The following is a 129,253-nucleotide window of genomic DNA, read 5'->3' on the forward strand; positions in this document are numbered from 1 at the left end:
AGGTTCATTTGAGAAGAAAATTAAATTGAGAAGAAAAAGAACAAATGATATAATTGTAAAACATTAAATAGTTTTTCTCTCATCTCATTTATTATTATCTTTGATTAATTAATTAGTCATAAATACTATCATCCTCCACACTAAAAATTTTGCCTACACACATCAAAATTCACTCTACACGTTTTGAAATTTATCCTACAAATATTGAAATTTATCCTACATAGCTCGTAAACCATCCTACACACCTCGTAATTTATCCTACACTATAATTTAATTTTTTTTCTTCTTTGAAAAAATATATATTTTTTTTAAAATAAGTTACAAATTTAATGTAGTTAGTTATTTATGAGGAAGACTACCAATTAATGATCTATCTAAGTTTACCAATATGCCCTTACACTAATATTAAATACAAAAATTAAATGAAGTAAAATGAAGCATTCTTATTGGTTAAAATTTCTTCTTTTTTATTCTTACAAAAAATTTCTTCTCATTTGAACCCTACACTATATATATATAGGGGAAGGTTCAAATGAAAACCACTAGTTATCGCGAAAACTCGAAAACTAACTAAAAAAGCCTAAAAAACATACCAAACTTTTTTTTGCATACCAATTTTCGCCATTTAAATTATATAAAAAAAAAACTTAAAAAAAATTGTAGTGCACATGTGTGATATTACACATGTGTATGTGTACTACACATGCAAATTATTACACATGTGCACTACAAAAAATTGTTTTTTTTTTTGAAAAAAAAAGTTTTTTTTATATAAAAAAACTAGCGATTTTTATAAAAAAAAAATTGGATTTTTTTTTGTGTTTTTTAGGCTTTTTAGTTAGTTTTTGAGTTTTCGCAATGAAAGTGGTTTTCATTTGAACCATCCCATATATATATATATAGGGTAGGGTTCATGAGTGAACAATGATGTTTTTGTGAACAAAGTGAACTTATCTTGACCATTGATTTTGTAGATCTAGATTTTTTCTTTAGTGGCAAGATGGTAATTATTTTTTATAACTTCCATGTGTTTTAATAGACATAAGGGTATAATTGTATTTTCCTCTCTCTAATTAATTAATTGTTTTTTCTCTCTCCTAGTTTCTCTTTCCAGTTTAAAGAACATTTAATTACATTCTTTACACTTTTTTTTTCTCTCACCAATTACCTAACTTGATAATTTTAAAAAATACAAACATTATCAAATATTGTTCCATTAAAACATAATTAAAAATATTTAATTACATTCTCTATACATATATGTAATATATGTATTCATATTTTAGAAAATTATGTACACACATGTACATTCATAATATACAGCTAACTAGAAGTTAATGATATCTTAGTTCAGCAATGTACATGCATGTATAACAAAGACCTGAGATGGTTATTTGGCATTGTACATATGTGTATATATTCTTATAAATTATAAAATCAATCAAGTTACATATACATATTTGTAACATACACATATGAATCTTAATGATATACATATGTGTATAATAAGTTTTTAAGATGGTTGTTTGGCACTGTACATATGTGTATAACAAGCATCTGATATGGTTTTCAGCATTATACATATGTGTATAACAAGTATTTGAGATAGTTGTTCACAAATCATTAAAAACTGTTTCTAAGAGAATTATGATTTACAAAAAAAAAAATCTTCTTGAAAAAAACCACTAGTGGTACAAATAAAATCAGAAACCAGTCTAGGAAAACCACAAAAAAAATGTTTACTTAAAAAAACACCACAAAATTGTCTAAGAATAATTTGTTGCAATTCATTCGAAACTCTAGAAACATGTGATGATGCAATCACTATTGATTAACACATTTTTGTGTTTTGCCATAAGAACTTACAATAATCATAAAAACAAATCATCTTTTTCCTTGTATTTGATTTTGTAACTAATTTAGAGATGAAATTCAATATTTAAGGAATAAAGTTAATATTTTGATTTATATTACTGTAGTTACCATAAATAAGTCCATATTAAATTACATTATCACCCTTTAGAATAATTTAAATATTAATAAAGTCTAAATAAGATGTGTGGCTAGGATTGGTTCACAAGGTTCACAACCAAGGATGTTGTTCACTCATGATCCCTATCCTATATATATATATATATATATATATATATATATATATATATATATATATATATAGAGAGAGAGAGAGAGAGAGAGAGAGAGTAGGAGTTGGGTAGAAATGGAGTTTTTCCTAGAAAGTCTAGGAAGCAATCAGAATGCGACATGTGTCATTGAAGATTTTTAACTAGAAGGGCAATTGTGTACTTTCACATTCTATTTTTATTTTTGGAATTTATCTTCATTAACTAACTATCCATGTCCATATTTTGTAATTGTTTTTCTCCACGATTTTCTAAATAATTTGTTTTCGAAATCTAAACCAATCGCATATTCCATTGTTCAGAAGATTACTGGAAATTATCAGCATGTTCTTGGTGCTGTGTTTTAACAGTTTACAGGGCTAAAGTCAATTTTTTTATAGATCCCATAATATAAAGGTGGTTTTGTTATTGGCAGATTACTGTTTTGTAATCTGCTTGCTGTTAAAACACAGCGTCAAGAAATCCTCCAGCATTACCAGCATGGATGGTAAAACACAACCTATGAATCTGCTTGCTGTTAAAACACAACTGTATAAATCTGAATGCTAAAACACAACTGTATGAATCTGCTTGCTGTTAAAACACAACTGTATGAATCTGAATGCTAAAACACAACTGTATGAATCTGCTTGTTGTTAAAACACAACTGTATGAATCTGCTTGCTGTTAAAACACATCTGTATGAATCTGAATGCTAAAACACAACTGTATGAATCTGCTTGCTGTTAAAACACAACTGTATGAATCTGAATGCTGTTAAAACACAACTGTATGAATCATGTTGCTGCTAAAACACAACTGTATTAATTTGCTTGCTGTTAAAACACATCGTCAAGAAAACGACGATGATACGAACAGTATTTGAATGGTGATGATGAACTTGGAGATGGTGGAGATGGAGAAGTGTTTTAATTTGATCTGGTGCTCTCCATCCTTTCTAAAGTTATCTTCTTGCATGATTGTAGCTATTTTTGGTAGGGATTGGGGTTTCGAAGATGGGTTTGGAGAGAGAGAGGGAAAATCGCGTGAAATTAGGAACTGGTGTAACACCTCGAAATTTTGTGTCCAATAATGTATTGACACGTGTCTTGAGTTACACGTGGCATTTAATATTAAATAAAGGACTGAAGTTGACAAACCTTGAAAGTATGTAAATTCGAGGGTTATAAATGTCAAACAAGGGTAAGTATACTGTGTAGTAACCCTAAACGATGCTCGTACCTTCAAACGAATAAATCAGGGATCGTACGGAAGCGAAACGCGGAAGAAAGTGAGAGATTACAAGCTACAGGGGTTAACTGTGTCAACATGTTTAATTATACCTCTGAGTGACCCTTTGACGTACCCGAGGCTTTGTAACAGTAAAATACGCTCACTAGAATGTACTATATAAATTCCACGAAGTTCCGTTTTAAAACGAGAAAGTTATGATCAAATTCGTACGAGAAGGGTTAAAAGCGTCAACAATGAAAGTTAAGGCTTTCCAAATAATTAACAAACTAACCGGGGACTTAACAATGCGGGTAAATAACACGAGGCCCTTAGTTGTAAATAATCGATGGCCAAATCGCAAAGTTACCCCTTCAAACCCGAAAGGTCAGAAAGATTTCGTTATTAATTTCCAAGATTTTGGCAATGATTATAAAAGATTCAAAAATCTTGAAAAATAAACCTAACGCGGGCCGCGTAAAGGTTACACATAAGTTAACGCGGGCCGCGAGCCTTCTGCAATTACGCGTTCTGTTATGAGAACTCAGGCGACCCGCGTACAAGTCTGCCTGATCTTCCATGCGGGCCGCGTGAACCATACAGATGCAGAAAGTATGGGCAGATTCAATGATTTAGCTTGTAGACGAACTTGTGAGCAATCAATGAGGCATGGGTGCCCTCTACCTGACCCCTAGCACCTTAGGACACCTGCTGAACATCCATACTCACTTGCAGCCTGAGTTGTAATGATCTAGAGGTCATTTTTTCACTATAAATAGGCCTACATTGTGCATAAGTTCATCACACCTCAAAACACATCTTCTACTCATTCCTGAAGCTCCCAAGTGTTCTTCTATAATTCTAAGTCGTGCTCTAAGTCTCTGTAAGTATGCCAAACCTTCTATGGCCTTGTTTTTGCTTAGTTTAGCTTAAAAGTCAATCCGTCGTAACTAACGATTGACTTTGCGATAAATCACGAATGATCCAGTGAATTGTCGAATCAAAAGTAGTTATGTGTTGGTATTTATGTGGGTAATAAACCTCTAAAAGGGTTTCCCCTGATCACCACTCTAACTAGTTCAAATGTCGAGTCAAACGTATACTTAAAAAGTCAACAGAAAGCCATTTTTGCGATTCTTGCATAATCTGTAATATAGGTGATATGAAACCTGTTGGAACACTTATAAAACGTGATATTAAGTATATAAACTTGTCTAAGCTCGTTTGATTCGGCCATTTGCTATATTGACCCGGTTCGGAGCCGAATGTCGCAAAAGTTTGACTTTTGCTTTGACTTCAGTTCTGACCCGTTTTAGTGTAATGTAGACATGCCTTAGGACTCTCTTAGGACCAGGTCACGTGATGGTATTACCCTCCGTGACCGGTTCGTTGTTGTCCGAGTCTTTTACGCATTTCCGTTAATTGCTTAAAAGTTGACCGTAACGCCCTTTTCAAAATAAAACGAGTATTTCGGACACGTGAAGGGACCATAGCCTTGCTTACTAAATTCTAAGCATGTCCCTAAAGTTTCACGCCAATCCGAGGTCTAGAATAGGAGTTATGCTAAATAGCGCAATTAAAAGAAACTTTTGTAATAAACGGCGCGATTAGCATAACGCCTACCTAAACCAAGATTTCATCACCAAACCTTTTACTCACTATTGTAAATTAATATTTCGGGATTTTTAAAGATTTTTAATCATTTTTTTAACCTGCTCATAACCTACGGTTATGGCTACGGTTCGGTAAATACCGAATATGCCCTTTTCGGCCAAAACTTGAGTTCTATAAAGTCTTTTGACCCGATTCCAGTTGCTACTGATTTTAAATAATAAATAAAGTATTTTAGACTTTATAAACTGATCGGGAAACTCATATTCCTGTAGAACTCTAAAACCTCCTTTAAAAGTCTTTAAAATGACCGGAAAACCCCTACGGGGCGTATAATGAACTTAAACTCGTTACGGGCATCACGGAAGCTATCCTACTGATACCACAACCTCTTTAAGGCATATTGACTTGGGAAACAAGTGTAGGACTCTTACGGTTACCCGTTGCGCCTATTGCGCGCACGGTTCGGCTTATGTAACTAGTTTACATAAATTAGCCGATACGGGTCAAACCATATTATTTTGACCCCAAAATCCAGAGTGTGAATATTAAACCCATATAAAACAAGTCTTCGAACTTGTTGGGTCAGAATCACATTCCATTCTCGGTTTTCTCCTTTCACGCGATTAAACCGTATCTATCCCTTGAAACTGACCGGGCTAGGCTATGGCTAATATAAAGACCCGTTAGGATTCTAATAGGTTATTTTAAAACCTTCGTTCCAGAATAGGAGCCCCAGTAAAAGATATCTGTGATTTAATCAATTAAGGACAATACTTGCAAAGGTAAATACTTTTAACTTATTTTCCGTATTACGGGCTTGGGTTACGGTATATATAAAATACCGCTTGATCGAGCATCAAATCTTCCATCATTTGGTGGTTAATTGAATAATTTGATCGGCTCGTTTAAACAGTCTTGTTACTTAAAAGCCTTTGGGGGGTTAATGACCATGTCCCGGATATCCTAGGCATCATTTTACGAAATGGCCACGACCTCGACATCCGGGTGTAGGCGTACACCCGGCATTATGTCTATATTAATAAAAGACGTAACCGTTGGTTTACCCACCTCGGTTTTACGCAAAGTGGTGTGTCTATTGATCTTTAACCCGGACTAGATCCGGGCTACTGAACGCAAAGAAGGAACATGTAATTCGTTCATAAGATTATAATATTAAATAATTCTCCCAAGTTATAAAAGAGTTTGTGCCTAGTGCATTCAAATCAATTTTAATAAACATTTTACAAAAGTGTCGGTTGAATGTATTTACCAGTGTAAACTGACGTATTTTCCCAAAAAGATTGAGTGCAGGTACTACACGTAATCGGCTGGTTATAGCTCCTTAGCATCTTAAGAAGTCTCGCAAGCTTTGATGCCTTGTCTGTTGAACAATATTTTTATTATTATTTTGATCCCCTGTGGATACCATTCGACTATTTGTGATACATTCGATATTACAATCAAAGGTTGAATTATATTTATCTTTATGCTTCCGCTGTGCATTCATATAATTGTGTGGTTTGACTATATTGTTGCCAACTACGTCACGGTAATCCCCCACCGGGCCCACCGGTGATACACGTGGAAATCGGGGTATGACAACTGGGTTTGACTGACGGTTATCTAATTGATTTAAAACACGATATATTGACAAAATTGCCCCTAGTCTTTTAAAACAATGAATTAAATAAACTAAAAAATTACAAGATTGCCATTGACTTCATCTTAACCGTTAAACACACCCATTGGATGGCCAAGATCGCTTCCTAGACTTTCTAGGAAAAACACACTTTCCGCAGGATCCCTACTCTATATATATATATATATTGGGAGTTGGCTAGAAAGCCTAAGTTTCCTAGAAAGTCTATGAAGCAATAGGGAGGTGACATGTGGCTTTTAGTTTTAATATTCAAAAGGGCATGATGGTAATTTGATTATTAATTTAATTTTGGAATATTATATATCCTAAACTAACTATCCAGATATTTATGGAAACGTATATCTCTTTGACAATTTCAAATCATTACGATTTCAAAAGGGCAGTTACTTTAAATTACGAAGTTCAAATCCTTAACAACTTCTTCACGTTGTGTTTTATAAGTTACTGGGTTAATCACAATGTGTTTTAGCAGTTACTAGTTTCGGTCACTGTTTCATCACAATGTGTTTTATCAGTTACTGGTTGATATGATTTTTGGCATTCTTGTTGTTGTGTTTTATCAGTTGCTGGTCCACGTTGTGTTTTATCAGTTACTGGTTTCATCACAATGTGTTTTATCAGTTACTGGTTTCAGTTACTGTTTCATCACAATGTGTTCTTTCATTTACTGGTTGATGTGATTTTGGCATTCTTGGTGTTGTGTTTTATCAGCTACTGGTTTCATCACAATGTGTTTTAGTAGTTACTGGTTGATATGATTTTTGGCATTCTTGATGTTGTGTTTTATCAATTACCGGTTTCATCACATGTGTTATACCAGTTATGATTCATGAATGGCATGTTCTTTTGTATTTTATCTACTGTTTCATCACAATGTGTTTTATCAGTTACTGGTTGATGTGATTTTGGCATTCTTGATGTTGTGTTTTATCAGTTACTGGTTTCATCACAATGTGTTTTATCAGTTAGTAGTTCCAGTTACTGTTTCATCACAATCAGTTATTGGTTGATATGATTTTGGCATTCTTGATGTTGTGTTTTAGCAGTAAGTCACTAGTTCGTCACATTATGTTTTATCGATAAAACACACTACTATGAACACCTCTAGATCTGATTTATTGTTATTTTTTATATGATTTGGTGTTTTCAAATGTGAGGGATTAGAGAGAGAGAAAAAAATTTGCGACATTTTTGGAGGTGGTTTTATGATTGGTAGTTATTTCCTTATTTAAAACAACTTAAATGACACATTTACCCCCAATCAATTAAATTAGCATATTTTATAGACACGTGTATTACCAAAATGCCACCAAAATGATCTCAACCATTAAACACACTCATTTGATTGCCTATATCGCTTCCTACACTTTCTAGGAAAAACACACTTTCCGCAGGATCTCCACTATATATATATATATATATATATATATAGGTAAAGTGTAGGGTACAAATTACCTAATCGTACATTACATACGCGACAATATTAGCCATACACGTGTCCTGATTCGTTTTTTCTTAAATAAGGTTAAATCAGACAATTAATTCAATCAGCTGGGGGCAAATTCGTCTCTTCATTCAATCAACGAGCGAGAAGTTCGTTACACTAATATCCTGGTAATTATCATCCGAATCAGTTTCAAACTTTTTATAATTCTCAAATTGCAGTTTTCGTTCTTGTGTGTTAGGGTTTCATTCAATTGTTTTTTTTAATGGATCCACAGAGCAGCACTGGACGAGCAGATGTTGATTTTGAAGAAAGTCGACCAATCGGTGATCATGCTCAATTATCTGTATATCAGAGAGTTTCGATTGAGGATGTTTTAAATCCGCGACCTGCAAATCCAAGTTTGTCTTTTTCTTTTATTATTGTTATTTAAAGTTTTAAAAGCAGGAAATATGGCACCTGTAATTTTCCAAGGAAGAGGAAGAGGAAGAAGAGGCAGAGGAGAGATCGTTACTCACGACGATCACGAAGCTGGACCTTCAAATACGCGAGCTCCTTCGACCACAAGGAGTGAAGAACCGCAAAGACGGAGAAACCTTTTCGAACCTGCGAGGCATTCCACCTCGCACAGCTCGACGCCATCGTACCGTCACTCGTTCGGGCCAGATTCCGAGAATGATCCCAACAACCCTCAACCCTCCTACATGCCTCTACAGCGTTCGGTATGGCACCGCAATTTTGACGACCCTACTCCATACTTCAGAGGTCAGTTTAACCCAGCTGACTACATTCAGGAGCCTGCAGGCTTTGTTCCGTTAGGACCACAAGATCACTTCTCCGAAGACCATATGGACGAGGACACAGATCCGACAGAACCTGCTCGCGGTACGCCCACGCATCCAATAGAAATCTCTGATGGGTCATCCTTTCATGGCACACCCTATCAGGGACCAGATAGCTTCATGGCGTTGTTTAATCAACACGAGTGGTACTACACGCCATAGACATCACAACAGCCGCAACATCCCTCCGAGGATCCACGTTTCGTGGCAGTTACGCCACCACCTCCGCCACCGGTGCAGCCAGTAATGCCTGATCCGCCAAGGCGTAGGAGGACAAACGCCCGTATGTCCACACGAGGAGGGGAATTCCACTTCAGCACCCCTCGACACTCTAGTAGTAGCCACTACCCGCCACTACCAGAAGAAGGACCTGCAAGTCCAGCACAGGAGGCGAACTCCGCACCAGTTGCACCGTCTTCGCCACCATTTGGGTATGACCACCCAATACCTGCGTACACGGACCCAACGGCATACAACCCGTTCGAACCGTCATCGCACGCACATTACAACTACAACTATGAGCGCGACCCATATGTGGTAGCGGCTAGGTATAATGCCCGCTATCCAGACGGAGCTTTTGGAAACATGGGAGTACCGGACTACTCAGCTCATGGGTATCCAGCACCTCCTAGACCTCCAGTTCCGCAACCGGCGCCACAACCACGTTTTTCCCCACCTTTACAAGAAGAAATACTCCACCGTTTGAGCCGTGTGGAAAGAGACTTCGAGGAAGAACGTAAGAGCCACCGAGGATTCCTCAAGGGCTTGGCAAACCTACTGAAGGGCAAGAAGAAGAAACGAGACCCTTAGTCTCCTCATGGATTGTTGTACTTACACTTTAGTCCCTGCGTGGACATTTATCGTATTTCAGTCCCTACGTGGACTTATCTTTCAGTCCCTACGCGGACATCTATCTTGTATTAGTCCCTACGTGGACCTGTCTTTTATTAAACCTGTATGTAGGTATGTACTTGTTTAAAAGTCCCGTTTAGGGCAGCGTGTAATCGTATTGAAATTTTGGAATGTTATGTTATGAATTTCATTTTGTTATTACTATATATGAAGTAAATCGAAATCATTCCTTTTAATTTGATCTGCCTAAATAAAGAATCTTAAGAGTGAAACCTAGCCAGGTGTCTTTTAAGATCCGGCCAAGATGGTAAGACCTAATTAAAAGATTCAGATTCCCTGTTTACCTCTGTAAGCATGTTAACAATCATGACAGATGTGATTCGTTAAAATCGCACACGTCATTCTTATACAAGAATCCATTAAAGGATTCCAAAGCCCAAATTAATGATATAATAAATCATGGGTTAAATCATCAATGAAGATGATCACTTGTTAAACATCCATTAGCGATGTAGTGCCTACGGGCCAACCCTATCAAACATCCATTAGTGATGTAGTGCCTACGGGCCATAATTATTATCATAATAAGAAAAAAGACAGTGGTGGTCTATGACTCCCTGTCAGAAGGGGACAAAAGAACTACGGTCCAAACCTTCATACCTTGATTCTCTGTAATCTCGGCTAATATTATAATAACGTCCTCGAGACAATAACAATATTAATTGTGATTAGGATAAGTATGTTCAAATCCTAAATATAAAGTGAGTAACAAATTAACCAGATATGGTCTTCGTTACCATGGTTAATGAATTGCCATAAAAGACAATTCTATAATAAACTCCTAAATAAAAATTTTCATTATCTTCTGCAGCAGATACAAGCTACTATGGCGAATCCTAATGGAGAAAATAGTCATACAAGTGAAGATGATTATGATAATGCCCAAGTACATTTAACGGGCGCTCAATTAAAGGCTCTAGTCGACAACGCTGTTCAAGCAGCTCTAGATCGACAATATACCGAATCTCGAAGCAGAAACGTTTCCAAACCACCATCAAAGCCGAAGACACACTCAAAATCCCACAGCAAACCATTATCCAAACCCCTCTCCAAACCCAAAAAGGACGACGACAATCACTCGTCAAATGAAAACAGTGTTCGTCGTGAAAGAGAGTATACTGATGCATCCGGTGCCAGGGGCTGCACCTACAAGTACTTTGTGTCTTGTAAACCCCGAGACTTCACAGGGGAGAAAGGTTCCGTCGATTGTATGACGTGGCTGGATGAGATGGACACTGTGGTGGACATCAGTGGCTGTGCGGAAAGGGACGTAGTGAAGTTTGTGTCGCAATCGTTTAAGGGCGAGGCCCTAGCTTGGTGGAGGGCGCTGGTTCAGGCCTCGGGAAAAGCCGTGCTATACAGCATGACGTGGGAGGAATTCGTTTCTCTCATCAAAGAAAATTACTGCCCTCAGCATGAGGTGGAGAAGATAGAGTCCGATTTTGTATCATTAGTGATGACAAACCTGGACTGCCAAGCCTACTTGACGAGCTTCAACACGATGTCTCGCTTGGTTCCATATCTAGTAACCCCGGAGCCAAGGAGAATCGCTCGTTTTATCGGGGGGTTAGAACCCGCGATAAAGGCAAGTGTGAAGGCCTCTCGGCCAACGACCTTCAGGTCTGTAACTGACCTCTCTTTGTCCCTCACAATGGACGCGGTCCGACTGAGATCACTGAGGAATAAAGAGGCCGAGAAGAGGAAGCGTGAGGACGATACCTCACGAAGGTCGGGAAAGAAGCACCGTGGGAACGGTGATGGCAAGAGAGGGACAGAGTCGAGGAAAGATGGGCAACAATCCGGAGAGAAGCCCAAGTGCAAAAACTGCCAGAAATTCCACTTTGGGAAATGTAGGCTTGGGTCGAACTCACAGTCCCAGTCGAAGTCGCATACTTGTGGACTGTGCAAGTCCAAGGACCACAAGACTGTGGACTGTAAGAAGATTAAAGATGCGACCTGCTATAACTGCAATGAGAAGGGGCACATTAAGAGCAACTGCCCCAAATTTGCCAAGAAGACGGAAGAAACCAAGAAGAACAATGCTAGAGTCTTCAAAATGGATGTGAAGGAAGCTTTGCAAGACGATAACGTAATCACAGGTACTTTTCTCGTGAATAATGTCTTTGCAAGAGTACTTTTCGATTCAGGCGCTGATAAATCCTTCATAGACCAAAAATTTTGCAAACTGTTGAATATGCCTGTCAAAACCCTAAATGTGAAATACGAGGTAGAGCTAGCAGACGGCACGGTAGAAACCGTCTCCACTATATTAGATGGATGTATGATATCCATTAAGAACCATTCTTTTCCTCTATCTCTACTTCCCTTTAATCTGGCTGGTTTTGACATCGTTCTGGCTATGGACTGGTTATCGCACAACCAGGCCCAGATCGTCTGCAACAGAAAACAAATAGTGCTAAAGACCCCGACTGGTGAATCGCTCACCATTCGAGGGGATACGTAGTATGGATTGCCCGAGAATGTAACTATGCTCAAGGCTTCAAGATGCTTAAAAAGAGGCTGTGTCATCTACATGGCACATGTGATAATTGAAGAGCCCAAACCAAAGATAGAGGACATTCCTGTCATTTCGGAGTATCCAGAAGTTTTCCCCGAAGATCTACCTGGGTTGCCACCAGATAGGCAAGTGGAATTCAGAATAGATATCATCCCTGGAGCAGCTCCCATTGCTAGAGCACCCTACAGAGTAGCACCAACTGAAATGAAGGAATTGAGGACCCAGCTGCATGAATTGTTAGCAAAAGGTTTCATCAAGCCTAGTTCATCTCCCTGGGGAGCACCTGTCCTTTTTGTTAAGAAGAAGGACGGATCGATGCGTCTATGCATCGATTATCGTGAACTTAATAAGGTCATGATAAATAAGAGATATCCATTGCCAAGGATCGATGATTTGTTCGATCAGTTGCAAGGGGCTAGCTATTTCTCAAAGATCGACTTGAGGTCGGGCTACCATCAGCTGAAGGTCAGAGATAAAGACGTACATAAAACAGCATTTAGGACTCGATACGGTCACTACGAGTTCCTAGTGATGCCTTTTGGGCTCACAAATGCACCGGCTGCGTTCATGGATCTCATGAACCGCGTCGACAAGCCATACTTAGACAAATTCGTCATCGTATTCATCGACGACATTCTTATCTATTCAAAGAATAAAGCTGACCATGAGAAACACCTACGATGCATTCTCAAATTGCTGCATCGCGAGAAACTCTATGCCAAATTCTCTAAATGCGAATTCTGGCTACGAGAAGTCCAATTTCTTGGACATGTCGTAAGCAAGCGTGGTATCCAGGTGGATCCCGCTAAGGTAGAGGCGGTCATGAATTGGCAAGAGCCAAAGACGCCTACAGAGATCCGTAGTTTCCTGGGGTTAGCAGGATACTACAGAAGATTCATTGAAAATTTCTCAAGGATAGCTGCGCCCTTAACTTCTCTAACCAAGAAGAAGATAAAATTTGTTTGGGGCCCTAAGCAGCAAGAATCCTTTGATATCTTAAAGCAAAAGCTAAGCAACGCTCCTGTGTTGACGCTACCGGAGGGTACTGAAGAGTTCGTAGTTTACTGCGACGCGTCACACACTGGCATGGGGTGTGTGCTCATGCAGAAAGGCAAGGTGATTGCCTATGCTTCGAGGCAATTAAAGGTGCACGAAAAGAATTACACCACCCATGACTTGGAGTTGGGTGCCGTTGTATTCGCACTAAAACTGTGGAGGCATTATCTATACGGAATCAAGTTTGTGATCTATTCAGATCACAAGAGCCTTCAACATCTGTTCAACCAGAAAGAGCTGAACATGAGGCAACGCCGTTGGATGGAAACCTTAAATGATTATGATTGTGAGATCAGATACCATCCCGGCAAGGCGAATGTAGTCGCTGATGCTCTGAGCCGGAAGGAAAGGATGAAACCCATCCGAATCAATGCTAAGAGCATTGAAGTCAAGAATAACTTGATTGAAAGGATATTAGCCGCACAGCGAGAGGCTGTGTTGGAAGCTAATTATCCTAAAGAAAAGTTAGGAGTAACTGAGGAGCAGTTAACTCTTAGCAAGGATGGAATTTTGAGATTGAATGGGCGAATATGGGTTCCTATTTATGGAGGACTACGAGATGTTATCCTCCAGGAAGCCCATAGTTCCAAATATTCTGTCCATCCTGGAGCAGATAAAATGTATCAGGATTTAAAGGCAAATTATTGGTGGATAGGCTTGAAAAAGTCTGTAGCCGCTTATGTAGCCAAATGCTTAACTTGTGCGCAAGTCAAGGCTGAGCATCAAAAGCCATATGGCTTGCTACAACAGCCTGAACTTCCTGAATGGAAGTGGGAGTGTGTAACTATGGATTTTATCACCAAGTTACCAAAAACGAGCAAAGGAAACGACACAATATGGGTTATAGTCGATAGACTGACTAAGTCAGCTCATTTCTTACCCATAAAGGAGACATATAGCTCCGACACCTTAGCCCAGCTGTATGTTGATAAGATTGTAGCCTTACATGGCATACCTGTGTGTATTATCTCTGATCGAGATACTAGATACACGTCTCACTTCTGGAAGAGTTTCCAACAATCTTTGGGCACACGTTTGAACTTTAGTACGGCTTACCATCCTCAGACAGACGGTCAGAGTGAGCGTACTATTCAAACGTTAGAAGACATGCTGCGGGCATGTGCAATCGATTTGGGTGGTAGTTGGGATAAGAACCTACCACTAATCGAATTCTCCTACAACAATAGCTACCATACCAGCATAAAGGCTGCGCCCTTCGAGGCATTATACGGTAGGAAGTGTAGATCGCCTGTTTGTTGGGCGGAAGTGGGAGAGGTCCAATTATCAGGACCAGAGATAGTTTTCGAAACAACGGACAAGATTGTCCAGATTCGGGAACGTCTCAAAAGCTGCCCGTGATAGGCAGAAAAGTTACGCTGATCCAAAGCGTAAGGATTTTCACTTCGAGGTAGGTGAAAAAGTGTTACTAAAGGTATCACCCTGGAAGGGGGTGATGCGTTTCGGTAAGAAGGGTAAACTGAGCCCGAGATACATAGGACCTTTCGAGGTTATCGAACGTGTCGGGTCAGTTGCCTATAAGTTGAACTTACCAGAAGAGCTCAACGGAATTCACAACGTGTTCCACATCTGCAATCTAAAGAAGTGCTTCGCTGATGAATCATTGGTGATCCCACACATAGATGTGCATATAGATGAGAGCTTGAAGTTTGTGGAGAAGCCTTTGTCGATTGAAGACCGACAAGTAAAGAAGCTTCGAGTGAAACATGTACCGATAGTTAAGGTTAAATGGGATGCCAGGAGAGGTCCCGAATTCACGTGGGAAGTTGAATCCACGATGAAAGAGAAATATCCCTATTTGTTTGAGTAAATCTCGGGTCGAGATTTATTTTAAGGGGGTGAGGATGTAACACCTCGAAATTTTGTGTCCAATAATGTATTGACACGTGTCTTGAGTTACACGTGGCATTTAATATCAAATAAAGGACTGAAGTTGACAAACCTTGAAAGTATGTAAATTCGAGGGTTATAAATGTCAAACAAGGGTAAGTATACTGTGTAGTAACCCTAAACGATGCTCGTACCTACAAACGAATAAATCATGGATCGTACGGAAGCGAAACGCGGAAGAAAGTGAGAGATTACAAGCTATAGGGGTTAACTGTGTCAACATGTTTAATTATACCTCTGAGTGACCCTTTGACGTACCCGAGGCTTTGTAACAGTAAAATACGCTCACTAGAATGTACTATATAAATTCCGCGAAGTTCCGTTTTAAAACGAGAAAGTTATGATCAAATTCGTACGAGAAGGGTTAAAAGCGTCAACAATGAAAGTTAAGGCTTTCCAAATAATTAACAAACTAACCGGGGACTTAACAATGCGGGTAAATAACACGAGGCCCTTAGTTGTAAATAATCGAGGGCCAAATCGCAAAGTTACCCCTTCAAACCCGAAAGGTCAGGTTATTAATTACCGAAGATTTCGTTATTAATTACCAAGATTTTGGCAATGATTATAAAAGATTCAAAAATCTTGAAAAATAAACCTAACGCGGGCCACATAAAGGTTACACATAAGTTAACGCGGGCCGCGAGCCTTCTGCAATTACGCGTTCTGTTATGAGAACTCAGGCGACCCGCGTACAAGTCTGCCTGATCTTCCATGCGGGCCGCGTGAACCATACAGATGCAGAAAGTATGGGCAGATTCAATGATTTAGCTTGTAGACGAACTTGTGAGCAATCAATGAGGCATGGGTGCCCTCTACCTGACCCCTAGCACCTTAGGACACCTGCTGAACATCCATACTCACTTGTAGCCTGAGTTGTAATGATCTAGAGGTCATTTTTTCACTATAAATAGGCCTACATTGTGCATAAGTTCATCACACCTCAAAACACATCTTCTGCTCATTCCTGAAGCTCCCAAGTGTTCTTCTATAATTCTAAGTCGTGCTCTAAGTCTCTGTAAGTATGCCAAACCTTCTATGGCCTTGTTTTTGCTTAGTTTAGCTTAAAAGTCAATCCGTCGTAACTAACGATTGACTTTGCGATAAATCACGAATGGTCCAGTGAATTGTCGAATCAAAAGTAATTATGTGTTGGTATTTATGTGGATGGTAGATTATATACAGTAAAGAGATTTGTTGATGGGCATAATCATAAGTTTGTATGTCAAGATGATATTCACATGCTGCCAGCTTACAGACAATTGTCAGATGTCTAGGAGGAGATGGTATGGGAATTAGGCACTTTAAACCTTGGTTCTGTCAAAGCTTTCCATATAATGAGGAAACGTTATGGTGGTTTCGAGAACGTTGGTGCCACGGTTGATGATTGCAAAAATTTTAGGAAGCGAATTAACAACTATATAGGAGAATATGACGCTGACATTGTGATTAATAGGATGACTGACAAAAAACAGTATTTAGCTGATTATTCGTTTGAATATTCTGTTGATGATGACAAACGGTTAACTGGTTTGTTCTGGGCTGATGGTTTATGCAAGCTTAACTATATGGAGTTTTGGGATGTGATATCGTTCGATGCAACTTTCAAGACAAACAGGTAAGTGTTTCAAGGTAAACATGTTTTTTTACTAATTTTCGCATGTTATATGACTTCCTGAACTTGTAATATCGCATGTGTAGACATTGAAGAGGTGGTGTTGAATATATCGCATGTTATACTGTTTGTTTTCGCATGTGATTTTTGTCTGTTTTGCATGATTTCAATGTGTTTTCGCATGTGTTTGTTCAGGTACAAGATGGTATTTGTTCCGTTCACTAGCATTGACAACCACTATCGAAATGTAACACTTGGAGCTGGGTTGTTGGCATCGGAGAGCATTGAATCATATAAATGGCTTCTGAATTCATTCTTAAAGTCATTTGGTCGGCAGCCAAAGGTTGTAGTGACGGACCAAGACCCTGCTATGAAACAGGCTACTGAGGAGGTTTTCCCTAACAGCAGACACAGATTATGCATGTGGCACATAATGAAAAAAGTGGCAGATAAGGTATAGCATGCTATATTGTCTTTCGTTAGCGTTTTTTTATAATATAGATTTTGTTATAGGCCGATATAAAAAGCATTTATTGTTATAGGTTGGACACGATTTGTGCAATAACGATGAGTTTAAAAGGAGGATGTGCGACATTGTATGGACTGATTCCATTGAGCCCGAAGAATTCGAGAGACAGTGGAAGTTGGCGATGATTAAGTTCGGTCTCACTGAAAACAAATGGATTGATGATATGTTTTCGATGAGAAACATGTGGATTCTGGCTTTTTACCGGCACGAGCCAATGTCTGGACTTATGAGAACAACTTTAAGATCAGAGAGTGAGAACCATTTTTTTGCCAGGTGGCTAATTCACAACTCACTCTCGTAGAGTTTATGAATCATTTTGATGGTGCAATGGATGTCCAAAGGTTCAATCATAGAAAGAATGATCATATTTCAAGATAAACTGAGCCTGCTGATTGGAGCGAAACTACATTGGAAAAAGATACTGCTAAGATATACACCAGGTCTATATTCTTTGATCAGCAAATAGAGATTTATGGAACAATTTCTGAATGTTTGCCGATGGACACCAAAATAGAGGGTCCATAGATCAGGATATTGTTGAAGGACTTTAAAGCCCATGGAGATGGGTTATTGGAGGTATTATAGCATATATATTTCAATCATACGTATTTTGATAACCTATATTCGAATTTCATTTTTCAGATCATGATTTTGCAATATGCGATTTTGATATACTCATGCGATTTTAAATTTTATTCATTTAAATGATTTTTAGACATGCGAAATTGTTATGTTACACATGCGATTTTAATTTTTAATATACATATATATATATATAGGGAGAAGATCATGTGAGAACCACCTCTTATTGCGAGAACCGCGAGAACCAATGTGAACACAACAAAAAATGCCTAAAAATAGCTAAAAATCACACAATTTTTTTTTAATATTTTTTATATAAAAATCGCTACTTTTCGAAGCAAAAAAAATTAAAAAAAAAATTTTTTTGGCCACTAAAAGTAGCGATTTGAGCATAAAAAATATTAAAAAAAATTTAGATTTTTTTTTATTTTTTTAAATTTTTTTAGGTTTTTTGGGGTTTAGTTTTTAGCATTTTAGCTTGGGGGGAGGGGGGGTTTAGGTTTTTGAGGGGGTGGGGGAGGGGGGTTTAGGTTTTTTTTTTTTTTTTGGGGGGGGGGGGGGAGGGTAGTTTTTTTTAGGTTTTTTGGGGTTTTAGTTTTTAGCATTTAGCTTGGGGGGGGTAGGTTTTTTTTTGGGGGGGTGGGGGGTTTAGGTTTTTTTTTTTTTGGGGGGGGGGTGGGGGGGGTTTAGGTTTTTTTTTTTTTTTTTTGGGGGGGGTTAGGTTTTTTTAGCTATTTTAGGTTGTGTTCACATTGGTTCTCGCAGTTCTCACAATAAGGGTGGTATATATATATATATATATACATATATATATATAGAGTAGGGTTCCTACGGAAAGTGTGTTTTTCCTAGAAAGTCTAGGAAGCGATCTTGTCCATCCGATTGGTGTGTTTAAGGGTTGAGATCAAATCAATGGCAATCTTGTAATAATTTACTATATTTAATAGATTGTTTTAAATGAGGAGGGGCAATTTCGTCCTTATGTGTGTTTTAAATCAATAAAAAATAACCGTCAGAGATATCACATCTCCTTAATACACGTCATTTTCCCTCTCTCTCTTTCTCTCTCTAAAATCATACCAAAAATACAACGAAAACCCTCTAAAATCATACCAAAAATACCTAAAATCATGGATCAAGATAAGAGATTTACCAACTTCTATATACGTAAGATCTTCCCAACATTGTGTTCTGTGTTTTAGTAGGCGATTAGGGTTCAATCGTGTTCTACATTGAAATAATTGATGTTTGAAGGGAAGAGATTCAAAGAACAGAGGGATTTGAACAAGATGGATGGAAGCAGAGATGAAGTCGCCGGAAGAAAAGTTGAAGTTGCTGGAAGCACAGTTTAAGTCGCAAGAACCCTAGGTGTGTATTTAAAATAACAAATGTTTGTAGGTATTCCGTTTGTTGTGGATGACTCTGCTTGCTGGGGCGAAATCTGCTGATGTAAAACACATTTGTATGAATCTGCTTGCTGTTAAAACACAGCTGTATGAATCCGAATTGATGTTAAAACACAGCTGTATGAATCTAAATGATAAAACACATTTGTATGAATCTGCTTGCTGTTAAAACACAGCTGTATGAATCTGAATTGCTGTTAAAACACGGTTGTATGAATCTGAATGATAAAACACATTTGTATGAATCTGCTTGCTGTTAAAACACAGCTATATGAATCTGAATGATAAAACACATTTGTATGAATCTGCTTGCTGTTAAAACACAGCTGTATGAATCTAAATGATAAAACACATTTGTATGAATCTGCTTGCTGTTAAAACATAGCTGTATGAATCTGAATTGCTGTTAAATCACAGTTGTATGAATCTGAATGATAAAACTCATTTGTATGAATCTGCTTGCTGTTAAAACACACCTGTATGAATCTGAATGCTAAAACACAACTGTATGAATCTGCTTGCTGTTAAAACACAACTGTATGAATCTGAATGCTAAAACACAACTGTATGCATCTGCTTGCTGTTAAAACACAACTGTTTGAATCTGAATGCTAAAACACAACTGTATGAATCTGCTTGCAGTTAAAACACAGCTGTATGAATCTGAATGTTAAAATACAGTACCAAGAACATGCTGATAGATTCCAGCAAGAAAACGAAGGAAATATTGATATTAAGTGAGATAAAAAATCGAAAACAAAAAATTCCGAAATTTATGGATAGTTAGTTATTGAAGATAATTTCCTAAAATAAAAATAGATTGTGAAAGTACATAAATGCCATTTTAGATAAAATCCTTCAATGCCACATGTCGCGTTCTTATTGCTTCCTAGACTTTCTAGGAAAAAACACACTTTCCACCCAACTCCTACTATATATATATATATATATATATAGGGGAGGGTTATCTTGAGAACGCTAAATATTGCGAGAACCGTGAGAACGAATGAAAAAACCAATCAAAACCAATTTTTTTTATACAAACCTCATTGTAATTAAGATACAACATCAAAACAAGAATTTATAACATCAAATAATTCATTTCTCATTTCAAAATCATTCTTTTTAGATTTTTTACACATGTGTAAATATAGCAGATTTACACATGTGTAAATGGCAAACTTACACATGTGTAAATTTTCTTTATTTATGAATTTACGTAAATTTAAACGTGTAAATTGAATTTCTAACATTGTATTCGAATAATAATGATAAGTGTAGAAAAAAATTTTGAATTTGAATTGTTTTTGACCAAGTTCTCATGGTTTTTTCATTTGTTCTCACGGTTCTCACAAATATTTAGCGTTCTCATTTAAACCCTCCCCTATATATATATATATATATATATATATATATATATATATATATATATATATATATATATATATATATATATATATATATATATATATATGCGTGTGTAGTGTAGAGATTCTAAGAGAAACACATGGTAATTGAGAATCGTAAGAACCATTCTAGACCACACATTTTCTCTAACCAGTTTTTTTAGTTGTACATTTGTGTACATTGTCAATTTTTCATTGTACATATGTGTACATTATCAAACATATATATACGATATTTATTTTTTAATTTTAAACACGCATGTACACCTATATACATTAGAAAAAAATATGTTTAGAACATAATCTTCCTTTATAGATATATGTACAATTATTTATACACATTTAAACATATATGTACATTGTCAAACATATACGTATACTTATTTTTAATTTCAAATACATATGCACACATGTGTATAATTCAAAAATAAAAAACTGAAAAATGGGTGATTTAGTTGGTTAGCAAAAACGAATGCTCCAGAATGGTTCTCACAGTTCTCAGTTACCCAAGTGATTCTCACATGATCCACACACACAGACATACAAACACATATATATGGTAGGGATTCTAAAAGAAACATAAATGCTAACTGTGAAAGGTGAGAAATTGAGAAGAAAAAGAATAAATGGTACAATTGTAAAACATTAAATAGTTTTTCTCACATCTCATTTATTATTATCTTTGACTAATTAATTAGTCATAAAGACTGTCATCCTCCACACTAAAATTTTTGCCTACACACATCAAACTTTATCCTACACGTTTTGAAAAATTCTCCTAGACATATCAAAATTTATCCTACACAAACTCGTAATTCATCCTACACACCTCGTAATTTATCCTACACTTTAAATTAATTTTTTTTCTTTTTTGAAAATATATAATTTTTGAAAATAAGTTACAAATTTAATTTACTAGCTATTAAAATGGAAGACTAACAATTAATGATCTATCTAAATTTACCAATATACTCTTACACTAATATGAAATACAAAAATTAAATGAAGTAAAATGAAGGATTCTTATTGGTTGAAATTTCTTCTTTTTTATTCTTACAAAAAATTTCTTCTCATTTGAACCCTCCACTATATATATATATATATATATATATATATATAGGGTTGGGTTCTTTGCAGAACTCATATTTTATGCAGAACTCTTGAGAACCGATTTAAGCCATTGATCTAATAATCAATGGTTGAAAATAGACCAGGGTAAATTTGTAACTAAAAGCAAAATTGTGGATATAGTTATATAGGTTATAAGGGTATAATCGGAAACAAAGAATAATAAATATTGAAAAATCATAATGTTTCCATATTTTTCTCCAATTTCCCAATCCACATTTCTTGTTTTTTAATTTCTTTCCAGGATCTATAATGCGTCGACTAACAACAAGAGATCAATTGGTACTTTAAAGCTGATGTATGTATATGCTCTAATCATCAAATTTTTCAAGTTGAATGTTTGTTTCCATATATGTAATGTTAACATACATCTAAGGACAATATTTACATATATGTAAATATTCACATTGATAATTAATTTTGTCAAGCTGAATTTCAATTTACATACATGTAAATGTTTAACGTACGTGTAAATATAATATTTACACATGTGTAAATATTTATAGCGATTATCAATTTGTTTAAACTACATGTTTAATTACGTTATTGTAAATCTTGAAAATAAAAAATTTAAACTAATAGTCTACTTGAAATTTAATAAGGAATAAAAAACAAAATCTAACTTTAGAAAAAAAAATCATAAGCATGGAAATCTTGCATTACCATTAATATTGACGTCTTTATACATTCATATAGCACAAACAAAAAAAATACGTTAGTTGAATCCATATCAAGTAGATCTAAAACTGATTTTAAAATGAGAAATTTTAGGAAGTATTGATGTGTAGTCAAATTTAAAATGAGATATTTTAGGAAGTATTGTATGTAGTCAAAACTAAGTTTTTAAATATAGATAATTTGGAATAGTGAATTTACGCTAATGCCCTTAATGAAAAAAAGAAAAAAATTAAATTAAATAAAAATGAATAGCTATAAATGGTTCTGTAAGTTCTGAAAATAAATATAGTTCTGAAATGATCCTCACTCTATATATATATATATATATATATATATATATATATATATAGAGGATCAAGATCATTTCAGAACTCTATTTATTTTCAGAACTTGCAGAACTCATCTAGATCATCGAATGATTTAATCAATGGCTCACAAGTATAATGTCAATTTTGTAATTAAATCTAAAAGTAGGGAGATTAAACAAAGAAATTAAGGGTATTATAGGGAATTTAATATTGATTTTTATTAACATCTCCTATAATTACTCATCCCCCCTTAAATCACGTTAGTTTGGTTTTAGCCTTATAATTCAAGTTGTTTTAGACTTTTAGCATCGTTGATAATGCTGCACCAGCTTCACATGCCACCAAGGAAGAAGAAAAAAAAAAAACAAACAGACATGTAACTTGTTATATTATTTTGACTATTCTGTTTAAGGAAATTATTTATTGGAGTTTCAAACCTTTTATGATTATAAACAAAGTATCTATGTAATTTATATTGTATTAACTTTTTATTGTTATTTGAATCAGTTCATCGAACTTTTATGCTCATGATTTTTTTATCTAGAGTTTAACTGATTTTTATTCATCATTTAATAACAAATAGACGATTAGTTTAATTATTTTTAAAGATTTAGTTTAAGTGAACCGATAATTAGTTTAAGTATTTACATGATGTAAATATTATATGTACACGTATGTAAACAACATATATGGAATTTCTGTTGTATGTAATCTAACTGCAATTTCTTATCATTTCGTGTGAATAGGTTTTATGTTTAGCATATAAAAAGGGCTTAATTGCAAGGAAAATTGAAATTGGATAAAGACGATTGATACGTTGTTTGGTTTTATTCTTAGCAATGGATTGTCATAACATATTTTGACTATCCTTTCTAATTCTTGCATAAGAAAGTTACAGTATCAAAATCTAGATATATAAATAGACGATCATACCCCTAAACCCACTTTTTTAGTGTTCCCCAATGAACCTTCCCCTATATATATATATATATATATATATATATATATATATATATATATATATATATATATATATATATATGGTCAGGATTTAGAGAGAACGGTGAAAAGTGTGAGAACGATTTTGGTGGTGACAGGTGGTATTGATGTTAAATTACACTAAGAGATAATATTGTAAAAAAAAACCCATTCACATGAACTGGGTGTTCAAATAAAACGCCAAAAAGACACCCAATTCAGAAAAACCCATGAAAATACCCAGTTAAAACGCCATAAAACACTCAAAAAAGCTATTGCTATGCACGCAAAAAAAAAGCTATTTTTTGAGTTATAATTTACAACAGCTCAAAAATGTGCATGTAGGTTTATTTGTGCTGATTTTTGGGCGGTTTATGTGTCTAACCGCCTAAATTAATATTTTTTGAGCTCAGAAAAATCATAATTTGTACTAGTGTAAAAACGCCATAAAACACCCAGTTTAGAAAAACGACATGAAAAAATTAATTGAAAACGCCATAAAACACTCAGTTAAAAAAAAACACCATGAAAATACCTAGTTAAAACGCCATAAAAACACCTAATTCAGAAAAACACCATGAAAATACCTAAACTCCATAAAACACCTAGTTCAGAAAAACGCCATAAAACACAGTTAATTTTTTTCGAAAAGTATATCAATAGTATACTCGTTGGAAAGATAAAAAAACGCTGAGTTTTACGGTGTAATTTTTTTCGAAAAATAATCACGTATAAAAAAGTTATTGTCATTTAAATATGATGGGGGCAAATGGTATGTGATTAGCATGTGCACCTTTGTTTGGATCTTCCTATTTTACCCCTCCTGTTAGTTCCAAGGCCCCTATTATTTACAAAAATGTCACCGCATCAATCTCAGCCACAAACCACTAAGATCTTGTGGCTGAGAATCGTTCTCACCGTTCTCACACATTGAGGCGTTCTCTCCTGATCCTGTTCCTATATATATATGTATATATATATATAGGGGATGGTTCAAATGAAAACCACTTTTATTGTGAAAACTCGAAAACTAACTAAAAAAGCCTAAAAAAGACACAAAATTTTTTTTTTCAATTTTTTTTTATAAAAAATCGCTAGTTTTTATATATAAAAAAAAACTTTTTTTCAAAAAAAAAAAAAAAATTTTGTGTAGTGCACATGTGTAATAATACACATGTGTAGTATACATACACATGTGCAGTATTACACATGTGCACTGCACAAATTTTTTTTTTTGAAATTTTTTTTATATATTAAAAAAGCTGCGAAATTTGGTTTGCAAAAAAAATTAAAAAAAAAATTTCGTATGTTTTTTTGGCTTTTTTTAATTAGTTTTCGAGTTTTCACAATAACTAGTGGTTTTCATTTGAACCTTCCCCTATATATATATATATATATATATATATATATATATATATATATATATATATATATATATAGTAGGAGTTGGCTAGAAAGCCTAAGTTTCCTAGAAAGTCTAGGAAACAATAGGGAGGTGACATGTGGCTTTTAGTTTTTTATTCAAAGGGCTTTGATGGTAATTTGATTATTAATTTAATTTTGGAGTATTATATATCTAAACTAACTATCCAGATATTTATGGAAACGTATATCTCTTTGACAATTTCAAAGCATTACGATTTCAAAAGGGCAGTTACTTTAAATTACGAAGTTCAAATCATTAACAATTTCTTCACGTTGTGTCTTATCAGTTACTGGGTTCATCACAATGTGTTTTAGCAGTTACTGGTTTAAGTTACTGTTTCATCACAATGTGTTTTATCAGTTAATGGTTGATTTGATTTTTGGCATTCTTGATGTCGTGTTTTATCAGTTACTGGTTCACGTTGTGTTTTATCAGTTACTGGTTTCATCACAATGTGTTTTATCAGTTACTGGTTGATATGATTTTGGCATTCTTGATGTTGTGTTTTAGCAGTCAGTCACTAGTTCGTCACATTATGTTTTATCGCTAAAACACACTACTATGAACACATCTAGCTTTGATTTATCGTTATTTTTTGTATGATTTGGTGTTTTCAAATGTGAGGGATTAGAAAGAGAGAGAGAAAAAACATTGCGATATTTTTCGAGGTGGTTTTATGATTGGTAGTTATTTCCTTATTTAAAACAACTTAAATGACACATTTACCCCCAATCAATTAAATTAGCCTATTTTTAAGACACGTATATTACCAAAATGTCACCAAAATGATCTCAACCATTAAACACACTCATCTGATGGCCCAAGTCGCTTCCTTCACTTTCTAGAAAAAAACACACTTTCCGCAGGATCCCTACTATATATATATAGGAAAAGTGTAAAATACAATACGGCTTAACGTACATCACGTACAACAACGTGTGTGATTATGTGTATAACGTGCGTGATTAATGTTTTCATCATGCGTGATTAATGTTTTCCAACATGCGTGATTTGGGTTTTTTTTAGTTTATAACGCGCATGATTTTCAAATGAACGTGCGTAATTATTGTAGGATCGATATCTGACCCGAACGAGTCGTTCAGAGGTGTTCAACTCTGTTTCAGGTGCGGAATAACAAGAAACGGAGGTAGAAACAGCTGATTCTTCACTTAATATACTGATTGTATTGATTAGACAACGATTGCAGCTCAATCTTCACACCGGCAGCACTTCGGCATGGAATACAAGGACTGGATTCTGATTTCGCCTATGTGACCCCTATATATAGTGTTGGTGATTTCGCCCCAGTGTACATGTCACATGAGCGAAACCCCTACAAGACCATATGAGCGAAATCCCCTGTATGACCCTATGAGCGAAATCAGCTCCTAAAACACATACACTCTCCTGTTTTCTCGTAAATCGTGCCCTAATCTATACAATGCAATCTAAGACTCGATCCAAGACGAAATCGATAGATGTAGTGCACCAACAGACTCCCCCTCAGATGTTGACGAGTCGACTATCGAGTCACGACAATGCTGTGTCTTCACTTCTTCAGTCTTGATCAGTCTCTGGGCTTTTCTCTCTCTCTATCTTCATCAACAGACTCTCTTTTAACAGTATCTGCTTGAATATCTTCAGACTCCCCCTCTCAATTTGCTAGCATTTCTTTGTTCTTCAGCAATATCTTGTAACAGGATCATTGTCTGGCTTTCACAGGTCCAAAACTGTTTCCTAGCTTTAACTTTGACCACAGAATCTGAAACCTGGCTTAATCTCTATCCACAGCATTTAATTTCCAGGATCGAAACTTGGCTCTAGTTCTGTCCATAGAATCTTCAGAATCGATCAGCTTGGCTTTCTTCAATCAGAGTCCTCAGGTATCGTAACCTGGCTCTTGACTAGCTTAGATCTCAGGATTGAATTAACCTGGCTTATTATCTTTAGGTCCAAGATCGAAACCTGGCTATTCCTGCACATTCTTAACCCAAAAGTGAATTTTCTAAATTTAACAATTTGAATGCACCAACACTCTGAGATAATCAGATGACTCCCTCTCACAAACATTTGTACCAACAATCACTCTCTCTCAAATCACAAACATTTGATGAACCACTTATTGATTTAAAATATATTTTTACTTTCAAAAACACACCCCCCCTCTCAACAATGTCATCATGTTTAGCACTTGGAATTTTGAAAATCAGCTCTCCAACATCAGTTGTCGAAAATCTTTTTGACTTTTTCAAACGTTTATGCTAAAACAACCATAAAATCTTTTTGGATTTTTCTGAAAGAAAGTAAATGACACCAATTTGTAGAATTAAGAAAATGCAGAAATGAAATATTTACACACAATATTTTTGTGAGTTTGTGTAAGAGGATCATATCAGATTATGAGACATGTCACCAACACCGTTAAGCTGATTACATTTTAAGCTTTAAACAGTTCACCTAGATTGTCAGTATATTTGTCCACTTAAATTTTCACACAAATTTCAATTTATCCGAGATACGATGTTAATGTTTTAATGACTTGAACTTATCCGTGTGTCCTACTACTTGAATATACTCCCGTATCCAGATCCCAATATTCAGTCTTACAGGTGAGTATACCACAGATGATATCTGTAAAGGGGTTAAATGCGAGGGCCGTGAGAGCTCAGGTCGATACTTCCGTATACGCAAAGAGATGACGGCTTCGACTTTTCGGTGTGTCCCCTTTAGAGGATCTTTTGATTACAACAGCAGCGACTATCAATTTTATTGTTTCATCAGCTTGCTGAGGGCGATGCTATGTTTCAAGCATTTGCGGAAAGTATTATCCGGGGACTAGGTCAGTACTTCCATACAGCAGAAGTCCCGGGATAATACCCCAGATATCACTGAGCATAAAGACCTAGTATCTCAGAATAAGGGACCTTTCAAACAAGATTTCAGGGGTTACCTATATATCCAAGAAGTTGTTAACCCACAGAACAAGCAAGTTTGAATTTTAGATTTATATCTCGTCACAATTTACTAAGTGTGCAAAAACCCACTGACACATCCATAGTGAGATCGTTTATCACATTTTCACATTACAATTCTTTAGCATGTTGTAACAGTCCACTGATGTACTATCATTTCCTCTTTTTCACAGCAAAACTTATTTTTGATTTTATCATGTTTTTGGCTTTTTCAAATTTTCTAATGTTTTTGGATTTTCTGAAAATTTTTACTCCCCCTAAAATTCTAACACATTAAAGAGAAATTTGAAAACAACTAAGCTCTTGACCCACTTGAAACATAAAACTAAACAAACTGTACAGAAACTTGACAACTGACATCGAATTGCATCAATTCGCCATCCACTAAGGCATAAACAATCAGAACTCCCCCTTTCACAAACCATTTTCTCATTTAGATCTCAAAACACTTAAGTTTGTTTTAATCAAAATGATTTTTCTGGAAAATGAATTTGCTTTTACCACTTGTAACTTTACCACTTATTAAGTACGGGGATATGGTTCATCATCTTGTCTATTTTTATCATATGTAGCAAATCAAGTACAAATTAATGTCCCTGATTTACCTTTTGCAGTCAAGTAACCTCTGTACCACTTATAAAAACACACACAATACCACTTGTAGGTATCACCAAAAATACCAACTATAGGAATGTTACGTCTACATGAATCACTTTACCAACCAGGATGTCGATTCCTGCTTCGCACTTACCGACCTGGAAGCTCCGGCGTAGTCCTTTACCTGTAAAATTTTAACATTTTTCAAATTCATTCAACTCTCATAAAACATGAATGATGCCGATTCCTGATCCACGATATAAACTTGGGATCTCCGGCGTAGTCCTAAGACTTTATGGAAAACAAACTTCCATCCAAGTCTTTTCAGACTTGATGGCTTTCAACTCTTGCATAGTAGGGTTGTATGTAGCCCTTTTTGTTGCATAAAAATCTTTAACCTCTTTTGCTTTCCCATTCAACATTTTCCCAAAAATCTTTTTAACACTTCCATTAAATGTTTTCTCGACATCAAATTTGTTTTTCTCATTGTAAAACTGATTCGAGATATCAACTTTACCAACTTTCTGCTTAACTTCTTCAAATTTCAGTGATGGAAACTCATCATCATTCACTGAAATTTTCACCTCACCTTGTGGCTCCTCTGGCTTTGTGGAACCAGATTCATCGCCGACTTTCTCATTAACTTTTTTAACAACCCACACCTGGTTGTCATTCTCTTTCTTTTTATAAAAATTCGTTTTACAACACTCACCAACCTCATATGTTGAATTTTCAAAAATTTTATGTTTGTCGGTTGGTGGTTCAACATCAACAACCTTTTCTTTCAATTTCTAAGATACTCCCTGTTTTGTTTTGGCGTTTTTCTGACAGTTCCATGCAATGTGACCGACTTCATTGCATCTGTAACAGGTTCGAGTTTCTCTTGGATATGACATTTCAGTTCCATTCTTCTTCTTTTCAGCAAGAAACTCCTGGTTTGACTGTCTCCAGAAAGGTTTCCTCTATTCCTCTTCTGCACTTCCACCTGACACAAATTTTGTTTTTGTTTTAGAATTTTTCTCATTTTTATGATTTTCTGGTGGAATAAAACCTAATCCTTTTATTTTGTAGCTACGATTTTGGTTAGGTTTCTTTTGAAAACCAGAACCAGAATTGTAACCCTTTTTCTTGTTTAGACGTTGTTGAACTCTTGAAGTGTATTTTTTAGGTTTTTCATTAAGATTTAAATCTTTTATTTCAGAAATATTAATTTCCGTTATTTTGAAAACCTTTTTGATCATGTCAAAATGAACACTTCTTATTGGAAACTCTTTGTCAGAGTATAATTTGTCCGAATCATTTAAAGTGTATGCGACTTCAAATGTTTCATCATCCAAATTTGCTTTTGATAACAAAAATTCTTTACTATAAGACCGTTTGACCAACGACTTTTGAATGTTGACTGACGAATTTGACCCTCCAGACTCAGACTTTGACTCGGACTCCTCATCAGTATCCAACACCTGATCGACCACCTTTTTGATTAACTCAGACTCATGATCAGTGTCAGACGAGGTGAACGTGACATCAATGTTTTCTGGTAGTTCATCATTGTGTCGGTTTTTAGCTTTATATTGACTGCTTTTTCAAGTTGCTCCTCGTTTGGTTTTCTAGGAGAATACCCTTCCCAAATCGGAGGCGGACATTTGTTATAGCTAACAGTCAGTTTCTTACCACTATCTTTCTTTTTCTTCGGCTTCTCGTCTTGAAAAGCTTCCATACCTGCAACAGTTGGGTAAATACGATCAATGAGATAATCAGAACTAGAATAACTTTGCAATAAACGTCTAATTCTCTCATTTTCAATCTTCTCGGTTTCCAACTCTTGCTTCCACTTAGCACTCTCTTCAATGTAAAAGTTGATAGCTTTTTGCTTTGTCATCATGACTGCATTCATCATCGTTAGTGCTTGTTCTCTTTCTGAATTTGTCTTTTGGAGACCAGTTACTGTTTTGTTCAAGACATCATAAGATTCTTTTACATAGTTGAGGTTGAACAATAACTGCTCCTTCTTCTTCTCATACTCAGCAATTATCTCATTCTTTGCTGCACATTCCTTGCATGCTTCCAAACATTTTTCGCAAGGCTTGACAACTTCAACAATCTTTTCAACTTCGATTGTTTTCACCACTTCAACCACTTTTTCTTCTTCAATCACCTTCTTATCTTTAGTAATCTCCTCAGCCACACTTTCAACTTTCTCATTCTGAACAACATCTTCATATTTCTTTTGTTGTTGTTCTTTAGCAGCTCGTTTCTCCTTCAGTTTCTCCAAGCGATCTGCAAAATAGAAATGAAAACTTTCAGGAGAAAAATGAGATTTTGCAATGTTAATATGCTTTTCCTCCTCATCATCACTACTGCTATCATCTGGAGGTGACTGATCAAACTTTACAGATTTTTCAGAACTGTCATCTGATAAACCAGAATCAGAAGGTGTTTGATCAAATACAACTTCCTTTTCTGTACTAATATCGTTCTGAACACTCTCATCTGAACTTTGTGAACCTTCATCAGCACTTTCTGAACTATCATCAGAAACCAGAGACTCATCCTCCACTCTCTTCACAGTCTCTCCAATAGACTTCATCCAGGTGGCAAACATGTCTGGCTCTCTGACAATCTTTGCAATGAAAGCTTTGAAATCACCCTTTTCATCAACAAACATATCCCAGCTGAAGCCTTCAGGTAGTCTCTCATCATCTTGATCGACTAAACATGCTTTGCTTTCAGGTGATATGTAATTGCTCTAGTTGAAGTCTACCAAACACGCTCTTTTGGAATCCTCAATCTTTCTACCATGAGCCGTCTGTGAATCTTGTGATTGACCAACCTGCTGATAAATGGCTTTCCGGTAGTAATCATCTTTACCAAACGGATTCTGAGCTCCACTAGCTTCCCTGTTCTTGCACTCTCGCTTGAAATGGCCTTTCTCCCTGCATCGAAAACAAGTAACTTTAGATTTATCAAAACCTAAAGTAGATACATGAGCATCAAGAAAGTCATTTCTCCCGGTAATTGTCTTGAACTTTTCAGTACGCCTAAGAACACTAGCTAGACACCATTTCATATCCATTAATTCCATCTATTCGGCGTCTATTTGATCATAATCCTCCTTTGTAAGCATAGAATTTCCAATCCTTCCAGCCACAAGACCTTCATATGAGAGCAACACTGAACCAAGTAGAGCCATGTGGTCTTTAGCAGTTTCTTCTAAAAAACTTTGACCTTCTGGAAGATTTAGAGCGATGTTGCATTGAATCACGTAACCATTTCCTGTCTTTGTGCCTTAAGACTGAAAACTTGTATTTGTCTCTTTAGGATTAACACTCGAAAATGATGAGAATCCACTGCTGTTTTTGTTTGAACTTTGATCTGCTTTTTCCGTTGAATCTCCAGCACTGAATGCAGTCTGGATTTTTGGACTTCTCTCAGCTTCTGGAACTGGAACACTACCTTTGTAGTACATCTTTACATCCTGTTGAGCACTCGGACTGTTCATCCTAGTGATCTTCTGCTGTTCCAAATCCTGACTTTCGATCTTTTCAATGAACTGAGAAATTGTTAGCCCGCCATAAACACCTGTATTCTTCAGAATCATCAAATACGTTCCCCATTCTTTCTGCGCTAACGCATCAGCCAATTTGTCTACCCATTCTTCACGATCTTTTGTAATACTTAACATCGACATTGATCGCACTAGGTGACAATATCTCTCAATAAGTTTCTTCGTATCCTCACTCGGTAGACTACTAAACAGATCAAACTCTTTTTTTAACAACGCTTTCTTGCTCTTTATCATGTTTTCACTACCCTCAAACTTAACACGAAGAGCATCCCAAATCGACTTTGATGTCTTGTCATGCTGTAGCAAGATAAAGATATCTTCTTTGATCGCTTGTTGAAGCAGACTGATCATCATCTTCTCGGCTTTATACATATTTCTTTCTTGCTCACTGAATTCTAATAACTCTTTAAGAACTTGCAAATCTGTTCGAGGCAACACGTATTTCTTCAAGATACATTCCCACGACCAAAGATGGTTAGCCTGAACCCAGTTCTCGAATCTGTCTTTCCACCCGTAGTATTCTTCGATACTCGTCAATTTTGGGGGCTTTTGGGTGGTTCCCGTCTCATTTTCCAAACTCATGGCTTGAACAATAGCAGCTGGACCAGACGGTGTTGCAAACGCGTTATAGAACTCGGTATCCATGACTTGTCAACACGTATTTTAAAATCTGTGACTTATAAGCGAAATCAGGGGTTCTGGGTTGCCTTATGAGCGAAATCTGATATTCCTTATGAGCGAAACCAAGAAGTTATGTGCCACAAGAGCGAAACCTGATGTTCTTAGGAGCGAAATTAGGGTTTTGGATGTTCACAAGAGCGAAATTAGGGTTTTTGATGTTCACAAGAGCGAAATTAGGGTTTTTATGGATCACAAAAGCGAAATCAAGTGTGTACTATGAGCGAAATCCCAAAGTGTCCATATGAGCAAAATCTGATAGGAGGGTAATTTGGTCCATTTTTAGTCTGTATTTCAGTGTCAAACTTTCCAGGGTTTGTTAATGTCCAATTATCTATGATCTGTGAAATTTTGAGCGAATTTTGACCGGTAAATCTCTCTAAAATGATGAAAGAAGGTGTAGAAGTAAGAAAACAAGATGAATTCCAGCTAATCTCTGCAGAACTCCTCCTCCCGTGCTCTGATACCACTTGTAGGATCGAGATCTGACCCGAACGAGTCGTTCAGAGGTGTTCAACTCTGTTTCAGGTGCGGAATAACAAGAAACGAAGGTAGAAACAGCTGATTCTTCACTTAATATACTGATTGTATTGATTAGACAACGATTACAGCTCAATCTTCACACCGGCAGCACTTCGGCATGGAATACAAGGACTGGATTCTGATTTCGCCTATGTGACCCCTATATATAGTGTTGGTGATTTCGCCCCAGTGTACATGTCACATGAGCGAAACCCCTACAAGACCATATGAGCGAAATCCCCTGTATGACCCTATGAGCTAAATCAGCTCCTAAAACACATACACTCTCCTGTTTTCTCGTAAATCGTGCCCTAATCTATACAATGCAATCTAAGACTCGATCCAAGACGAAGTCGACAGATGTAGTGCACCAACAATTATCTGTCATACGTGATGTACGTTAAGCCGTATTGTATGTTAATTGGCCTATATATATATGTGTATATATAGAAACGGGATCAGGAGAAAACGGTAGAAAGTGTGAGAACGGTGAGAACGCTTCCTGGCCTAACACGTGTCACGCCGCTTAGAGAAAGGCGGAGGGGCTTTTTTGTCCTTTCATGTTTCTTTTTTATTAATGCGTGTCCCTTCATCTTTCCATCTTTTTGGCATTTATTAAATACGTGGCGTTTTTATTGTTTTTAGATCAGAACTATAGTAAATATTTTGGCGTTTTAAGTATTTGTTTTGGCGTTTTTATTGATTTAAAAAACATCAGTAATTTTCTTTGATTTTATAATATTAAGTGTTTTACCATCTAGGATACAGGACTATAATGTGACAGGCAATTCTGGCGTTTTGAAAAGATAAATAAGTTTCAATTTTCCATGTAGTGGCATTAATATAACTTTAATGTTTTTGGCAATAAATGATACCGTCTCTTTATTTTACTGTTTCTTTCAATTTTCATCTGTCAATTAGTGTTGATTTTTCCAGTAATACTTTGTTTGCGTTTTTGGCGTTTTATATAGCAACCTCGTACTTTGCTAGCATTCGTTCTCACACTATCAGGCGTTTTGGTGTTTGTAGATTTTGGCGTTTTATACTCATTTTTTTTAAAATAGTAGAGAATTAGATGGTAAACAACACAGAATTACATAACAAACAATAGATAATGAAAAAAAATTAAAAATTACAATCTAATTTCTCATTCAAATATTCACTGTCATTAGCCTCTTCTACTTTAACCTTTTTTGGCGTTTTTGAACCTGTTTTTGAATGCCTTATGTAGATCCTTATTTTCCTACATAACGGTCGTCTTTAGAAGATGCTTATTTTTTGTGGCAGCCTTTATGGTGGGTGGTTATATACTTTGTTTGATGGCATGTTGAAGATCAACGTCTGCTCTAATGTATTGATCACTTCATGCCATCCATATATGTAACACCCTAGGTCCCAACTTAATCAATTGTCCAAATAATTTGACTTATAATAGTGTATTAAGATTAAACATACACTTAAAAATACGAGTTTGTTAAAACATTTTACTAAATAAAACATTCCAACATTTTGTAATTTAGTGTGTCGTTTAAAACGTGACGACGAAACTATTCGCGGAAGCTTGATCTCGTGTGTTCGGTTCTTCGTTGGGCTCAGTCGTCATCCGGTACTACTAGGCAACCTACATTCCATAAACATGAAATGATTTTAGTCATACGCGGTTTAAAACTCGTTCAAATGGATTCACGAAACAAAACTCAACAAAATAACTGGGCGCTACCGTAACTTACGGTAGCCACCGTAAGTTACGGTAGCCTCTGGGCATTCACGGGCTGCCGTAATGCAGTACAAAACCACCGTAACAACTTTAGTGGCTACCGTAAGTTACGGTAGCTACCGTAACTTACGGTAGCTGCTGCATGTTCTTTATGCTTTGCTGTTTTGACCCGTTCATGTATAATTCCAACAAAAACAGGTTTCTATGCCCCCCCCCTAACTTATGAAATTTATAATTTCAAAATCTACTATCATATTAGGTTCAAGTAACGAGTTTCATACGTAATTAAAATCCGTTTACTCCCAAGTGCTTATTTTGACCCGTTAAGGGTATTTAAGCACTTCCAAGCTTAAAATTGTTTTCGATCGCTTCTAGCATTACATTACCACATTTCTTATCATAAAACCTCCCACCACTACTGACTTTATGGTGGGTTTACTATGATAACCTATATTAAACGAGTTTTACCCCTCAACTCATTATTTTACGGCAATGACTCAAATAGAGCCATTTGACTAACATATTACATCTTTTAACTTCTATACTTATCCTAAGTATTTATCTAATCAAGAAACTCATTTCCAAACAACCTTTAAGGGTTGTTTGCTCAGTTTTACTTATAAGGGCATTTTGGTCCATTTCGGCCCTTCATTAATGATGAGAGATTTTTGTAAACATGTTTGACCCATAAGCCCTCTTTCCAACTATGATTTTGTTTGAAAAGTCATTAGGCCTTTCAAACGTAATGTCCATCGTTTGTAACCTTCGGTTTACCTATTAAATAACCAAAAATCTATTTTAGACTCCGATTAACTCTCATTAAACCTTACGTTTAAATGAGAGTTATTCTATTTTGCGTACCTGGTTCGGATCCTTATATTGACCCATTTAAATACCTTGCCTCAATAGCCGCTAAGTAATGGCGATGTAAACATCCACGCAATAATTATTTCTATAATCATACAATCTCAACATACCATTAGTCGATATGGTTAAAGAGTGATATTTTCAACTTTTGACCTGTTTGGTCTAAATGACCGATTATATTGGCGAGATAAAGCTTGTTGCCATCTCGTCTACACGACTCGCCCCGGTTTACACCACACGGTCGTTTTAATTATAAATCACCTCTTAACGCTTTTTGGCCTATTAAGGCTTACGAAATAAGTATCTTTCAAAACCAACAATTATTGTCAACAAGTGACCAAATTAAAATTTTACCCTTATTGGTTATCATGATTTACCTTATATGGTAACTTTTAAAAGTACATGTTTCATTCGTCATAACATGATCGAATTACCGACTTAACTCATTTTTAACCATCAATACGGTTTCTTATCCTATTTGTGGATATCTTGTTCTGTATGACTACACGCCGGAACACCATATCTCAATTAGGCATTTGTCTTATTCTTAATTAATACAACAAAGAACATTCTAAAACATATGACTAGTGTAAGCTATACTTAACTTGCATCAGAATTATGCTTTTCCTCCATTCCTGATTTGTTTAACCCGCTTCCTTTCCCAAGCCTCCACCTAGCTCGTTAGGCGTCAAACTATTTTCAATCATTTACAAGGCGGTTAAATTAGTCATAAAAATCACGACTATTCCACCTCACTTATTTTCTATGCCGAAGCTACTATTCGACTTCATGATTAGTTAACTTAGCTTATCAAAAGTTAACTACTTTTTGATCACATGGTTTACACAATTAAGTCAAATCAACATTATGATTAGAACCCGCTTTACCCCATCTTTCACGTAATTAGTCAAACAAGGCAATTACGCGTTTCATTCGTAATTTCAAGATATGAACATTCACTTAGGCATTTTAACAAGCAACTTGGGGGCATATTCTATAAAATCAACTATCAATTTTCATAACTAGTTATTTAGCCAAGTTTAACATCAATTAAGCATGTTCATATAAATTTTCACATTAACAAAATCTGAATTCACTTCCTAGAGCTCAAATTACACTAGAACAACAATCAAAATTCTAGTGTTTAACATATTCTTACAAAACCCACTTATCACCTTCAATGGTGATTGTGAATTCACAAGATTTAAGCAAAATTTCAACAAGTAATTGACTAGGGTTTATCCCTAATCACTATCTCATTCCTATTTCATCCAAGCAACTATCATGCATCATAAATTTCGAGTTCCAAGTATTGATTCAGAATTTCAATTGGAATCATTCAACGAAATTCCACATACCTTATGATCATTTTACTGAGGTGATCACTAATCCATGCTTGGATTTCAATTTGGGTGTGATTTGCCCTTCCAATTGCTTGTAGTTTAGCTTGTTAGGGTTTGAAAGATGAGAGCTCCTGGCTCCTCTAGAATTGTCGAGCAGAACACACACTCAAGGTGTGTTTTTTGGTGTTTCATGTTTCATTTTATTAAAACTTGTTTCAAGTTTATCACATTTGGCCCCTATACTTAACCCAAGTTGCATATAGTGTGTTTTAACAAATTTTCTTATTACTATAAGGCTTATGACTAACTAGGTTATTTATTCCCAGTTGCTTTATCCTGTTCATAACACGTTTTATTTTAAGTCCCGTCAACTCGGACCTTTTATATACTTTGTTTTTCTCTAAGTATTTCTTTCCCCCTTTTAATTAATATTAGGATGATTTGTTTAAGTCATAATATTTACTGGGTTAAATTTTTACCACTAACGGTATCTTACCCGTCTTTTAGTATTAACGTGGTTTGATTACCAAACCCGTTTTCGGGATGTTACAAGTCTACCCCCCTTAAAGAGGTTTCGTCCCCGAAACCTTTCTTACGTACTTTACTAGTTTAGATCATCCGAACCTTAGCTTCGGTGATCACTTGAGCATTGCTCACACATAATACTCCTACTAGGAAAGTATGGTAATGTGCTTTTGGTTTCAAAGCGTATACGCCTTTTATGTGCATGGCCTCGCAGGCCGATACTTTCATTTTGTATTTCTTATTCTTGTCATTTATTTGACCGAGTTGTCATCTAATCGCTCGGTTGTATTTATTTTCCTTATGTTTACTTCAAGTTAGTCTTATTTCAACAGGCGCTTTATATAAGTGATAAGTCGTACCACTACTCCGACTTTAAAGGGTTTTACCGGCCAGACTGATTAGTCGCCGTCATTAGGGTATATCTTATTGCCAACCTGGCCTTTTACGATCTCTTCGCATTTAACCCATTTAGTTAACTTAGCGAAACCCATTGCTTTTATACAAACTTTATCTCCCGTTATTATTTTACGCCGGAAGTTACAACCAGTTTCCTCGTCTTATACTATTGACCCGTAGGTTCTTTCACTTAGCCTCGTAGGCTATTTCTTTAGGGTTTTTTTTTACCCTTTTACCTTTTTAAGGTGAGACCCCGAAAATTCGTTTCTTTCTATCTGTGACCCAAGGGTCTTCTTGGTCCCGTAGATCTTAACACTACTTTTAACCCCGTAGATTAGGATGATCCCGTAGATCATCTTTTATTCGTGTCTATATTCAAATGTATGCATATATATACATATATAACTCCAAGGCACCCCTTGTTATATTTGGAATCATTTATTTTTGCTTTTGAGCTTTAGTTGACCTCAACCGTGGTCAAAGGCTTCATTCGTTTACTTTCGGACTAATCTTCCGACTTTATGACTCCTTACATTATTTACACATTGGTTTATTTTACGCTCACCGTTTCCCGGTTCATAATTATACTTTTTTTTACAACCCATTAATCGGGTTCTTTTAATTTAATGTTTTTAACGCCTATAATCCTTTGCCTAGGTTTACTAATATTTCTCACTTTCATTCACTCGGTTCGCGCTTACTTATTTTAGCAAGCGTTGACCTTTGTTAAATTCGTTTGACTTGTCGTGTGAAAATTCATCACTTATGAATATCAAACTTCATTCTTTGTTCGACCCGTTCAACTTTAAAATAGTTGAACGTAAATTTATCAAAATCTCTATTTACTTCATCTTGTCGTCTTTTAGTCATGACTCAAAACCCGAGTCTTTTGACCTTTCATGCGAATTCTTGCTTCTCGATCTACTCATGTGTTTAACTCCTTACCCATCAACCGGGTGTTTTACCGAAGTCGTTATTATCGCAACTCTTCCGGTATGCATTGAGACTTCGTTTCACTTTTATATTCCGACTTTATCCTCAGCTTTGGCGTTTTACAAAAACGTCCCGTTAAGAGTCAAATTTGCATTCTCCGGGTTCGAGTGTAAGTACGCCCCCTCCCAATGCATATCTTACTCATTTTACATATTTGTACTTTCGGGGTTCGAGTGTAAGTATACTCCCTCCCAATGCATATCTTAGTTATTTTACATTAATCTTTGTCCTTTTACTCGGGCTCATTATCTCAATGTAATACGCTTCCGTCACCCGACTGTGCGTTTACATTTTATCAAATATTCTACTCATTTGATTCATTTAGGTACTTTTAATTTGTCCCATTTACCCTGTCCCTACTACATCGGATGTAAATGTGTCCGCTATAAGAAGCTCATGGTATCATATGCCACTACTTACTTGGCCAGAGTAAGCGATTAACACATGACACGCACGACCTTTTTATAGTTTTCACATCACGCCCTACGTAAGTAACGCCTCTATTTAGTTTTTCTTGGAAATAATATCCTGGATAGGTATTCTATTCAGGTTTTCCAAGTTTCTAATTTACATATGCAACAATCATTCTCTACATGTTTGTTGCATATTGCTATTTGTGCGATTATATTTAAAAGCGCGCACCTGGTAATGCTTGCCCCGACGGGCGTTTCTTGCCATTAACCTTGTTCGCGGTTGTTACACGATTTAGTCCTTGGTGAGCATGCTCCTCTTGTCATACTTCGGACCGTTCCTCTGTCATATCTGTAATTTGTTTAACCCTTGCCATCTTTAAATGCAAGTGTCCTTTAGTTAAGACATTCACAAAAGTTAGCCATGTCAACTTTACTAGACGCCCGTATCATAATACAAGGCTTTTCTACTATATGTGTCAATGCACGAAATTTTGTTAGCTATATCAATCATTTAATTGGGGTAACGTGTATTACACAATAACCCTATGTGTTGCTTATAACACTTTAATACGCTAAACCATTAACATACATGCACTTACCGGATTTGCGATCAAGCCTCGAACCGAACACTAATCTTCATCAAGAGCATAAGGTTCAAGCCTCGAACCGAACACTAATCTTCATCAATAACTCTAATGTATTGATCACTTCATGCCATCCATATATGTAACACCCTAAGTCCCAACTTAATCAATTGTCCAAATAATTTGACTTATAATAGTGTATTAAGATTAAACGTACACTTAAAAATACGAGTTTGTTAAAACATTTTACTAAATAAAACATTCCAACATTTTGTAATTTAGTGTGTCGTTTAAAACGTGACGACGAAACTATTCGCGGAAGCTTGATCTCGTGTGTTCGGTTCTTCGTTGGTGTCACACCCCGATCTCCACGTGTCACCGGTGGGCCCGGTGTGGGGTATGGTGACGTAGTTGGCATCGTCATAGACAAACAACACAATATAATATAATGCACAGCGGAAGCAGAATAGATTCATTTCAACTTTATTTAAAATGTAATAATAAATATCACAAGTAGTTGAAACGGATCCACAGGCGGATCAAATAAAATAAGATATATTGTTCAACAGTTTATTGTCGTCCGAGCTTGCGAGACTATTGTGGACGCTCTTTAGGAAACAGCCAGCCTAGTACGTATAGTACCTGCACTTAACCTTTTGGGAAAATACGTCAGTTTACACTGGTAAATACAAATTAACTGACTTATTTTAAAAATGATTGAAAATTGATTTAAATGCACATGGCATAAATATTTTTATAACTTGGGATAATTATGCAATATAAACTTGTGAACGAATTACATGCTACTCGTACGTTTGGTAGCCCGAGATCTTGTCCGGGTTAAAGATTAATAGACACACCACATTAAAGAGTTATACACAACGGGTGTACGCCTACACCCCGTGCTCTGGTCGTGGCCATCTCGTAAGATAATGCCAAGGATATCCGGGACACGGTCATTAACCCCCCAAAGGCTTAAAGTAAAACAAGACTGTTTAAACGAGCCGATCAAATTATTCCAATTGCATACCCAAGGGTGCAAGATTTGTACGCTCGATCAAGCGGTATTCTATATACCGTACCCCAAGCCCGTATAGGGAAAATAAGTCAAAATGTATTTACCTGAGTAAGTATGAATCACAATTGGTAAGTGTAGATAGCTTTTACTGGGCCTCCTATTCTGGAACAAAGGTTTATAATAACCTATTAGATTCCTAACGGGTCTTTATTTAAGCCTAAGCTTGACCGGTTAGTTTTTAAGGACGATACGGTTCAAGTGCACGATTAAGCGAAAGACCGGATAGAATGTGATTTAGACCCGACAAGTTTGAATACTTGTATAATGTGGGTATACTAAATACATTCTGGATTTTGAGACAAAAATGATAACGTTTGACCCGTTTCGGCCAATTTATGCAAACTAGTTACATAAACTGAACCGAACGCTAAAAGTGCGTTACGGGTAACCAAAACAGTCATATGCAAGTTCCCTGAGATAATATGCTTTAAGTATGATATAATATCAGCAAGTTATGTTCCATTATGCCCCGAATGAATTTAAACTCAATTTATGCCTTATAAGGGCATTTTGGTCATTTAAAAGATTATAAAAGAGTTAAATTGGAAATCTGAGTTACAGGTATGATTTATACAGTAAATATACTTAATTTGACATATTATATCAGTAGGGTATGACCCATAAACAAAACTTATCATTTAAAATCAAACTATGCACCGTAGGGGTATTTTAGTAATTTCACAAGGGCTAAAAATGGCAAAACTGGAAACCTGAGTTCAAAAATTTATACTTACTGTTATTATATGAAAATATGCTAAATACATCAGTAGGTATGAGTCTTATATGTTTAATATGAGTATAACGCTTACTATGCGCTAAAAACGCTAAAAATGCGATTTAGAGCCGTTTCCGGGTTTTTAAAAGAAAGCTGAGATTTTTATATTTCCAGAATGCTCAAAATAATTTATTTAACAAATAAAATCAGTAGAAAAATGTTTGGGGTCAAAAGGATTTATAAACCTCATTTTATGGCTTAAGAGGTCAAAACCGGCATTAACCGAATCAACTTAGCGACCTATGAAACGATCAGCCAAAATTCAATAAAAATCATCAAAAATCCCAAAATATTATATAACATCAGTGGGTAAAAAGTTTCATATCGAAAAGTGGCCTTAAATAGGTTATACGCTAAATGCGCCGTTTATTTAACATAAAGATGTAGTTTTACCATATTGGCCATAACTCAAAATCTGGACCACCAACTGATCTCAAATTTTCGGTGCAAGTCTATAAATCAGAAATAAAGATTTCTACTCTTTTACTTTTTCAAAAATCACGTTTTATATCAAAAAGGGCAAAATAGTCAACTTTAAGCATAAATCGGAAACATGCAAATGAATCGGTTAAGCATAGACTCAAGTTGTAAAAATTCCAGAAAGTTAAACTAAAATAAAAATGGTCAAAAATAAACTCTAATACAGATCTCAAACATGCATGCACGGATCCGAATCGAGAGTCAACGAAAAAGTCGTTTTATAAGACTTTCGGTTCCAATCCGGGTTTATACTAAAGATTGTCGAGTTGATCATGATAAAACATATTCTTATATTCATTATAAAGTTATTTTTGATGATCAAACTGATTGCATGTCATCTACATTACCATTTATGCTATATTTCGCAAAAACAATTTCTGTTGACTTTTTAAGAACAACTTTGACTCGACAAATAGCATGCTTAGAGTGGGAATCAGAGAATACCCTTTTGAGGGTTTGTTTCCCACATAAATACCAACTTATAAGTGGTTTCAATTTGAGAAATGACAGAGCCAATTTCGTTTAATCGAAAAGTCAAACTATATGAACAACGGATTGACTTTTTGCTAATAATCAAAGCTAGAACGAATTATAGAATGATATGAATGCTTACAAAGGTCCTAATGAAGCCTAGAAAATACTTGGAGGTTGCCTTGTCGATCAGATTGCTCCTGGAAAGCCTTGAGAGTTCTTGCAAGTTTGTATGTGTTCTTGTTTCTCTAACTCAAGACCCAAAATGTGAGCTTTTGATCAGATTTTAAGGAGTTTCAGAGGTTATGAGAGGTTCACAAGTGTCCCATATTGCATGTCCACCCATTGGTGAGTTTTAGAGGTGCTCACAGCTGTTACACACTCAAAATTCGGACCAAAATGGCCACTGTTCGCGAAATCCGGAGCTGGGCGCTGGGTCGCGGCCCGCGTAAGGCCTCAGGCGGGCGCCTGGGGTCTGCAGCTCCAAACTTGGTTCATTTGTTGCAGTTTTGGTCCCTGTACTTTGGTTACGATGATTTTGCTGCTTATCTTGACTCGTAAACCCTAAATCTTGGTTTTTAGGAACCTTGGAACATTTACCAACATGGTAGAGTCCTCGGTTAACTTTGCGCTCACCCGAAAAGTCATGAAATTCGACGTTGACGCTTTTAACCCCTCAAGTACGGTTTTGGCCATAACTTTCTCATACGATAACGAAACTTCATGAAATTTTTACCACATATTCTAGTCAGTATATTTTAGCATTACAAAGCTTCGGGTCTACCAAAAGATCACTCAGAGGTATAAATTCAACATGTTGACACTTTTAGCCCCTATAGTTTGTAATTCCTCACTTTCGTGCAATTTCCGCTTCGTATGATCCATGATCCATCCGTTTAAGGTTATAAACATTATGTAGGGTTATCATAGAGTCTATTTATCCATTTTTGACACTTTGGACCTTTACGTTCCATAGTTTTCACCGTTTGTCAACTTTAGTCCCACTAAAGTATATTTTTGCATACCGGAAGTCTATGACACGTGTCAATGCATTATTGGACGAAATTTTTCGAGGTGTTACAGTTGGGCTCAGTCGTCATCCGGTACTACTAGGCAACCTACATTCCATAAACATGAAATGATTTTAGTCATACGCGGTTTAAAACTTGTTCAAATGGATTCACGAAACAAAACTCAACAAAATAACTGGGCGCTACCGTAACTTACGGTAGCCACCGTAAGTTACGGTAGCCTCTGGGCATTCAGGGGCTGCCGTAATGCAGTATAAAACCACCGTAACAACTTTAGTGGCTACCGTAAGTTACGGTAGCTACCGTAACTTACGGTAGGTGCTGCATATTCTTTATGCTTTGCTGTTTTGACCCGTTCATGTATAATTCCAACAAAAACAGGTTTGTATGCCCCCCCTAACTTATGAAATTTATAATTTCAAAATCTCCAATCATATTAGGTTCAAGTAACGAGTTTCATACGTAATTAAAATCCGTTTACTCCCAAGTGCTTATTTTGACCCGTTAAGGGTATTTAAGCACTTCCAAGCTTAAAATTGTTTTCGATCGCTTCTAGCATTACATTACCACATTTCTTATCATAAAACCTCCCACCACTACTGACTTTATGGTGGGTTTACTATGATAACTTATATAAACCGAGTTTTACCCCTCAACTCATTATTTTAAGGCAATGACTCAAATAGAGCCATTTGACTAACATATTACATCTTTTAACTTCTATACTTATCCTAAGTATTTATCTAATCAAGAAACTCATTTCCAAACAACCTTTAAGGGTTGTTTGCTCAGTTTAACTTATAAGGGCATTTTGGTCCATTTCGGCCCTTCATTAACGATGAGAGATTTTTGTAAACATGTTTGACCCATAAGCCCTCTTTCCAACTATGATTTTGTTTGAAAAGTCATTAGACCTTTCAAACGTAATGACCATCGTTTGTAACCTTCGGTTTATGTCAGACCCCTATTTTCCACGTGTCACTGGTGGGGAGTATCGTGACGTCATTGATATCATCATAGTTAAACAACACAACATATAAATGCACAGCGGAAGCAAAAGATATAGATTCATTTCAACTGAATAAAATGTAATGTTTAAGTATCACAACACAGTCGAAACAGATCCACAGGCGGATCAAATAAAAAGGAAACTGTTCAACAGACTTTGACATCTAAAGCTTGCGAGACTTGAGTAATGATGCCTGGAGTAGCCAGCCTATTTCGTCTAGCACCTGCACTTAGCCTTTTTGGAAAAGACGTCAGTTTGCACTGGTAAATACAACTTAACTGACTCATTTTGAAAAGAGTTTGAAAATTGATTTAAATGCACTTCGGCGAAAATATTTTATAACTTGGGACAATTATTCAAAATAATCTTGTATACAGTTTTACTCATTTGTCGTCCATTAGGGCCGGTTTGTAGGGCCGGACTTAAGTTAACTGACACGCCACATGTATAATGCCCACAAGGTCGATTCCTTATAGTGGGATACCAGTTTTTACATAATGCAACTGTTAGGTGTACGCCTACACCCCGTGCTTAGGTCGTGGCCATTTCATGAATGATGTCAAGGATATCCGGGACATGGTCATTTAACCCCCAAGGGCCATACACCAAATAATACATATCAAACAGGTTATGTAAATACATCAATCACAATACGAGTTAAATGACTACATACACCCGACCAAGCGGTACTTTTATAGTACCGTATCCCAAGCCCGTATACGGAAAATAAGTTAAGGGTATTTACCTGAGCAATGTATAAATCAAATACAGCAAGTGCACGTAGCTTTTACTGGGCTCCTAATCTAGAACGAAGGTTTTTAATAACCTACTAGAATCCTAACGGGTCTTTAATCAAGCTTAGACTTAGACCGGTTAGTTTTCAAAAGGAAGATACGGTTCAATCGCATGATAAAGCGAAGACCGGTTTAGAAGGTGGTTTTGACCCGACAAGCTTGAATACTTGTTTAATATGGGTAACTTAATCACATTCTGGATTTTGAGGTAAAAACGATTTGGTTTGACCCATTTCGGCTAATATATGCAACCTAGCTACATAGGTCGATCCGAACGCGAAACATGCGTAACGGGTAACCATAAGAGTCATGAACATGTTCCATAAGTTAATATGCCTTTGATATGTTGTGATATCAGTAGGATACCTTCCATTATGCCCAAAACGAGTTTAAAACCAATTTATGCCCCGTAGAGGTATTTTGGTCACTTAAAGGTTATAAAAGAGGTTAAATAGTAATATGAGTTTCGGGTCTGATTAAATCAGTAAAAATACTTAATTTACTAAGTTACATCAGTAGGGTATAATCTATATGTGAAATTTATCACTTATAACCAAACTATGCATCTTAAGGGCATTTTGGTAATTTCACATAGACTTAAAAGGTCAAAACTGGAGATTCTGAGTTTAAGACTTTTGCTTACTGCTAAAGTATGAAAACTTACTTAAAACATCAGTAGGTATCAAGTCTTATAGATCTAAAATGGTTTTAATATGTATTATGCGTTAAAAACGCTTAAAAAGGCGATTTGGAGCCATTTCCGGGTTTTTAAAGAAAATCTGATATTTTTATTATTCCAGAAGGCTCAAAATACTTTATTTATCATATTAGATCAGTAGAAAAAGGTTTGGGGTCAAAATAATTTGTAAACCCATTTTATAGCCTAAAAGGGCAAATGCGGCAATAACCGAATCAAGCTTAGAACTCTAGGTTACGATCAGCCTAAAAATAAATAAAAATCTCCAAAAATCCCAAAATATTATATTACATTAGTGGGTAAAAAGTTTGGCATTTAAAATTGGGTTTAGATAGGCTATACGCTAATTATGTGCTTTAATTACCGAAAAGTTTCTTATTTACGCTAAAGAGCATAACTCCTAATCTAAACCTCAAACTGATGTGAAATTTATGGACATGTTTATAAATTAATAATAAAGGTTTTAGTCCTTTCACATTTTCAAGAATCTCGTTTTAATATCAAAGGGCATTATGGTCAACATTTCGGCATTATGGAAACATGTAATGATCTTTAATTCTAAAGAACCAAGTAGTATAACTTTGGGAGGTTATACTAACATATAACATGGTCACAAGGGACCCTAAGGCATAAATAAACTCAAGCTAATTTAGGTCAGAACTGAAAGTCAAAGCAAAGGTCAAACTTTGCGACTTTCGGTTGTGAACCGAGCCTATACTTAGAATTGTCGGGTTGAACATGCTTAGACATGTTCAACTAATATTTACCAAGTTATTAAAGTGGCAAAAACTGATTTTATGACTTCTTCATTATTAGTTATTAATTTTATTTAAAACAACCCGTTTGACTTTAATTTGACCCGACAATTAAACTAAGTAACGTGGTAATTAGGAGGTGCCCTTTTGAGGGTTAAACACCTACCTAATTACGGTCACGTAGCCATGTTTGTTGCGAACCATGGCTCACCCGTTTGTAAGTCAAAGCGTTTATCGAAAACGCTTGACTTTTCGGTTTAAATACTAAATAATTAAACTAAGCATGTAGGAATCACTTACAAAAGTCCAAATGACTGAAAGAGGTTCTCAAGAAGCTCAAGACCCTCAAAGAATGCAGAGAAATCAGAGAGCAATTCAGAAATGAGAAGAGGTGCAAGTGAAACCCAAAATAAAAGGGGTATATATAGGTTTTCGAGAGCCGTTAGGATCGTTCATCGATAATCGTGCTTCAATCTCAGCCCTACACTTCATACCCATGGTTTACAAAACAATGGGCAACCCCTAGATTCGAATATGAGAGTGTGAGAGCAAAACCAAAGCTGGTTTTAAAAATTCTGGTGCTGGGCATAGCTTACGGACCGTAAGGTCCTTCATACGGTTCGTAAGGACCTTCACAGCACATGGGAACTTTCATTAATTGACAGTTTTGGCCCCTGCACTCCCAAATGCCATTTCTGACACATTTGAGGCCCGTTAAACCATTTTTAAGGCTCTACAATGATTCCTAAGCATAGGGAACATGAAACATGTTCAAAAATATGCCGGATGTCGGTTCGTTTGGTCGTACGGTCCCGTTGTTCGGCTAATTACGACGAAACACGGACGGACGCTAAAAACGATCCAATTTACGCGACGAATGGAATTTTATCAAGACAAACACTAAAATAAAATATTTTAGTACTTACATAAATTTTTGGGTGTCCGGGGATATTCAGAATGCAAGATATGCGCGAAAATGCAAACTTGTGCACTTTTTGACACTTTTAGTCCCTGCATAACCTAATAGTTTATTTTAGCGCACCAAACACCTCTAAGCTTATATCTAAGCTATACAAAGGTTAAATGGAGTATAATTAACTCATGGTCATATTCCGGAAGGTTCGATACCCTACAAATTGACATACTTTTGCAGTTTGATGCTTTTAACCCCTTGTATACGAATATTGCCATAACTTTCTCATACTTAATTGAAACCTTGTGAAATTTTTATCACACATTCTTGTGAGTATATTTATCATTACAAAGCTTCGGGTCTGCTAAAAGATCACTTAGAGGTATACTTTAAACATGTTGACACATTTAGCCCATGTAGTTTGTAATTCCTCACTTTCTTTCACAATTAGCTTCGTATGATCCATGATTTATTCGTTTAAGGTTATAGACATCATGTAGGGTTATTGAAGGATATATTTATTCATTGTTGACACTTTGAATCCTTTTACGCACATAGATTTCTTGTTTGTCAACTTTGGTCCCTCTAATTCAATCCTTTACACATTTAAGTCCATGACACGTGTCGACATGATATTGGACATGAATTTTCGAGGTGTTACATCCTCACCCCCTTAAAAGAAATCTCGACCCCGAGATTTACTGAAACAAATGAGGGTATTTTTCCTGCATTGTGGATTCTAACTCCAACGTGTATTCGGGACCTCTACGGGCATCCCATTTGACCTTTACAATAGGTACGTACTTTCTTCGAAGCTTCTTTACCTGCCGATCTTCAATCGATACAGGTTTTTCCACAAATTTCAAGCTCTCATCTATATGCACATTTGTGTGTGGTATGACTAGTGATTCATCAGCTAGACATTTCTTTAGATTGCAGACGTGGAACACATTGTGAATACCACTGAGCTCTTCAGGTAAGTTTAACTTATAAGCCACTGTTCCTACACATTCGATGATCTCGAATGGTCCTATATATCTCGGGCTTAACTTACCTTTCTTACCAAATCGCACCACCCCTTTCCAGGGCGACACTTTAAGCAGCACTTTATCACCAACCTCGAACTTGAAAGGTTTTCGCCTTTTATCAGCATAGCTTTTCTGCCTATCTCTGGCAGCTTTCAGGCGATCACGAATCCGGGCAATTTTGTCCGTCGTCTCGAAAACTATTTCAGGTCCTGATAACTGAGTGTCTCCTACTTCTGCCCAACAGATGGGCGTTCTGCATTTCCTACCATATAATGCCTCAAAAGGCGCAGCCTGAATGCTTGTATGATAGCTATTGTTATAGGAGAACTCGACTAATGGCAGGTGCTTATCCCAGCTACCGCCTAAATCAATCACACATGCAGGAAAGCATGTCTTCCAGGGTTTGAATTGTACGCTCACTTTGCCCATCTGTCTGAGGATGGTAAGCCGTACTGAAATTTAAATGTGTGCCCAAAGACTGTTGGAAACTTTTCCAAAAATGAGATGTATATCTAGTATCTCTGTCAGAGATAATAGCCACTGGTACTCCATGCAGAGATACAATCTTATCAACATACAATTGGGCTAACATGTCAGAACTGTATGTTTCCTTAATGGGCAGGAAATGTGCTGACTTAGTCAGTCTATCTACTATCACCCAAATAGTATCATTTTCTTTCTTAGTCTTTGGCAACTTGGTGATGAAATCCATCGTCACCATTTCCCATTTCCAGGTGGGAATTTCAGGCTGTTACAGCAAACCTGACGGCTTTTGATGTTCAGCTTTAACTTGAGCACACGTCAAGCATTTAGCCACATAGGCAGCTATAGACTTTTTCAAACCTATCCACCAATAATTCGCCTTTAAATCCTGGTACATCTTATCAGCTCCAGGATGAACGGAATATTTGGAACTGTGGGCTTCCTGGAGGATAACATCCCGAAGTCCTCCATAAACAGGAACCCATATCCGTCCATTTAACCTTAGGATTCTGTCCTTGCCATAGGATAACTGCTCCTCAGTTACTCCTAACTTTTCCTCAGGATAGTTAGCTTCTAGCACTGCTTCCTTCTGTGCTGCTAACAACCTTTCATTCAAATTATTCTTTATCTTAATGCTCTTGGCATTGATTCTTATAGGCCTTATCCTTTCCTTTCGACTTAAGGCATCAGCAACCACATTTGCCTTGCCTGGATGGTATCTTATTTCACAATCATAGTCATTTAAAGTTTCCATCCAACGTCGCTGCCTCATATTCAAGTCCTTCTGACTAAACAAATGTTGAAGGCTCTTGTGATCAGAGTAGATTACACACTTCGTTCCATACAGGTAATGCCTCCAAAGTTTCAGTGCAAATACAACGGCACCCAGTTCCAAGTCATGGGTGGTGTAATTCCTTTCGTGCACCTTTAACTGACGTGAAGCATAGGCAATAACCTTGCCTTTCTGCATTAACACACAGCCCACCCCGGTGTGTGATGCATCACAATATACTACAAACTCATCAATTCCATCAGGCAACGTCAAAACAGGAGAGTTGCTCAACTTCTGCTTCAAAACATCGAAGGATTCTTGCTGCTTAGGCCCGCAGTCGAACTTGCTATTCTTGCGAGTGAGTAAAGTCAGGGGTGCTGCAATTCTTGAGAAGTTTTCAATAAAGCGTCTGTAGTATCCTGCCAGTCCTAGAAAACTACGAATCTCTGTAGGCGTCTTCGGCTCTTGCCAGTTCATAATAGCTTCTATCTTAGCGGGATCTACTTGGATACCACGCTCACTTACAACATGTCTGTGACACCTCGTATTTTCAATCTTTCCATTTTTGGCAAGTCTACTTGTACTTTCTATTTTTGTAAGTTGTACCTTTGTGGTATTTGGTTTTATTCCCAAATTGTACCTCGAGACTTGAAATCATAATGAAAGTGCATTATTTTATTCATATTTGTGTTTGAATACTATGTATTGTCAAAACAATTAAAAACATGTTGAAACTATGTTAAACACGTAAAAACAGTGAAATTACATCTTAATCTCAGCTCTCAAATCCATCATTGCCAAGAGATTACCCTAAACCGTACAAAAATCGGGAATTTGTGCGTTAATTCGGTAAAAATATCAAAATTTGGGTTAAAATAATTTTTATATTATTTTATTAATATTTTAAATAAGTAAACTAATAATTAAAATTAAATAAATAAATATTTAAAACTGAATTTTTTATGATTTTTGATCATTTTGGTTAGTTAAACTAACCTGGTTAGCTAAATCCTGGTTAAATCAGCTAACCAGGTTAATTTTATCAAAGGACAGCACTAACTGAGTTAGAAAACTCAGTTAGTGACTAACCCAGTTAGTCAGACTAACTGTTAATAAAAAAGGGGTTTGAACCGCGTGGAACAAGGATCGAACTCGGGACGTCTCGGATAACAAACAACAACTCAACCACTCGGCCGGGCATGCCACATCCGGCATATCTTGAACTCGAGTTATATTTAACATCTAACTAAGCGCTGAATTCAAATATAACCGCCAAACTGATCATCTTCTCCGATTGAATTAATGGCCGGAAATCCCGAAGTCCCTTCATGTTCGTAACCGACACCCTTCATTCCCTATATAAACCCGAACAACCCTTCATGATCGTTCCTTCACACCCGAAACAAACCGAAACAAACCGCAACCGATTCGAGTCTTCGTTCACCTTCGCCGGAGAACCACCGATCACCACCTTCGCCGCTGCGAACCACCAGAAACCACCACCCACCGCCGTCTGCAACAGTCCGGTACCCTCTTCTTTTCCGGCTTTACGTTTTTGGATTTCGATTTCTTTGTTTTGTGTTAATATTACTATTACAGTAATATAAATGTTAATATTATTGTTAATATTATTAATATTATTATTACCTATTAGTATTATTATTATTATTAATATTATTATTATTATTAGATTATTAATATTAATATTATAATCTTTATTTATTTATTTATCTATATTTATAATCAGATATATTTAAACAAATATATTATTACTATATTTAATCAGAATAATTATTATTATTAAACAAATTTATTAATATAATCATTATTATTATTATTAAACAGATTTATTAATATATTTTTAAATCTGAAATTTTATAACAGAATTATTATTTCTGTTTTTTTTATAATCAGAATTTTTACAACAAAATAAATCAGATTTATTTTTAAATTTTCAGAATTATTATTTAAATTATTATTTAAAATCTGAATTATTATTCTTTATTTAATCAGATTTACTATTTTATTCAGAATTATTATAATAATCAGATTATTTTAGATTTTCAGAATTTATATATAAAATCAGAATTAATTAACAGAATTATTATTTTACTATTTAAATTCGAATTATTAATCAGATTTATTATTTTACATAATCAGATTTATTATTTTATTTTATCTAAATCAGAATTATTATATAATAAACAGATTTACTATTTTAATTAGATTAGAATTATTATTTTATATATAATAATCAGATTTATTATTTTAAATCAGAATTATTAATCTATAATATTTATATATATATATATCAGAATTATTATTTTTAAGTGCATAATAATCAGGAATTATTATTTATATAATCCAAAATTTTAGTAATAATATTTATAATACTTTAGTAAAAATCAGAAATATTATTTTAATAGTATATAAAAATCAGTATTTATTTTTACACACTTATTTATTAATAAATTGACATGTATTTCATTAAATACAAGATATGAAAATAAGACATATTATTATTATTTCACTCTAGAAATATTAATATTATTTTGTAAATGTTCTTGTTATTTAATAACCATTAAATCTCTTGTGCACATTCTCTTGGGCAATCTCTTGTTTTAATCTTTTCCAAGAAAAACGCAACGCAACCTAAGGTGAGTATACATGACCCATTTTCTATTTTATCACATTTTGGGTGCTGTATGCATTTCTATATCAAACACACTATGTTAAACATTTTTGCACCCTCAATCCACATTTCATGTGAATCTATTTGACTCATGTTAATCATGTTATGCTACTGTTAAACATTTATGACTGTGTGTTCATTAACTTTGTAAGCCTCCCCTAACAATGGCAGCGCTGTAGGTTGAGAAACGCCCCTCCCATAATATTATGGGTATTGTTAGGTTTATTCTATGTTACTCATTTACCACCCTTCTAGGGTTAGGCTATGTTAATTGCATTAAACTTTGGTTTGAACACATAGATATCATCGTTACGAGTATAACTGTTAATATGAACTTAGGTAGTCACGTGGATTTGAGCATGTTAAACTATTTCAAACATATTATACTATATTCAAACTTGTATACTCGCCAACATGTTTTGTTGACTTTATTTTAAATGCATACTGCAGGATGAGGAAGTCAAGATTTGAAGAAATAAATAGGATGGCCTAGAAACCCACCTTTGAAATAAACTATGTTTGATGTTTGTTATTTCCTTTTTATGACAATGTATGGAACTTTGCAAATTTAATAAATGAAACTTAATTATATTGTCACATTTAGTGTTATGATGTCTTTGAGCAGTTTTTACGTCTCATCCCGATGTTTCCGCCATCGGTTGGGGTGTGACAGATTGGTATCAGAGCCATAACTATAGGGAATTAGGAAAAGTAGGAATACTTTTACCTAGTCTATAGTTTAGGAGCTTTCCCATTTATTTGCTGTTTAAGACAATATTCCCTTCTCTCTTCCTTGCTTCCCTCTATTCTTTTGGACTTCTAATATACAAGCCTTTCCTAAGGCTAACACAATACACACATTGAAGCTGTGAAGACACTCATGCAATACAATCGAAATGATTCATCAAAACAGGGGTGATTCCCATATTTGGTGATGATTTTCATTCAGCTTAAATTTGATTTTTGCACGAAACCTACCCTCAAGTTAGGAGTGACATCCAAACCTTGATGGGAGTTTCCATTTCATATTCTAGTGGACCCTCATCTTTGGATGAGTACCAACCACATCAGGGTATGATGTTATCAAGTTAGAGGTGAAACTCGCATCTTGTTAACTAGTCCCATTCCTTGATTTTCAATCTCGCCAAAGTTTCGATTTTCCCAATCGATTAAGGACGTGTAGTAACTGGAAGGACAAATATCGTTAGTCGCTCCTCGATGAGAGTATTTGTCTATTAGACCAAAGCACGTCTCCTTAACTCGAAAAGGATTTCGATTCACTTTGGAATAGTCTTATGTTACGTTCCGTGACAATCCATATTTTTATGATAAATCTCTTTTTATGTTATCTCAATTATCATGTGATTTACATTTGAGCGTTATCTTCATTTCAAGTTTGGGAACACGAATCACGTTATTATCGCAATCTAAAAACAATTAATAATTACTCCTTCGTGAACAAACTAAATTTATCTTGCTTTCATTATACATGATATTCTATGTGTGACATTATGTTATTCTATGTGCAATACTATGTTATTCTATGTGAAACTATTTGACAATTTATGTGAAAAACAATGTGCTATGTGATGCATACATGAAATCAATTTTTCCTAAACAAAAACATTATGATTAAAAGTCTCATCCATTCCTTGTTTTGAATTTCTAGATGTCGTCATCTTGTCAGTACTCTCACTCTCCCAGAAAATCCAAGGCTAACTCCAAAAAGAAAATGATGACGTTCATGGCAAATCAGATTGCCAGAATCGTGCCAAAGATAGTGTCTAAGATTCAAGCCTCCAGCACTCCAAATCATTCTGGTGATTCTCGCGTAGTACAGCCTAAACCAGTCTCATTCAACTACAAACACTTCACTGCTTGTAACCCCAAAACTTTCACTGGGAAGGATGGTGTGACAGCTATGTTGGAATGGTTTGACAGCATAGAGGTCACATTCATAAATAGTGAATGCCCAGAGGAACTCAAGGTTCGAAGTGCCACTGGTGTCTTCCAAGCCAGGGCACTAGACTGGTGGACTAACGAGAGAAACATTCGATCCAATGAACTAGCCTACGTGTTGTCTTGGGAAGAACTCAAACAGCTTATGATGGAGGAATTCTGCCCTCCTCATGAGCAGCAGAAGTTAGAAGAAGAGTTCTGGACTCTCAAACAAATTGGAGATGAAAACCTTGCATACACTACCCGGTTTAAGCAGTTGTGTTTTATCGTGCCTCATTTGGTGTTGACCACAGAACGCACCATTCGGAAATATATTAATGGGTTGCCTCCTACGATGCGTGATACCATCGAAGCAGCCAAACTTGACAACATCGAGGCTGTCTATCGTCTAGCAGCTAGCCTAAACAACAATCGCGTTCGCGATAAACAAATTGCAACATCCACCAAGATAGCCAACCAGATTACCACTAACACTGAAGCCCAAGCAAGTGGCAGCGAAGGCAGGAAACGAAAGTTCCAACACCAAGAGTCAGTCAACAAAGTACGCGCATGCTACAAGTGTGGAGACACTACACACCTTCGCCCACAATGTCCTCTATGGAATCAAGAACGACAGCAAACCCAAGACGACAACGAAGTCACTGATGGTACGCTTTTTCTTTAACAACCCTATTACCTGGATACTCGCGTAAGGATTTGTATTTGTTAAATTTGAATCTATGTTAAACTGTACTCACTCGAAACTCCCCAAGTCATTCCTAGTCAAAATTTCTGATGGCAAGTCCATCACTGTTGATTTTACGTTTCTCGTTATTACTTCCTCGCACTCAACATCCGTGTTGTGACCATTACTTTACTCTTCGTTCAGTCCTTTCTCTTTAAGATTTCGAGGACGAAATCTCCTAAAGTAGGGGAGACTGTGACACCTCGTATTTTCAATCTTTCCATTTTTGGCAAGTCTACTTGTACTTTCTATTTTGTAAGTTGTACCTTTGTGGTATTTGGTTTTATTCCCAAATTGTACCTCGAGACTTGAAATCATAATGAAAGTGCATTATTTTATTCATATTTGTGTTTGAATACTATGTATTGTCAAAACAATTAAAAACATGTTGAAACTATGTTAAACACGTAAAAACAGTGAAATTACATCTTAATCTCAGCTCTCAAATCCATCATTGCCAAGAGATTACCCTAAACCGTACAAAAATCGGGAATTTGTGCGTTAATTCGGTAAAAATATCAAAATTTGGGTTAAAATAATTTTTATATTATTTTATTAATATTTTAAATAAGTAAACTAATAATTAAAATTAAATAAATAAATATTTAAAACTGAATTTTTTATGATTTTTGATCATTTTGGTTAGTTAAACTAACCTGGTTAGCTAAATCCTGGTTAAATCAGCTAACCAGGTTAATTTTATCAAAGGACAGCACTAACTGAGTTAGAAAACTCAGTTAGTGACTAACCCAGTTAGTCAGACTAACTGTTAATAAAAAAGGGGTTTGAACCGCATGGAACAAGGATCGAACTCGGGACGTCTCGGATAACAAACAACAACTCAACCACTCGGCCGGGCATGCCACATCCGGCATATCTTGAACTCGAGTTATATTTAACATCTAACTAAGCGCTGAATTCAAATATAACCGCCAAACTGATCATCTTCTCCGATTGAATTAATGGCCGGAAATCCCGAAGTCCCTTCATGTTCGTAACCGACACCCTTCATTCCCTATATAAACCCGAACAACCCTTCATGATCGTTCCTTCACACCCGAAACAAACCGAAACAAACCGCAACCGATTCGAGTCTTCGTTCACCTTCGCCGGAGAACCACCGATCACCACCTTCGCCGCTGCGAACCACCAGAAACCACCACCCACCGCCGTCTGCCGCCGTCTGCAACAGTCCGGTACCCTCTTCTTTTCCGGCTTTACGTTTTTGGATTTCGATTTCTTTGTTTTGTGTTAATATTACTATTACAGTAATATAAATGTTAATATTATTGTTAATATTATTAATATTATTATTACCTATTAGTATTATTATTATTATTAGATTATTAATATTAATATTATAATCTTTATTTATTTATTTATCTATATTTATAATCAGATATATTTAAACAAATATATTATTACTATATTTAATCAGAATAATTATTATTATTAAACAGATTTATTAATATAATCATTATTATTATTATTAAACAGATTTATTAATATATTTTTAAATCTGAAATTTTATAACAGAATTATTATTTCTGTTTTTTTTTATAATCAGAATTTTTACAACAAAATAAATCAGATTTATTTCTAAATTTTCAGAATTATTATTTAAATTATTATTTAAAATCTGAATTATTATTCTTTATTTAATCAGATTTACTATTTTATTCAGAATTATTATAATAATCAGATTATTTTAGATTTTCAGAATTTATATATAAAATCAGAATTAATTAACAGAATTATTATTTTACTATTTAAATTCGAATTATTAATCAGATTTATTATTTTACATAATCAGATTTATTATTTTATTTTATCTAAATCAGAATTATTATATAATAAACAGATTTACTATTTTAATTAGATTAGAATTATTATTTTATATATAATAATCAGATTTATTATTTTAAATCAGAATTATTAATCTATAATATTTATATATATATCAGAATTATTATTTTTAAGTGCATAATAATCAGGAATTATTATTTATATAATCCAAAATTTTAGTAATAATATTTATAATACTTTAGTAAAAATCAGAAATATTATTTTAATAGTATATAAAAATCAGTATTTATTTTTACACACTTATTTATTAATAAATTGACATGTATTTCATTAAATACAAGATATGAAAATAAGACATATTATTATTATTTCACTCTAGAAATATTAATATTATTTTGTAAATGTTCTTGTTATTTAATAACCATTAAATTCCCAATATTTAACAATCCTCAAAATTAATAGGGTAAATCTCTTGTGCACATTCTCTTAGGCAATCTCTTGTTTTAATCTTTTCCAAGAAAAACGCAAGTATACATGACTCATTTTCTATTTTATCACATTTTGGGTGCTGTATGCATTTCTATATCAAACACACTATGTTAAACATTTTTGCACCCTCAATCCACATTTCATGTGAATCTATTTGACTCATGTTAATCACGTTATGCTACTGTAAAACATTTATGACTGTGTGTTCATTAACTTTGTAAGCCTCCCCTAACAATGGCAGCGCTGTAGGTTGAGAAACGCCCCTCCCATAATATTATGGGTATTGTTAGGTTTATTCTATGTTACTCATTTACCACCCTTTTAGGGTTAGGCTATGTTAATTGCGTTAAACTTTGGTTTGAACACATAGATATCATCGTTACGAGTATAACTGTTAATATGAACTCAGGTAGTCACGTGGATTTGAGCATGTTAAACTATTTCAAACATATTATACTATATTCAAACTTGTATACTCGCCAACATGTTTTGTTGACTTTATTTTAAATGCATACTGCAGGATGAGGAAGTCAAGATTTGAAGAAATAAATAGGATAGCCTAGAAACCCACCTTTGAAATAAACTATGTTTGATGTTTGTTATTTCCTTTTTATGACAATGTATGGAACTTTGCAAATTTAATAAATGAAACTTAATTATATTGTCACATTTAGTGTTATGATGTCTTTGAGCAGTTTGTACGTCTCATCCCGATGTTTCCGCCATCGGTTGGGGTGTGACAATGTCCAAGGAATTGGACTTCGTGAAGCCAAAATTCACACTTCGAAAATTTGGTATAGAGCTTTTCCTGTTGAAGCAGTTTCAAAATACAACAAAGATGCTTCTCGTGGTCAGCTTGACTCTTTGAGTAGATGAGGATGTCATCGATGAAGACGATGACAAATTTGTCCAAATAAGGCTTGCATACACGATTCATGAGATCCATGAATGCGGCTGGTGCATTAGTAAGCCCAAAAGGCATCACTAAGAACTCATAATGACCGTAGCGAGTCCTAAACGCAATCTTGTGTACGTCTTCATCTTTAACCTTCAATTGATGATAGCCTGACCTCAAATCAATCTTAGAGAAGTAGTTTGCTCCTTGTAGCTGATCGAACAGATCGTCGATCCTGGGCAAAGGATACCTATTCTTGATAGTAACTTTATTAAGCTCACGGTAATCGATGCACAAACGCATCGATCCATCCTTCTTCTTGACAAACAAGATTGGTGCTCCCCAAGGAGATGAACTATGTCTAATAAAACCTTTAGCTAGCAAATCATCTAGCTGCGTCCTCAATTCCTTCATCTCTGTTGGTGCCAACCTATAAGGTGCTCTCGCCACAGGCGCTGCTCCGGGGATGATATCAATTCTGAATTCCACTTGCCTATCCGGTGGCAAGCCAGGTAGTTCTTCAGGGAAAACTCCAGGGTATTCAGAAATGACTGGAATATCTTCAATCTTGGGCTTCTGCTCGTCGACCGTTACATGTGCCATATAAATGACACAACCCTTCTTCATGCACCTAGATGCTTTGAGCATAGACACTTGCTCAGGTAATCCGTGTTGGGTATCTCCTTGAATGGTAAGTGACTCACTAGACGGAGTCTTAATTACCACTTGTTTCTTATTGCATATGATCTGGGCTTGGTTATGGGATAACCAATCCATGCCCAACACTATATCAAATCCGGCTAACTTCAAAGGAAGCAAGGACAAAGGAAAAGGGTGGTTCCAAAAAGATATAACACATCCATCTAACATGGTTGAAGCGTTTTCTAAGGTTCCATCAGCTAACTCCACCTCATATTTCACACTTAAGGTTTTAACAGGCAAATCAGCAACTTACAAAACTTGTTATCTATGAACGACTTATCAGCGCTAGAATTAAACAGTACTCTAGCATATACATTATTTACGAGGAAGGTACCTGTGATTACGTTGTCGTCCTGAATTGCCTCTTGCACGTTCATTTGGAAGACCCTAGCATTGGACTTCTTGGCTTCCTCAGGCTTCTTGGCGTATTTAGGGCAGTTAGTCTTAATGTGCCCTTTCTCATTACAGCCGTAGCAGGTAGCATTTTTAATTTTCTTGCAGTCAATAGTCTTGTGCTCTTTAGACTTGCACAACCCACATGCAGGTGGTCCTGATTGAGACTTGGTCTCAAGCCTGCATTTTCCAAAGTGGCGTTTTTGGCAAGTTGTGCACTCTGGCTTCTCCTCCGTTCGTTGACTGCCTTTTCCAGACCCAAACTTCTTGGAATCAGTGTTTCCCTTGTGCTTCTTCTCCGACCCTCGTGAGTTATCCTCCTCACGCTTCCTCTTACTCTCTTCAGAGTTCTTGAGCGATCTTAGCCTGACCGCATCTAAGGTGAGGGATAAGGATAGATCAGCTGCTGATCTAAACGTAGCAGGTCTTGAAGCCTTAACACTGGCTTTGATTTCTGGGGCTAATCCCCCAATGAAGCGAGCAATCCTCTTGGGTTCTGGTGTCACAAGGTAAGGAACCAGTCTAGACATGGTGTTGAAGTTGGTGAGGTAAGCTTGGCAATCTAAATTCTTCATCACCAATGATAAGAAATCTGACTCAATCCTTTCCACTTCATGTTGTGGACAATAATTCTCCTTAATGAGAACAACAAACTGCTCCCATGACATATTGTAGAGTGGGATCTTCCCAGCAGCTTGAATGAGAGACTTCCACCATGCCAGTGCCTCCCCCTTGAACGATTGGGATACATACTTCACTATATCCCTTTCAGCACAACCGCTGATATCAACTACAGTGTCCATTTCATCTAACCAAGTCATACAATCTATTGCCCCTTTTTCCCCAGTGAAATCCCGGGGTTTGCAGGATACAAAGTACTTATAAGTACAACACTTGGTACGTGGCTCATCATCGAACACTATCCTCTTACGTGGAACACTGTGTTGGTTTGAGGAATGTTCAACATCCTCATTCTTCGGTCCACCTTTCTTAGAGGGTGACTTGCTAAGAGATTTCGAATGAGTCTTAGAAACAGACTTAGAATGGGATACCGAAGAAGCTCTACTATGAGTTCCACTAAACTCCTTGAATTGCTCCTCTACAGCTTTAGATACAGCTGTATTAACCAGGTTTCGGAGCTCTCCTTTGGTTATATTAATCCTATCATCATCATCATCGTGGTTTTCCAGGGGATGACTGTTCACTTCCTCCGACCTCGCCATGTAGCTTTAATTGCTACATAAAATCAAACAAGGACAAGGTTTATACAGAAGCTTACACAGTTTTATCGTTTTAAACGATTTATTAACCATGGTTTATAATACCCATTTTAGTTAATTATTTAGAATTTTTATCATAACCCTAAATTATATACAATAGCACAAAAGGCCTAGTCACGTAGACAAGTTTAATTTCATAACCCAGGATTCTTACAGAATCGGGGTATTTAAGGTTTGAATCAAAGTTCATTACCTTTCCTAGACAGGGAGTTGTAGGCTACCACTGTCTTTAGTCCCAGAGGACGTTAATCATAGCCCGTGGGCACTTCATCTTTAAGGGATGATTATATAAATAAGGGAATTTGGGATAACCCATTTTAACAATGACTTATGTGATTTTATCGAATCACACCTTGTCAAGTATATTCATATGCTTTCTCACATTAACAAGGTTTTGAATCTTTTGAATATGTTGTACTATCTTGGCCATGTCTGTAAATGACAATTAGGCTAGGTTTTACCATCTTGACCATGTCTGCAATGACAATTAGGCTAGGTTTTACCATATTGGCCATGTCTGCAAGGACATTAAGCTAAGTTTTACCTTTAAGATTCTTCTAATATTAAACGCAGAGCATTCCTAATTTGAGATGTTACCAAGGATCTGAATCTAATTGAGGAACTACCATCTTAGCCCCGTCTTAGAATGACACTTGAGCTAGGTCTTGTCCTTTTTAGATTTTGCCATTTTATCACAATGGTAGATCTTATAATATAGGAATCTAACCGTCCCATTAAAATTTAAACAAGTTCATGGTTGCCCTAAACGGGACTTCTAACAAAAAAGACTTGCCCATGCAAGGGCTAATCATAAAATAACAAAGGAAACAAAAATATAACGAATTAGGATTAGTCCTATGTTCTTGCCTAGACTCAAGAGTGTGCAATTGTGTAACTGAGATTAAACACAAAAGGCTAGTGTTTAATTCACTCAGTGTTGGCTCTGATACCAACCTGTCACACCCCTATTTTCCACGTGTCACCGGTGGGCCCGGTGGGGAGTATCGTGACGTCATTGATATCATCATAGTCAAACAACACAACATATAAATGCACAGCGGAAGCAAAAGATATAGATTCATTTCAACTGAATAAAATGTAATGTTTAAGTATCACAACACAGTCGAAACAGATCCACAGGCGGATCAAATAAAAAGGAAACTGTTCAACAGACTTTGACATCTAAAGATTGCGAGACTTGAGTAATGATGCCTGGAGTAGCCAGCCTATTTCGTCTAGCACCTGCACTTAGCCTTTTTGGAAAAGACGTCAGTTTGCACTGGTAAATACAACTTAACTGACTCATTTTGAAAATAGTTTGAAAATTGATTTAAATGCACTTCGGCGAAAATATTTTATAACTTGGGACAATTATTCAAAATAATCTTGTATACAGTTTTACTCATTTGTCGTCCATTAGGGCCGGTTTGTAGGGCCGGACTTAAGTTAACTGACACGCCACAGGTATAATGCCCACAAGGTCGATTCCTTATAGTGGGACATCAGTTTTTACATAATGCAACTGTTAGGTGTACGCCTACACCCCGTGCTTAGGTCGTGGCCATTTCATGAATGATGTCAAGGATATCCGGGACATGGTCATTTAACCCCCAAGGGCCATACACCAAATAATACATATCAAACAGGTTATCTAAATACATCAATCACAATACGATTTAAATGACTACATACACCCGACCAAGCGGTACTTTTATAGTACCGTATCCCAAGCCCGTATACGGAAAATAAGTTAAGGGTATTTACCTGAGCAATGTATAAATCAAATACAGTAAGTGCACGTAGCTTTTACTGGGCTCCTAATCTAGAACGAAGGTTTTTAATAACCTATTAGAATCCTAACGGGTCTTTAATCAAGCTTAGACTTAGACCGGTTAGTTTTCAAAAGGAAGATACGGTTCAATCGCATGATAAAGCGAAAACCGGTTTAGAATGTGGTTTTGACCCGACAAGCTTGAATACTTGTTTAATATGGGTAACTTAATCACATTCTGGATTTTGAGGTAAAAACGATTTGGTTTGACCCGTTTCGGCTAATATATGCAACCTAGCTATATAGGCCGATCCGAACGCGAAACATGCATAACGGGTAACCATAAGAGTCATGAACATGTTCCATAAGTTAATATGCCTTTGATATGTTGTGATATCAGTACGATACCTTCCATTATGCCCAAAACGAGTTTAAAACCAATTTATGCTCCGTAGGGGTATTTTGGTCATTTAAAGGTTATAAAAGAGGTTAAATAGTAATCTGAGTTTCGGGTCTGATTAAATCAGTAAAAATACTTAATTCACTAAGTTACATCAGTAGGGTATAACCTATATGTGAAATTTATCACTTATAACCAAACTATGCATCTTAAGGGCATTTTGGTAATTTCACATAAACTTAAAAGGTCAAAACTGGAGATTCTGAGTTTAAGACTTTTGCTTACTGCTAAAGTATGAAAACTTACTTAAAACATCAGTAGGTATCAAGTCTTATAGATCTAAAATGGTTTTAATATGTATTATGCGTTAAAAACGCTTAAAAAAGCGATTTGGAGCCATTTCCGGGTTTTTAAAGAAAAGCTGATATTTTTATTATTCCAGAAGGCTCAAAATACTTTATTTATCATATTAGATCAGTAGAAAAAGGTTTGGGGTCAAAATAATTTGTAAACCCATTTTATAGCCTAAAAGGACAAATCCGGCAATAACCGAATCAAGCTTAGAACTCTAGGTTACGATCAGCCTAAAAATAAATAAAAATCTCAAAAAATCCCAAATTATTATATTACATTAGTGGGTAAAACGTTTGGCATTTAAAATTGGGTTTAGATAGGCTATACGCTAATTATGCGCTTTAATTACCGAAAAGTTTCTTATTTACGCTAAAGAGCATAACTCCTAATCTAAACCTCAAACTGATGTGAAATTTTATGGACATGTTTATAAATTAATAATAAAGGTTTTAGTCCTTTCACATTTTCAAGAATCTCGTTTTAATATCAAAGGGCATTATGGTCAACATTTCGGCATTATGAAAACATGTAATGATCTTTAATTCTAAAGAACCAAGTAGTATAACTTTGGGAGGTTATACTAACATATAACATGGTCACAAGGGACCCTAAGGCATAAATAAACTCAAGCTAATTTAGGTCAGAACTGAAAGTCAAAGCAAAGGTCAAACTTTGCGACTTTCGGTTGTGAACCGAGCCTATACTTAGAATTGTCGGGTTGAACATGCTTAGACATGTTCAACTAATATTTACCAAGTTATTAAAGTGGCAAAAACTGATTTTATGACTTCTTCATTATTAGTTATTAATTTTATTTAAAACAACCCGTTTGACTTTAATTTGACCCGACAATTAAACTAAGTAACGTGGTAATTAGGAGGTGCCCTTTTGAGGGTTAAACACCTACCTAATTACGGTCACGTAGCCATGTTTGTTGCGAACCATGGCTCACCCGTTTGTAAGTCAAAGCGTTTATCGAAAACGCTTGACTTTTCGGTTTAAATACTAAATAATTAAACTAAGCATGAAGGAATCACTTACAAAAGTTCAAATAACTGAAAGAGGTTCTCAAGAAGCTCAAGACCCTCAAAGAATGCAGAGAAATCAGAGAGCAATTCAGAAATGAGAAGAGGTGCAAGTGAAACCCAAAATCAAAAGGGTATATATAGGTTTTCGAGAGCCGTTAGGATTTTTCATCGATAATCGTGCTTCAATCTCAGCCCTACACTTCATACCCATGGTTTACAAAACAATGGGCAGCCCCTAGATTCGAATATGAGAGTGTGAGAGCAAAACCAAAGCTGGTTTTAAAAATTCTGGTGCTGGGCATAGCTTACGGACCGTAAGGTCCTTCATACGGTCCGTAAGGACCTTCACAGCACATGGGAACTTTCATTAATTGACAGTTTTGGCCCCTGCACTCCCAAATGCCATTTCCGACACATTTGAGGCCCGTTAAATCGTTTTTAAGGCTCTACGATGATGCCTAAGTATAGGGAACATGAAACATGTTCAAAAATATGCCGGATGTCGGTTCGTTTGGTCGTACGGTCCCGTTGTTCGGCTAATTACGACGAAACACGGACGGACGCTAAAAACGATCCAATTTACGCGACGAATGGAATTTTATCACGCCAAACACTAAAATAAAATATTTTAGTACTTACATAAATTTTTGGGTGTCCGGGGATATTCAGAATGCAAGATATGCGCGAAAATGCAAACTTGTGCACTTTTTGACACTTTTAGTCCCTGCATAACCTAAAAGTTTATTTTAGCGCACCAAACACCTCTAAGCTTATATCTAAGTTGTACAAAGGTTAAATGGAGTATAATTAACTCATGGTCATATTCCGGAAGGTTTGATACCCTACGAATTGACATACTTTTGCAGTTTGACGCTTTTAACCCCTTGTATACGAATATTGCCATAACTTTCTCATACTTAATTGAAACCTTGTGAATTTTTATCACACATTCTTGTGAGTATAATTTATCATTACAAAGCTTCGGGTCTGCTAAAAGGTCACTCAGAGGTATACTTTAAACATGTTGACACATTTAGCCCTTGTAGTTTGTAATTCATCACTTTCTTTCACACTTAGCTTCGTATGATCCATGATTTATTCGTTTAAGGTTATAGACATCATGTAGGGTTATTGAAGGATATATTTATTCATTGTAGACACTTTGAATCCTTTTACGCACATAGATTTCTTGTTTGTCAACTTTGGTCCCTCTAATTCAATCCTTTACACGTTTAAGTCCATGACACGTGTCGACATGATATTGGACATGAATTTTTGAGGTGTTACATCCTCACCCCCTTAAAAGAAATCTCGACCCCGAGATTTACTGAAACAAATGAGGGTATTTTTCCTGCATTGTGGATTCTAACTCCCACGTGTATTCGGGACCTCTACGGGCATCCCATTTGACCTTTACAATAGGTACGTACTTTCTTCGAAGCTTCTTTACCTGCCGATCTTCAATCGATACAGGTTTTTCCACAAATTTCAAGCTCTCATCTATATGCACATCTGTGTGTGGTATGACTAGTGATTCATCAGCTAGACATTTCTTCAGATTGCAGACGTGGAACACATTGTGAATACCACTGAGCTCTTCAGGTAAGTTTAACTTATAAGCCACTGTTCCTACACATTCGATGATCTCGAATGGTCCTATATATCTCGGGCTTAACTTACCTTTCTTACCAAATCGCATCACCCCTTTCCAGGGCGACACTTTAAGCAGGACTTTATCACCAACCTCGAACTTGAGAGGTTTTCACCTTTTATCAGCATAGCTTTTCTGCCTATCTCTGGCAGCTTTCAGGCGATCACGAATCCGGGCAATTTTGTCCGTCGTCTCGAAAACTATTTCAGGTCCTGATAACTGAGTGTCTCCTACTTCTGCCCAACAGATGGGCGTTCTGCATTTCCTACCATATAATGCCTCAAAAGGCGCAACCTGAATGCTTGTATGATAGCTATTGTTATAGGAGAACTCGACTAATGGCAGGTGCTTATCCCAGCTACCGCCTAAATCAATCACACATGCATGAAGCATGTCTTCTAGGGTTTGAATTGTACGCTCACTTTGCCCATCTGTCTGAGGATGGTAAGTCGTACTGAAATTTAAATGTGTGCCCAAAGACTGTTGGAAACTTTTCCAAAAATGAGATGTATATCTAGTATCTCTGTCAGAGATAATAGCCACTGGTACTCCATGCAGAGATACAATCTTATCAACATACAATTGGGCTAACATGTCAGAACTGTAAGTTTCCTTAATGGGCAGGAAATGTGCTGACTTAGTCAGTATATCTACTATCACCCAAATAGTATCATTTCCTTTCTTAGTCTTTGGCAACTTGGTGATGAAATCCATCGTCCCATTTCCAGGTGGGAATTTCAGGCTGTTGCAGCAAACCTGACGGCTTTTGATGTTCTCACACTATCAGGCGTTTTGGTGTTTGTAGATTTTGGCGTTTTATACTCATTTTTTTTAAAATAGTAGAGAATTAGATGGTAAACAACACAGAATTACATAACAAACAACAGATAATGAAAGAAAATTAAAAATTACAATCTAATTTCTCATTCAAATATTCACTGTCATTAGCCTCTTCTCCTTTAACCTTTTTGGCTTTTTGAACCTGTTTTTGAATGCCTTATGTAGATCCTTATTTTCCTACATAACGGCCGTTTTTAGAAGATGCTTATTTTTTGTGGCATCCTTTATGGTGGGTGGTTATATACTTTGTTTGATGACATGTTGAAGATCAACGTCTGCTCTAATGTATTGATCACTTCATGCCATCCATATATGTAACACCCTAAGTCCCAACTTAATCAATTGTCCAAATAATTTGACTTATAATAGTGTATTAAGATTAAACGTACACTTAAAAATACGAGCTTGTTAAAACATTTTACTAAATAAAACATTCCAACATTTTGTAATTTAGTGTGTCGTTTAAAACGTGACGACGAAACTATTCGCGGAAGCTTGATCTCGTGTGTTCGGTTCTTCGTTGGGCTCAGTCGTCATCCGGTACTACTAGGCAACCTACATTCCATAAACATGAAATGATTTTAGTCATACGCGGTTTAAAACTTGTTCAAATGGATTCACGAAACAAAACTCAACAAAATAATTGGGCGCTACCGTAACTTACGGTAGCCACCATAAGTTACGGTAGCCTCTAGGCATTCAGGGGCTGCCATAATGCAGTATAAAACCACCGTAACAACTTTAGTGGCTACGTAAGTTACGGTAGCTACCGTAACTTACGGTAGTTGCTGCATGTTCTCTATGCTTTGCTGTTTTGACCCGTTCATGTATAATTCCAACAAAAACAGGTTTCTATGCCCCCCTAACTTATGAAATTTATAATTTCAAAATCTCCTATCATATTAGGTTCAAGTAACGAGTTTCATACGTAATTAAAATCCGTTTACTCCCAAGTGCTTATTTTGACCCGTTAAGGGTATTTAAGCACTTCCAAGCTTAAAATTGTTTTCGATCGCTTCTAGCATTACATTACCACATTTCTTATCATAAAACCTCCCACCACTACTGACTTTATGGTGGGTTTACTATGATAACCTATATAAACCGAGCTTTACCCCTCAACTCATTATTTTAGGGCAATGACTCAAATAGAGCCATTTGACTAACATATTACATCTTTTAACTTCTATACTTATCCTAAGTATTTATCTAATCAAGAAACTCATTTCCAAACAACCTTTAAGGGTTGTTTGCTCAGTTTAACTTATAAGGGCATTTTGGTCCATTTCGGCCCTTCATTAATGATGAGAGATTTTTGTAAACATGTTTGACCCATAAGCCCTCTTTCCAACTATGATTTTGTTTGAAAAGTCATTAGGCCTTTCAAACGTAATGACCATCGTTTGTAACCTTCGGTTTACCTATTAAATAACCAAAGATCTATTTTAGACTCTGATTAACTCTCATTAAACCTTACGTTTAAATGAGAGTTATTCTATTTTGCTTACCTGGTTCGGATCCTTATATTGACCCATTTAAATACCTTGCCTCAATAGCCGCTAAGTAATGGCGATGTAAATATCCACGCAATAATTATTTCTGTAATCATACAATCTCAACATACCATTAGTCGATATGGTCAAAGAGTGATATTTTCAACTTTTGACCCGTTTGGTCTAAATGACCGATTATATTGGCGAGATGAAGCTTATTGCCATCTCGTCTACACGACTCGCCCCGGTTTACACCACACGGTCGTTTTAATTATAAATCACCTCTTAACGCTTTTTGGCCTATTAAGGCTTACGAAATAAGTATCTTTCAAAACCAACAATTATTGTCAACAAGTGACCAAATTAAAATTTTACCCTTATTGGTTATCATGATTTACCTTATATGGTAACTTTTAAAAGTACATGTTTCATTCGTCATAACATGATCGAATTACCGATTTAACTCATTTTTAACCATCAATACGGTTTCTTATCCTATTTGGATATCTTGTTCCGTATGACTACACGCCGGAACACCATATCTCAATTAGGCATTTGTCTTATTCTTAATTAATACAACAAAGAACATTCTAAAACATATGACTAGTGTAAGCTATACTTAACTTGCATCCGAATTATGCTTTTCCTCCATTCCTGATTTGTTTGACCCGCTTCCTTTCCCAAGCCTCCACCTAGCTCGTTAGGCGTCAAACTATTTTCAATCATTTACAAGGCGGTTAAATTAGTCATAAAAATCACGACTATTCCACCTCACTTATTTTCTATGCCGAAGCTACTATTCGACTTCATGATTAGTTAACTTAGCTTATCAAAAGTTAACTACTTTTTGATCACATGGTTTACACAATTAAGTCAAATCAACATTATGATTAGAACCCGCTTTACCCCATCTTTCACGTAATTAGTCAAACAACGCAATTACGCGTTTCATTCGTAATTTCAAAATATGAACATTCACTTAGGCATTTTAACAAGCACCTTGGGGGCATATTCTATAAATCAACTATCAATTTTCATAACTAGTTATTTAGCCAAGCTTAACATCAATTAAGCATGTTCATATAAATTTTCACATTAACAAAATCTGAATTCACTTCCTAGAGCTCAAATTACACTAGAACAACAATCAAAATTCTAGTGTTTAACATATTCTTACAAAACCCACTTATCACCTTCAATGGTGATTGTGAATTCACAAGATTTAAGCAAAATTTCAACAAGTAATTGACTAGGGTTTATCCCTAATCACTGTCTCATTCCTATTTCATCCAAGCAAGTATCATGCATCATAAATTTCGAGTTCCAAGTATTGATTCAGAATTTCAATTGGAATCATTCAACGAAATTCCACATACCTTATGATCATTTTACTGAGGTGATCACTAATCCATGCTTGGATTTCAATTTGGGTGTGATTTGCCCTTCCAATTGCTTGTAGTTTAGCTTGTTAGGGTTTGAAAGATGAGAGCTCCTGGCTCCTCTAGAATTGTCGACCAGAACACACACTCAAGGTGTGTGTTTTGGTGTTTCTGTTTCATTTTATTAAAACTTGTTTCAAGTTTATCACATTTGGCCCCTATACTTAACCCAAGTTGCATATAGTGTGTTTTAACAAATTTTCTTATTACTATAAGGCTTATGACTAACTAGGTTATTTATTCCCAGTTGTTTTATCCTGTTCATAACCCGTTTTATTTTAAGTCCCGTCAACTCGGACCTTTTATATACTTTGTTTTTCTCCAAGTATTTCTTTCCCCCTTTTAATTAATATTAGGATGATTTGTTTAAGTCATAATATTTACTGGGTTAAGTTTTTACCACTAACGGTATCTTACCCGTCTTTTAGTATTAACGTGGTTTGATTACCAAACCCGTTTTTAGGATGTTACAATATATCCATCAAGAACAAAGTGGCATGATGTCATAGCAGTGTCATCAGTCTCTTTGTCTTGAATATTTGTCCATCTCATTCAGCAAAAGATTATAGAGATACCCAACTCAGAGAAGAATCCATTCAGTGAAACTTCATTCGGATAAATACTCAATATAGCAGAATCGAGGTTCTGAATCTGTGACTTTTTTAAGTATTTTTTTAGCGTTTTAAAGTGAATGGTTTCTAGGGAATATGGCGTTTGTTTCTGGTTTTGTGATAAGTTGTTTTTGAAGAGAAGTCTCTCTTTATAGGATGTTTTTGGCGCGTAGTTTAGGCGGGATTTTATTTATAATAAATGATATTAATAAAGTAGCCGTCTTTTCAGTTTTACTGTTTTTTTGTTCAGCTTTTTTAGGTTTGGCGTTTTTGAATGGGTTTTAGTAGTTTTTGGCGTTTTTTTTTTTTCCATTTTTAGCTTTTTTTATTTAATACTTCTGTAAGTTACTTTCATTATAGTTTTGGAGTTTTTGGCGTTTTTACTCCATTTATGGCGTTTTCATATGCATTATGACTGTTTGGCGTTTAATTAAGATAATGTATTTTTTTTATTCTAAATTGAAAAAATACATAGCAAACAACAGAAAAAGAAAATTAAAAAAAAACAATAAATCTTCCAAATCTTCACTGTCATCAGTCTCTTTTCTTCTTTGAATCATGTTCGTTGGTGGTTTGGCTTATCCATGCTTGTGTTTTTGTGGCCGTTTGGAAAGTCAAAATGACATGAGTTTTTTTTTTTTTTTGAATATGTATCTTCAAACAACTCAGTAGTTTCATTCGTCTTTTCATGCCATTTAAATATTCATCAAGAACAAAACACTGAAAATGGCATAAGTTTGACCCCAGCATCTTTTTGTTTATGATTTGTCCATCTCATGCAGCAAAATGTTATTTGAGTTACAACACCTCATGGAAGAATGCATTATTCGACCCTTTGGCGTAAAACAATATTTTAGATATACAAGAAACGATTTGTGGCATTTTTGGCTTTTTACTGAGGAAATAGTGTATCTGAAAGAACCGTCGATCTTTTGGAATCTTTTTGGCGTTTTCTAAGATGAATGGTATATAGTAGAAAATATGGCGTTTTTGAGTAGTTGTGTTTGATGTTTTGGGAATTTTGGCGTTTGTAAGTTGAATGGTATATAGTAGAAAATATGGCGTTTCAGGTTCTGGGGGATGTGTTTTTATGTCTTGGATGTTTTTTGTTTATATAGCGATGTGATTTGGTCCGTATTGGCGTTTTATTCATCATTATGGTGTTTTGGTATAGAGGTGTAAAGATGCTTTTACCCTTAATGATGCGCGTCCACGTAAGAAAATTGATGTTATTTACGAAAACGCCACCGCGCCAATCTAGTCCATAGATTGTTTTAATCGGACGATCGATAAGCGTTCTCACCGTTCTCACACTTTCTACCGTTTTCTCCAAATCCCGACCATATATATATATATATATATATATATATATATATATATATATATATATATATATATATAGGGTAATGCTAGACAGAAAACCCTCAAATTCTTAGAAAACTCTGGAAACCCAAATCTCTCCCCATTTTTACCCAACCTCCCGACATTTTTTTTTTGAAAAAAATTACACATGTAATATACATGTTTTAGAGTGTTTTGGGCCAAAAAAAACAAAAAAGCGCCGAAGGGATTTTTTTTTAAAAAATAAACAAAATTCAGTGCCTAACATGTGTTAGACAAAAATGCTGAAAGTTGCTGAATTTTTTTTTTTTTTTTTAAATTATCCCTTCGGCGCTTTTTTGATTTTTTTTGCCCAAAACTCTTAAAAACATGTATATTACATGTGTTATTTTTCCAAAAAAAATGTCGGGAGGTTGGGTTTTCTAGGGTTTTTTATATAGATAGGGTTTTCTATCTAGCCCTACACCTATATATATATATATATATATATATATATATATATAGGTGTACATGTATGTACTTTATCAAACATAGATGTAAACTACTTATGTTACAATTTTAAACATGTGTGTGTATATATATATATGTATAGTTAAAGATTGACAATATACGATATAGATATATAAAAATAAACTTAGAGAAAAACTTCGATTTTTCAAAATTTACATTTTTTTGTATTTTTTTAGAAAAATATACAATGTATTGTTCTCACGATTCTTCATTACTCTAGTAATTCTCAAATATTCCTAACCTCATATACACATGTTTCCATGTAGGGGTGAGCAAATTAACCACCATAACCGATAACCGAACCATAACCGACATAACCGAACCACTAATAACCGATAACCAATATAACCAATGGTTATGGTTATGAAACTTTGTATAACCGCTCAATCGGTTATGGTTATGGTTATGAAGCTTTGGTTAACCGATATAACCGAAACCGAACCGAACTTGTGATGTTAACTTTACATAATGGATTTGTGTTTTACAAAACCATATAGAGGGTTTTTAGTAAGATAAAAGTATGTTGGTAACAAAATGATCTTGATGTAGATGTCATTTATTTTGATAAAGAACTAAGGTGTTATGGCCATAATTGTTTTTGTCTGAGAATTACCTTACTAAAAAGAACCCTAAATCAGTAGTTTAACCAAAAAGTTTAGTCTCCATTATCTTATAAAATAGGCTCAAGCTAAGTTCAAATCGTGCACAACCCTATTTATTTCAAACCTTGCATGGTTACTTAACCGAAATTAACCAAAACCGAACCATAACCGACTTCATAACCGATTAACCGTAACCGAAGTTTGGTTATGGTTATGGTTACAGAAACTCCATAACCGAACTAGTGGTTATGGTTATGGTTAATAGTAAAAACCGAACCAAACCGACCCATGAACACCCCTATTTCCATGTGTGGTCACACACCTTGCCCACCCTTTAAAAACGGCAACTTCAACTTCAACTTGTCTATCTTCAAATAACTTCCTTAGTAACCATGTTGTCAAGTTGTATGTCTTTATTGTTCCATTGTGTCATCATGAAAACCAATCCAAAGGATTGGATATGGAAGTTCAATTAACTCTTTGGTGTTTGTTAAGTTGACAGCTGTCAAATGATGTTATTCTCTCCCAAAATCACAATCTAGATGTGATGCACTTCTCAATCACATTAAACCCCTATGTGAATTGTTAAAATTAATATTCAAGTCAAATTTAAAATTATTTGTTTAATTATGAAGAAAATGATCGTACGACATTTACATTTATTTACAATACATACAAATTCAAGTGGTCGGCGGGAATAGTTGTATTACGTGGTTGGCCAAAAGTGGCGGCCACTTTGGTTTTTTTTTTTTATATAATAGTTATTTATAGGTCCTGTCAAATTACAATTTTATCATAAGTTTAAAATTATGATTTTGTCCCCGGTTGAAAATAAAATTTTGGTTTTGCCCCCTGCTTAAATTTACGATTTTGCCCTCAGTTAAAAAATACGATTTTGCCCCAAGTTCAAATAAAATTATGGTTTTGCCCCCAGCTAGAGTCCTGCCAAATTACGATTTGGTTCCCAGTTTAAAATTACGATTTGGCCCCCAGTTCAAAATAAAACTTTGGTTTTGCCCAAGCTAAAAATTACGATTTTACCCGCAGTTAAAAAATTACGATTTTACCCCCAATTCAAAATAAAAAAATGGTTTTGCCCTCTGTTAAAAATATTATTTTACCTCTATTATAAAATTACGGTTTTACCTCAGCTAAAAATTGAAATCTTGCTATCATTTTTTTTGGGGAAAACCATGGTAGTGTTTTATTTTAGAGTTAAATGCTTGGTTGGTCCCTGTGGTTTGCAAAAATTGCAGACTTGGTCCCAGTGATTTACTAATTACACGTGTGGTCCCAAAACTTGTTAAAAATGCACTCGGTTGGTCCCCAGCCCTAACATCAGTTAAATTTTTCAGTTAAGTCCATGTTAAATGACCAAAATACCCTTGCTTATTAACTCTATAATTTTTGTTTACCATCATCATCTTTATCAGCAACAGGACCAAGTTCTTCATCACCATCATCTTCATCCCCTTCTCTCTAAAATCAACCAGGCCACCATCTCCACCTTCAATCCATCACCACCACCACCTCCACATCCACCGTCACCTTCAACCCAGCCCACCCCTACCACTCAATTTCACATTCTCATTCGTGAAATCCACACTCCTGATTAAAAAATCATAAAACGCACCTGATCTGGGTTAAACCACCAACGATTTGTGCATCCAAACCCTAGATCTGGGTCAAATCACGAACATCGGTTACTAGGGAGGGGATGATTACATCATCTTCATCACCATCAAAAGGGGAGATTAAACAACTTACCACAGAACACCGCTGATGATGTGTTCGGCATCTAACAGTAGTAATCGGAGACCAGGACGACAGATGTTGCGAAGTGAGAAAATCAAGGTGGGAAGCCGGCTGTTTCAGCTTCGATAACACCATTGACGAATTCAAATAAGAACCATTCAATCGTTAATGGCTGCTTGCTTCTTCTGATATATCTAACACTGATTCAACAGATCCTGGATTTTTAGACCGAGAGGTGGATTGGTTGATTCGCCGGAGAAACCGGACGATCGACAGGTCGCCGGAGAAATAATCCGGTGACCTGATTTTGAGAGAGAGAGTAGAGACCTTGTGTGCGGCTTAGTTTTTTAAAGAGAGAGAGAAAGCGGTGACCAGATGTGCGGCTTAATTTTTAGAGAGAGAGAGAGCGGTGACCAGATTTTTGGAGAGAGAGAGCACTGAGCAGGACCTTAAGCTTCTGTGGGTGATGAAGATGATGATGGTGATGAAGATGATGCTGAGGCTGGGTTTTGTTAATAAGCAAGGGTATTTTGGTTATTTAACATGGACTTAACTGAAAAATTTAACTGATGTTAGGGCTGGGGACCAACCGAGTGCATTTTTGACAAGTTTTGGGACTACGCGTGTAATTAGTAAACCACTTGGACTAAGTCTGCAATTTTTGCAAACCACAGGGACCAACCAAGCATTTAACTCTTTATTTTACTTGGTTGACTCAATTTTGTTTTTATTCGTGCAAACAGCTGTCTAGCACTCGCTAATTGGTCCTGAAAAATTATTCTTTTGCCTTCAACTCTAAATTACACGCTTGTCATCGTTTTAGTTATTTTTTTATCATAGTTACTGTTTTTCTTTAATTGGTTAACTTGATGTATCTTTTTTGATATCATGTTATAAGTAGCATGTATAACTAACCGACATAAAGGCGTACATCTTATTAAAGTAAGAAATATTCGGTTTAGCGCCCCGTAACGCGGGCGACGCATAACTCTAGTTAGGCATACAAAGGTCAAATTAAAGATCAAGTTCGCTCGTTAGATAAGAAGCTGAAAATTTGGGTCGTATGTGTGGGCTTGGCATGGGCGGATCTAGGGGGCTGGGCCAGGACAGGTGCAGGTCCCTTATGTAAACCTCAATTCAATTGAAAACGAAATTTTAATTGTATCATAATATTTTTATTATACTATACGAGACGTGCTAGGTGATGCCCTGCCCGTGTTGTCGGGCGATAGCCAAATAATTCTCAACTAATTAAAAAAACAGTACTATAGATTTTGCTAGAAAGAAAATGTAAAAAGAGTGTTAGGCAGCTCATTGACACGATTTTTAGCTGGGGGCAAAGTCATATTTTCATTTTTACTTGAGGAAAAATCAAATTTTTTAACCGAGGGTAAAATTTTAATTTTTAGCTAGGGGAAAACCATATTTTTATTTTGCACTGAGGGCAAAAACGTAATTTCGAATTGAGGGTGATATCGTAATTTTTAACCGAGGGGAAAATCGTAAATTTTAGCTGGGTCAAAAACATAATTTTATTTTGAACTGTGGGCAAAGACGTAATTTTAAACTGGGGGCGAAACAGTAATTTTAAAGTGGGTATAAAATAATAAACTGGTGTAAAATCGTAATTTTAAGACCGGGGGGGGGGGGGGGGACAAAATTATGTTTTTAACTGGGGCGAAAACGTAATTTTGGCTGAGGGTAAAAGCGTAATTTTTTTACCGATGGCGAAATCGTATTTTTTAGCTCGGGGCAAAAGGGTAAATGTATTTTGAAGTTGGGGCAAAACCGTATTCTTTAACTGGGGGCAAAACCGTAATTTTAAAATGAGTATAAAATAATAAACTGGTTGGTCCAATGGGTATTGCTCGCCGCCCATTTGAACCAATGGCAGAGAAGCACTATCCCGGAGCAAAAACGTAATAAACTGGTTGGTCCAATAGGAGAGGGCCGGCCGCCCATTTAAACCAATGGCAGGGAGATACTATTCCCTACCATTGTAAATGTAGATGGTGAAAATATTTTTATTATGCTATACGAGACGTGCATGAATCACTAGTATCGATATTAAATGAGGGAAGTTGTTCATTGAATAACAATGTGAAAACATTTCTTTCATATATCTTAATAAATTAAATGCATTTTCATTTGCTAGTCTTAGTTGAATGTATTATACCTAACTCGTTAAATGGAATGTTTTGTATATTCAGGTATTACACGTAACTCGTTAAATGGAATGCTTTGCATATTCACATCTGAAAATGCAATGATGTACACGTTCATTTACATGTGAATATCTTGTCGTATATAATACCCTTTTCACCGGTGACACGTCTAATATATGTGATTTAATAAAACTAGGCATATGAAAAAAAAAAAAAAAAAAAAAAAATCCTTACATTAGCATTTGGATAGATAAACTATTCATATAAAAAAAAATCCTGACATTAGCATTTGGATAGATAAACTATTCATATCTTAATATATCACTATATTAGAACTCCGTATATTATATGGATTGAATAAATTTAATTTTATATACCAAATAATATATATATATATATATATATATATATATATATATCTTGAAAAATCTTGTTTATTACACGGGTTTGAATAAATATAATTTTATATATCAAATAATAAAACAATATATATTTTAAAAAATCTCGTTTATTACATGGGTTGAATAAATGTAATTTTATATACGAAACAATAAAAATTTATATCTTTATAAACTCTATATATTATATGGATTGCATAAATCTAATTTTATATACTACATAATAAAAAAGTTATATTTTTAAAAACCCCGTGTATTACACGAGTTGTATAAATGTAATTTTTATAGTAAAAAATAAAAATGTTATATCTTTAAAAACCTCGTTTGTCACACGGGTTGAATGAATCTAATAAAAATATATATCTTTAAAAAAAACTAACGGATATACTCGATATACGATGGATGGGGTAATTGCGGTGATGGTACTTATAAATGTCAGGTAAACATATATTTTTGTTTACCCCTTATAAACATTTTTTAAATAGGTTCTACACTTAACTACTTTAGTTTAATAAAATAAATAAATCATTTACATTATATTAATTAATATTTAGCGTGCATCTTTTGTTAATTTCAGGATAAATAATTTTGAAATCTGATAAATATTTTAAAATATTAGATTATCTCCTATACGAATTGTTTAAATTTATATTAAATTTAATTTTATAATTATCTTTTAATTGATATTAATTATCTATATAAATAGATAGCTTCAATGAATAACATGTGTCCTCCCATTGGTTTCTTTTATTATATAGTACTAGCGGTAAGACCCGTGTGCAAACACGGGTCGTTTCTTAGAAAAACATGCATGCCCCTAAAGGCTTTCCCTGCTCAATATATTCTGCCATATAGTCAACGATATTTAAAAACTGAATAAGATTACTATATATTATAGAAGTAACAAAAACAATGAGAAGCCTTTAACATCAAATTCCTCCTTCGAGTTGATGTCTTATATCTAAAATGCAATTAACTTAACCTCTAACTTCCATTAGAATTCAAATTAGGCCAACACGTAGAAAGCAAGAAATAAAAATTCTAAAATATTATCTTTCCTGATCAAAACCAAAGCAAACTCTTCTCTCATTATTCAAATGCATCTAAATTTCAGCTTCAAACATAGTAGCAATGGTACAGTTGAAACTTTGTCCAGTATAGCCTGAAAACAAAAAACCACAATAGATTTGTTATTTCAAGTTAATTTGTTATATAGCATAATTAGAAAATAGGGTTACCAGAGGTCTCAAGTGTTAATTTTTCCCAGTCAGTCGGTCTTGTCTTTCTATAAAACTTTCCCCATCAAATTATGCAAGAATCTTTTGATCGGATCAAGTCGCTGACCTAGCGGATCAACACCTTCTTTTATTGAAGTGGATCGAGATATTGAATATCCATCATCATCTTCTTTCAAGTTCCAGAGCATATAAATCAACCTTCATTAAATACAATACGATTATAATTCAGTTAGTAGCAACCTCTGTTGAAACCTCTGTTTTTAAACCACTGCTTTTAAAACCTCTGCTTGGGAAAAAATTCATCCACTGCTGAAATGTATCCTCTGTTCTCATAACCTATGTTTATCCTAACCACTGTTGTTGTACAGTGGTTAGGATAAACATAGGTTATGAGAACAGAGGATACATTTCAGCAGTGGATGAATTTTTTCCCAAGCAGAGGTTTTAAAAACAGAGGTTTCCTAAAACACGGGTCGTTTCTTAGAAAACCATGCATAATACATTAAACAACGAATCACTATATATTTTTTAGAAGGGAATTACTTTCCCGAATGTTCATATGTGTTGGAAATGTGCTTATTAAACTTTGATACATGCAATACAACTTGACTTTCAACAAACATTAACTACGATCAAACAACCTAATAAACTCCTAACATCTGGTATTAGCCTAGGCACTGTTACATTGTTAACCTCTGTTGAGCAGCATCTGTTAAATATCATCTGTTGGTCTTTAACATCTGTTGAGCCATAGTAGACTTTTGCTTCTTCAGAATTTGTCTTCATCAGTAGAGGATCACTTTGGTAGACCTTTGGATTAGCAGATTTTATCTTCAAGCAGATGTTCACTTTTGGCAGACTTTGGCTTTGGCAGACCTTTGGAGTAGCAGATGTTGAATCTTTGTCATTGGGAGGAGCACATTCTTCAAAGCACTATAATATTCAAATTAATTATTAAAGCGTAAGTGGCTGCTACATTCGAAGATGAATCCAGATTACTCGTTTGATTGAACCCGTTTTTACCACGGTTTTGAAGGATATTGAGCTTTTCTTGCAGGGTCACGACATCAAGCTTTGATTCTTCTAAGTCCATTTTAGTTTCCTCGAATTGTCGGGTTTGCAGCATCAATGATTCCAGCATATGTGATTCCGATTTATTCGTTTTCTACGATTCATTTTCGAGTTCTCGAATCTGCTTCTTGAACTGCTCTAAAGAAGCATCCCTATCAACTAACTTAGCCTCGAACAACTTTGCGGATTCAAGTCGCTGGCTCAATTCATTGATCTCTTCATCTCTTGATTTGATCTCTTTTTTCGAATTTGATAGAAACTCTTGTAAACTCTTGAGCTCTGAAAACATTTGTTTGGCTTTTTGAGGCGATAATCCTGCATTAGCCAACTCTTTAGCTTCTTTAACCTCTGCAACTGCTCGGTTTCTTTCGGTTTCTATTTCATCTAGATGGCTGTTGCTTCATCTGTCTAATTTACAAATTATAATCATGTCAAAAGCATGTTTCATCACAATCTTTTTAAATGGTATATAATGTCATGACAATTTCAACTCAATTTTATTAATGATCAAGAGATATCGGCAGGGGTAGGGATGATATACCTTGGCGTTAACACCATCAGAGACGATACGATTTTCAGATTTCCACTGCAAATAATCAGTACGGCTGAACTTGGTGAATCCCCTGCAACGACATAACAAACATTTGGTTTAGCCAGAACCTAGATAAAGGGAAATATAGTAAAATTACACTCCAAGAAGCATTAATCAAGATTCAAGCACTTGAAAAGCAGTCCAGAATCATTAACAGCGGTGAAAAATTAAGCAGGAATATATATCATTTGCATACCTGGAGGTTCACAATAAGGATGAATGGAAGTTTTTTCCCACCTTCCGACTGTAACACAAAAATGGACTTAGAGTAAGGAGTAAACATATAGAAAACAAAATAATAGACAAAAAGTAGTTAATAGAGAAGAGGGAAACACAAAATTAAAATGATTCCAACATATGTGATTCCGATTTATTCGTTTTCTCCGGTTCATTTTCGAGTTCTCGAATCTGCTTCTTGAATTGCTCTAAAGAAGCATCCCTATCAGCTAACTTAGCCTCGAACAGCTTTGCGGATTCAAGCCGCTTGCTCAATTCATTGATCTCTTCATCTCTTGATTTGATCTTTTTTTTCGAATTTGATAGAAACTCTTGAGCTCTGAAAACATTTGTTCGGCTTTTTGAGGCGATAATCCTACATTAGCCAACTCTTTAGCTTCTTTAACCTCTGCAACTGCTCGGTTTCTTTCGGTTTCTGTTTCATCTAGATGGCTGTTGCTTCATCTGTCCAATTTACAAATTATAATCATGTCAAAAGCATGTTTCATCACGATCTTTTTAAATGGTATATAATGTCATGACAATTTCAACTCAATTTTATTAATGATCAAGAGATATCGGCAGGGGTAGGGATGATATACCTTGGCGTTAACACCATCAGAGACGATACGATTTTCAGATTTCCACTGCAAATAATCAGTACGGCTGAACTTGGTGAATCCCCTGCAATAACATAACAAACATTTGGTTTAGTCGGAACCTAGATAAAGGGTAATATAGTAAAATTACACTCCAAGAAGCATTAATCAAGATTCAAGTACTTGAAAAGCAGTCCAGAATCATTAACAGTGGTGGAAAAATTAAGCAGGAATATATATCATTTGCATACCTGCAGGTTCACAATAAGGATGAATGGAAGTTTTTTCCCAGCTTCCGACTGTAACACAAAAATGGACTTAGAGTAAGCAGCAGATATATAGAAAACAAAATAATAGAAAAAAAAAGTAGTTAACAGAGAAGAGGAAAACACAAAATTAAAATGATAAAGGCAAGTATCTTATTATACATAAATAAATTACTATATATATAAATCTTTGATGTTCTATATTTTTTGTGTTGCGTTGGCTGTGTGGCGGATCTAGCAAAACAAACAGATCCAAAACAAAACGCCAAACAATTTAGATAAATCTGAACAAAATGAATAAGATCTTATACCTTCGCAACCGGATGAACAACATCCCAGCCAATACGCTGCCGTTTTCTCGGTCCGATATCAACGTTACTCATCGGAAACTCCGTCACACGCTCCATCTCCATGATCTGATACAGATCTAATGAAAATTGATGCAAATATGATGTGAATTTGATGATAGTATGAACAGATCTCCGGTTGAATTTCTTCTCTCCGATGGATGATTTGTAGTGCATACAGCCTCTTCAGTTCTTATCTAAAGATTAGATTCTTATTGTAATAGTGATTATTTTTAAGTTACATCTTTTTTCAGTTATAACTTTTTTATGACTTCCAGGTAGCCGGAGGGGACCCCCTTCAACCTAGATGAAATTGATAGTTAACTGAACCACTTTTCATTCACCACTCCATCTATATTAAGTATTAACGATCAAAGAATAGGAAAAGAACACTAATAAGAATGAAAAAACTAAATACAAATAGAGTGGTAGAAAACAAAAGAAATATAAGATTTGATTTACCTCGGTCAAACTTGTAAATCAAGTGTAAATCAAATAATGAAACAAACTGACATAAAAAAATCAATTGACAATTTAAAAAATCCTTAGGATCGACAATGCGACACCACTTTATATCCTTAAGATATTTGAGAGCTTCTTCATCTCAATCTCGTTCTGAAATCTGATAATAATGCACAAAAGCTAACAACTTTAAGACAAATGCCTCTTTTTAAAGTAATACTATTTACATTAATCATGATTCTCCAACGAAATTGTCTCTAAATGAATGCAATTCAACAGTCAATAAGTTTATAACATCCAAATAGATTTTAAATTACACATGAATATTATAGAACTTAGTTTAATACTAAAGCAATACTATTTACATTAACAAACAGCAGCACACTTTTCATGGAAATCATTTTATCATATTCTAGTCTAAGGTATTCTGTAGAAATCATTTACCCTTGTACAACTTAGTTAATTTACCAGTATCCTTGATTGCATAATAAAAAAGAAGCATCTAGTGTGACTCGAATATAAGATAGTTTAATACTAAAGCAATACTATTTACATTAATCAAGATTCTCCAACGAAATTGTCTCTAAATGAATGCAATTCAACAGTCAATAAGTTTATAACATCCAAATAGATTCTAAATTACACATGAATATTATAGAACATGACAAGAATTACCTGAATTTCTCTTAAAAACTTTAAACCTGCATCAGATTCTTCTCGACCTTCAGAGCAGACGCTGAACAAAAACATCGACTAATTAACAGTTTACCTCCAATCAATCGCTTCATTTTACACACAAATTTAACAAACAATTCAAAAAACAAACACACTGCCTCGGTTCAATCAGTTCATTTTACTCATAATTTGAAAATTAATTGAACGAACAAACACAGATTTGTTTCTCAACTATGATTGAATCGGCGTACCTTGTAACTTCCAGCTTCACTTGTTTCTCAACTACTACAACCGAGTCATCGATGTTATCATGCTCTGTATTATCCGCCATTGTTGTTATGAGCAGTTGCAGCGGCTAGGGTTTGTGATATGGGATTGAAGAAGATAGAGGCCTGTTGATTGTAAATTAATAAGTTGTTTGTGAAGTGGGATTGGGTTAGGGTTTGTGATATGGGATTGAAGAAAACAGAGAGATACGAAATCTGTTGTTCTGGATTTTAGAGAGATATGGATTCAATTTTGAATGTGGAGCCATAATCATGTATCTTATATATTGATGCGTGCAAGTGTGTATATGTTTTAGGTATATATTTTAAGCCCTTTTTACACTTTTTAGCCAAATTTAAAATTTATAAAACACGATATTTACTAACACTACACACACATATGGGCAAGTGCACCCATCGTGGACGTAGTATAGTGTTGGTAAGATACCGAGGTCGTCCAAGGACACAAGAGCTTTTAGTACCGGTTTATCCTCAACGTCTAATCAAATCAAAATGTTAGAAAAGATTTTTAAAACTAAGAAAATAAAACTAACTAAATGCTAAAAAATAAAAAATAAAAATAAAAACAGATAGACAAGATGAATCACTTGGATCCGACTCGTGTATAGTGTAACCTTTGATTATTTTCGCACTTTTGCACTTGTTTAAGAGATTATCTTAGTTATTGTAGTAGGCCCCTCTTTTGAAGGTGACGTTACCCTCAACCCAGTAGTTTGAATCAGCAAGGATACAATCCTAAAGGGTCGGATTATTGAAAGATAATTAATTAAGTTATTAATGCAAATTATGGTAGGCCCTCTTTTGAAGGTGACGTTACCCTCGACTAAGTAGTCTGAGTCAGCAGGGATACAGTCCTAAATAGCCGTGTTATAGTATTAATAGTAGTTTAACTTATGAGGGGGGTCAAAGAGTTTGGATCCCCGCCATCCAATACCTTTGGGTATTGAAGGAGATCCTACTAAATTTGACCCAGGTCCCTTGCAGGACCTCTAAACGCTGAACAAGGGCAAGACTCTTACCAAACCGTTCCCTTAACCCCCGACCAGGTAGCCAACACACCTCCATATAGACCGTGGAGATATGAATGGTGAAAATCTTTTATTTTATATAGACAGTAAAATAATGTCAAGACACCACTGACAAACGATAAGGAAGAATCACCTTCAACATAAGAAACTAGTTATTAAAGTCATTAATATAAAACCAAATAAAAAGTGCAAAAGATTAAAAATAAAAAGTATTACACTAGACACTTGTCTTCACCAAGTGATGTAAGAGAATTAGGCAAACATGGCCTTTGATTGTCAAGAACTCTTACGATCAATCTTGGATCCCGAGACGACTCACACACTCTATGATGGACAATGGATGATGGTGGTGGATGATGGTGTTATGGTGGTGGTGGGTGGTGGGTGAAGTGTGAGAGAGGTGGTGTGCCAAGGGATGAGTTGAAATGACTCCAAGCACTCCTATTTATAGGCTGAACAGAAGCCTGGGCACGGCCCCGTGCCCGCTGGGCACGGCCCCGTGGCCGTCTGGCACCCCCTCTCTTCATTAATTGTAATTCGCAATTACAATAAATGCGCCTGCAGTACTCTGACCACGCCCCCGTGTCCGCTTGGCACGGCCCCGTGGTGGGCAATAGAAGCTTCTATTAGTTTGTCTTTTCTGCTGCTTCTTGGGCACGGCCCCGCGCTCGCTGAGCACGGGGCGAGTTCAGTCTTCTGTCTTCTTTGGTTTGCTTGGGAGGATGCTGTCGAGGGGTCGGGCAATCCACTTTTGTCCCTTTTCTTGTATTTATGTTAGATTTTGCTGTCTTTTTGCTCCTTTTGTTAATTTGAGCTCATTTAATCCTGAAAATACAAAAGGAAGACAAAAACACACTTTTTCCAACATTAGTACTAAAAAAGGGTTAGTTTTATGCCATATTTGATATAATTTATATGTTGCATTTTGCGCGTATCAAATACCCCCACACTTGAATCTTAGCTTGTCCTCAAGCAAAACTCTTTATATTGTGGCTTTATTTACTCACAAATGGAATAGGTAGAAGAGAAGGTTTTTGGGCTTGTCATAGAGTGTCGGGATTTTCCAAGATCGTTGATGTTTTATTTTTATTTATTTACAATCCTATTCGTCATGATTTATTAAAAACATTTCATAAGATAAATTATTTATTAAGGCATAACATACCTTTTTAAAATTCCATTTATATACAAGTTCACGTACCTCACGGGGAAATCACTCACACTCGGCCGAAGGTGTATTTTTAGTGAATCGCTCGAGAGCGGCGTGGAACTTATTTCTACCATAAGCTTGCCAAGCAATCAATCCTCCTCTTTTTTAACTTTATACCTTTGTAAATATCAAGGGGACTTTTTGGGTGAAGGGTTAGGCTTGGGCTAAAGGTGGGTGGTTGGGTTAGTGGTTAGTTGAAAAGGGCGAAAAGCGTAAAAAGCGTTGGTTTTCGTAAAACATTTTGTTTTTGTGACTTTTTATTTTCAATGAAGTATTTGTTCAAACAAGCTTTTGTTTGAGGAGCTTTGTTTGTTTATTTCCAACTTCATCATCATTCATCATCATTTTTTATTTTTTTTATTTTTTTTAGAGTCACACGAAAACCAAGCTTTGTTACTAAAATAAGGGGTAAAAAAAATGAAAAAGGGGTTTTGGTGGGTAAAAGGTTTAGGCTCAAAGGGGTTAACTAGGGGGAATTTTTGGGTAGATGAAAAGAAAAGTGAAAATAATGGTGTTGAAAGAAAAATGGTTAGTCCTAATGCCTCCATCATTTACTTACTTGGGTTTAAGTTGGTAAGGACCGGGAATGAATTATCGTGGCAAGTTCTAGAGTCGTAAGAACCAAGCTGCTATTCACACAAGAAACGAAAAATGAGCATTTAGTGTAAAGATATGTATTTGTATGCTCTATAAAGGCTCAAAACTCACTTTTGTGGGAATGGGTTTTTACGTGATCAAGTATATATAATCAAATTTTAACTAAGCTTGTCATGCCGTTTCATAATTTTCTTATGTTGGTTCTTTTTATCACGACGCTATCGGTTGTAAATTTGTAAAAATATAACCTTGTTAGAATTAGAATTCCCAACTTAAACTTAGACAAGTAAAAAAAATGCAAATTTTTGGAAAAAATTTGGGGTGATTAGCGATTCCAAATAGAGTTTTGTGTAAGGCTTGTTATTAGAACTTGCAAAATTCAAGGTTTTAGCATCCCCCCACACTTAAATTACACATTGTCCTCAATGTGTCCAAAAAATAAGTTTTTAAGTTGATTGAATGTGTAAAATGGTGTTAAAAGCATAATTTTATGTTACTGGCAGTCTGGACACGGCCCCGTGGTGACCGGGCACGGCCCCGTGTTCAGGTGCCAGTAACAAAAATTAAAGAAAAGAAACAGAAGCCTGGACATGGGGGCGTGTTCAGTGAACACGGCCCGTGTCCAGTTACCTGAACTGGGCAATTTTCTGCAGGATGTTCAGCATGGGGCCGTGTTGGCTGGACACGGCCCGTGCTGAGCTTACTTTAATGAAGAAATTGTTGTCGGATGGCCCTGTTTTCGTGCATGGGCCATGTTTCTCGTTTCCCTTGTTATCCTTCACCATCCAGAGTGTGTTTTATTTCTTATAACACCATTCAAACCTTAAAACCATCCATTCATTCATAGAGAGAATTACATAGTCCTAAATATTACTAAGTTAGATAAGAAAACACAAGAAGCATAAGCCATGGAGTTCTAGCCTACAAGTTATTTTAATTAGCAAAATTTACAAGAAGCTAATAGTCTTGGTTGGTTGTGGCTTTATAGAACTCCTTCTTCCGGGCATGGTCTCCTCATATGTCGGCGAGCCACTCCTCTATCTCCCTTGGGAGGAGAAAAGAGGGCTCGTTAGCGTTAGTTTGAGGAGTTGCGATTTCCACCGGGATTTCTTGTAGATGCTCAACGGGAGGTTCCGTCGGAATGTCGTCCCACCCGGTAGAGTTGTTAACTTCAAGCGCTAGGTTCCAATCCTCTTGAGGGAGGACGGGTTCCATCAGAGGTGTTACAAGAATATTTAACCTCTGGTGCAAGAGGTTAATTTCTTGAAAGCTATTCTCCAGCCCTACCGTAAGATTGTTGATACGGTCAATTAGGACCTCCTCTACTGAAGTCATTTCATCGAGAGCTTCCCTTAATGCTATGACATAGTGTACAAGTGTAGCCTTAATGGAAGGCCTTTTCCCCCTTCGACTGTTTGATGAATGCACGGAAGATGTCTCGCTGTTTTCACTTGACATTCTACGAAAACAAACTGAAAATAGCTTATTTTGCTGAAATAGTGGTCTGGACACGGCCCCGTGCTCAATGAGCACGGCCCCGTGTTCATCTTTCTGCAAGGTTTTGAAACAAAGAATCTTGAAGTTCTAAGTTATTTTCTGAACTTGTGAGGCCTTTTTGAACATTAGTAACTTAAAACAATGTTATACAACTTATTTTTAACAAGATTCTTTGAATAAAACTCAATAATCCTTTCCTCAAAGCTTGAAATTTCAAACTTTAATGGAGGTTTTTGAAGAAAGATGAAGAAGAAGGAAATGGATAAAAGAGGAAAGGACAAGATGGTTTGTTGGAACCTTCTTTTAGAATATACCTAGGATAGTTGAGAGAAGATTCCTTCAAATCTCTGTCCTTAGATGGTCCAAATGTGCAGAATTCTTGGCTGCATTTATAGAAAACGACAGCGTGCTGGACACTCCCCGTGTCGGCTGGACCCCGTGTGCAGGTAGGATCCTGACACAGTTTGTCCGTATTCTGACCTAAAAGTCAGAAGGGAATCTTTTGGTGGACACGGGGGCGTGTTGACTGGACACGGCCCCGTGTCGAAGGGCTATTTATGAAGTTTGTCTATTTCTAAGGAACTTATCCGGATCGGGTGGTTCCTTACTGGATGGAACAACCCCAAAGTGCCTAAGATACCTTAATTGCTCTAGACTAAGACGAGAACGCAAGAGGTTGTCGGTGAGGGTAATTCCTATGTTTATTTTAGGTGGACAAGTCCAACCTTTTTCCGGGCTCTCGTTAAAGAAGGTATATGCCGAATCGCTCAGGTCTATGTATGCACCGAACAAAGTCGATGGAGAGTCCTTCACGGCACAATCGACACAGGGACGACTATTGTCCACGTCTTTGCTAGAGTCGAAGGTATTATCGGGAACAACGAGGTTGTTTGAATGCGATCCCAAACACTTCTTCTTGATTATTGTCTTGAGATGAATTTAGAAAATCCATCCTAAGTTCTTTTAACCAATTAAGAATCAGATCCTCTAGTTGAAATAGTTCATCAAGAAGCATTTCTCCTAAAATATCTGGTTGGGCGCTTTCGAGGGAGAGATAAGGATTATTTTTTCTTTCGCCCCTCTTAAGGATACAGGGAAACGATGGGTCTATATAGTGGGGCTTATAGTTTAGAAAATAACATTCTAACTCTTTATGTCCGCCTCCACATAATTGACACCATGTACCATAAGAGTGCCGAAAGTAAAAAAAAATCATCATCACTCATGTTTGTGTCAGAATTTACCAACCGTCGGGATCTTACGGTTCTGTTTTCAGCAACTGAATCTTGGGCACGGGGGCGTGTTGAATGGACACGGCCCCGTGTTCAGCTTACTGTCTGACTTAAAACAGGATTGCCAGTTCCAAATATTGGGCACGGGGCGTGTTCAGCGGGCACGGCCCGTGCTGAGCTCTGCAGAGGCTGAAAAACTAAGAACATCCTAAAAAAATAAAAAGAAAATAAAAAAATGATTAGGCCGTTGATTCCTAACTTTCTTAAAATCCTTGCGTCCCCGGCAACGGCGTCAAAAACTTGATACGTGCAAGTGTGTATATGTTTTAGGTATATATTTTAAGCCCTTTTTACACTTTTTAGCCAAGTTTTAAATTTATAAAACACGATATTTACTAACACTACACACACATATGGGCAAGTGCACCCATCGTGGACGTAGTATAGTGTTGGTAAGATACCGAGGTCGTCCAAGGACACAAGAGCTTTTAGTACCGGTTTATCCTCAACGTCTAATCAAATCAAAATGTTAGAAAAGATTTTTAAAACAAAGAAAATAAAACTAACTAAATGCTGAAAAATAAAAAATAAAAATAAAAACAGATAGACAAGATGAATCACTTGGATCCGACTCGTGTATAGTGTAACCTTTGATTATTTTCGCACTTTTGCACTTTTTTAAGAGATTATCTTAGTTATTGTAGTAGGCCCCTCTTTTGAAGGTGACGTTACCCTCAACCCAGTAGTTTGAGTCAGCAAGGATACAATCCTAAAGGGTCGGATTATTGAAAGATAATTAATTAAGTTATTAATGCAAATTATGGTAGGCCCTCTTTTGAAGGTGACGTTACCCTCGACTAAGTAGTCTGAGTCAGCAGGGATACAGTCCTAAATAGCCGGGTTATAGTATTAATAGTAGTTTAACTTATGAGGGGGTCAAAAAGTTTGGATCCCCGCCATCCAATACCTTTGGGTATTGAAGGAGATCCCACTAAATTTTGACTCAGGTCCCTTGCAGGACCTCTAAACGCTGAACAAGGGCAAGACTCTTACCAAACCGTTCCCTTAACCCCCAACCAGGTAGCCAACATACCTCCATATAGACCGTGGAGATATGAATGGTGAAAATCTTTTATTTTATATAGACAGTAAAATAATGTCAAGACACCACGGACAAACGATAAGGAAGAATCACCTTCAACATAAGAAACTAGTTATTAAAGTCATTAATACAAAACCAAATAAAAAGTGCAAAAGATTAAAAATAAAAAGTATTACACTAGACACTTGTCTTCACCAAGTGATGTAAGAGACTTAGGCAAACATGGTCTTTGATTGTCAAGAACTCTTATGATCAATCTTGGATCCCGAGATGACTCACACACTCTATGATGGACAATGGATTATGGTGGTGGATGATGGTGTTATGGTGGTGGTGGGTGGTGGGTGAAGTGTGAGAGAGGTGGTGTGCCAAGGGATGAGTTGAAATGGCTCCAAGCACTCCTATTTATAGGTTGAACAGAAGCCTGGGCACGGCCCCGTGGCCGTCTGACACTCTCTCTCTTCATTAATTGTAATTCGCAATTACAATAAATGCGCCTGCAGTACTCTGACCACGCCCCCGTGTCCGCTGGGCACGGCCCCGTGGTGGGCAATAGAAGCTTCTATTAGTTTGTCTTTTCTGCTGCTTTTTGGGCACGGCCCCGTGCTCGCTAAGCACGGGGCGTGTTCAGTCTTCTGTCTTCTTTGTTTTGCTTGGGAGGATGCTGTCGAGGGGTCGGGCTATCCACTTTTGTCCCTTTTCTTGTATTTATGTTAGATTTTGCTGTCTTTTGTTAATTTGAGCTTATTTAATCCTGAAAATATAAAAGGAAGACAAAAACACACTTTTTCCAACATTAGTACTAAAAAAGGGTTAGTTTTATGCCATATTTGATATAATTTATATGTTGCATTTTGCGCGTATCATATATGTGGAGCCAGAAATTTTGAATTTTGAATCTGGAGCCATAATTTTGAATCATTAGTGGTAGTGGTTTGAATTTTGAATCATCAGTGGTAGAGGTTTGAAAAAAGGTGTTTTGGAATCATCAGTGGTAGGTTGAATCATCAGTGGTAGAGGTTTGAAAAGGTGTTTTGGAATCATCAGTGGTAGGAAAAGGTCTGTAGATGGGCAGTGGTTTGATGGCAATGGTTTGATAGGTAGACTTTTGAAAAGGTGAAAGTGGGCCATTTTTGAATTTTAAAGTCTTTTAATATTAGTCATTATGATGTAAAAATGACATAAGAAAATCCTTAATGGAAATGCTCTCTAACTGACACATCAACTTTTCTTATGTCACTTGAATTTCTCCTTTTATAGAAAGTATAGATAGATTCTACACGAATTAGAAAAAATTGAATAGTAGCGTTATTTAGATCTACTTTTTTTTTAAATGTTATTATAAACTATACATAGAAAACATACTTGTCTTTATAATATATTTTTTTCTAGAAAACTAACTAGAGTAATGAAATACAAACCAACTTTTAATGTGCAAATAGCACAAATAACTATAGTAGTTATGTTTGAACTAGAATAACTATTAGGCTAGAGGGTATGGTGATGGTCCTCCAAGGGAGGATGATCCGCCACGTAGGCGCCACGTCATAGTCCTCCCAAGGATGGTTCATCCCACAAAACTAGAGGGTATGGAGGATGGTCCTAGTCATAGTCCTCCCCACCACTTTTATGTTTTTTTTTTTTTAATTCTTCTACTTTTTTTTAACATTTAACAAATAAACTAACACAATATTTTCATTAATATTAAAAAATATTACATAAATTAAAAAAAATAAACATAAACTTAAAAATAAACATAAACTTAAAAATTAACATAAACTTAAAAAAATCCTAATATATTAAAATAAGCTACTAGTCTTCGTCTTCCATATCGTCGTCGGGTTCATTTTGAGCGTTGTTCCAAATGTACTCCACGAAGTCCGCTTTTAGGTTATGATGTGTGTACTCGTTACGTAGAGCGAACATGTTTAAATCTTGTTGTTCCCCACTAACTGGAATAGAATTTCCAGTAGACGCGTTTTCGTCGTACTCGCATATCGCTCTACCTTCGTCTTCAATGATCATGCTACGAAGGATGATACAAGCATTGAGAAAGTAGGTAACAAATTTTTTAGGAATGTACATGTAAGTTAGATTACCTTTGATTGTGTGGGTGAATGAGACAGCAACGGCTGCAAATGATATATTACTGGTGACATGGCCTAGAGCATGACAAAAGGCCACAGGAATAAGAAGCTTCAGAAGGTTTGAGTCAATGGGCTACACCAGATAAACCACAATAAGTTGCTAATATTCTTGTAAATTAACCATGCAGTGATAGAAATATAAGAAGGTTTTAGGAAATTAGAGGCGTACAACGTGTTTAGGTAGACCAACAGTCCAGCTACCGAGACAATAAACCACTCCAACACCTAAATGAATGGCCGACACGAAACTGTACATATACAGAACACATTGTTTATCACATGCACAAATAACAGTATATGTGAAGTTAGAATGAGCAACAACTTACTAGGGATAAGGGAAGTAGTTGTAGATCTTCTTGTTGAGTATGTTGAAGATGACATTCAGAAAGTACCTTCAAACAAACAAGAATTATACTTGAGTACCATTCTTTCTCTCATAGACTCATACCTTAATGCATTAACAGTATTTAATGGTGATTTTAGAGCTATTATTTATGATTATGGGGATTCACAATAAGGCCAAAAAGATTGTAGTTAAGTTATAAACTTATAATAATAATTAAGATGTCCGCAGTGCACACTCGTATAAATTAACCAAATATGCCAACCCGTCGAATGGCAAGACTTGAATGGTTAAACCTAATAATTTGATTCACACTTGGTAACATAAGAACTGTTGTCTGAATGGTCAGCTTAGGTTTATTCATCATACAAATACAAATTCTACTTGTTCTTGCTTTAAGTTTTTTGTCTTTAAACTTCGTGTTGTCGTGCACTGGTGTAAGTAGAGGTGCAAACGAGCCGAGCTACTCGCGAGCTACTCGAGCTTGGCTCGAAAAAAAGCTCGAACGAGCCGAGCTTAAACGAGCTCGGGCTCGGCTCGTTTGCACCCCTAGTTGTAAGCACATGCCTCTAGCACTATGTACAAGTAACAACTAACAACAACCTAGTGGTGATCAACAGTATACCTGATGATAATTGCAGACCCCGGAGCTATCACGGTTAACCTCATCCTGAGAACTCTCTATATCTCTAGACTCTAGACACATTGGGCACAACCAAATTATCATATATCCAAACATCCCTTGTATGTTCTTCATCAATCTCCACAACTTTTGACCCTGCTACTCCCTTACAATACAACAACCTCGTATCGAAATTCACATCGAAACCCTTACCCAACGCCTGTACCGAATTCACCACAGTATGCAAAGCTGCTGCATTTTCCTCCATCTCATCAAACTTCAATAACAATTTTTTTTTTGAAGATAAGGATTTATATTTATAACAAAATCCAACTTTCAAACACAATCCCCCTAATTTTTCAGTACCAAATTCTTGATTAGATGACAAACCCACCTCCCAAAATCCAAGAATCAGGTTAAATCCAAAACCCTTTTCGAATTAGGGCTAAAGACACTAAACCCATCAATAAAAATCGGATTTTTAGGGTTCTTGAACAAGAAATCAATAGTGAAATCATACAATATGTAATGGTGAAAATAGAGAGTGAAGATTACAAACCCATCAACTAAAGATTCAGATATTAAAAACTCATCTTGATTTCATCAACAGAACTCTATTTGATTACAAACACAAAGGGGGCCTACCAGATTTGCTTCGTCGCCAACGTCCAGATGCTGCCGCTGAGGACGGGACGGGAGGGGGGTGGCGTGGTGTGCCGGCGTCGCCGGAGCTCGACGGGGTAGGGGACATTCCCCATACCCTACAGCCTTATATTACGCTATAGTTTTAAAGTAACATACCAATAATTACTTTAGCTAAAACATAATTACTCAAATTATTCATACCATTCGTACGTTAACCCTTATTTGTACCCAGGGGCGTAGCTTTCAAGGGGTCGCTCCCCTCCTCCCGAACTTTTCGCTCAGTAGTGTTATGTATGTACGTTTCGTATAGAATTTTTTAGGTATATATGTTTTCGACCCCCCGGTTTTATAAAATGAAAATTTACTTATATATATGTTTTCGATCCCCGGTGAAAATTTTCAAGCTTCGCCACTGTTTGTACCAGATTTCACCAATATATAGTATGAAAAAAAACCCCTCTAGACTAAAATAACACCTTTAAATCTTTAAATATAAAAAGTAAGGAAAAAGAATTTCTTTGCGTATGACTAAAGGACGTGTATCGTATATTTCTTTTGTATGTAAATTATAACAATTTTATATGCTAAGTAAAGGTTTTCATTTCCTAAAAGATATATAAAATCATAAGTAGATAGAAAGAAATATTAATGTACAATTGCACTTAAACATAGTACTTCTAGACTAAAAATTTCAATTTATTTCATAGGAGATTATAATAATCATTTTCTATATCAAGTAATTGTACAACTTTTAATATGCTCAAAGAATAAGTTTTGTCCATGATAAAACGCTTCAACCTCTTATAGATATAGTTTGATTGATTACACATATTCGAACTACAGGCCGAACAATAATTACATTGAGATATAATAAGATATGTATAAAAAAGAAAGTCTTAGAGAATAAACGAACCACATGTAATATAATCAGGGCCGGCCCTGAGAATTTGTGTACCATGTTCGAGCTTGAAAAAATGTGCCCTTAGGCCTTAACGAAATTGGGTATTTGGCTCACTAAAGGTCTAAACCTAATGCCAAAGGGGTTAATAACTAATCTAAACCATAAGAATAGTTTTGTAAGGGGGGCTATTGTAACACCCCAAAAACGTTTAGTATGATAATAAGTGAAAATAAACAAAGAATTTAACATAGTTAATGAAATATGGCAAATGGTAGTTAGTTTATGGGAAAGCCTAAATTAAACACTCTTTCAAAGTGGGAGGGTTCAATGTGTAAATAGTAAACTAAAAGGTTTTACTAAAAAACAAAAAATGAAAAAACACCCACATTTGGGTACTGGGTTTCGATCAGAGAGCAGGGGAAAGAACAAGCAAACCCTTGTTTGCAAAATTCCAGCAATATACTTGAAATCTCAAGGAGAATCTAATGCATGAGCCCCTATTTTCGAGTATCTAACCCTAATTAGTGAAGTGGTAAGTTTTATTTTCTGAAATTATGATTTGTAGGATGAGGGTTACAACCCAATCTCGAATTCTTGTAACAAATGTGGTAAAACTGAGTTAGGATTACCTTTTTGAACAAGAATCGTGTTTGATTTCGGATTATTTGAAAGATTTTAGTAAAACCCCACTTTATGAAATTGTATCATGAATAGGATGATCAAAGTAGGTATATAATCATGGAAATCTTGAAATATGATGATGTTGCAATGCTAAAATCTTAGAAAAATCATGTAAGGCGAAAGAATGACATGAACATGTATTTATTGTTGATGAATTATAAGATGAACTAGTAGGAATTCATGCTTTGTATGCTTGTACCTAATGTTTGTAAATATGATGACTACCAAGTGTTTGATGAAATGCCTAGAAGAATAATATGCATGATTTAGAAAATAAATGAATGAGATTTGGTTGTACTAAATAAACGAATGAATGTGTTATAGGCGTGAAGGAAGAAGGAACCAATACTAGGAAATCGGAAGGTTCACAAGATCGAGGTACGTTAGTGTACATCATATTCTATAATGTTGTCATATGTATAATAGTCTCAATTGTAGTGTGTCGTTATGTTAAATTTGTGAGATTTGAAATCTATGGTTCTTCGAAAGTAAAAGTAAGATCCGTCATAAACGGATTGTAAGGAATGAAAAAGTTACGAAAGATAATGCATCATATCCGGTTCTTTTAGTTGAACTGGGTATGGGAAGTTAAGTATGTAATGAATGAAAGTCTACTCGATCCGTCTTTCTCGGATCGGAGTATGAGGTAAGAATGTAAAGAATATGTTTGTTCGTCATAAACGAATCAAATGGAAATTATGTAATGATACTAGTATCCGTTCTTAGGGGGTATGTTAAGAAAAGTATGCTTAGTCTCTATTTTGAGGCAAGCATGTAAAGAACCGTTTAATGGTTAGTAAAGTAATGGAATGATGTAAAACCGTGAAAGAGACGAACCGGTTTATTATTTAGTTGTGTTAGTGACGAAATACTAACTTATTTGTTTATGTTGAATGTAGGTAAATCCTCAATGTAGGCGGTCGGACGATTTGGAATGAGCACACTTGATCTACGCCCACTACACGCTTCCGTCATAAGTTAATATAACGTGGTCTAAACTTTTGGTATTATGTACTTTAAATTGTGTAGTATTTTGATGACTTTATGGTTTGGTTAAAAAATTATTAGTGGTAGTCTTGTTGTAAACAACTTAAACGTTCCGTTTTGGATTTTTGTCAAGGATGTTTTATGTTGAAATGGTTTACCGTATAAAACAGGTGTTAGTGGTCTATTTACGTACGGGTCATGCCGAAATTTCTAACATCTATTATCCACGTTAAGATCTTTTGAAAATGATAATTTAGGGGCGTTTCAGCTATGTTGATGTTTGTATGGATGTACCCGATTAAAAAAATGTTTTACACATACATATCAGATTTTTTTTCATAAAAAACGTGTCCCTCAAAATATCAGACTCTGACCGGTGGTCCTCCCCGCCCATGAGGGCCGGCCATGAATATAATATATTTATAACAGTTTCGAATATAGTTACATTAATGTAATGGAGAACCTAACATGATCTATATGAGAGAAAAGTGGGCTAAGGCCATTTTCACATCTCATATTTTTTAAATTAAAAATGACATACTGGATTGTTAATTGCTTGTTTCCAAGTTTTTTCATCCCATTTTCCTTTTTTTTTTTTTTGAGCATTCACATCCAAGGAATCAAATTATGTGTGTGTTGTTTTTAAAATATAAAATGTATAAAAAGTGGTTGTGAGTGGAGGAGAGAGAAAATGTTACTGTTCATCTGTATATTTGGGGGGACACTGTTCACCCTCTATAATTTTTTAATATATTTTAAAAGTGGTTGTGAGTGGAGGAGAGAGAAAAGGTAACGATAAAGGTATAAAAATATTATTTAATTGAAAATGAGAGAGAAAATGTAGTGTTTTTTAGTGTAATTTAAGGTAAAAATATAATGGATTGAATGTGAATGCTCTAATATGTTTTCAGAGCAATCAACTTGTACTGTATAGGCTAGTTTAGGCATATATAAGCAAATAAGCTAAATTCTCATTTAACCCAACGAAACCTAATTATTGTTTTAAAATTTAAAGAGTTAATTGCCAAAATCTTCCCTGAGGTTTTAAATGAGTACGTTTGTCATTTTCGTCTAAAATGACTCTTTTGTACCATTTTGCTCCACGCGTTTGGCATTTTTTACCATTTTCATCCAAATGACTAACTTAGTTAAAAAACACCGTTTAATGAGGGGTATTTTTGAAATTTTACATTTATAAGTAGGGGTATTTTGATCTTTTGGCTTTATCATTTTATATTAATAAAAAAACATTCTTCTTCATCCCTAGTCACCCCATCTGCACCTGCACTTCCACCACCACCACCACCTCACTAGCCATTACCACCATTTAATTTGAAACACTACAACACCAACCATATCCACCATTGTTGGATCTGAAACCCCACCCAATTCTATCAAAATTCGTTCAACAAAATAACAACAATTAAATTTTTCTTCAATTTCCCGTAAAAGAAACTGTTGACATCTCCTTGATTTGACTTAGTTCTTGAACAAATCCAAAACGTATTGAGCCCTACTCGACTCAATTAAAACGAATTCTAAGGTTTCTAAAACAAAATCAGCATGATAAATGAAACTGAAGCAAACGTAACACCGATCCATCTGAGCAATTGGGTTAGTTTCTACCTCCTTCACGTCTTCCTTGAACACATCTTTACCAGAAGTCAGATCCACACCCGAACAAACAACTGACCCAACCTGGACAGTATGATGACCCCTGTAGAGTCGTCGGAGTTTAGAGAGTTGAATGCACGCGCTAGATCTGTCATCATCGGCTTCGTCAACGACTTTGGGCAGTGGTAGAGAGGAATCCGGTGATGTCAGGTGGTTGGTGGAGGTGGAGGTGATGGGGGTGGTGGCTGATGACGATGATGGAGGTCGTGGCAGGTAGTGGCAGGGGTGGTGGTTGATGGCGGTGGTAGTTGTCGGAGATAAGTTGGGCGGAGAAGTACTGTCTTCGATGATGAACATTTATACAAAGCATGATGATCAGATTTTTTTTTGTTTGAATATAATATATAAATGAAAATAAATAATCAGATTTACATTTTTATATAATAGATAAAATGATAAAGCCAAAAGACCAAAATACCCCTACTTATAAATGTAAAATTTCAAATATACCACTCATTAAACTGTGTTTTTTAACTAAGTTAGTCATTTGGATGAAAATGACAAAAAAATGCCAAACGTGGGGGCAAAATGATACAAAATGGTCATTTGGACGAAAATGGCAAACGTCCCCAAACCTCAGGGACGATTTTGGCAATTAACTCAAATTTAAACCACTTAAACACTTAACCTCAGGACGATTTTGGCAATTAACTCAAATTTAAACCACTTAAACACTTAATGTCTGAAAATTAAAGATTAGGTGAATTGGCAAAGGGGCGATAATCGTCCGATGGTATATTTTTTCTACTCGTATAGAGCATTCAATTTCTCTAGAATTTTCAAGGATAGCCATGTAATAGTTTAGTGATATGATGCTTGATTTCCAATAAAAATAACATGGGTTTAATTGTTTAAATACTTCCGAGTTAAAGATTAAATGGTAGTGGTATTTCCGTGAAAAAAATTGTTGTTGAAAAATGTTTGGCAAGGATGAGAACCTCATTAGTCACATATCTATTGACTATGCCACGTCACTACTCCGCAGACTAATTGGACCATGCTCAACGCTAACGAGAAGTGACCTTACGAGAATGAAATAAAAGCGGAAGCAGACTACTGAAGAACTTGGAAACAACTTTTATTGCACTATAAAATAAATGGATTATTACAAGTTACAAAATGCAAAGGTTTTTAATCTTAAAAAAACTTGATAAAATCGTTGGTTTACACCATAAGCTTTTGTTAATATTGTTTTAAATATATGACAAGTGGGTCATGTCATTCTCATTTTGTTTTAGAATCATACCTCTTCTTTTTCTTTTATCAGAAGCTTGTAAGTTGTAACTTCGGTTGTTGTATCTTAAGGCATGTGCATTTCGTTTTCTATACAGACTATGCTATTCGGTTCTTTGACCCAACAAGTTGATCAATGTCGTTTTCGCTTATTTTCCAAAAACTTACGAACTTGGTTTTTTATTCAACTAGCAATATACCCGCGCACGTTGTGGCGCGTGTACATCGTAAAAATCGAATGAATTAATTCAAACGTTATGCGATGCGTTAACCGTATGAAAATGTGTGTTTCGACGTATCCGATTAAAATCAATGTAAGCTATATAAGCATTGTGATTGGATCAAAACGTAAAGTAAATCAAGTTTATATCGTATAGTCATAACGTATTATATGTAATCCAACTCATACATAGAAAACATAACGGGTATAAAGGAAAAACTGACATGTTTAATCAAAAGGGATTAATTAAAGCTTTTGAAAAAAAAATAAGAAATCACAATTTGACTCCACTCGGTTGGAAACAAAATTTACGAAACATCCATAAAATAAGAACGACAACATATTATATTTGACCTAACTCATTTCCCAAAAAAATTAACGTCCAATCGTAGACCAACTCGAATTTATACCAAAACGTACATAAAATATGCACGTAACAATTTTTTTTAAACAAAAAATATATTGTATTTGACCTGACTCGTTTCTAGAAAAAGTTTACGTCGAAATATAGAACAAATCGATTTTATACCGACACATACATAAATATATGCACGTAAAAGGTTAGTTTTTTTAAGTAAAGGAAGTACAGGGTAAACTCAAAACAAACTATTAGTAAAAAACTAAATACGTTAAAAACGTTTGTAAAACCGTGCCAAGTTGCACCAATGCCACACACTGCCAGCGACCACCAACAGCGCAAAAGCTTGTAAAAAAAATAACAAAAAGAAAGTAAAACCAGACGAAAAAACTTTGAACCCCACACGCACGTTGTGGCGTATTAACTCGCAAAATTTAAAACGAAACGTAAAATGAAAAACTTGCTAAAGATGAAAAGTGTGGGGACAAAAGTTGAAAATAAAAAGTGTTGGGGTTAAAATTAATAAGATGAAAACCTTTGTGTTAAAAGTAAAAAATCAATGGGTTAAAATACAAAAATAAAAACCTTTGGTTTAGAAATGTAAAATCAACTTTATTTTTGAAAAAATACATAAAATAAAACACCATATAGCATACACATGTTACAAAATTATAGTATATTATAGTATGGAAATTAATGAATCATGACACTATTCTTGCACACAAGAATTAAAAATCATCATGATCAGATGATAGGTGGGTATATCTTTAGAGGATATATATTCATATAAAGAAATCATGTTTCTGCATAAACGAGCTCTTTGCTATTAAAAATTGGTATATATGCAAAATCACATGTTTTCTAGGTTACTATAAGCATGAGTACACTGTCGCGTAAATCAGTGACGGAACTAGCCCAAAAGTTTAAGAGTATCCCAAAAAACTTTTTGGGAGGAATACCCTTTGTATAATGAAAACAGAGTTGAGTCGTAGCCCATGTTATCCCTGCTAACACATTAGGTCCGCCCCTTGCGTAAACATGTTTTCTAGGTAAACTGTCATGTTAATACCGAAACATGTGCATTTTAAATAATACACATAGTGACATAGACAACATATAATGTATATATGTGTAGGCCTTTGTGGGGTAAAAATGAAGTTGCACTAATTTTAACGTTATTTTACTAATTTCGTGAAAATAACGTTAAAAGCGACAGACGGTTAATCATGCATTATGTGGTGGCCTTTGTCCCGATTGCCGAGTGTTATGTGTCTTATGTCCAAGGCTTGATGCAAAACTACTATCGAGCCGAAGGTCTTACTGGAAACAGCTTCTCTATTCCTTCGGGGTAGAGGTAAGACTGTCTACATCTTAATTACATACTCAAACCCTATATTAGTTTTACTATTAGTAAGATTTACTGAGTATGATGATGATATGGACAACAAATTTACTAATAACACTAACGATGACGTATTAATACAATGATATTTATCATCGTATTAAAGTAAAAGGTTTGTGTATGTATTGATTTCAAATATTACAACATTGCTGTCATCAACAAGTAAGTTATCGTTATTTTTTTTTTCTCAATAACTTTTATGTAAACTAGACAATGTTTTCCAAACTAAATATTTGAAATCAATTTGCTACATTATGGCAAGGTTGGGTTTGTCAAAGCGGTATGATACTACCTTTAATTTTTGACACATGTCATTTTCTTTAGCTTTCTAACCTTATTTTTCTATTTATCTCTTATATTAAATAACAATAATAATTTAAAAAAATCAGATAAGAAAAAATATTTTTTTTATAAATCTTGACAACTTTTTTTTGATAAATAGCTATCTTTCGGTTTTTTGGTTTTGTAATATCAAAATATATATCTTAAATAAACTCAGTTTAAAAAAAAAACGTATATAAAAATATTGATAAACAGACACAAAACAACTCTACATATATAGATTTTTATTAATATTATATACTACACAATATTTTTTTTAACGGCCAACTAAATCACCGGATAAGCATCCTAGGATGCCCTCAATCGAGCAAATGCATCCCCTCCTTTATAACGGTTAGAGTTGGATGCATACCCGAGCCACCAAGCCACCAGTTCCGGGGAAAACCCGCCGCCCGAAGACCCACTGCGGTAAAACCCGGTTTGGCTCGGTTTCGAACTGGCGACCTCCAGAGAGGCCTAGTTCTAAACTTCATTGCCACCACCAATGTCCTTCAAAGTGATGCTAGTGGGAGTTGAACTTGGGACCTCAAGGAGAGAAACCAAGTGACTAACCAATAGACCAACTTGTCAGGACTATTTGAGAAAAGTAAATAATATTACTACACAATATTTGAGAAAAGTAAATAATGTATTAAATCACATAATTAAAAAAGAAAAAGAATATAGTTTATCAAGGATTCAATTAGTTTATATTTTTCGAGACAATGTAAACCCTAAGTTATGGACAACAGGGTCGGCCCCGAGCATGGACGAGGTGAGCACCGTTTCAAAGGATAAATTTTGATAATTGTATGTGTTAATATTTGACAATATTAATTTATTAAACACGTGCAATACATGAGTTTTAATAAAAATATATCTTTTTATTAATTATTATATAAAATTATATTTATGTAACTATTGTAATACACGAGATTAAAACCTAATAAAGCAGTACGATAAAATGGACTAAAGATTATAATTCAACATGGTACAAACTACAAAGTAAGCCACCAAAAGGAAGGATAACATTTTTTTTTTAATTAACAAATTGCATAAGGTCAGTGATTAGTAGAATGAATAGATTTTAAAAGTTGTGTATAGTCGTATAATAAGTTAATTTGCTTATAGACTTTGACCAAAGCCGGAACCATACTATATTGTGGCGGGCGGTCGTCCCTCCAAAATCGTAGTGTAACTTTTACTTAGGGCATGTTTGGCTAAGTTTTCTGAAACAACTTATTAACTTATTGGCTTTTTGAAAAGTCATAAGTTATAAAATGATGTTTGGCAATGATGGTGTATATGAGAGAAAAAAAAACAATAAGTCAATAAGTCACTTCATACTGACTTTTTTCCAAAAAAGGCAATAAATTATTTCAAAAAGCTTAGCCAAACATGCCCTTAAACCCTTGAAACTTGAGCGTTCAGTTAAACCTCCTCTGTTATCCTTTTGTACCTCAATATTTGAGCGTTAGTTTGAATTATCTTATGTCGTTCAAAAAAAAGTTTGAATTGTCTTATTGTAGATCTTATAACCTTAAACAACTATTTTTTAAAGTGTAAAAACTGTTGGAAGTTTTGGGTGTGAATGAAAGTCTCAGTTGATGATTCACTTTGTCCCACATTGGTGTGGAAACAAAAGGATAAGGAAAAACCTTGACCAAGCCTTTAAAGCTTTATGACATGTTTTACTAAAAGTCCTACCCTCCGCGCGCAGGGGGGGTGCAAAAAATGGGTTTTGGAACTGGAATTTGGTTGAACTCGTGCGTGCCCGCACGTCCTGCGGACAAGAATGCAGCTCTGAAAACTCGGGCTCACGTGAGACAGTTTTTGCACTCGAGACTCATAACTGATTCGTTTTTCTTTTGAGTTTAAAACTGACATGATTATTCAGTATTGATGATCATTATTTTCTTTGAGTTTTAAACTACCATCATTATGATAGTTATTATGATCATTATTTGTCAGTTTTAACTGATGCACTAATGACCATTATATGGTTTCAATTCTCTACAATGATGGCCATAATTCAGTTATGTTTCAGTGACTATAAAACCAGATCAAGTTGATCAGTTTAGACACACCAACAAAAAACTTCTTCTCTTTTCTCTTAGTCTCTGCAACGACATCTCTCTAGTTTCTTTTCAGGCAAGTGTTCAAGTTCGGCAGTGCGATGTTGCTGCTTCGAATCGGCGTACCCTAGGAACAGACTGCGAATCTGTTTAAGGGAATTGTGTCAAATACAAGCCCGGTTCATCGTTCCTGCCTCGTTTATTTTACTGTTTATGTTTCACCTTTCTTGTTCATATCATCAGGTTACTAACAAAAACAACAACAATAACAACCATACACAGTAAATCCCACAAATAGCAGAACTATTGTGTCACACCCCGATATTTCCACATATTACTGGTGGGCCCGGCGGGGAGTATCGTGACGTAGTTGATATCATCATAGTCAAATATACACAGTTTATAGCACAGCAGAAGTCTTGGTAGAAATTACTATTACAAACCGAAAGTGTAAAGTACGAATAAAAGAATATACAAACGGTTGTAAGAAAGGATCCAAAGGCGGATCTAAATATAATACAAAAACATCAACAGACTTAAGGCATTACAAACTTGCAAGATTCTCTATTTAACGCCCAGAAGCTCCCAGCCTAGTACGTGTAGTACCTGTCACTTAGTCTTTTGAAAATACGTCAGTTTACACTAGTAAATACAATTAACCGACTCTTTTGAAAACATTTATAAAAATTTGGTTTAGATGCACAAGGCACAAATAATCCTTTATAACTTGGGATAATTACATAAAATAATCTTGTATACAGATTTACATGTTTGTCATACGTTCAGGGCCCGGGATAGAAGCCGAGACATGATTAATAGACACACCACTAATATAAACCCACAAGGAGTTATCCCCAACAAGTGGGTATATCTTTTTACATACGCAACTGTCAGGTGTATGGCTATACCCCGTGCTTAAGTCGTGGCCATTTTCAAATGAAATGAGCCGAGGATATCCAGGACACGGTCGTATTAACCCCCAAATGTTTATGTTATCAAACAATACAGATTAAAACGGGTTATGTAATTTATTAATCACAATCCGATTAAATGATTCCATACCCAACCAAGCGGTAATATATTATCGTATCCCAAGCCCGTATAAGGGAAAATAAGTTAAAAGTATTTACCTGAGCTTTAAAATGCGAGATTTGTCTACTCAGCCATATAATCTAATCAAACTAGTGCAAGTAGCTTTTACCGGGGCTCCTAATCTGGAACGAAGGTTTTATTAACCTATTAGATTACTAACGGGTCTTATTTAATTTGCAAACTTAGACCGGTTAGTTTAAAGAAGGATTTACGGTATAAAACACTAGATTAAGCGATGACCGGGATGAAATGCAATTTAGACCCAACAAGTATGGAGACTTGTATAATATGGGTAAACTAAATACATTCTGGAATTTGAAGTCAAAATGATAAGGTTTAACCCGTTTCGGCTAATATAAGCAAACTAGTTACATAAACCGCACCAAACGCATATAAGCATAACGGGTAACCGGATGAGTCATGTACAAGTTCCATAAGTTATTATGCTTAATACATGTTATGATATCAATAGTGTTGGTGCACTACATCTGTTGATTTCGTCTTGGATCGAGTCTTTCTTTGCATTGTATAGATTAGGGCACGAAATACGAGAAAATGCGAGTGTGTATGATATTTGTGACCTAGGTTCGCTCATAGGGTCATAGGTTAGGAGATTCGCTTATGTGAACACATGAGGTCCGCTCATGTGTACACATGTCACATAAGCGAACCCATATCCCTATATATAGGTGTCTGTTCGAGCGATTCTGTATCGATTGTGTTGATTTCCATGCCGAAGCTCTGCCGGTATGATGTCTGAACTGTAAAAGCTGTCAAATCAATAAAACAAGAGATTAAAGTGAAGAACAAGCTATTTCTACCTACGTTTCTTATTATTCCGCATCTGAAACATAGGAGATTACCTCTGAACGACTCGTTCGGGTCAGTCAACGATCCTACAAATAGGATACCAACAATTATGCCCCAAAAGATTTTAAAACCGAATTAAGACTCATAAGGTATTTTGGTCATTTTATGATTTATAAAAGGGATTTATATGCAAACTAAGGTTCTGGTCATAATCCTTCTGTAAAAGTATTTAATTTATGTTGTAATAACAGTAGGATATCATATATATATATGTGTGTTTACCATTTATGACCAAACTATGCACCGTATGGGCATTTTGGTCATTTCACACATAGTTATAAGGACTTATTTGGGATTCTGAGTTCATGACTTATACCTACTGTACAAATATTAAAAATGGTTAATAAAATTATTAGGTAACAAGTCTTGGGTGCTAAGTATAGTTTAAAACCATATTATGCACCTTAATGTCGTAAAAATCGATAAATGACGATTATTTTGATGTTTAAAGAATTATGAAGTCATGACCAGCTTTGAACGGTCAAAATAATTTATTTATCATACTACATCAGTAACGACAGGTTCTTGCTTGTTAATCTTATTAAAATCCATTTTATGTGTAAAAAGGGCATAATCGTCATCTAATAATATAATACGAAACTTATGCATAAACTCAGTAAATAATCTGATAGAATCTCAATTAGTCCTAAATATGATATCACATCAGTGAGTAATGAGTTTTGATGTTAAGATTATGTTTAAACTCCATTTGCATGCATAAGGGTATTTTAGTCCTTTATGAAGCATGTTTTGCAATTTATTATGTAAGTTCAATTTATGACCAGAATATAATTGCCAAAATATGTTAAATAAATTTACTATGCAGAATATAATTCGTTCGCATGTTTGTTTTTATAAAAATCTCATTTTTGAACAAAAAGGGCATATTGGTCAACTTTAAGCATAAATACGGAATCAAGTAGATAAACTCAGATTACTAAGGGACCATGTAATATAACCTCAGAAGGTTATACTACTATGTAATATGGTCACAAAGGAACCTTAATGCATAAAGAAACTAAGCTAATTCGGGTCAGAACTGAAAGTCAAAGCAAAAGTCAACTTTTGCGACTTTCGGTTGCGAACCGAGCCTAAACTCAGAATTGTCGGGTTGAACATGCCTAGATATGTTCTAATAATGTTTACCAAATTATTAAAGTGGTAAAACATATTTTATAAACTCTACATTATCATATTTGACTTTATTTAAAAACTGACCCGTTTGACTATTTATATTAATTACTTTGACCCGACAATTAACTAAGTAAACGTGGTAATTAGGAGGTGCCCTTTTGAGGGATTAACACCTACTTAATTACCATCACATAGCCACATTCGCCTCGAACAATGGCTGGACCGTTTAGGTCTAAACCGATAGTCAAAGCGTTATTACGACAACTTTGACCTTCGGCTTTAAAAGATATAAAAACCGAACTAAGGAGGCTATGGACACTTACAAAGGGTCCTAGCATGAATCTTGAACTGAGAAGGGCTTCCTTCTTGACCAGGAATCCCAGAGAACAAAGCTTAGATAGTAGAAGTGATGTTTTGAATTTGTGCAAGTTGAAATGGAAGCCAATGGAGCTATTTATAGAGCAAGGAAAGCTCCTATGTTGCCACCAGATGTTATGAGAGCTCAACAAGTGTCCAAAGACGTGTCCAAATACAGACAATAGCCCCTGGTTTCGAATTAAGGCTGTAGAAGGTGACAAACCTGCAGCTGTCCATTTTTCTGCCCAGTTACAGTGCTTACGGACCGTAAGCCTGAGCTCTTACGGTTCGTAACCGCTTTTAATTTATATCACCCAGATACAGTCCCTTACGGACCGTAAGCCTTATCCTTTGCGGTCCGTAAGCCAGCGATCAGGAGACCAAAATTTTCAAACTTTATATATTTGACTCCCGTGTTTAATTTCAATTATCAATTATTTTCGAGTGCTTGTTTTATCATAATCAAATCCCGGTTTTGACAAAAGGTCACTCAGAGGCTTAAATTAGCATGTTGACACTTTTAGTCCTTCAAGTTTAATTTTATTACCCATCTAGGGTTTACGACACGTGTCATTATTGTATTGGATATGATTTTGCGAGGTGTTACATATTGGTAGGGTCTGGGGGAGGTGGGATGTAGGCAAACCTTCCCTCTATCCTAAGAATAGAGAGGCTGCTTCCTGAGAGACCCTTGGCTCCAAAACAACCAACAGGTAGATAGAAGAACGATAGATAAGTAAATAGCGTAGCGGTAGTCAGATAAATCATCAGCGAGCAACATATATGCATAGATACAAGAAAATCATCATATGTTGGTCTACCTAAAGTGTAAAAGAAATTTAACCCCCCCTCCCTCAAGGCAAAGCTAGGACACGTCTATACCCTCACCTACAAGTCCTTAACCTTAATCACACGTCTCCACGAACTCCTATACTGAACCATGTCCTCAGAGAGGTGCAACTCTACCAAATCTTGCCTTTGTCTTTCATCCCAAGTCAACTTGGGTCTGCCTCTACTCCTCCTTCCTTCCAATATCATGGTTTCCGTTGCACTAACAGGTTTTGTCAACTGCATCCTCTTCACATGCCCAAACCATCTCAATCTCCCCTCTTTTAACTTGTCTGATATACTAGCTACTCCTAACCAATCCCTAAAAACATCACTTCTTATTCGGTCTAACCTCGTGTGGCCACACATCCACCTGAACATCCTCATCTCCGTTACCTCCATCTTGCGCACTTGTATAACATATGACTTGTAATGAAAAACAAAACTATATAACATATGACTGGTGATGAAAAAGAAAACTCTATATTTCCCTAGCTAATTTTGGGATAGATATTTAGCACCTTTTAACATTTGAGTTCATATCCTACTATAAATATGTACTTTATTTTGTTAGGCTGTCATTTTCCTTTAGCCCAAATAATAAACAAGTAAGACTTTCCGGCATGTTGATGTAAAACCCTCCTGAGTTGTTATACCTTTGGACCATTGTTACCGAGCAACGCCCTAGCCATGTGGAAGGGGAGTTAAACATCAGAAGAGGTGTGAAAGGCGGTTAAAAAGGTGGGGTGTAGGCTTTTAACGACATGAAGAAGGGAAAGAGATGTGGGATCGACCCAACCCAACGGTCTTATGACCGATCAAACTATAAAAAAAATAATAAATTTTCAAAAAATTTATATATAAAATACACACTTAACGAACCACTGGGTGTCAGCCCAGTGGCCACCGACACCCATCTTAAAACCTGCAAGGGGGAGGTCGCAAGTTCGATTCTTACCCTGAGCAGACTGGGGAATTCACCACCAGGGCGCTTGGTCAGGTAGCAAACTGGGGAGGGGGATCCCTCCCGCGGTCAGGGGTACCGTGCATTTACCCTTTCCCCAAATACACACTTAACATTTTTTTTACCACGCAACCTCACTTTCAACCCTCAAAAGTCTTCATCTCTTTCATTATTTACAAATTCTCTTCAAAATATAAAATGTTTCCGTTGAGCAATACTGACCCGAGCAACCCGTATAACCAAAACCGAAACTCACTAAGTACCCCGAACGCACTAAATACTCCGAACACACCAAACTCTCAACCCAACCCAACACTCACCTCTTCCCTTCCAACGTCTTCACCGACTGTTATCAGCCGGGCCGACCAGTAGAAGTTGTATATGTACCTATATATATATATATATAGAAATGGGATCAGGAGAAAATGGTTAGAAGTGTGAGAACGGATCCTGGTCGAAACACGTGGGCGCGATATAATCAAGGCGGAGGGACTTTTTTGTCCTTTTATTTTCTTTTCCAATGCATCTTTCACACACGTTGTCATTTGTGGTGTGTAGGATTTTTTAGCGTGTAGTTAAAAACAAAAACTCTCTGGCATTTTATTGTTTTTTTAGATCTGTCGCCATGAATTAATCGTTTTTGTCTTACAAAGTAAATATCTTGGCGTTTATGGCGTTCCCAAATTCATTATAATCGATTAATAATTCAAACATTGCAATTTTTTTGGCGTTTTCTTGTTTGTTTGTATATCTGTCCAGTTGAAATTAATCCTTTTTGTCTTATAAAAGTAAACATCTTGGAGTCCATGGCGTTCCCAAATTCATTTTATACCTTTAATAATTCAAACATTACAATTTTTTGGTGTTTTTGTAGATCTGTCCAGTTGAATTAATCCCTTTTGTCTTATAAAAGTAAATATCTTTGGCGTTTTGTATTAATGGCGTTTCAGATAAATATGACGTTTCATCTGGAAGTGACTGATATGTATGGCTTGTAGGTTAAGGTGGGAATTTTGAATGGCGTTTTGCTCATTAGTTTGACGTTTTGTATTAGAGCAGTAAAAAGTCCATGTTACCCTTAATGTAGCACGTCCAAGTAAAAGTTGATGTTATTTACGAAAACGTCACCGCGCTATTCTAATCCATAGATTGTTTTGATCCAACGGATGAGGGGCATTCTCACCGTTTTCGGTGGCGGAGGGTGGCGAAAACGGTGAGTTGTGGTGGCGGTGGTCGGTGGTGTTTGGTGGTTGCATTGGTGCCGATGTTCGGTGGCGAAGGGGGTGGTTGCGGCGACAGGTGGTGGTGGTGGCGCCGGTGTTTGGTGGCGGAGGGTGGCGGTGGTCGGCGGTGGCACGACGGGTGGCGGCAATGGCGGCGCTGGTGGTCGACAACGTAAGGTGGCGGCGAAGGGTGGTGGTGGCATTTGTGGGTGGCTAGTGGTGGGAGGTGTTGGTGATGAAGGTGAGAGAGAGAATGGAATGGAAAAAAAAACAAGGGGTGTGGATGGAATGAATTTGAGGGAATGGAATGCCATATGTAATGGGTGATTCTATTACCTTGACCAACCAAACACATTTTTTCCATTCCCTAGTAATAGTCCATTTCATTCCCTCTCTCGTTCCTGCATACCAAACACTACCTTAAGATTGTTAAATGTTATTTAGATAAATTCTATGACGTAAACGGATGGGATCAAGCTTGTAAAAAAACCAAACACAAAAGATGTCTAAGTTTTCGCGTTTGTTTAATCGTTTTTGTTAACCTAAACATTATTAAATAGTACTAATGTCCTTTCCAATACTTATGAAGCCTTATATGACTTCGACTTCCGTTATGCGTTTTGTAACTTGCATTATAATTATAGGGAAAAGATCAAATAGGAAGTTAATTTTGGCTAGGAAGGATAGGAAGCCATAGGATTATGACATGTGGCAACATTTAAAATAAAGAAAAAGGGTATTTTAGTCAATCCAACTCCTTCTTCTTCCTTTTTCAAAACCCAGTAACTTCAAAACCCACCATTTTCAAACCCCACCATCTTCAACCATTTCTTCACTTTCTATCTCAATAATCACTACATTATAGTGCGATTTTCATCACCAATCAATGATTCAAAACCTGATCAACGTGTTCTTCAGCTTTTTTTGAAGAAAACCTAGTTTAATTTCATAAAAAAATCTCGTTTTTTTCCGGTGATTTTGGAGATAATCACTCGATTCGTTCGATTCGAGCGTTGATAAGTGTTTTAATTTTCCAGAAATTGACTCATTTCGAAGACAGTAATTCGTAGACAATTCAGACAGTTCACAATAACAGATAGTTTTATGTGTCCACTGCGTTTTAGAAATAAGAGAGTTATATGTGGTTTCTGGCTATTCGTTTTAGAAAAAAACACATTTTTAAGTGTTTTTAGTCGTTGCGTTTTAGGTAAAAACACATTTTTTAGGTGTTTTCAGTCCATTGCGTTTTAGAATAAGTCATTTTTAAGTGTTTTCTGGCCATTGCGTTTTACAAATAAGACATTTCTTTGTGTTTTTGATGCATTGCGTTTTAGGTAAAACACTTTTTTATGTGTTTTGAGTCCATTGCGTTTTAGAAAACAAACATTTTAAGTGTTTTCTGGCCATTGCGTTTTACAAATAAGACATTTCTTTGTGTTTTCTGGCCATTGCGTTTTAGGTAAAACACCTTTTTATGTGTTTTTGGTGCATTGCGTTTTAGGTAAAACACATTTTTATGTGTTTTCTGGCCATTGCGTTTTACAAATAAGACATTTCTTTGTGTTTTCTGGCCATTGCGTTTTACAAATAAGTCATTTCTTTATGTTTTTGGTGCATTACGTTTTAGAAAAATGTCATTTTTTAGGGTTTTTTTTCATTGCGTTTTACGTTCATTTTTTAGGGTTTTTTTTCATTGCGTTTTACGTAACTGGTGGTTTTTCTATTGCGTTTTACGCAACTGGGTTTAAATTTTTTTTTAAAAAATATAGCAATAGTATACTCGTTTTAAAGATAAAAAACGCTCGTTTTTTTCTGTGCAATTTTTATAAAAAAATAATGTCGTATGAAAGAGTTATTAACGTTTAAAAAATGGGGGGGGGGGGGACTGTAGGAGAGAGAAACTATTGGCTTGGATTGACTAGAATGCCCTTGAACAAACTCACGCGCCTCTTTTCTTCCTTTCAATTTCCCTGATTTAATCTTAGCCCTTGATTAACTTAATGGAGAGATCACTTCCTAGCCAAATAAACTTCATATTGTATCTCCACCCTATAATTATATATGAATAATGCAAACTTTGACTAGTTAAGTTATATTTTTAGTAACGGTGTTACATTATACCTTAATTTAAGTTGAAAGGGTAAGATCAAATAAAAAGTTTATTTTGCCTAAATAGGATGAGAAATAATCTTAACCATTCATTTTTCAAATCAATGGTTAAGATGAAAGTATAGGAGAAAGTAGGAGTGCAATGATATCTTGGGAAAATCCTATTTATGGACTTTCTCTCTCCACATGCAAGACACATGCATAATTCACCCCCATTTTTTAAACGTTCATAACTTTTTTATACGACATTATTTTTTCATAAAAATTTCACCGTTAAATCGAGCTTCTTTTTATCTTTAATTTGAGTACCATATTGCTATATAAAATATGAAGACTAAAAAAACCCACTAAAATGTGTTGTATTTCTATGTTGTATAACATTTTTTGTGCTGGATTTTTGTACTCTATTTTTGTGCTAAATTTTTTCGTGCTATATTTTTTTGTACTAGATTTTTATGTGCTATATTTCTTTGTACTACATTTTTGTGCTATATTTTTTTATACTAGATTTTTTGTGCTAGATTTTTTTTTTTTGTACTAGATTTTTTTTGTTATATTTTTAAAAAACAAAAGAGGTGCCACATGTCATTTTCACTCATATTTATAAGGACCAAAATGTTCTTCATTCCTACTTATTAGGAGTGCCACATGTCATTATCACAATCTTTCTTAGGCTAGTTAGGCAAAATCTACCTTTTAGTGGATCTTTCCTCTTAAATTCAATATATATTAAACTATATCACTTGAACATGTTAGGGTAATACTTAGGGATTCTCCCAACTTACTAAGGTGAGTTTACATGGCCCCGTTTTCACTTTTACTTTTTGGGTGTAAAACATGTGCCATTATACAAATGAAATTTCTTATTACATCAACATTTGCAATTCAACCCTATAACTTGCATGATATCTTGTTGCATTTTGTTGTGAACTTGCTTGGTCACTATACATTACATACAGTAAATTCATTAACCATGATCAAGCCGAGCAAGAGTATAATAATAGATCTATTGGCCTAAGAAACCCATTCAATTTCGTGTCCTTTTTAGGAGGAGTTTTGGGATGATTGAAACCGTATACAAAGGTTAACCCTTGGGGTTCCTTCAGGTCACACAAGATTGATTGTACACTTGGTTTCCATGCCTTGTTTAAGAAAATTGCTAAAGATGAATCATTCGCATATGAATTGTTACACAATTTATTACACACACACACACATCTATATATATATATATATATATATAGGTTTAAATGAGAACGCTAAATATTGTGAGAACCGTGAGAACGAATGAAAAAACCGCGAGAACTTGGTCAAAAACAATTCAAATTCAAAAATTTCTTTTACACTTATCATTATTATTCGAATATAATGTTAGAAATTAAAGTTACACGTGTAAATTTATATGTATTCGTAAATAAAGAAAATTTACACATGTGTAAATTCATCATTTTCACATGTGTAAATTTGTTGTATTTACACATGTGTAAAAATTTAATAAGAGTGATTTTAAGAGGAGAAATGAACTATTTGATGTTGTATTTTAATTACAATGAGATTTGTATTAAAACAAAATGGTTTTGATCGGTTTTGTCATTCGTTCTCACGGTTCTCGCAATATTTAGCATTCTCAAGATAACCCTCCTATATATATATAGGATAAGGATCCGTTAGTAACCACCCTTTATTGCGAGAACCGCGAGAACCAATGTGAACATAACCAAAAATAGCTAAAAATTTTAAAACACACAATTTTTTTTTTTATAAAAAACGCTAAATTTCATCACTAAAAAATGATCAACAGTGGGGGGGGGGGTAGGTTTTTGGGGGGTGGGGTGGGGGGTTAGGCTTTTTTCGGTTTTTTTGGTGAGGTATAGTTTATTTATTTTTTTTTTTGGGGGGGGGGTGTTTAGGTTTTTGGGTGGTGGTGGGTGGGTTTATTTTGTTGTGTTCACATTGGTTCTCGTGGTTCTCGCAATAAGAGTGTAACACCCCGACCCGAATAGGGCTGACAGTGTCACTCTTAAAGATATCAAAACTGAAAATTAATCCATAATATTAAAAAAGATCCTAATTACATTTTATTACATTACTGAAATAAATACTCTTGGTCAGCAACTTCCAAAAGCTCCTCACTGAAATTCCAGATCATCCCAGATTACCTGTAAACAATAGGACAAACACAAAAGAAAACTACGGTTGAGCCAAAAAATGCTCAGTAACGGAGAAATCAACACTATAAGCAAAGTCATTTCAACGGAAAGAAAAACATAACAGAACTGGGACTGAACTGAAATGGTTACTGACACGAGTACTGAAAAGATATGCAAACACAAGAATGATACAAAAAAAACTGGTACACGAACCGATCTGAAACTGTAATGGAAACTGATACGAAAACAAAAAGGCAGACATATACATAACTGTTACCAAACCCAACACAAAACCGATATAGAAACTAGAAACTGATGTATCGTTGACCATGATGTCAAAAGCATTTTATCTTGTATAAACGGGCTTATTTTAAAACATTATTTAAATAATCTAGTATTCGTATAACAAGAAAATTTTCTACCCTATCATTTGTAAATGAAACGTTTGAACAAATCAAAAATAAAATCGTTTATCACATTTCATAGCAAATCAACATTAGACAAAAAGAACCAATTTTCTAACTTTGAAAAGTTATAATTTAGAGAGTGAATTGCAAGAATTGTCCTTTATCTTTATGCCCCTTTACAGGCGGTGTCCTTTATGTTTAAAATGGACGAGTTTGTTCCTTTATGTTTAAAAATCAAGCACGTTTTACCATTTGGGCCTAACCCAGTTTGTTTTCTCAGTTAAATATGATCACGTGCAGGTCACATGAGGGTAGTTGTGTCATTTAATGTACCGCTGAGCATTTCCCCCCAATTTAAAGAACCCCAAATCAAGCTTCCAGTTATTGATTTATCTTCAAAAAGTTTAGACTTGAATTTAAGTTCTTGGGTTACAAAGTGCGAAGAAGTTAGACACGCACTTGAAGAATACAGATGTTTCATAGCCGTGTATGATGGAGTATCTCGTGAACTTCGCGATGCAATTTTCCTTGCATCGCAAGAATTATTCAATCTTCCTACGGAAGTGAAAGCTTTAAACATTCTAGATACACCATATAGTGGTTATAGTGGGCAACAAGCCATGCTTCCTCTTTATGAAAGCTTAGGCATTGAAGATGTAACTACTACAGAAGTAGCTGAAAGCTTCACAAAACTCATGTGGCCCTCTGGAAATCAAAGCTTCTGGTACAGTCTTTTTTCCTTTTTTTTAAACCTATTCCACATATTACTAATTATTTATTAACCTGTTTTATGACTCATATTCAACATCATGTTTTAGTGAAAGTGTGTTGATGTATTCAAAGGCTGTAGCAGAACTTGATCAGCTAGTGATGAAAATGGTAGCAAAAAGTTATGGAATAGAGGAACATTATGAATCGATTTGGGGGAAATGTTTGGTAGTTCTTGATGATAATCGATTTGGGGGAAATGTGAAGAATTAGGGTTTGGGGTTCTTTAAATTGGGGGAAATGCTCAGGGGTATATTAAATGACACAACTACCCTCATGTGACCTGCACGTGGTCACATTTAACTGAGAAAACAAACTGGGTTAGGACCAAAGTGTAAAACGTGCTTAATACTTAAACATAAAGGACAAAACTCATCAATTTTAAACATAAAGGACACCGCCTGTAAAGAGGCATAAAGATAAAGGACAATTCTTGCAATTCACTCTAATTTAGAAATAAAATAAATTTAAGAATCTGGATTTCAAATGAAATACTTGTAAAAGTTGTGTGCACTGACATTGAAAGCTGATACAGAAACAAAACCAAATACGTGAGCCTAAACATTTTAAATACCATTTTAAATGTCAGCGGTGGAGTACCGGTCAATCCTTAAGTACTGTTTGATGATCCCCATGTTCCCCAATGATGAAACTTGCCCAGTCTACCGTAAAGCATGCCTGGATAAATACGGGGAGCATGCGTTACACTGTAGAGAGTTGCCGGGGTTTAAGTATCGCCATGACTTTGTGCGAGACGCGTTAATGGATATTCTCAGACGAGCAGGGATCTCGGCGAAGAAAGAGGCACCGGTTAATTTTCTTACAGACCCGTCGGAAGGGAGATCCACCCTACGCCCAGCTGACGTGCTAGTTTTTGGTTGGGAGGGCGGGAAACATGCTTGTGTCGATCTCACAGGTGTATCCCCACTAGCCGGGTTCCGGGAAAATGGGTTTATGGCGGGGCAAGCGGTACTGAAAGCAGAGTCAAAGAAGGTGGAAAAGCACGCGAAAGCTTGTGAGGATAATCAGCATGCCTTTGTCCCCCTGGTGTTTGACACGTTCGGCTCCTTGGCGCCGGAGGCAGTTCGATTCTTGTCTAGAGTTCAGCATGTGGTCCATAGCAACTTTTCGACCCCTCAGGGGCGGGGATTGTTTTTAGTATATTAGGGTTTTCTATTCAGAAAGGGATGGCGGCGTAGTTTGTTGCTCGTCTACCTGCTATTCTTATGTAATTTGCCCTGATGATTGGAATGAAATTACTAATTTTTGACCGAAAAAAAATATCATTAAAAATCTTATAATCTTTAAAAAACAGGATTGTTGAAACTATTATCTTTAAATAAAGTTTAGATTCAAATACATATCTATTAATTAATCAATATTTATAAGTTATTATTTAGTCGAACAACTATTTTTATAACTTTAGAGATTTATGTTTAGTAAACAAAATACTTTAGATAATCTGAGTTCATATGTAAAATAATAAAAATCCTTACGAAAATACTTAAAACGTTCGGAAAAATCGACACGAAACAAAGATAGATTCAATGACAACTATCGAATAGACACCGAATCATATGCTGAATACAGATACTAACGAACACAACTAAATGTATAACACGCAATCTAAATCCAAATCAAGACTAAGAGGAAACTGATACAACCCGACATAGATACCGAGTCAAAACAGACATAATTAATACATAACAGAATCGGATACTGAACATAACCAGTTGCATACAAACATATCAGACTTGTCGGAACAGATACTAAACATAATCAGAAGCGTAACCCAATACACGATCGGAGCATAATCAGACGCGTACAAAACATATCAAACATATCAGAACGGATACTGAACATATTTACATAGAGAAACATATACTAACTTACACGACACGTATATATCAACAAAATAAGTCGTGTAACATAGAAGCACCCAAAGCCGGAAACAGAGTGGTACACAGCTAGCTAGTCCATGCACCTACGAGATGGTGAGTATGACGTGCACCCTTTATTCCATCTCCAGACAAACAAACAAATAAACAAACTCAAACTCATAGCTAAGATCAATCTATACGCCTCTAGTGGCCAAGGTGCTACACAAGCACAAGCTAGAGACGCCGTGAACTTTATTTACGCACTGTCATGATAAGTGCCATGTCGTTGACGCCCAAACGACAAGCCATATATGCTTAGGTGACAGAGTACAAATATTAGCACATTATAACTAATTTACAGGCAGCTAATAATACTAACAGGAACATGCGCCCATGAGTACAAGTCTGAGGTATGGCATGCTACAACACACTAATAAATAAGCAGACAAGTTCAATACTGACTCAGAGGACGTATCACATATCAAACAAAACATAGGTATCAAACATGAGACTTTAAAACAACGACAAAAATCCGTACCAAAGAGTTAACGAAAAAAAAAAGATTATACTACGATATCAAGACCCAAGAATTCATACTCGTATAAGGAATTAGAAATTATAATACGATGAAAAGAAAACAGAATCCGACATAACGAATAGCAAAATAATACTATGATGATGTGAAGACCAAAGAATCCGTACCAAAGAGTATGATTGGTTGGGGCATTATTGGGCATTATTCCACTACGCCCCTTTTGTAAAAATGTCCAATAATGCCCCCTTGCTGACTGGACTGCCACATGGCGGAAAACGCCCAAGGGCGGGGGAATTATTCACTAAACCACTACATATGGTCTTACTGTTTGTTCAACTTTATCTGTTAAGGTTGTAACGTGTTGTCACACCCCAACAGATGGCGGAAACATCAGGGCATGACACTGAGCAAAACAGATTGTCCATGAGTATCCATAACAACTATTCATTACCCGATAATTAAACGTCATGTCCCATACCACAACATATCCAAATAAAAACAGTTATTACAAATAATTGTCTCAAAAACAAATACTGTTCCGACGACTCAGATTTAAGCATGACATAGCTAGACCCTAACTTGATTCACCAAAGCAAGCATCCTAGCAGATAGCATCCTAAACACCTGCCACATACGTTAAAATACGGGTCAATACACATAGTGTAAAGGTGAGCATACAAGTTTGATAATAGCATAATAGAGTTCGAAATCGTTTATTCATAACCAGCATGTAACATGTATAAAGTGAAGGCAAGTAGGTTATCGACAGAGAAATATGCACAGACGTCACTGCGAGTTATAGAATGCGCAACACATATCCCCACTGGGACACGTGAAGTTAAGCCCTTAACAACCCCTGTCCACGACAGGTGCTGAGTCCAAACTATAGTACTATCGTTGCTAAGGTGTCAGGCAACAATCACTATGTTAACATAACATACAAGCATTCATCGAATAACACGTAGCATGCAATAACAGTTAGCGAATAAATAGTGTTTGCATTGTGTGATTGATGTGATTTGAATATAGGTCACGTATGTAACACCCAAAAGTGCATAAAGCAAAATGGGAGCGAGTATACTCACAATATTGTGTTTAACAAGTAAACACGCTCTTGGATTGAAGGGAGCGCTGAGAGATTAGCCTAAACAGTTAATGATAACATAAACGATAAGCGGCGCATAAAATGGTGCAAAGTGATAAGTGTTGGATGGTAATCCGATCGGATGGCAATCCGATCGGATGGCCATTCGATTGGATTGACACCTCGTTTGGTGAAGATGTGTTTGTGTATGATGGTTTGTCCTTTGAAGTTTTCGTTGTAGCATTTTGAAAACAGAGAAGTATCTCTACCTTTCAGGTCGATCGATCAAACGGCGGTTCGATCGGGTGACGATCCATTCGGCGAGGTATTTCTCAGAGAATAAGTTCACAGCAGTGTTGTCACTCGATCGGATGGTCTACCGATCGGGTGGCAATCTGTTAGAACTGTTGATGCATTGAACATGTTGAAAATTGTTTAAGTGTTGAAGTCCCAAACGTCACATGGTCGGATGGTCGTTCGATCGGATGGCAATCCGATTGGACGCCAATCCATTCGACGTTCAAACTTGTAAAGTTGAAAGAAAAGTTGAAGTGTGGGACCAAGTGTAAGCCGATCAGATGGCTGTCCGATCGGATAGCAACCCGATCGGATGGCAATCCGATCGGACGGTAATCCGTCCCAACGTCCTGATCGTCTTGACACTTGATTGTTTTGGAAAGTTTACAGTTTTCTCGAGACGGTGTGACAACGTGCCAAACAACAGAAACCTCGTCAAGACTCAAGTGACCCGATTGGACAGGAATCACCCTAGTCCGGCCAGTTAACTGTTCGAGACGGTGTTTCATGTTTAACCTGAGGTCGGTTGCCCCTTTGATAGAACACAGATCTGGAACCAATACATCACTAAGAAAGAGTAGAAGATCAGAACTAGCTCCGATTCTATCGGTTTTGAGTGCATTCAATGTAAATGAGTTGAAAGAAATTTAGAAAACCATCTTTCAATCCTTTTCACCATGAATCTGTTTAGATCTATGCAAGATCTTTGTTCATTCATGTGGAAATCGTCCATATCTAAGTTGTTCTTGGTGGATTGAAGCCAAAACATGAAGTTCATAAGAACCCCATGATGACATCATCCTAGAACACCTTAAATCTAGTGATATCACGGTTAAAAGTTAAGATTCAAAAGAGAGAATGATGAAGAAGTGTGTGTAGATCATAGAAGTACAAGATTTAGGTTGAAAACTTACAAGAATCGCGAGAGATCGAGAGAAAGAAGAGCTTGAGTGCGGCTGGGTCGAGTGAGCGTGCTGTCACATCACAAATGATGTGACAGGTAGGTATTTATAGGGTTTCCTAAAAAGGAAAGTGCAAGGGATCGAGTGGGTCACCGATCGGATGACTGTCCGATCGGGTGGCAATCCGATCGGTTGGCCATCCGATCGAGCGGTCACTCGATCGAGTGGTGAAGGGGTATGGTCCCAGATCTCGCGTCAGCATCGACCGCGAGTGACCATTACCCTTATCAAAACCCCCACTAGCTAACAACCTACTTGTGCCCATGCGGGAACGCGTCGACACAAGGGTTGAATCCAATCTATCTAGTAACAAAGGAGGACTTACATGGGACATGAGAACGGTAGAGTGATGCGACATAGCATCACATCTGGTGTATGAAAACGGAAGTATTCACAGCGATGCGGCATCACACCGCATCCAGTGAACACTTCTATCAATACAGGAAAGCCTTACCTGAGGCATAGAAGAAGATGAACGTAGCGGTACGGCTGACACCGCACCATACGGACATTCTCGTCACGACAAGGGATGCAGATAAGACGACGATGCGGCTAGCACCGCATCTCGCGTATTCCTTGATCACAAGTAGGAGACGCGGTAACTTCAGATGTTACCGCACGTAGCGATGCGGCTTGCACCGCATCCTATGCACTCAAGCAAGTGGTACTGACACCACAGTGCAAGTGGCACCAATGGCAGTTACCTGTCAGAGCTACGTAAGCAATGGACTGACGTGGCGTAACCTCCATAACCGACGAGCCTGACACACCTGAAAAGGTGCAGCACGTCGTCAGTCCATCCATCATCATCCTCCTTCACTCCTCGGCTATAAATACCAACCCCAAACCAGGTTTGAGGTATCTTCTCACAACTCTCTCACTACTACTACTATCTTACTTTGCTTCCCAAGCAAACTACTGATTCTCACGCCGGAGAGTGGTAACAAGGAGCACCCCCCACCCCATCCTCCTTGTTACGAGTCACGGCTTGTTTCCTTGTGCAGGAGATCAACCACCGGTGATCCAGCCAGCGATCCTCGAGAGGAAGGGATTAACCCTTCTTAACGAGACCAGTGTGTTAACCCTGCCCGGTTAACCATTGTTTCATCATTGGCGCCCACCGCTACTCTTAGCATTTTCTAAACCATCCTTTTTCCTCTCTCACGATCATGACTGATCACCAAAACAACACTGTGGATAACCAAAATCCTCCAATCCCAAACCCGGTAGGGGTCAATGCCTCGACCTCCCAACCCGGACACATTGGCACGTCCACACAAAGGAGCCCCTCCTTTATGTTCGGACATGACTTATCACAGTTCCCATCTGTGATCCCACCAGGCATGACCGTTCATGCCTGGTACGAGCAGCAGGCAGCCACGCTGACTGCAGCATACAACCGCGCTTGTACTGAAGCGAATATACGAGCTGGGCTTCCCCCAGCACCGCACACCCCTGTTGAGCGTATTTTACAATACGACGGCAGGATACATTCACGCCCGGCTTCAAGAAGCCGACGCGAAGAACGGGGATCGTCTTACTGTTCGGTCCACACCCTCAACGAGGATGATTCCTCATACGGGTCCCACACCAGAGGACCGGTACATACCCGCCTTGGCCCCCACGGCGAGGACAGGAGGCGATCAACCTCCAGACGCGGCCTAGGCATTCAGAGCCGATTGGGCCCACAACCATACACCGAAGGGTACGGTCATACCGACCCTGACGACCACAGCTACCGCGGTGATTCGCATGACACCAGTAGCAGACCGGGAGGACGCAACTATGTTCCCCCCAGTCATCCCCGCAACACATACTTTAGGGCGGCAAAACGCCCTGCGAACGAACCATACAGGCCAAAGGCAGCGGCCGAAAATTCCAAGTTCGGCCCGCGGATTGCCAACGCCCATGTCACCACGACAAAGTTCCCATTTAACGTTGGGAAATACAGTGGTTCGACCGACCCGGACGACCACATGAATGTCTTCATGGGCGCGGGCATCAACGGCCAGTGGGATGAACCCACTTGGTGTAATTTTTTCCCCCAGACCCTTACGGGCCTGGCCAGGGCATGGTTCGATTCTTTGCCAGTGGGATCACTGGATTCATTCGAGGACTTGCGTACCAAGTTCCTCGCACATTTTTGCCAGCAGCGAAGCCACGAACGAGATTCGTGTGACGTCATGAACATCTGGCGAAGGGACGACGAATCGCTCGAAGCATTCGACGTCCGATATAATAAAGAGTGCTTGGAGATAGGTGACGTGGCAGACCAGATGGCACGAAACCACTTCATCCGGGCCGTCAAAGACAGAGAGATGATCATGACCATCTCTGGCAAGGAGGGCTTGCCCAAAAAATGGGAAGATGTCATGACCGCGGTCAAGAAATACGCCCAGACACAGCGGTCACTCGAACCGCATGTGGCAAAGGCAAAACCCCAAGCCGAAACATCCCAACAAGGGTCCAAGCGTAACAAAAAACGCAACCGGGACGTTGGAAATCACGATATTTCCAAACCATACTTCCCGCGAACCAACACATCCGACCCAAAGAACTACAACCCCGCCCGAGACAGTCGGGCGTCAAAAAAAGAATCTCGGGACCGCAACTGGACCGAGATCACCATGTCGCCAAGTGAGGTCCTCCTTGCGGACCCACAGTTCTTGCGACCGGCCCAACCAATGAAGTCCAAGAAAAATCAGGACCTCACACTCTACTGTGAGTACCACAAGGACTCGGGCCACACCACCAACAACTGCATCAGTCTCCGACTGGAGATTGAGCGCGCCTTAAAGGAGGGGAAATTGCAACATCTTTTGCCTGGTGGGCAAAAACCCACCAAGCGCATTACCCCTCATGGCGAAGGTACCTCCTCCGGGAAGAGAACCATGCACGTGGCTTCCACCCACATGATCCACGGAGGCAAGGGCAGGCCGCGAAAAGCGGCAAGAAGGCCGGAATGTGACTGGAAAGACGAGCAAGTCGTCTTTCCAAAAGTCCGAGGCGGACCGCGCGATAGGCGCGCCGTCGTCATTTCAGGCCAACTGGCACACTACTGCACCGAGCGTCTATTCATCGACCCGGGCAGTACATCTGATATAATCTACGAACAATGCTTCAACCAGTTCGACCAGGAGGACAAAGATCGGTTGCAAGCAGTAGATTACCCGTTAACCGGGTTCGCAGGGGAAACGGTCTTTCCCCTAGGCCAGATTACTTTCCCTGTGCATCTTTCCAGCGGAAACCGCACAAGGACAGAAGAGGTAAACTTCATGGTTTTACCTCACACCTCCAGATATGACGTACTCCTCGGGAGAGAATCCCAAGGAGATTTCAATATGATTACGTCGGTCCCCCACTCTGCGGTTGGTTTCCCAACCGAATTGGGGGTCGCGATAATCTATGCCCGCAGGGACGTCATGATGTCGGACGAAGTACGTCCGACCAAGGTCGCAAGGCCCACTCCCAACGACCAGCCAGAAAAATGGGTTCTCAACGCGAGATACCCAGAACAAAAGGTCACATTGGGTCACGCCTTGTCCCCGACCACCAAAGCGCAACTGAAGCAGCTTCTCTTCAGTAACCAGGACATCTTCGCGTGGACACCCGCAGACATGACCGGGGTCCCACATGATATTGCGCAACATCACTTGAATACCATGCCAGGTATTAAGCCAGTGATCCAAGGCCAACGCCACCTTGGGTCAGCTAAAAATCAGGCGATGCAAGAGCAGATCGAAGAACTGCTCTCCGCAGGCATCCTGCGGGAAGTCAAATACCAGACTTGGTTGTCCAACCCAGTCATGGTAGAAAAACCGTCCGGGGGCTGGCGCATGTGCGTCGATTACAAAGACCTTAACAAAGCCTGCCCCAAGGATTGTTACGCACTTCCAGAAATCGACGAAAAGGTCGATAATCTCGCACCATTCAGGTGGAAGTGTTTCCTCGATTGCTACAAAGGATACCATCAAGTACAAATGGCAATCGAGGATGAAGACAAAACGGCATTCCGGACTCCCACCGGAAATTACTGCTACACAAAAATGCCGTTTGGGTTGCGCAACGCGCGCTCAACCTACCAAAAGTTGATGAACGACACTTTCCGCGGCCAAATAAGCAAAAGTGTCGAAATCTACATGGACGACCTGGTCGTCATGAGCATGGAAGAAGATACCATGCTCACAGATATTGAAAGAACATTCCAAACTCTGCGAAGCGTTAACATAAAGCTCAATCCAGGGAAATGCTCGTTTGGAATGGAAGAAGGCAAATTCCTTGGATTCATCGTGACTAAAGATGGATTCAAGGTAAACCCGGAGAAAGTCCAGGCGATCGAGCGCATGCCATCGCCTTCATCAATGAAGGATATGCAACGGCTAGCCGGCAGGCTAGCGGCACTCAACAGATTCTTAGCCAACCATGCAGCTAAGTCTTATCCGTTCATCAGGACCCTGCGGAGCTGTTCAAAGAAAGAACAATTCCAGTGGACCGTAGAGGCTGAACAGGCCTTCCGGGAAATGAAGGAGTGTTTGATACAACTCCCAACTTTAACCGCACCACGCAAGGATGAGCCACTCATACTATACCTATCCGCCGCGGACAATGCGGTGGGTGCGGTATTAATAGTGGAGCGAAAGGGGGTTCAAACACCCATCTACTACATCAGCAAGATGCTCAACGACCCAGAGACGAGATACTCAATAATGGAGAAATTGGTGCTAGCATTAGTGCACGCTTCAAGACGGTTACGACGCTACTTCGTAAACCACGTCATCACAGTGCTAACCAATTACAGGATCGGCCCGATCCTCTCCAAACCCGACATCTCTGGGAGATTAGCGAAATGGGCAATCGAGCTGGGCGCGCACACGATACATTATAAACCGCGCCCCGCGATTAAAGGCCAGATCTTAGCTGATTTCGCCGCCGAAGTACCGGTGAATCGCATCCAAGAATGCGAAGAAGCACAAACTCCTGCACCAACGCCACCCTCCTCAGAGACATGGGCACTCTTCACAGATGGTGCCTCCAACGACGAAGGGGCGGGTGCAGGTCTGCGACTCGTCAGCCCTGACGGCCAAGAACTTACATATGCAATCCGCCTCGAATTCAAAAGCACAAACAACGAGGCAGAATATGAGGCCCTGTTAGCGGGGCTACGTTTAGCAGTCAAAATCGGCGTGCAACATCTGGAAGCCCACGTCGACTCTTTGTTAGTTGCAGGCCAAGCACGCGGCGACTATGCCGCAAAGGGGGATATCATGATCCTCTACCTCGAGCAAGTCCTGCAACTAAAATCCAAATTCGCTTCGTTCAATATTCGCCATATTAATCGAAGCGAAAACAAATCCGCAGATGCACTATCGAAACTTGCATCCACCAGCTTCCAACACTTGGCAAAGGAGATACGCATCGAAATCCTACAAAATCCTTCGGTACCCCTGCGCCAAGTCAACGTCATTCAATACGGTTCAACATCATGGATGACACCTATTATCGCATATCTACAATCAGGTGTGACTCCCGAAAGCAAATCAGAAGCACGCAAACTACAATACAAAGCGTGCCATTATCAAATGGGAGACGGTATCTTATACCGCAAATCATACCTCGGCCCACTACTACGATGCGTCAACCCCCAGGATGCCACATACCTCATTCGAGAGATACACGAGGGCATATGTGGCATACACGCTGGACCACGCATGGTAGTGGCCAAAATCATGAATGCCGGGTATTAATGGCCCGGCATGCACCTGGACGCCGTCAAAGAGTTGCGCAAGTGCATCGACTGTCAACGTCATGCTCCAAAAACCTTGCGGCCAAAAAACAACTTAGTCCCCGTCACAACCGCATGGCCCTTTCAGAAATGGGCAATTGACGTTGTGGGACCTTTCCTTGACGCCCCAGGTGCGGTTAAATTTATCATAGTGGCGGTTGATTACTTCACCAAATGGGTAGAAGCAAAACCACTCGCCTCAACCACTGCTATGATAACAAGAAAGTTCATTTGGGAACACATCATCTGCCGTTTCGGATTACCAATGTGCATTGTCACCGATAACGGCACCAACTTCGCTGCCGACGAATTTCAAAAATGGCTAGAAGAACTACATATTGAGCACATATTCTCATCAGTCGCACACCCGCAAGGGAACGGCCAAGTCGAGAGTATCAATAAAAGCCTAGTCGAAGGGATCAAGGCACGGTTGGGAACGGCCAGGCGTGGCTGGGTCGATGAACTCCCAAGTATCTTATGGGCTCACCGTACAAGCCCAAAAACAAGCAATGGGGAAACACCCTTCAGCCTAGTCTACGGTTCGGAAGCGGTGATCCCCGTAGAAGTAGGTCTCCCCTCTCCTAGAATGTTGGCTATTGAAAAACTAGACAACAACATGGAACGCAGGATTGATTTGGACCTCTTGGAGGAAAGGCGCGAAAACGCTGCCATCAACGAGGCCAAATATAAATCCAAACTTGAAAAGTACTACAACGCGCGCGTCCGCGTTTGTACTTTCAACCCAGGAGACTACGTCCTACGCGACAATGAGGCATCTAATGCCGAGCGCCCAGGCAAACTCGCCCCCAAGTGGGAAGGACCCTACCTCATCAAAGAGGTCTTAGGGAAAGGCGCATACAGATTGCAAACACTAGAAGGCGAACCTATCGCACGCACATGGAATGCACAACAGCTTCGACGCTGTTATATGTAAGCCATGTTCTTACATTTCGTTATGTAACCTATCAGGCCGCAGGCCATTTGCAAATAAATAAATAAATAAGCAATTTTGTACATTATTGTTTGTTATTACTATTACAAATGCGTGTTCCACTTTGCGGTATCCCAAAAACAGATTGGCAAAATCTTCATTCGCGATACCCATACAAAGTGGTAACCACACACAAATATTGTAATAGGCCAGCAAAAGGCAAAAAGACTTGCATGTTCATCCGGCCGGATAAACCCGTTTTTGTTAAACACTTAAACACAACTCCTGAGCCCACAAAGGCAAACAATAGAATTGACGCGGACTCATACGACAAAGGTATGGAGTACACTTGACCCCATCCACGAATGGGTAGAGTTCCGGATATATAAGTTTTTACAAAGCTTACACACTTCTAAGAACCCTAACGCGGTAAATACCAGAATTGACGCGTAATCATACAACAAAAGTATGAAGTATACTTGACCCCGTTCATAAATGGGTAAAGTTACGCATACATACGTTCAGCCATGCAAGAATTAAAAACACTTGTACAAACGGAACAAAGAAACTTTATATTCAAAAACTGCAAAGTATCCACATGATGCTTCATAAATTTACATAAAGTTCCTATTCTATACAAGAGGAATACAAAAAGGAGGCACACTCGCCAACCTAAACCCTATTTTGTACCGCTGGTTCCCGCATCTCCTCCGGCACCACCAGCGGGTTCTTCCTCTTCCACATCCGGATAAAGCATCCGCAAGCGGTCAACATAGTCCGCAACCTCCAAACACTCGTCCAGTTCCCCTACACAGGCCAGGGGCGTATCATAAAAGGAGGCTACGGCCGCTTTCAGGCGACCTTCGGTATCCACATCACGGAACCCGGATGCCTGATCAGTATAACCACCTGCGGATAATACATTGATATGCCCAATGCAGCGGTTATAAACCAGCCTTAAAGCCAGCATCGCGCGCACGTTCCTTAACCAGGTCCAAACCAGATGCGGTCTCAGGGGCATTCATGATAGCCTCAACAATCTGCAATAAAAAGATCATAAGTCTTGGATACTAACCTAAGCAAATGCAAAGGCAACGGATACTTACACGCGCGATGCCGTGAGTCCGCAACCACTCACGGTGAGCTTCCAGCTGGTTAAAAGAGGACACCAAGGCATCCTTGGCCTCAGCAGCGGCGTCAGCCCGCTTCTCAGCAGCAGACACACGGGCAGTAAGGTCTGTAACCGCGACCTCCCGGGCCTGAACCTCCGCCTGTTACAAAACAGCAAACAGCTCACTTGATAAAAATTTTCAAACAATAAAGGAAATATACAACAGAGGTAAAGAAACATACCTGCAGACTGTCAACAACTTTGCCTAAACGAATGCGCTCCGCATTCGACGCTTCAAGAGCCTTGGAAGAACGGCTCTCCTTCTCTGCGGCCTCTTCAAGGGCCTTTGAGGCACGAGCCCCGGCTTCTTTGGCCTCTCCAAGCGCCTTCAAGGCGTCGGCCTTCGCCTGCAGCGCTTTAACAGAAATGGCCTCAGCCGCAGCCTTCTCCTGGCTCAAGGTAGCGTTCGCTGCCTTGGCATTAGTCAGCTCCTGCCGAGCATGAACAGAATGTCATTCTGCTTAGCCCACGATGCATTCCACTTCTTGCGCTCATTGGACATTTTTTCATTCCAACTCTTGCGCTCATCAGCAAGAAGTTTAGCAAGGGTACGCACCTGTTT

At 36.8% G+C, this 129,253-nt stretch overlaps 4 protein-coding genes and 1 long non-coding RNA gene across 17 annotated transcripts; 3 read left to right on the forward strand and 2 right to left on the reverse strand.

Annotated features, from left to right (window-relative positions):
- Positions 1–55,182: 55,182 nt before the first annotated feature.
- Positions 55,183–56,136, forward strand: LOC110907532. The gene has a single exon (XM_022152500.1). The coding sequence runs from the start codon at positions 55,183–55,185 to the stop codon at positions 56,134–56,136; it is 954 nt and encodes a 317-aa protein (XP_022008192.1).
- A 23,701-nt stretch (positions 56,137–79,837) lies between these two features.
- On the reverse strand, positions 79,838–84,112 carry LOC110904166. 10 transcript variants are annotated; one of them, XR_004879560.1, is made up of 9 exons: positions 83,837–84,110; positions 83,586–83,646; positions 82,413–82,645; positions 82,087–82,134; positions 81,839–81,920; positions 81,217–81,701; positions 80,970–81,051; positions 80,381–80,836; positions 79,838–80,290 (listed from the first exon to the last, which is right to left on the reverse strand). XR_004879560.1 is itself a non-coding variant. In XM_035983346.1 (8 exons), exons 1-5 carry the CDS (start codon positions 83,914–83,916, stop codon positions 81,894–81,896), a joined length of 321 nt encoding a protein of 106 aa, XP_035839239.1. In that variant the 5' UTR covers positions 83,917–84,112; the 3' UTR covers positions 79,838–80,836; positions 80,970–81,051; positions 81,217–81,705; positions 81,839–81,893. The 10 variants fall into 10 exon arrangements, 4 of the variants coding, with proteins under 4 accessions (XP_035839239.1, XP_035839240.1, XP_035839238.1 ...); XR_004879561.1 differs by having other exon boundaries at positions 79,838–80,836; positions 81,217–81,264; positions 81,376–81,701; positions 83,837–84,109; XR_004879563.1 differs by having other exon boundaries at positions 82,413–82,751; positions 83,837–83,851.
- An 8,212-nt stretch (positions 84,113–92,324) lies between these two features.
- On the reverse strand, positions 92,325–94,418 carry LOC110904164 (triose phosphate/phosphate translocator, chloroplastic). 4 transcript variants are annotated; one of them, XM_022149994.2, is made up of 6 exons: positions 94,296–94,418; positions 93,654–93,927; positions 93,012–93,077; positions 92,855–92,933; positions 92,638–92,758; positions 92,327–92,564 (listed from the first exon to the last, which is right to left on the reverse strand). In XM_022149994.2, exons 2-6 carry the CDS (start codon positions 93,695–93,697, stop codon positions 92,560–92,562), a joined length of 315 nt encoding a protein of 104 aa, XP_022005686.1. In that variant the 5' UTR covers positions 93,698–93,927; positions 94,296–94,418; the 3' UTR covers positions 92,327–92,559. The 4 variants fall into 4 exon arrangements, with proteins under 4 accessions (XP_022005685.1, XP_022005686.1, XP_022005687.1 ...); XM_022149995.2 differs by having other exon boundaries at positions 93,654–93,902; positions 94,296–94,409; XM_022149993.2 differs by lacking the exon at positions 93,654–93,927 and having other exon boundaries at positions 92,325–92,564; positions 94,296–94,409.
- Positions 94,419–95,571: 1,153 nt separating this feature from the next.
- On the forward strand, positions 95,572–97,036 carry LOC110904165. The gene is made up of 3 exons (XR_002572378.2): positions 95,572–95,728; positions 96,202–96,255; positions 96,777–97,036. It is a non-coding gene; the product is annotated as an uncharacterized LOC110904165 (long non-coding RNA).
- An 18,550-nt stretch (positions 97,037–115,586) lies between these two features.
- Positions 115,587–116,262, forward strand: LOC110907531 (2-oxoglutarate-dependent dioxygenase AOP3). Its single transcript, XM_022152499.1, has 2 exons — positions 115,587–116,005; positions 116,100–116,262. Exons 1-2 carry the CDS (start codon positions 115,587–115,589, stop codon positions 116,260–116,262), a joined length of 582 nt encoding a protein of 193 aa, XP_022008191.1.
- Positions 116,263–129,253: the final 12,991 nt, after the last annotated feature.

Source organism: Helianthus annuus, chromosome 14 (genome assembly GCF_002127325.2).
Source record: "Helianthus annuus cultivar XRQ/B chromosome 14, HanXRQr2.0-SUNRISE, whole genome shotgun sequence".
NCBI lineage: Eukaryota > Viridiplantae > Streptophyta > Magnoliopsida > Asterales > Asteraceae > Helianthus > Helianthus annuus.

Excerpts from the sequence above, each read along its gene's own strand:
- LOC110904166 (XM_035983346.1), bottom strand. The coding sequence starts at position 83,916 with ATGGCGGATAATACAGAGCATGATAACATCGATGACTCGGTTGTAGTA. Across the intron at positions 82,518-83,585 it reads AGTTTTTAAGAGAAATTCAG|ATCATGGAGATGGAGCGTGT; the intron begins GTAATTCTTGTC and ends GATCTGTATCAG. Across the intron at positions 81,921-82,086 it reads TCCTTATTGTGAACCTGCAG|GGGATTCACCAAGTTCAGCC; the intron begins GTATGCAAATGA and ends ATGTTATTGCAG.
- LOC110907532 (XM_022152500.1), top strand. The coding sequence starts at position 55,183 with ATGTCGTCATCTTGTCAGTACTCTCACTCTCCCAGAAAATCCAAGGCT.
- LOC110904164 (XM_022149993.2), bottom strand. The coding sequence starts at position 94,408 with ATGGGGAATGTCCCCTACCCCGTCGAGCTCCGGCGACGCCGGCACACC. Across the intron at positions 93,078-94,295 it reads TTGGCGACGAAGCAAATCTG|GTACTTTCTGAATGTCATCT; the intron begins GTAGGCCCCCTT and ends GTTTGTTTGAAG. Across the intron at positions 92,759-92,854 it reads TTGGTCTACCTAAACACGTT|CCCATTGACTCAAACCTTCT; the intron begins GTACGCCTCTAA and ends TATCTGGTGTAG.
- LOC110907531 (XM_022152499.1), top strand. The coding sequence starts at position 115,587 with ATGAGGGTAGTTGTGTCATTTAATGTACCGCTGAGCATTTCCCCCCAA. Across the intron at positions 116,006-116,099 it reads TCTGGAAATCAAAGCTTCTG|TGAAAGTGTGTTGATGTATT; the intron begins GTACAGTCTTTT and ends ATCATGTTTTAG.